Source organism: Rhipicephalus microplus, chromosome 10 (genome assembly GCF_043290135.1).
Source record: "Rhipicephalus microplus isolate Deutch F79 chromosome 10, USDA_Rmic, whole genome shotgun sequence".
NCBI classification, from domain to species: Eukaryota; Metazoa; Arthropoda; class Arachnida; order Ixodida; family Ixodidae; genus Rhipicephalus; species Rhipicephalus microplus.
Window position 1 is genome coordinate 44167855 of NC_134709.1, and position 121896 is coordinate 44289750.

Here is a 121896-nt window from a genome sequence, read left to right on the forward strand (position 1 = left end):
TCTCTTCTTCTGTCCTTGTCTATATTTTAGGGGCAAAGCTCCTTATGGCGACACCCGTTCGTCCCTCGTAGCCGTAGTAGTGGTAGTGTGTAAAAAGTATTGCATTTTGACCTCCAAGGTGTCGTGTCTTCCTCTGTCCTTGTATATATTTTAGGGGCGATGCACCATAGAGCGGCACCCGTTCGTCCCTCGTAGCCGTAGTAGTAGTAGTCTGTAACAAGTATTGCATTTTGACCTCCAAGGTGTTGTCTCTTCCTGTGTCCTTGTCTATATACGCGGTGTCGTCTCTTCCTCTCTCCTTGTCTATATTTTAGGGGCAAAGCTCCTTATAGCGACACCCGTTAGTCCCTCGTAGCCGTAGTAGTAGTAGAGTGTAACCAGTATTACATTTTGACCTCCAAGGTGTCGTCTCTTCCTCTGTCCTTGTCAATATACGCGGTGTCGTTTCTTCCTCTCTCCTTGTCTATATTTTAGGGGCAAAGCTCCTCTTAGCGGCACCCCTTCGTTCCTTGTAGTCGTAGTAGTAGTAGTGTGTAACCAGAATTACAATTTGACCTCCAAGGTGTCGTCTCTTCCTCTTTCCTTGTCTATATTTCAGGGGCGAAGCGCCTTATAGTGGAACCCGTTCGTCCCTCGTAGCCGTAATAATAGTAGTGTGTAACCAGTATTACATTTTGAGCTCCAAGGTGTCGTCCCTTCCTCTGCCCTTGTCTATATACGCAGTGTCGTCCCTTCTTCTGTCCTTGTCTATATTTTAGAGGCGAAGCAACTTATAGCGGCACCCGTTCGTCCCTCGTAGCCGTAGTAGTAGTAGTGTGTAACCAGTATTACATTTTGACCTCCAAGTTGTCATCTTTTCCTCTGTCCTTGTCTATATACGAGGCGTCGTCTCTTCCTTTGTCCTTGTCTATATTTTAGGGGCGAAGCTCCTTATAGCAGCGCCCGTTCGTCCCTCGTAGCCGTAGTAGTAGTAGTGGTCACCAGTATTACACTTTGACCTCCAAGGTGTCGTCTCTTCCTCTGTCCTTGTCTATATTTTAGAGGCGAAGCTCCTTATAGCGGCACCCGTTCGTTCCTTGTAGCCGTAGTAGTAGTAGTGTGTAACCAGTATTACATTTTGACCTCCAAGTTGTCATCTCTTCCTCTGTCCTTGTCTATATACGCGGCGTCGTCTCTTCCTTTGTCCTTGTCTATATTTTTGGGGCGAAGCTTGTGATAGCGGCACCCGTTCGTCCCTCGTAGCCGTGGTAGTAGTAGTAGTGTGTAACCAGTATTGCATTTTGACCTCCGAGGTGTCGTCTCTTCCTCTGTCCTTGTCTATATACGCGGTGTCGTCTCATCCTCTGTCCTTGTCTATATTTTAGAGGCGAAGCTCCTTATAGCGGCACTCGTTCGTCCCTCGTAGCCATAGTAGTAGTAGTGTGTAACCAGTATTACATTTTGACCTTCAAGGTGTCGTCTCTTCCTCTGCCCTTTTCTGTTTTTTAGGGGCGACGCACCTTATAGCGGCACCCGTTCGTCCCTCGTAGCTTTAGTTGTAGTAGTAGCGTGTAACAAGTATTGCATTTTGACCTCCAAGGTGTCGTCTCTTCTTCTGTCCTTGTCTATATTTTAGGGGTGAAGCTCCTTATAGTGACACCCGTTCGTCCCTCGTAGCCGTAGTAGTGGTAGTGTGTAACAAGTATTGCATTTTGACCTCCAAGGTGTCTCCCTTCCTCTGTCCTTGTCTATATTTTAGGGGTGACGCACCTCATAGCGGCACCCGTTCGTCCCTCGTAGCCGTAGTAGTAGTGTGTAACAAGTATTGTATTTTGACCTCCAAGGTGTTGTCTCTTCCTGTGTCCTTGTCTATATACGTGGTGTCGTCTCTTCCTCTCTCCTTGTCTATATTTTAGGGGCAAAGCTCCTTATAGCGACACCCGTTCGTACCTCGTAGCCGTAGTAGTAGTAGTGTGTAACCAGTATTACATTTTGACCTCCAAGGTGTCGTCTCTTCCTATGTCCTTGTCTATATTTTAGGGGCGACGCTCTTTATAGCGGCACCCGTTCGACCCTCGTAGCCGTAGTAGTACTAGTGTGTAACCAGTATTACATTTTGACCTCCAAGGTGTCGTCTCTTCCTTGGTCCTTGTCTATATACGCGTTGTCGTCTCTTCCTCTGTCCTTGTCTATATTTTAGGGGCGAATCTCCTTATAGCGGCACCCGTTCGTCCCTCGTAGCCGCAGTAGTAGTAGTGTGTAACCAGTATTACATTTTGACCTCCAAGGGGTCGTCTCTCCCTCTGTCCTTGTCTATATACGCGATGTCGTCTCTTCCTCTGTCCTTGTCTATATTTTGGGGCGACGCAACCTATAGCGGCAACCGTTCCTTCCTCGTAGCCGTAGTAGTAGTAGTGTGTAACAAGTATCTCATTTTGACCTCCAAGGTGTCGTCTCTTCCTCTGTCCTTGTCTATATACGCGGTGTCGTCTCTTCCTCTCTCCTTGTCTATATTTTAGGGGCAAAGCTCCTTATAGCGGCACCCCTTCGTCCCTTGTAGTCGTAGTAGAAGTAGTGTGTAACCAGAATTACAATTTGACCTCCAAGGTGTCGTCTCTTCCTCTGTCCTTGTCTATATTTTAGGGGCAAAGCTCCTTATAGCGACACCCGTTCGTCCCTCGTAGCCGTAGTAGTAGTGTGTAACAAGTATTGCATTTTGACCTCCAAGGTGTCGTCTCTTCCTGTGTCCTTGTCTATATACGCGGTGTCGTCTCTTCCTCTCTCATTGTCTATATTTTAGGGGCAAAGCTCCTTATTGCGACACCCGTTCATCCCTCGTAGCCGTAGTAGTAGTAGTGTGTAACCAGTATTACATTTTGAGCTCTAAGGTGTCGTCTCTTTTTCTGCCCTTGTCTATATACGCGGTGTCGTCTCTTCCTCTCTCCTTGTCTATATTCTAGGGGCAAAGCTCCTTATAGCGACACCCGTTCGTCCCTCGTAGCCGTAGTAGTCGTAGTAGTGTGTAACCAGTATTACATTTTGACCTCCAAGGTGTCGTCTCTTCCTCTGTCCTTTTCTATATTTTAGGGGTGACGCACCTTATAGCGGCACCCGTTCGTCCCTCGTAGCCGTAGTAGTAGTGTGTAACAAGTATTGTATTTTGACCTCCAAGGTGTTGTCTCTTCCTGTGTCTTTGTCTATATACGCGGTGTCGTCTGTTTCTCTGTCCTTGTCTATAGTTTAGGGGCGAAGCTCCTTATAGCGGCACCCGTTCGTCCCTCGTAGACGTGGTAGTAGTAGTGTGTAACCAGTATTACATTTTGAGCTCCAAGGTGTCGTCTCTTCCTCTGCCCTCTTCTATATACACGGTGTCGTCTCTTCCTCTGTCCTAGTCTATAGTTTAGGGGCGAAGCTCCTTATAGCGGCACCCGTTCATCCCTCGTTGCCGTTGTAGTAGTAGTGTGTAACCAGTATTACATTTTGAGCTCTAAGGTGTCGTCTCTTCCTCTATCCTTGTCTATATACGCGGTGTCATCTCTTCCACAGGTCGGGCTGTGTTCGGCATTATTCTGCGTAAATTCATGCCCGTGCGCGCGTGCATGCTGACTGTTAAAAAATAAATTCACCCGTAGCATTGGTGGTTGTTCATGATGTCGGGATGGGAAGAAACGCACACAGTGCTGCACAAAGTTTCCATTTCGCTCTGGCCTTTGTGAAAAAAAAAAGATGCTAGAATGGTTTGCCTGTAGTAGCTTATATCATGCAACAAATAGCCACTCGAAAAGAAATGCGGAAAACCGAGAATATATATGCTACACTGTTCTCGTTTATTTCCAACACCAAAGTAGAGTCTACTAGAACAAGGGGAGTGCCCGAAACAGCCGCAGCACCAATGCATTAAAATTGAAGCTCAAACAGGGTCCATCAGCTTGTGTTCTTATCAGTACTCTGTAATGTGTCGTTGTTTTAAAAACCGCGCGCAGCTTCACCAAAGTGGTTGAGGTGTAGAATGATCGCTTCACACTTGTGGATGAGAGATTTACTTTTTTTCTTGATTTTACTTGCATAGGTGTTTTGGTTGGTTTCTCTTTATAAATTTGTGGTGCAATTATATACAAATTCCAAATCTGGATGAAGGCGGTTTTCCGTTGAGTCGCACGTAATCGACGAGTATGTATATGGTCGCTAATTACCAATTAGGCTATTTTGAACAAAGAATCAACATAGTTTATGTGGTTGTTGCGACAGGGAAAGAAATAAAACCTGAGACCAAGGTTACAAGCAATGTTGCACTTATGCTCTCTTCAATGTAGTTATTTCCTTTTGTCAGGATTTATATACCAGTCATTCTTTAGCATGTGTCTATGCCAAGCAATATTATGACTCATAATAGAGTCAAAATATGCTGCATCAAGTAAGGGCAATGTTTTCTTGGTCACATTTATGAAACTTATCCCAATGGTTAGGCTGCATTTGCACAGACTTGTTTTAGCCATGAATTTATCAGGACGACATGAACTGATCGGCACTATATAAAGAAAAGGTAGGCAAAAAACAGACAGAGCGTGTGTGTCCATTGCCTCCTTTTTATTTCATCAATAGCGCTGTTATTCCATCCTAAAAAAGATACTATTCAATTTTACACTAGCGTACACATGTGCGTGTGCCACCAAGCACATTCCAAACAAGAAGTGCTTCACAAAAAGTGTGTAAGTCACTCCTTTCAGGGCCAATTGCATGTGGTATCTAATAAGTATGCCATTTTTGCCAAAAAGTTATAAAAGCATATGCCAGCTATTCTAAAGATGGACAGAAAGGGAATTTCTTTCAAATGCTATAGGTATTTAATAGGCGACAAACTTTGAATACAGCTTTCTGAAATAATGAGATTTGCGACGAACTGCAAGGTTAGTACTGTTTAGTTAGTACTGCAGATGACTTCAGGTACCCACGGTCACAAATCCCTTATATAGTGTACGGCGCACATACATGTGCATCGTCACTTCACAACAAAAATCATTGCAGTTAATGAATCACGGAACCAAGTTTTTTGTATTAATTGCAGCCACATAAACTGCTTAGTTCATCTTAGATTCCAGAAGATACACTTTTCACCCGGACATACATGCAAGAGATGCTTGTACTGCAAAGGAAACAAGTCGTGCAAGGAATACGTGCCGGGGATAATTAACAGCATGATGTTGTGAAACCAACGTCATTATCACAACTGACATATTAATTATACCAGCAGAGTTTATTGTATGACTTAATTTTTATGGTTGATTTTTCCTGCGGTTGTAGAAAAGTTGTGAGTGAGTTGTTGAAAGAGATAGCGGTGATACTCCACGCTTGCTCATTTCTTTTTTTTCATATGCTCGTTTTGGTGCCATGGAAACTTGTTCGGCGCAGGCCGCGCCAGAATGTTTGAGAAACTTCTAGATTGTTTCGGACTATTTGCGTGTACGACTCGTACTAGAGGGTACTAACACAGGTTTTATTACTGTGCTCTCAACGCGAGCCTCTGCGATAACGCTCGTTTCACTGACGGTTAGAGTATTGGTGGCCGTGAACTACTGCGAGTGTACGTGTGATTGAGTGAACTTGGTTTTCCGGGCACAAGTCAACTCGATTTGAAAGTTTCTTCTATAAACAGCTGATGACTGAACGGCATGCCATCGTAAACACACATGAAAATAGATACTGCAAGACTTAGATCGTCAGATGAGAAGCGGTTCTGAATGCCATGACGAATGATATACATCGAACTACGTACTGGACGCAAAGCGCGTGAGCTGAAGTGCGTTGGCGGCTTAGTTTGTTTATCATACTTGTACGCGCGATAGCTTGAGATATATCCATGTCATGTCATCACGAATATGGTCTCTAGAGATAATTTTGACTCTCATATCTATGGGTTCAGGATAGCTAGTAACGAGGAAAACAACCAGGGAGAATATTTGACAGGTGGTATGGACAGATACGATTCCAAAGTGGCAGCAGTATCTAAGATCAGTAGAATTCGGGGCAGAAATAGACGTAGCCACGAGCGCCGAGCCAATTCAGACATAGGGTATATTAACATGCAGGGTGGCAGGAACAGGCTGAAGTGGAAAGAGATAGAAGAACAGCTAAGAGAGGAGAGGCCGATGGTATACGGCTTTGTAGAAACACATCTTAGGGAACTGGAACAACCTCCTAACAATCCGAACTCCGCGTGGGAATATTGTAATAGCGCAGAAGGCAGCAGAAAGGGGTGTGGTATTGGGGCATTAACATTAATTCATAAATGTACAGACTGGCAAAGGGTCAAGCAGGAGTGCAAGTAACATTTATGGCTTAAAAGGAAAGTGGCAGGGCAGATGACACTCCTTGGTTTGGTGTACTGGACGGGAGCAAAGGCCAGAGAGGAAAACCAGGCAATGGTAGAGTGTGTATCAAAGGACATTGAAGAGTAAGGAGGAGAGCGCGAGATACTTATACTAGGAGATATGAATGCGCACATAGATACAGATGGGTATACCGACCCAACAGGCAAAATGATCATGGTGAAAGACATGATTTGATAATTTGCAACAGTACCGAGAAGTGTGAAGGGCAAATAACATGGGAGGTAGGAAGGCTGCAGTAGACGATAGCTTACGCACTGATGTCACATAGGATGAATTATAAGCTCAGGGGAATGCACATAGGTGAAAATGGCTCCAGAAGTCTGGGTAGTGATCACAAACGTATCAAACTAAGTTTTGGAAGAACATTGATAGTGGGAAGGAGGCAAAGTGAGCAACTACAGAAACATTTTTATTCAGAAATGCAAATAGAGATAGCTACTAAACAAATTGAGAAAGTAATCACTGAGGATAATCAAACAGTGTGGACATACACGAATCTAATTAGAGTGTTTGAGCTAGAGCTTTCTAAAGCACGTGACAAGTCACTCCGGAAAAGAAGACACAAGCCCAAGAGTTGGTGGGATGAGGAAGTTAAAAGAGCCATATCAAAACGTCAGGAAGCCTCTAGGGAACAGACATGCTAAGCAGCGGGGTGAACCGACAGACGATGTTGAAAGAAAATGGGAAACCTTTCTAAGCTGTAGAAGGGATGCATCCCTTCTGATCAATGAAAAGATTAGAAGAAAGGGAGCTCAATGGCTGGTAGAAGTACATAAAAAAGATAGAAAGGCAGCTGCGAAATTTTGGAACCATCTAAACTCCCTGAGAAATGAGACGAGCCTAGAGCAGAGGTTTATAACTACAGCTCAAGGTACTAGGCTAGAAGGGGACGAAGCTATTGAATATATAAGAACAAGGGTGACAGAAAAACTTCAACAAAGAAGTGCCTTATGCACCACAATAGACAAGGATGAATCAAGTGGCGCAATGGCTCCATTTTCACTACGAGAGTGGAAAAGGGCTCAGAAGAGGATTCCTATTAGTACGTGTTCTTTTAAGCTCCATTTAAAATCAGTTCGCGAAGTTCAAAAGGGTTCGTTCTTTCCTTCGGAACAAAACCGGAACACAGCAATAAACGAAGCCATAAGTACGATTTGACGCCAGCATGTACGAAGACTAGGCAAATCCATGTAATACCAATCATTCTCATGGTCGCTGAACGATGGTAGCGCCAGAGTCTCCGGCAGGTAAATTTTGGAATCTATGCCACCGACGCCGAATTTGCTGCTCCACATTTAAAAGATATGTTGCTCTTTAGCCACCTATGGTAATTGTACCACAAAATTCCACTAATCATTAGCAGAACACCTTCCTTCAGTAAATATATATATATATATATATATATATATATATATATATATATATATATATATATATATATATATATATATATATATATATATATATATACCACCTGCATTGAAACGTGTGCTCAGGTTTTCATGCCTAACTATCCCTCCATTTGGTGCCCGAGTTCTTTGGCGTGGAAGCTGCATCGTAGTGTTTCCAACTTGGTTATGCTACACTCCGCCAGCCGAGTATTCTAAGGGCGTTTTTCAATATTGCCCTTGAAGGCAACAAACGTTTTATCAGGCGCACCCCGCGTGAAACTTCGCAAAATACCCGAAATAATGGTTACTAGCACGGTAACACCAGGCACCACAATGCAATGGCTTTTAAATACCTTTTATATTTTTTCCTTGGAGCTGAAATAATATTCCCATAAGAGGAAGCCCTAACTTGTGGAAGAAGCAAAAGAAATCGCGGCATATTCACAGAGTAAATGATAACCACTAACAATAGGAGAACAGCAACAACAACAACAAATGATAACGAGTGGGTGAAGCAGTGGTGTCAATCGGTGTTAGCTTAACTCACACGTGACATTGACCAGTAACGCATGTGAATGCGTGACGAAGCGGTGTATATACAATCTTTATTGGTCACTTATTTTATGTTGTGCTGAGTTGCGAATTTTGTTTTGCCTTCACATATCGCATCTAGGTGGCAATATGATTCCTCTGCACGTTATCTTGGTGGTTTTTGTCGTTTCCTGTCATACGAAATGCATCATAGTACATATCGAAACGGCATCTACTGTTCAAGCAAGTTGTTGCTCATGGTCTTCATCGTTTTTACTGTCATCAGGGCTATCGTCATCTTCATGGCGTATTGTGGGTATCTTGCATGTGTTGTGCCGTGACGACAAAAAGGGAATGTATGGTTTAAATGCGTTTGTTCTTCAGTGTCATTTGCGTCAGAGCCATCGTATGTAGTGATGGCTACGGGGCACAATAATGTCGCCGCCAACGCACAAGCCTCGACTTTATGGAGCTTCGCCCCTATGTGTTGGTGGGAGATCTGTTGATCCTGACTGAGGATCGCGGCTCGAGTTGGCCTGTTCTGTTCCCGCACCTAAAATGGCAAATTCACCATGAGCCTGGGAGCCTGCATGTAAAACGATCATGTGCAGGCTCCCTACCATGAAAGGTCGCATTTTTGAGCCTCAAAAATGAAGACGTGCCAGCCGACAGAGTGCCACCCTCCAGCACTCTCTCCAGCACCTTCCAGAAGACCTAGCCTGCTTACTCCTACCCTTACCTCCTCTGACCATCTCAAGCCCCATCTTTCGGAGCTCGGGTCAAACAGATCGGCCAGATGCCTGACTCTAAGGGGGACTACTGAAGTTGGCCTCCTTACCACATGCGCCTTTCACGGACACATCTTTGTAGCCATCACAGTAACACCGCTTAGCCACGCGTAGCCATAGCTCCACCGCTGGCAACTATCTATTAACCCTTCCAAGCCAACCTGGGTTTCACGACTTCACCTGTGCTGGTTAAAGACTCGCATGCACCCAGCACATACCATTGCCAAGCCGAAAATGTATTCTCGGTCATGACCCTGGTGGTTATCAATAACTTATAAGGCAACTATATACAATTTGTAACCCACCTGGCTTTTACATCAGGGGAGTCAAATAACGAGTAGGTATTCCAAAGCTTACGGCCTGACAGAAAAGCCTTTCCTATAAATATTATTGTTGTGTGCGTGTGTGTGTGCGTGTGCGTGTGTGTGTGTGCGTGTGCGTGTGCGTGTGTGTGTGTGTGTGTGTGTGTGTGTGTGTGTGTGTGTGTGTGTGTGTGTGTGTGTGTGTGTGTGTGTGTGTGTGTGTGTAGAAAGAGTGGCTAACGATTTAGAGTACTTGGCACTCTGCTATGGGAGAGCATAACGTGTGTGTGTGTGTGTGTGTGTGTGTGTGTGTGTGTGTGTGTGTGTGTGTGTGTGTGTGTGTGTGTGTGTGTGTGTGTGTGTGTGTGTTTGTAGAAAGAGTGGCTAACGATTTAGAGTACTTGGCACTCTGCTATGGGAGAGCATAACGTGTGTGTGTGTGTGTGTGCGTGTGCGTGCGTGTGTGTGTGTGTGTGTGTGTGTGTGTGTGTGTGTGTGCGTGCGTGTGTGTGTGTGTGTGTGTGTGTGTGTGTGTGTGTGTGTGTGTGTGTGTGTGTCTGTGTGTGTGTGTGTGTGTGTGTGTAGAAAGAGTGGCTAACGATTTAGAGTACTTGGAACTCTGCTATGGGAGAGCATAACGCCGTCCCGTCGGCCTCAGCACATACTGAACTGGCAAGGGCCAATAGGGCTGTAACTTAAAGCCCTTCAACACAACAATCAGCCACAACATCAATCAAGTGGGCAGCCACTAGGTGCGCGTACTGCTTGTGGCACTTAAGGTCCCTATACATGAAACAAGTTAACTTGTTTCATCTAGGGACTTTAGTGGTACTTACTTACCTCAGAAATTGATGATGATTTATGGCAGGCGTCCGCAGCCTGCTGTCCGTAGGGCAGTGTTATGTGGCCCCCGGCACGAAGGCAACCCTTCTCCCTCTCCCGGGACACTTCGTATCTGAAGGTCGGCATGAAGTATTGACCTATTAGGGGGTTTTCACTTGGAACCTGTTTGATTGGAACTTCGTGTCACCAGTGCTGAAAATAAACATGATTTTTTGTTCCAATATGGTGAATAATTCACATCTTTCTGAAGGGAACTCTGATAAGATGCGAAGCAGCAGCGTTGCGCGCTGGTGACGTCACGAGTTCAACGGCGCTAACGCAGGCGCTGCGGTGAGCGCCGGAAGATTCGTTTGAAGTGATGGCTGGCGTAGGTCTTGACGTTTCTTCCGGGTGGACACGGGTGCTAGACCGGAGGTTACGCGCGTTTCGCCTTGAATACCACGACCTTGTGATCGATGAAATGCACGCTGAGAGGTTCCTGCAGACATTCGACATCAAAGACCAGATCGATGAACCTTCACCTTATCGTGGTGGGTAGTTTCCGCGTGAACCGACGAGTCGGCGGTGTAGCGAGTGGCGGTCGCGCTAGCGGAGCGAGCGGCGGTAGCGGTAGGTGTGGCGGATGAACGGACGAGGCGGCTGCTGCGGGCGCAGTGGTGAGCGCACGGCAGGCGAGGAAGAGTGTGACGTCAGCGTGTACTGCGAGGGGAGTGTGACGTCAACGCGCAGCTGCGGCATGACATGCTTGGCACCGCTACAACGCCTGCGGTGAGGCGAACGCGTAGCAACGTGTTCATGCGGACGCACGTACGTACGGCGTTACACAGGCTAGTCAAAGAGCTGCTTCGCATCTAAGGTAGTCAACTCGTCGATTTTTTACGCTTTTCATGCCTTGTCAAAGGTGATACATTGTAGAATCCCCAACACTGAGCCTCGTGTGAGCTCCCGGGATAAAGTAGAGGAGGCGCTGTCCCGGGTCGCCCAGGTTTACCAGGCCTATTTCATTTGATGATAACGCCAGGGAAGGTAGGCTAACGCAATCACCTGCTTTTTAGATGCGAGACAGCTTATGGCGAAGCTCGATCCGGCGTGCATAACTACTCTTACTACGCACACGCAACAGCTGGCCCAAGCATTGACTGAACCACGGTGTCGGTGTAAGCTACAAACCTAGGCCAGAACGTGCTCACGCGTTCCGGTCTACCTATACTCCATTTTATACATCAGGTGCAACGCGTTGATGAAGGCTAGTGATACTTCTTGCAATGAATGCGTTCGCACTAAGAAATAGTACGATGATTTTTCCATCTGATGCATGCTTTTATTCCATATCTGGTCTTGATATTAAATTAACATGCGTTGGTAGTAGGAGGTAAAGATGCCCAGTTGTACGGTCGTCTATAAGTTGTTCTGGATTCCTTAGCGTCTCTTTGTTCTCATCTCTTGATGTTCTATTTGTCGTCTTTCGCGACGTTGTTCCAGCGCGTTCGTGCTTGTCTCGCACGAGCATTTACAACGATGAGCCCCGCCGTGGTGGTCTAGTGTTTCGCTTCCGATTTCGTGGTTGCCAGATTCGGTTTTATGAGAACTAATTTCGCCCTCATGGGCCGATACCCTGTGTGTAGATGTGTGGCGGTGTTCTGTGGTGTGGCATTGTACAGAATAAACCAGTTTCTGCTTGGCTACCGGCTTCTGCGTACCTCGTGTCGGCCGGCGCTTCAGCGTCGTGCCCTGTGTGCTCCGTGCGGCGCGTCCGCCGCACGATGCAACATATTGGCGACGAGGATTGGATTCGAACCCACGCGAGCATAGCCCAAGAAGGCGCTGCTCCTGAACGCCTTGGGTGTCTAGGGACTTAACAACCACCTGCGTGCCGCCGAAGAGGAGCCGGGAGCCGACCAGCAAACTCGGGAGACGACGCCGGACATGTACGACGCAGCCCTCGCGCTGCTTAATGAAATCTTTGACCCGCGACCGGATGCGGCGTGTCTGCGTGCCCACTTAAAAGCCCTGCGTATGGGCCCAGACCAGTTGGTGGTAGAACTTATACAGGAGGTACGCCGAGTAGCCAAGCTTTGTGAATTTGGCGCGGTGGGCGATATCCTCGCTTTCGACCAGATCGTCTGTGGCATCGCGTCGCCGCACCTTCAAAGAACTTTCTTCAAGATGGTCAAAGACTTCACACTACAGACGGCGCTCGACGTAGCGAGAGAGGAGGAGCGCGTCGACCGCGCGTTGCTACAGTTATCTGTTGCATCTAGAACCTTGTCCCCGGCGGAACGCCGATATTCCGCAGGGGAGCGCGAAGCTCTCGCTTGTTTGTTTGCGGTAGAAAAACGGCATATCTTTGGGGTCGGCATTTTACATTACGGACTGACCACCAGGCTTTAACTACTTTGCTGTCAGCTTGCGCGGTGGGGGACGCCCCTTGCAAATTTCTCGATGGTGTGCCCGGCTGTTATATTACAACCTTTCTGTACAATATTGCAAAGGTGCCAATAATGTTGTAGCAGACGAATTATCTTGGCTGCCAGCCCAGCTTCCGCCAGCACAGGCACCGGAAAAAGAGATAATTGCTTTAGTTTCTGCATGCTTAAATAAGGATGAGTTACAGGCGGCCACTACTAATGATGGTACCTTCTAGGAGCTTATTCAATACATTGCTGAGGGTTGGCCTCCAAAAAAAAGCATTTGAATTCAGTACTTGTAACTTACTTTGCAGTGAAAGACGAACTGTCTTATGCCGATGGTCTCATTTTCCGCGGGGCTCATTTTCCGCGTGTTACAGTTCCAGAGTCTTGCAGGGGGCAATCGATTCAGTTAGCCCATGAGAATCACCGTGGCATAATTCGTAAAAGCAGCTGTTTCGTGACACGTACTGGTGGCCGTGCCTTGAAAAACAAGTGTAAAGTGTGGTTCGGCACTGTTGCATCTGTCAGGCTGCCGACAAATCGTAGAAACCTGTCTTTGCACTCCTACAACCAGTTTAGTTTCCTGAGTAACCGTGGAAGAAGTTAGGCATGGACATTTTTGGTTCTCTTTTAAATGTTCCCTCAGATTGTCGCTTTGCAGTCACTTTGATTGACTATTACTCCAAATGGCCTGAGGTTTGTTTCGTTCGAGACGTTACGTCTGATGCAGTCATCACATTCTTGATTTCATCCTTAGTAGCAGGCATCCTTAGTAGCAGACAACGGTCCCCAGTTTAAGTCTCGTCAGTTTGAAACTTTTCTTTCTAAACGAGGCATTCAACACCTCTGTTCTTCCAACTACTATCCTCAAGCCAATGAGCAGCAGTGCCATTTTTTGGGCGTGTTGGTAAAGGGAGCTTGACGACATATTGAGCGCTAAGAGACAGGGACAGGAGAGAGTGGACACCACAATGCGCTAACTTCAACAATTTTTATTTTCAGGAAACGCGAACCTATAAATCCGTGTACAGTGGCGCCACCAGTCTAACCACTAGCCCAGCAGAAAAGCCCTTTCTCGATCTAACAAGTCAACTGACGGTGCACTTACACATGCGTCACCTTTGCGAAAGATAGCATGGGCTTCAATTATCTCTCGCACGTCTTTATCTTTATGCTTCGCCAGAACACTGCAGGATGCGTACAAGGGTGTGCAACCACATTCCACGCAATGTACTGACAAATGGCCATAATTATTCTTGTTTTTAACATTGAGCTTATGTTCACGAAGACGGTCATTAAGGCATCTACCCGTCTGACCTATACATATACCACCACAAGTCAGAGGAAGCCCATAAACTACCCCTTCAACACACGCCACAAAATGATCGCGATGCTTCTTGGAGCAACCGACAGCAGGCTTGCGGTGCGGGTCCGTCAAGCGACTTATCCTGCCAAGCTTTTGTGGTGCTGAGAATACTACTTTTATGCCCACTCGACTAGCTACTTTCTTCAGGTTATGAGCAGTTTTGTGCAGGTACGGCACTACTGCAACTCTGCTCCTACTCACTGCCGGTTGGATGTCTGCTTCCCGAGGGCGACTGTCCACCCGGCATTTTTTAAGCAAACCCTCGACAACAGACACCTGTATCGACTCTGGGAAACCTGCTGCGGATAACCTCTCCGACTGACTCATGACACTTTTCTGAATTTTATGATGGCAAGATTTCCGCAATGCGTTCCCAAAACACAGATTGGCAATGCTTCTTTTTACTAGCTTCGAGTGAGCAGATTGGTATGGCAATAGGGGCTTATTAGCTCTGGGCTTGTATTCCCAACACGTGTGCTGCTGCTTGAATTCCAATTCAATGTCTAAAAACCGCAGCACGCTATCGGTTGGCTCTTCTACTGTAATAACGAGTGGGCTAAGGCAAGCAGAAAAAACAGCTTCGAGTTGACTTACTGCTACGTTTTCTTCACGCTCGAACAAGACAAGGTAATCGTCCACGTATCTCACAACTTTTGCCACCCTGTGCTGTGACAAGACATGTGCCAGATTTCTATCATGGTGGGCCAGAAAAATGTCACTCAGTACCGGCGCCAAACAGGAGCCGATACAGATGCCCTGCTTCTGAAGGAAAGTTTTTCCATTCCACGTGGCAAATGTCGAGCGGAGATATAAGCGAAGCAAGTCTAAAAAGCATTGAACCGAAATCTCGGCTGAGTTTTGAAACGCAACCACACCAAAGCTGTCAATACATTCTTCCACGCGCTCGATTAGTTCATTTTGAGGCAAAGAATAATATAAATCTTTTATGTCAAAGGAGCAGGCGAAAAAACCTTTGTCTGGGTTACTCTTCAGGAAATCTAATATTTCCCCGGAATGCCTAATCAAAAAGGGGTCGTCAATTTTAAGAATACCGAGCCTTTCTTGCAAGAAAAGGGCTAGGTTCTTCTGCCATGACCCTATTTCCGAAACTATTACCCTCAATGGCCATTCAGGCTTGTGCGTTTTCGCGCTAAACATAATATCAAGGCTATCTTTCTTGGCTGCGTCAATATCGTGAAACAATCTACTGAGGCCCAAATTTTTACAGAGACGTTTTGTTTCAAGTTTTACCTTCCTAAGAGACACATTATTGCACTCATTAAAAACTTTGGCAACAGCAGAACAGGCTCTCTCGTCATAGTCACCTTCCCCTAGGACAACAAATCCGCCCTCCTTATCCGCTGGCAGAACGCACAGTCGCTTCTGCTTCAAGAACGACACAACACGGCTTACAGGCACCCGTGAAGCCCCAATATTCTTCCGCGAGATCACATCAACCCCTTCCGATATACATCGATTCGCTTCACCTTCCGGGGCACACTTTGATATCCGTCGCACAAGGCTCAAAAGTTCCGGCGCACTCAACCGTGGCTCGACGGCGAACTTAGGTCCAAGTTTAAGAGCATTTTCAACGTAGTCTGGAAGACTAACCTGGCCGGTGGTTCTGACGCTGCATGTGGTTGGAACTGTCTTCTTTGGGATGCTGGCACGTAAGCCTGGCAGAGTCTGCTTCCACATGAATTCCGTGCCGCTGCTGACGATCGCTAGAAGATTCTTCCACTCCCTGGTGGCATGTCGTGTCCTTCCTGGATCTTCCAAGGAGGTCTTGAGCAGGTCCTTTAACATCCGAGCCTGCCTGTGCCACTCACTCCTAAGAATCTTGAGGACTCTGATGCCATGCCCGGCTGAAGGAGCGAGTCCACCAAACAACCGCACGACTTCATCCGGTAGGTGCTTGCAGCGAATGAAGAAGGAAAGGGAGCGAGCTTGGCAGTTGGCATGAATCAAGAGGGGAGCAACTGAACACGGATTGTACGAAGAACACAGAAAAGAGCCCGATGTACTAGAAATAAATTTTAGCAGTGCCATTTTTTGGGCGTGTTGGTAAAGGGAGCTTGACGACATATTGAGCGCTAAGAGACAGGGACAGGAGAGAGTGGACACCACAATGCGCTAACTTCAACAATTTTTATTTTCAGGAAACGCGAACCTATAAATCCGTGTACAGTGGCGCCACCAGTCTAACCACTAGCCCAGCAGAAAAGCCCTTTCTCGATCTAACAAGTCAACTGACGGTGCACTTACACATGCGTCACCTTTGCGAAAGATAGCATGGGCTTCAATTATCTCTCGCACGTCTTTATCTTTATGCTTCGCCAGAACACTGCAGGATGCGTACAAGGGTGTGCAACCACATTCCACGCAATGTACTGACAAATGGCCATAATTATTCTTGTTTTTAACATTGAGCTTATGTTCACGAAGACGGTCATTAAGGCATCTACCCGTCTGACCTATACATATACCACCACAAGTCAGAGGAAGCCCATAAACTACCCCTTCAACACACGCCACAAAATGATCGCGATGCTTCTTGGAGCAACCGACAGCAGGCTTGCGGTGCGGGTCCGTCAAGCGACTTATCCTGCCAAGCTTTTGTGGTGCTGAGAATACTACTTTTATGCCCACTCGACTAGCTACTTTCTTCAGGTTATGAGCAGTTTTGTGCAGGTACGGCACTACTGCAACTCTGCTCCTACTCACTGCCGGTTGGATGTCTGCTTCCCGAGGGCGACTGTCCACCCGGCATTTTTTAAGCAAACCCTCGACAACAGACACCTGTATCGACTCTGGGAAACCTGCTGCGGATAACCTCTCCGACTGACTCATGACACTTTTCTGAATTTTATGATGGCAAGATTTCCGCAATGCGTTCCCAAAACACAGATTGGCAATGCTTCTTTTTACTAGCTTCGAGTGAGCAGATTGGTATGGCAATAGGGGCTTATTAGCTCTGGGCTTGTATTCCCAACACGTGTGCTGCTGCTTGAATTCCAATTCAATGTCTAAAAACCGCAGCACGCTATCGGTTGGCTCTTCTACTGTAATAACGAGTGGGCTAAGGCAAGCAGAAAAAACAGCTTCGAGTTGACTTACTGCTACGTTTTCTTCACGCTCGAAACTATGTGTTCTGCTGTTGCCAAAGTTTTTAATGAGTGCAATAATGTGTCTCTTAGGAAGGTAAAACTTGAAACAAAACGTCTCTGTAAAAATTTGGGCCTCAGTAGATTGTTTCACGATATTGACGCAGCCAAGAAAGATAGCCTTGATATTATGTTTAGCGCGAAAACGCACAAGCCTGAATGGCCATTGAGGGTAATAGTTTCGGAAATAGGGTCATGGCAGAAGAACCTAGCCCTTTTCTTGCAAGAAAGGCTCGGTATTCTTAAAATTGACGACCCCTTTTTGATTAGGCATTCCGGGGAAATATTAGATTTCCTGAAGAGTAACCCAGACAAAGGTTTTTTCGCCTGCTCCTTTGACATAAAAGATTTATATTATTCTTTGCCTCAAAATGAACTAATCGAGCGCGTGGAAGAATGTATTGACAGCTTTGGTGTGGTTGCGTTTCAAAACTCAGCCGAGATTTCGGTTCAATGCTTTTTAGACTTGCTTCGCTTATATCTCCGCTCGACATTTGCCACGTGGAATGGAAAAACTTTCCTTCAGAAGCAGGGCATCTGTATCGGCTCCTGTTTGGCGCCGGTACTGAGTGACATTTTTCTGGCCCACCATGATAGAAATCTGGCACATGTCTTGTCACAGCACAGGGTGGCAAAAGTTGTGAGATACGTGGACGATTACCTTGTCTTGTTCGAGCGTGAAGAAAACGTAGCAGTAAGTCAACTCGAAGCTGTTTTTTCTGCTTGCCTTAGCCCACTCGTTATTACAGTAGAAGAGCCAACCGATAGCGTGCTGCGGTTTTTAGACATTGAATTGGAATTCAAGCAGCAGCACACGTGTTGGGAATACAAGCCCAGAGCTAATAAGCCCCTATTGCCATACCAATCTGCTCACTCGAAGCTAGTAAAAAGAAGCATTGCCAATCTGTGTTTTGGGAACGCATTGCGGAAATCTTGCCATCATAAAATTCAGAAAAGTGTCATGAGTCAGTCGGAGAGGTTATCCGCAGCAGGTTTCCCAGAGTCGATACAGGTGTCTGTTGTCGAGGGTTTGCTTAAAAAATGCCGGGTGGACAGTCGCCCTCGGGAAGCAGACATCCAACCGGCAGTGAGTAGGAGCAGAGTTGCAGTAGTGCCGTACCTGCACAAAACTGCTCATAACCTGAAGAAAGTAGCTAGTCGAGTGGGCATAAAAGTAGTATTCTCAGCACCACAAAAGCTTGGCAGGATAAGTCGCTTGACGGACCCGCACCGCAAGCCTGCTGTCGGTTGCTCCAAGAAGCATCGCGATCATTTTGTGGCGTGTGTTGAAGGGGTAGTTTATGGGCTTCCTCTGACTTGTGGTGGTATATGTATAGGTCAGACGGGTAGATGCCTTAATGACCGTCTTCGTGAACATAAGCTCAATGTTAAAAACAAGAATAATTATGGCCATTTGTCAGTACATTGCGTGGAATGTGGTTGCACACCCTTGTACGCATCCTGCAGTGTTCTGGCGAAGCATAAAGATAAAGACGTGCGAGAGATAATTGAAGCCCATGCTATCTTTCGCAAAGGTGACGCATGTGTAAGTGCACCGTCAGTTGACTTGTTAGATCGAGAAAGGGCTTTTCTGCTGGGCTAGTGGTTAGACTGGTGGCGCCACTGTACACGGATTTATAGGTTCGCGTTTCCTGAAAATAAAAATTGTTGAAGTTAGCGCATTGTGGTGTCCACTCTCTCCTGTCCCTGTCTCTTAGCGCTCAATATGTCGTCAAGCTCCAATGAGCAGGTTGAGTGTTCAACAGGGTAATGAAAGAGTACATTCAACTAGTCCAACTAGAACAACGTCCTCTAAAGAAGGCAATCTCAGAGTAATTAGGTACTTACCCTTTTTCTGCTCAGGCAACCACGGGATCGTCTCCCGCGATGTTGCTTCATAAGCGTCAACCTCTCACAGCGGTTGACGTAACAGATCTACCGTTGCCTTCTACTTTGCAGTCACTTTCGGACAATACCGTAAGGATGCGAGTTTTTCATAGGCAGGAGTACATGAAAAACTATGTGGATCAGAAGCGAGGAGCCAAACCTCCAGTCATTCAGGTTGGCCAAAAAGTCAAAGTACGTGTTCCAGGGAAAAAGCACAAGTATAGAGGTCCGTTTACCGTTATGTCGGCAGTGGGATCCCAAGCATTTAAGCTCAGTGATGGATCGGTTTGGAATGCTTCTAAACTTGTAATCGTCCATTCCGAAAGGGAACCACCTTTACGCTTGCACTCTTCAATACCTTAGCAGAACCGGTCGGAATACTTTGCCTCGATTCCACGATTGGTTTTTATCCCTATTCCTGTAGTATCACCATATGTCCCTAGGGGAAATGGTATTCAGGCACCGGTTTCAAATACAGCTGTGGTGCCCTGCAGCCACCATGTTTCACGGTGCACTGAGCACGCTTCAGAGTCCTCGGGTATTCAGGTACCGGTTTTAAATACGGCTGTGGTGCCCAGTCACCATAAAGTTTTACCGTGAACTGAGCACGCTTCAGAGTCCTCGGGTATTAAGGCACCGGTTTCAAATCCCACTGTGGTGCCCAGCCACCATGTTTTACCGTGCAATGAGCACGCTTCAGAGTCTTCGGGTATTCAGGCAGCGGTTTCAGATCTGGCTGTGGTGCCCAGTCACCATGAAGTTTTACCGTGCACTGATCACACTTCAGAGTCCTCGGGTATCCAGGCACCGGTTTCAAATCCGGCTGTGGTACCCAGCCACCATGAAGTTTTACCGTACACCCAGCATGCTTCAGAGAGCTCGGACTCTTCTCAGGCTTCGTATCAACACTTGACTGTCGAGCCTAGTTCCCATGCCAGTATCCCTTCTAACACTGATGGACATGCTTCCTAACCTTCAGGTTCCCATCTTTCGCGTCAGGGTTCTCCGTCCCCAGCTAGAGCTGAGGGACGCTTAAGCGAGTCGTCGGACTTCTCAATGCTCTCAGAAGTGCCTGAGCAGCGCGTAAGCGAGCCAGTAGGATCACCCTCACATACCGAACTTTCTGCTCCGCAAGGGAGAACTTCAGAGCGCAATGAGCTTCGGCATTCGAAGCGTTCGCGTAAGAAACCGTCCAGGTTTAAGGACTTCGTGTCCTAAATTCGTTCTTACTCGTATGTTGGAATCTGTACCATACGTGTGCATTTTTGTGTGTGTGCTGTACATTTATTTATTGTATAAAGTTATTAGGGATACACTGTTATGCTGTGACTTTTTGTTGTATTGTCATGGTTATTAGCCGTAAGCCCAACAGAGGAGGAAGAAGCCAGCATCACGAGTGGCAGTCTCTGGCGTTTTTCGGGGAAGACGACGTTATCTGCCTAAGTGCTTTCAGCCGTGGTGCGCTGTGTACATAGTCATGTTTTTTTTCTCCTTCTCATGCCGCTTCTCTGTTCTTCAATTGGTTACTTTACGACAAATGGAAGAGGGATGTTAAGGTTTTAAATACAGTTCTGTGTCATTACATTTTCCTAAAATTGTATAAGGTTATAAAGGTTACTCAGGTTTCATTAATAATTGTATAAATATTTTAGAGCATTTCCTTTTTCTTTCTAGGGGGGGGGGGGGTGATATGGTGTTTTGTTTCCGATTTCGTGGTTGCCAGATTTGGTTTTATGTGAAGTGTTTTCGCCCTCAGGGCGTGCTACCCTGTGTGTATATGTGGGGAATTGTGCAGAATGAACCAGTTCCTGCTTGGCTACCGGCTGCTGCGTACCTCATGTCGGCCGGCGCTTCAGCGTCGTGCCTTGTGTGCTCCGTGCGGCGCGTCCGCCGCACTATACAACAGCCATTTCCATAGAAATGTGGAATTCCTTCATGATGACAAATCAGGAGCTGCAAATCCGTGGGGGCACAATACACACGACGACTTACGTAGCCGAGCAGTAGACGACAGGTGTAAGTGTTCTCTGCTTGCACCTCACCATTCAATTGACACTAAGTGGTGGCGCTGCTGATGCGTTGCATTTGCAGCGCCACCACTTATACAATGATAAAAAAACTACCGTCCTATAACAGTGACATCAGTGGTCTACAGGCTGGCGATGCAGATTATAAAGGAAAGACTGCAGGCATGGATAGAGGATGAGGGGGTGCTGGGGGAACTGCAGAATGGGTTTCGGAAACACAGGAGGTTGGAAGACAATCTGTTCTCACTGACGCAGTGCATCGAAATAGCAGAAAAGGAACACAGGTCACTGTGACTAGCATTTTTGGATATCAAGGGAGCGTACGATAGCGTGGTTCAAGAGGAATTGTGGAAAATACTGGACACACTAGGCGTGGAAGAAGTAGTCACTAATCTTTTAAAGGATATCTATAAAGGTAACAAGGTAATTATAAAGTGGGAAAAACAGGTATCCAAGCCTGCAGAGGTAAAACGGGGGCTTAGGCAGTGGTGTCCTCTGTCACCCTTATTATTCATGATGTGCCTACAAGTATTCGAGGCCAAATTAGAGGGAGGTGGACTGGGCTTCAACCTCTCTTTCGTCAAACAAGGAAAACTCATTGAACAGGCATTACCAGCATTGATGTACGCAGATGATATAGTGCTAATGGCCGACAACAAGGAAGATTTGCAGAGATTGGTGGGCATCTGTGGTAATGAGGGAGATAGGTTAGATTTCAGATTCAGTAAGGAAAAATCAGCAGTCATGATTTTTAATGACAATGAAGGTAGTGAGCTTAGAATACAGGAGGTCACGCTAGAAATAACAGATAAATACAAATATCTGGGCGTATGGATAAGAAATGGGGCCGAGTACCGAAGGGAACACGAAATATACGTGACGACTAAAGGTAACAGGGATGCAGTGGTAATGAAAAACATGGCACTGTGGAATTACAATAGATATGATGTTGTGAGAGGAATATGGAAAGGGGTCATGGTTTCTGGTCTGACGTTCGGCAATGCGGTATTGTGCATGAGATCAGAAGTTCAAACAAGATTAGAAATTAAGCAACGTGGAATAGGTAAGCCTGCCTTAGGAGCTCACGGAAATACACCAAATCAGGGAGTACGAGGTGATATGGGATGGACGTCATTTGAGGGCAGGAAAGCTAGCAGCAAGATAAAATTTGAGAAGCGATTGAAAGAAATGGGGGGGAAGAGCGTTGGGCTAGGAAGGTATTCAGCTACTTGTACATGAAGAATGTCAATACAAAATGGAGAAAGCGAAACATAAAATTGACTGGTAAATACTTAGAAAACAGCAGGTGGCCAAACGAAAAAGAATTATCGGTTAAGAAGAAGGTAAAGGAAGCTGAGACCGATATGTGGAGAATTGGCATGATTAGGAAATCCGCACTAGAAATCTATCGAACTTTTTGTAAGCAAGCCTGCAGTCGGGTGATGAACAACGTTTATTGTGGTTGAAACGAAGTAGATATAGGCAAGAATGGTGACGTAACAGGTCACGTGATTTTAACGAAATGGCTGGTGGCGTCGGAGTGACGCCACCAGCCCGAGGGAAGCAAATAATTACACTGGTCTTTCTGGTTGTGGGTAGCAGCAGGGCTCCCGGCGTGGCCTCGTGCTTCTCCGTAGCTCTTGAGCGGGCTGGGCGTCGTCTAGTAGTTCAAACCCATCACGAGGTCTCTCTTCGGGATGTGTAGGTGCGTCTCGCAGATGCTCGCGTGTGCGTCTAATTTCCTGGCCCTCTTCCGTCTTCACCACCACGGAGCGCGGCGTCCCAGCTGGCCTTAGAACGACCGCAGTGGTCCAGGTCTTTTCATGGGTATCGTATTTAGTCACCCTCTAGCCAGGTGAGAGAGGTGGCAGGTGCCTGGAGCGGCGATTGTAGTAGATCCTCTGGCGTTGGCGGATTTCCTGGAGACGGTTATGGACGGCACGGTTGGGCACAGTTTTCGGCACCAGGTGGCTTGAGGGTACGGGCAGCAGGGTCCTCGTCTGCCTTCCCATCAGTCTCTGCACAGGGGATTTCAAAACAGAATCTCGCGGTGTATTACGCCATACAAGCAGAGCCATGTGGAAATCAGGCGTTCTCAGAGAACACTTCTTTAATAGCTTTTTTGTTTCTTGCACGGCCCTCTCTGGCATGCCATTTGAGCGTGGATGATATGGGCTTGAAGTTACGTGGGTAATGCCGAGCCCATATAAAAAGTCTGAATTCTGTGCTGTTAAATGGCGGCCCATTATCGCTGCACAGTTTAAGCGGTAATCCATGAACCGAAAAAAGTTCTGTGGACCAAGACTTCAGCTGATTAGCAGTGGTATGGTGTAATTCCCTTATTTCAAAAAAGAAAGAATAGAAATCGACAATAATGGCAAACTGTCGACCCCCGTAAAAGAATAGGTCCATTCCTACAGTTTCCCAGGGCAAGTTTGGAACCTCATGGCTCAAAAGCGGCATCTTTGCGTTTCGGGGCTGATGCTTTTGACACATTTTGCAGTTTTGGCAAAATTGCTCTATGTCGCTTGCCAGGCAGGGCCAGAACATGACGCTTCGTGCCCGCGCCTTCATCTTATCGGCTCCGGGGTGTGCGACGTGCAAAAGAGCCAATATTTCTGCTTTCATCGAACTTGGTATGATCACCTTGTTGCTGCGAAATAGGAGCCCGTCTTGTGCGTGTATCTCCTCCTGATAAGACCAGTATGGGCGGATGGCTTCTGGAACCTCGTGCTTCTTGTCAGGCCAACTGGTCAGCGCATATTCCCGCAGCTTGTAGAGAACGGTATCGTTGTTGATTGCTGCGAGAATACTTTTTTAGACGGTGTTCCGAGGCTGAAACAAATTCCAGCACATTTACTTGAAACTGCGCAGTTTCCTCGCACATGCTCACAGTGCTCGGAAAACGCGACAAAGCATCAGCAAGAAAAGGATCTTTGCCTGGCTTATAAACCAGTTTGACCGGATAGCACTGCAAGGTCAGCCTCATGCGTTGCCAGCGAAAGGGACACTGATGCAGCGGCTTGTTAAGTATTGGTACTAAAGGCCTGTGGTCGGTCTCTACAATCACCTCTGCCTGACGAAAAACATAGTCATGGAACTTAGTGCAACCATGCACTACCGCCAACATTTCTTTCTCAATTTGTGCATAGTTTTGTTGCGCCTCTGTGAGCGGCCGGGACGAAAAAGCGATGGGGCGGCCGTTTTGCATGAGAACGGCGCCGACTCCTAATTGGCTTGCGTCAACCGAGAGAATGAAAGGCTTTTTAGGGTTGAAGAAAGCCAAAACGGGTGCTTTCGTCAAGGATTGACGCAAGGTCTCAAAACTCTTTTGCTGCGCCTCCGTCCAAACCCATGCAATGTCTTTACGCAACAGTGTTCGAAGCGGAGCGGTTACCTCTGACATCTTGGGAATGAATCGCTGCACGAAATTCATCGTACCAAGAAATACTTGCAGTTCTTTCTTGTTCTTCGGTTCCGGTATTCCAAGTATGTCTTGTACCCTCTCCGGATCAAGGCGTAGGCCTTCTGTAGTGAGTATGTGTCCCAGATACCGGACCTCCGGCTGCAGAAACGCACTCTTCTTGGGGTTAAGTCGGAGGTTGTGCTGTTGACACCGGGATAACACAAGTTTTAAGCTGCAGTCATGCTCTTCTTTAGTTCTGCCCCATACTAATACGTCATCCATCACAACCGCCACAAAGGACAAGCCTTCCAAAACGCGGTGCATTGCTGCTTGGAATATTTCTGGGGCCGAAGCTATTCCGAACTGCATGCGAAGGAACCAATAGCGACCATATGGAGTGCTCATGGTGCAAAGTTTGGAGCTCGACTCGCTAAGCCGAATTTGCCAAAGCCCTGACGCTGTATCAAGCGTAGAAAAGAATCTTGCTTCGGCAAACCTAGGAGCGACATCCTCTAACGTTGGCATGGGATAGTTTTCATGGAGTATGGCTTGATTGAGCGATGTTGGATCCAGGCAAATTCAAACTTTGTCTCATTTAACAACGGTAACCATATGACTGAACCATTCTGTAGGCTCAGTTACCTCTGTTATGACGCCCTGATCCTCCATACGCTGAAGTTCCGCTCTAGTCTTGTCCTCCAGGGCCACGGGGACTCTTCGAGCTGGTACCACGACACCCACGGCACCGGACTTGAGTTTTATTTCGTACTCGTAGTCCTTGAGCTCACACAGTCCTGTGAAGACATCTGCAAAAGGTTGGGCTGGCTGGTAAAGTTGATCGACATCAATGTGCTGTATCCGGCGGATAAATTCAAGGCGTTCGGCTGCTGAACCGCTAAGAGTCACTGCTGGTACACTTTGCTCTATGACGTACAATGTTTTGTAGACCACCCTCTCATTGGCTGAAAGCCGCAGGTGCACTTGTGCTTGGGCGGTTGCCTTGTGGCCGAAAAATGCTGTTAGCACGACCCAGCAAGCCTGCTCTGGTAGATCCGGTAGCTTTGCAACGTCCCTCCTTGAAATGACGCAACAATCAGACCTCGTGTCTAATTTTCAAGTCATTGGTTGGCCTTCAATGCCCACCATCACGCTCCAGTGGTCTGTGTTGACCATGCTCACCGTTAATGTTTGCAGAAAAAAATCGCCGTCTTCTGCGCATAGTTCCCGCACTTCTTTCTTCTAGTGAGAAATGGTTCGCGAAGGCGTTGCTGATTTGCATGCTCGGGCAAAGTGGTTAAATCATCCGCACTTATTGCATGTTCTACCGGTGGCGGGGCATCTTTCGCCGCTGTGCGCGCGATAGCCGCAGCTGCCGCAGGCATCCCCTTTCTTTGCGACTGCGTTAACTGCGGTGTCCTGCGCTGTCTCTACGGCTTCACTGATTTCACGAAACTGCTGTTTCCCTTGCTCTTGCGTGCGACAGATATCGATAGTGTCCTTGTACGAAGGGTTTTGCGCAATCAGTTTTTACTGCAGCTTCTTGTCACGAATACCCAGAATAATACGACTGCGCAGCATCCGGTCTTTCATTACCCCAAATTCACAGTTTGTGGCTAACATTCGTAGCTCCGTCAGCCACTCATTCAAAGGTTCGCCTTCCCTTTGGTTTCTGGACCCAAATAGAAATTCATGATAGGTCAAGTTCGTTTCTGGCTTGTAGAACTCTTCAAACTTGGCAATTAAGACTTCTACGTTATTTTTGTCCTCTTCAGCCTCAAACGTGAAAGTGCTGTATATCTTCCTTGCCTCTTCACCAATAATCACTAGCAACGTGGCTGCTTGCACTTCTTTCGCTTGTTTTGTTAACTGGGTAGCAGTGGAAAATAGCGTGAGCTCACTCTTCCAAGTTTTCCATGCAAGCCAGGTGTTGCCCGATGTGTCCAGTGGCTTTGGCGGCGGCAAGATTGTTGACGGCAAAATCGCTGGTGGCGTGGCCATTTCCGCTAGGCACCGCTGCCACCATGTAAGCGGGCCTGCAATCGGGTCATGAACAACGTTTATTGTGGTTGAAACGAAGTAGATATAGGCAAGAATGGTGACGTAACAGGTCACGTGATTTTAACGAAATGGCTGGTGACGTCGGAGTGACTCAACCATGCTACACTTTTAAGCAGGAAATTAGCAAGGAAAGGATCTATGATAATACTCGGGGTAGTTCTCTACTGTTTGAGGCCAGGACGGGAGTATTGCGAACCAAGACATATCGGGCCAAATACGAAGGGGTAGACACGGTATGCAGTGCGTGTGGAGAGGAAGAAGAAACTGCCGAACACTTGATAATGTTCTGTAAAGGAATTCACCCTATAGTTCAGGATGATGGCGCAAAGTTTTTCAAAGCACTGGAGTTTAGGGACAGGGAGGGCAAAATAGACTTTAAGCGGGTAGAATTAACTAGAAGGAGGTTATCTGATTGGTGGCTAAAGTAAAGGCACGAGTGAAAATTAGAACCTTCACTGCAAAGTAAAAATCCTCAATCGCACTATTTAAAAGGAAAAAAAATAAATCTAGTTTTTGGATCATTAAGTATTACGGCTTGGTGGCGCTAGCCACCGCCCGATTTAAAGGGTGCAGCCATATCCATCCATCCATCCATCCATCCATCCATCCATCCATCCATCCATCCATCCATCCATCCATCCATCCATCCATCCATTCATCCATCCATCCATTTGCACCCCGAAATGGGTGCCGAGACACCTAGCTACACCTGCTGCACCAGGTGTCGGCACCGGCTGCACCTTTTTTTTAATCGAAAAGGCGAGCAGGTGTCCGGAATCTGTCAACCAACCTTGCACGGCAGTTGCATTTTTTTTAAACCAATACTGCTGTACCGCTGCAGCCATGTTGAACTCGTGAAACGAACGCTAAAGTGCAGCGCCTCCGTGAACCGGTTCACGAAGTGCAGGTGAAACGAACGGGCCTACTAGGCTACCATCTATCCAAGGCAGTGAAAGAGCGAGGGTGCTTCCGCACGATGGAACAGCCGTGAACACCCCTTTGTGTGTGCGTGCGTTTGTAGGCACGTGCATCCGAAGCCACGTGACCTTGAGAAAAAGAACCAATAGCGTGCGAGCGATCCTGACGGAGCAAACGGAGCTGCCAGCTTTCTCCCCACTCTCTTTCTTTTCTCGGTCACGTGCACTGCGGCACCAGCATTTCAAAATACGCCACCGGAAGAAGGGAACGTGAGATTTTTGGGTTTTGGCTACGAAGGAGATCTCAAGTACAGATGGTTCAGAACGGGTCAACTTCTTCCCTGAGCCTTTGAAATTTGCTTCCGACAATAGCGTCACTTTTTTTCGTTTAGCAAAGCCGGATTCACCTTGACCAGCCGAAAAAGCTTTAAAGCTGAATGTCGGAAAGCTGAACGATCAAGGGTAAGACTAGCAACGCGACGACGACAATAAAAAAGTGATAGACCGGATTCAGCTTTCAAGGGTGAAATGCTGATGTCATATGAATATAAAGAATAAATGAGTCGAGTGGCTTTGTTTTGAACGACTTCCAATGCAGTGATTACATATGTTTGAGGCGTGCTCCAGATGGCAAATGCATATTCTAGTTTGGTCTTATAAGTGATTTATATGCAAGTAATTTAACACGAGATGGGGCGAGTTCAATGCGTTTTGTTCGATGCTGAAATTATGATAGTAATATGGGTGTGCCATGATAAATTAGAAAAAAGGGTGACTCCTATAGATATTTATAGGCGTCTACTAACTCGATCGATCAATTTGAAACGCGGTAGCGGAAGTGATAGGGATTCTGACTACGAGAGAAGGACGTGTTTACATTAAGTAGGGTTGAGTCCTTAGCCAGACGTTACAGCAATTTAGTAAATTGTTAAGGTCACTCTGAAGGATGGCATGGTCATGATGTTAAGTAACGGTATGGTAGATTACACAATCGTCAGCGAACATGCGAATTTTACAGGAAGCATGCAATGGTAAGTCATTATTGTATATTAGGAAAAAAACAGGACCGCCAGAAGAGACCATTGCGGGACTCCTGAGGTTACTGGGAGGGGTTTAGACAGTGAGAGCGGTTAGTTAACAACTCTTCAAGCCACTTGAGAATGTTAGGATACAAGTTAAGCTTTGAAACTTTTCGTAACAAACGCTGGCCAGAAACTTTGTCAAAAGATTTTGCGAAATCAAGAAAAATTGAATCGATTTGTATGTTGAAGTCAAGACTAGTCTGAAGGTCATGAACGAATTATGCTAACGGGGCTTCGCAGGAGAGGCCTTTACAAAATGCCACATACGTTCACGTTTGCTCGCATGTGCTGCTCTTACATACTAACTGTTGTAGCTGAGGTTCGCAGTGTGTCGTAGATTCAAAATTATCATCATAATGAACTGGCACACGCTCAATAGCCACCTACGCATTCTGTGTGAATGGTTAACAAGAGAAACTGGAACATGGCCACCAGCTCTTCTGTGACTCAGCCTTGCGTGTCTTCGTGATAGTTATAGATCCCTTTGTTGTTCTTTTTAAATTATAGCCTGGTGACTCACCTTCCTCGATCATTGTTTGCTAGGCAACGCGTGTAGTATTACATATGCGATTACGGCCCATAAGAGGTGGTGGTGGTGGTGTAACTTGGGATGGGCAATTGCCGACGCCCGCGCAAGCGTGTGTGTTTGTTTTTTTTTTATTTTAAGCAGTTCTTTATGAAATCAACGCAGAGCAGTTGATAAGTTTATTCGGGAAAACACTGTCAGCCACCTGGCTGACAGTGTTTTAGCGCGCTTGCTTTTACCTAAATAACGATATAAGAGGATACCAGCTAGTTCGTAGTTTTCATCAATGTATTGTCTGCATGACAGTGATACAATAAAGCTTTGGTTATTCGATAGAAAAAATAAAACGTATATTTTTTGCTAGCGAATAATATCCGTTCTTTCCGTCAGTCTATAACAACACAAAAGCGCTCAAAGTAGTGTAAAACAAACAAGCAAACGATATATGACGTAAGTATGAGGCATGTCGTCTGGACAAGTTTTGTCCATCTGGATTCTTTAAAGCAAATCCAAATCTAAGCTCGTGAGTGCGTCTGTATACATTTATTATTCACCTCCACGATATCGCGATTTCTAAGTGTCAGAATTCACTACACAGAATTATTTCGCTATAGTGGGACCAGAACCTTACAACAAAAGATATTTCAACTACAACTAAGGCTCGTCGCATAAACGATAAGCAACAGCGCCGCAGTAGGGTCCGTAGCCGCAATTATACACCTAGCAACAGTGTGTTCATGGCGTATAGAGTCTTGTTTTCGTTTACCATATTCCCTAAAGCTCTGCATTCCCGCAATACCTACCACTCCTCGTGTTTCGGATGACGCCCAGTGCACTTTACGATGTGCTCCAACTAAAAGTGGCTCCTACACTATTGAATAAGCTAAAACCTTTCTATACCTACATTGAAATAATCGCGACGACGTTACACATCAATATCGGCAAGCACATAATCTGATCTTATTGCAGTGAATATACAACCGAGCACGGCCAAATGCTTCTGTATATCGTGCTAGGCATACTTAAAAGCAGTTAAGCTTTAACAGAGTGGGACTAACCGCCCTTTGGGGATGCGCGCGACGTTAGCGCACATGCTAGCTTTGCTTGCGTGGCAAGCAGACGACGCAGCAGCGGCCACCAAACGGAGCAGAACGACGACACAGAGACAAGAAGAACACAAAGGACACGTTCTGTTCTCGCGCTATAACTATAGTCATGTGAGACCGCGCTGCTCTCGACCTGGGCGACGGCTCCAGTGCCGACGACGTGGGACATAAAGACACACCTACTGCACACAACGACATTACCAAGTATTACTACATGGCGAGGCGGACATTCCCAATGCCACATTCAAAACTCAGTAGAACACAGGCCATCTCGTTGCGCCTACTTCAAACCCATTCGTACCCGTCGTTAGCATACCTAAATGCAATTTATCCTCACAAATTCCCCGATGCCGCCTGCGCCGCTTGCGGGCAGACCGCTACGTTAGCACACATGCTCTGGGAGTGCGGGTCGCTTGGACCGACTTATAGCAAACCCGAGTGGGATGCGCTTCTGCACAGCCCAGAACTTCATGACCAAATCCTGGCCGTCCAGTGCGCCCGCGACAGGGCCGTCAGGCTAGTCCTGCCGGTCCCCACGTGGGAGTAGCCGGGTGACGCGTGGCAACCTCAGCGTCTGCACTGGAGCATAATAAAGTTGTTCTCACTCACTTACTCATAGTCATGTGATACCAACTACAACTAGCCCAAACTGCCACACCAAACGGAGACAACGGAAAACTCCACTCGGTCTCGAGGCAAGATTGTGGCAAGCCTGCTGTAGCCGCTTCGAAAGCCAATACACTTTATTAGCGCGCCTCCCTCATTGGCGCGCCAGGGTTGCCAGGTTGGGCTATAAATGACCAAATTGGGCAACGTTTTTTTTTTTTGAGTTGGCGGGAGTTTTCATCTTTGGCTCCGGGGGTGTTGAGGTCATACGGTTGGCCCTATGTCGCTCTGCAACCTCTGCGTGTCCCTCTCAGAACAGATGAAGGGAAAACAGAATGTGCCGGCTCTTAGCAGTCGTGCCGCGTGTCAGTGTCGCTAAGTCGTGCCCCCCCCCCCCCCTTCCCACTCCTTCCCCACCCACAAGAAGCAGAGAATAAAGACTTGCTTTTTTCCCAATCCGGAGTTACGAGGCGGCGCGTTCAGAGGGCAGGGGAAGGCGGTGCAAAGAAATGGAGCGTGGTCCTTTTGTCGATGCATCGGGACGCATGCCATCGGGACCATGGAAGAAGGAAATAATTGATAGAGGCACAGACCGTAGCGCAGTAAGAGTGCATTTCCAAAAGCACAACGGGCAGACGTACTGGTGAGTTTAGGAATTAAATATCACGCTCAGTAGGGTGTCAAACTCGACGTACCAAGAAACGTAAGGGATAGGCTGGTCATCCTTCCTTTACCGAAGAACATGCACCCCGAATACCACAGGGGTAGACGGTGAAAGAGCACAGGACATACAGAAAAAGTATGGAAATTGTAATGAGGCAGCGTTCGTGGACGTGGCCAGGTATGCGCACAGGCGCGGCTTCGTGGCCGTCGTAATAGATCACCAGAATGTTTGCAAAACTAGCGCCACGGTACGCGCGGAGCACGTGGAGACAGCAGAGGAAGTGGCTATCGCGCTCGCAGTGGCCACCACAACGGCCGAAGTGGTTATCAGCGACTCTAAGACGGCAGTCCGCAACTTCGCCAACGGCCACGTGTCTCCCGAGGCGTTACGAATTTTACTTGCGGTCAAAATTGGAAATAGGGATATTTACGTATTATGGGCACCTGCCCACACTTCCTCGCTCACCGTCTACGAGGCGGCGCACCGGGCGGCTCGAGGGCTTAGGGCCGTTCCACGCACTTCCCGCACAGCCGCAACGCACGTACCGGCACACCTTCCGCACCCAAGCAGAGGGTGAAAGAGCGTCGCCCATTGGCTTCTTTGTCCCCCGCTTGCTTGCGGCAAAAGTCTCAACACGTGCGTTGCGGCTGTGAGGGAAGCGCTTAGAACCGTTCCACGCGCTTCCCGCACAGCCGCAACGCACGTGCCGGGACTCCTACCACACGCAAGTGGGGGACAAATAATCCGATTGGCGACGCTGCGGAGGGTGAAAGAGCGTCGCCAACTGACTTAAGTGGGTTAAAAAAGTCAGTTGGCGACGCTTTTCCCCCCTCAGCAGCATCACCAATTGGCTTATTTGCCCCTGCTTGTGTGCGGTAGGGGTCCCGACACGTGCACTGCGGCTGTGCGGGAAGCGCGTGGAATATGGACGGAGCCGCCACCGCCACCGCCCCGGCCGCGACGTCGGGTTAGCAACGGAAGTAGGAGGATCGCCTCACCATGCAGTTTTAAAGATATTACCCAGCGTTACAGATCGGCCATGCGCAAATTTCCGCCATCACACCAAAAACTGAACAAAAAGCAGGCGGTCACGTTGTGACAGCTGCAGACTAAGACGTTTCCAAACCCGGTGATCTTGAATCTCTTTTAACCAGAGCTTTATGCGTTGCGCTGTAAGTTTTGCGAGGCCAGGGCAACCATGCTATGAGAGTGTGGCAGAGGTGGGGCTACAGACGGGGACGCAGCCTCGAACCGAACGCTCTGGGAGAGTGCTCTGCTCAGTCATACCCTCAAAGACCAACTGTGGGCTGCCCAGCGGGCCGAGGCCGCCGCCAGAGCTCAAGGGCTCGTGGCCAATACCTAGGCGGGGATAAGTACCCAGATCCCTGAACAACTCGCCGGACGTTCTTTTTTTTTTAATAAAGTTGCGTCTCCCCTCTCTCTCTCTCCTCCATGATCGAGACAGCACACAGCTTGCTTCTCACTGGGGAGGGAACTCTCACTTATCCTGACACAAGTTTTTCATGTAACCACATTTTTCCTCTTGTACTTGTTTCAAGTGCTTGATCTGTCTCTTAATACATTGCATATTTGTTTTCTTCGTATGTGAACTCGCTTTGCCTCACTTTGTAATATATAAAGGCGTTTTATCTGTATTTCTTCTCTTTGGCTATTTTGGGCAATTTTTATGAGTTACGTTTGGCTTTTTTTGGGGGCTACTGATGGGCCTGAACTTGGCGGGTTGCTTTCCGAGAACCTGGCAACCCTGCGGCAAGCTAAGCACCCGTCTCAAAAGAAACAAGTGTCTGCGAGTGCGCGAAAAGAAGTGCGACTCGTACCGTTGTGTTATTTTCGTTTGTCTTGTACGGGATGGCAGAGTCGAAGAAACGCGCCAGGCTGACACAGTCAAGGCTGAGTTTCCCAAAGTCTTCGCAGTCATCCGCGGTAAGCCACCAATTTGACTTGACAGAGAAGACATTACTTGGGGAGTTGCTCTTCGTCAATGAGTTACATTTGTCCGCTCTCTTATTTCAGAAACGCGGAGATGCCGAGAAAAGCGGGTCCAGTGTATCTACGGAAGATCTTGAACGTATGGTGAGGAACTGTCAATTTCGCGTAGCGCTTTAAACGTATTGCGTCACGGCTAATCGGCTGATGCTACGGTGCATGTACCGCTTTTCTGCGAATTATTCGCGAGCATTATACGACCATATTCTACTGGCTCAGTTACGTATATCGGAATGTGAAATGTTATGAACCTAAGTGCTGCATTTCTCGTCTTTTCAAGGTTAATGACACAGTCTACTACCTTTTGATCTCGGACCAGCACAAGGAGGCTATCAAGAAGAAAGGTGCGGGCCTTCTAATTTTTCTAAAGATCGCTCATGAGTTGCTTTCTAGAACGCGGTTACGCACAACACTAACGCACCCAATCGAAACGCAGTTCGCACCGCATAGTTTCAAATGCGTTGCAGTTAGACGACCCATGAACGAAGAATGAACTGACCGAGTTATGACAGGTTATAGTTATGACAGTAAGACGATAGTCTTTTTTTGGGGACCTTCGATGCAAAACATTTTTATTTTGCTAAACTGGTACTAACATGCGACGCACCTGTCATATTTGCAAGCGTAAACCAGTTCTAGTTCTGCTTAGTCTATATGGCATGCATGTACAAAATGAAATATATATATATATATATATATATATATATATATATATATATATATATATATATATATATATATATATATATATATATATATATATATATATTTACCCTCACACTTGTAGCATAAAACTTTAAAAAGTACAGTTTAATTTTACTGTGTTAGTTTCTCCTGGAGGCTTCAAAACATGTACAAAATTGCTGACCCGAAGATCGCGGAATCGAATCCAGGCTTTGGGGACCGCATTACAATGGAGGCAAAAAGGGAGAGGCCTGTGTGCTTAGATGGAGGCACTCGTTCAAGAACAACAGGTGGTTAAAAATATTGGAACCCTCCACTACAACGTCTCTCACAATTATATAGTTGTTTGGGGATGTTAAATCTCATGAATTGTGTTATTATTATTACATGATTGTCCAGCATCGCATCATGCATAAAGTCTAGAAGAGAGCAGCGTTTCGGACCATAGATCAACTTCTGTAGGTCTAGCAGACTGCTGGGGGGAAGTCCCACACGCTGTAAGTCCTCCCGCAAGCTGTTTGTGGTCCGCCGCAGTAGTGTAGCGGTCAGGGGGCCCGGCTGCTGACCCGAAAGTTGCTGGTTTGATCCTATACTGTGCAATGTCGGTGCACATAAAAGAGCACCACATGGACAAAATTTTTGAAGCCCTCCAGTACGGCATTTCTCATAATCATATTGTGGTTTTGGCACGTGAAACACCAGTTGTTATAATTATATTATTAAACAAGTTGTTTGTGGCCCAGGGCAGGTCCCTAGATGATGACACCAGCTAGCTCTTCGCACTGCTTCGGAACAGAGAAGCAGCTCTAAGCAATTTCAATGTTGTACCACTTGGTGCGGATCGACGGTATAACAGCTGCACTTGGGCGAACCTTTGGAACGGCACCTCCTCTCAATTGGGTTCAACTGCAAGGCTATGTTTCTGGTAAAGCCCGGTGTGCTTCCTGTGCTTTGAGCAGTCTACCAATGTGCCGGTACGCTGCGGTCTTCTTGTCTCCCAGTTACAGTGGCGTAAATAAAGCAGAGTCTCAGAGACAGGCATCGTCAGGGCGGCCATTTTGTTTGTATAGATGTCTCATTTCTAATTATATAAAAATTAAATTAATGTTTATTTATTTATTTATTTATACAATACTGCAGACCAATTTAATGGTCCAAGCAGGACGGGCAGAAAAAAGAATGTTCACGCACATACAATGCAATGCAATGTAACAAAAACAATGAAGCAACGAAACGCAGAATTCACTTGGGACTACAAAATAAACAAGCCACGGTGAAACCGACTTTTCGCACAAACATAGCAGGGTTTCAATCCAAATAAAACTAGAAAATCACGCACAACTTCAAGAAACATTGCTAAAAACCCGAACGTCAGTAATTAAAAGTTTCTAAAATGATCGTGTAGGGCTGTCATAAAATTTCCACTAAAAATTCTTTCTGGCAATTTATTCCAGTCATCTACCGTGCGTGGAAAATATGAAAACTTAAAGGTATTTGTTCGGGCAAAGAATGGGGATAAACTGTGGCTATGTGTGTGTCGTGTTTTCCTCGTGGTGGACGGACTAATGAATGGAGTGGGTGATAATCCAGTCTTACACTTAATTAGGGATTCCATAAAAGCTAAGCGGGCAATTTGGCGTCTAATGTGTAGTGGTGTAGTGGTTGGCGTCTAATGTGTAGTGGTGTGTAGTGGTTTGAAATAAAAGTTCTAAACTAGTGTTGATTTCCAGCTCACATATTTGCATTGTGCTGCTCAGTCTTCTCAGAAACCGGTTCAGATTTTTCATACAGCCTGACACAGCTGAATGGTGCGAAACACAAGTACACACTTAAAACTAACAGTCGTTAAAGAAAAGGCTGGAGAGTCAGGAACCCCCAGACACCACATGGCGGTTTATGCCACTGCCCAGTCAACTGAATGATGGCGGGCGAACCCTATTGAAAGATATTTGTCCTGGTTTCAAATCCCGAACAATGATAAGATTTCGCTCAACTGCAAAGCTTATTTCTCAAAAACTCATGCATTTTTTTTGTAGCATTATGGTGTAAACATGTAAATGAGAAAACTTTTTTCTACCTTGTCAGCTTGCGGGGAAATGGTTTGCCATGTGGTATGTCTTAACACTCATGTGTGCTTCTTTATTTCAGACATACAGAAGCATGTCCTGAACAACAGTGGAAAAGTAATGCGCAGTGTGCTTGCCTCGGCTAAGAAGAAACTTGACGAAGTAAGTCTGAATTGCGAGCAAATGCCATCGCCGTTAAGTGTTCTGCATTGGTATTTTATCGCGATTGCATTTCCATGACCGGGGCATTTTTTTTAATGGTACAGTAATACCTCGTTAACTCGAAGTCGTAATAACTAGGAGAATTTCTAGATAAACAGATTATTGAGATGAGCAAAGTTGCGCTGATCGCTGGAAAAAATGAGCGCTTTTCAGGAAAATCACTACTACTTACCCGCTTTTTAGCGGCAGTCTCTAACCTTTCTTCGCGTGCAGGTTTAATAGAGAAAAAAGTAACTTACGAAAGACTTAATCGGCTGGGTTTGGCTGCACTGCCATAGTATTTAACATGGAAAAACTGCCAAATGCTCGTCTGCTTTGCGGTCGTACTCGGGCCTAGGAAGGCGTGCTCCAACTGCTTGACGCATCGCATCAGTCGATCTTCCCTGCCGCTGCACTCTACTTTATTTCGAAGCAAGCTCTGCAAATTTCTTGTCCCGGAAGACATCGGCACCTCTAGAGGTGGTTCGTCATCGCCGACCCCTACATTAGTGGCCGTTTCAACTATTTTGGCGTTAGTCGTTGCTCCGGTCACCGCCACATCCTGCTCACACAGCGTGTACTCCAGAAAACTTGCGTAATTTTCGGGGGCACCGTTACCGGCACCGTAAGCTTGATGACCTCTTGATAGAGTTCGTCACAGCCTGTCGTCTCTGCTTCTGGCAAACTGGCGGCACGCGAAAAGCCAGCGTGCGCAAAGCAGTTGGCCATAGCTGCTGCGCGAAGTTGCTGCGAAGCGCTGCTGAGGTGGTGTACTTCTCCCAGCAGGTCAATTTCGTAGCCTTTGCTGTTTTCATAAGACAATAAAATTCTGCAGAAAATGCTCTCTCAGTAAATTATTCGGGCCACTTCGATGACACCTTGGTCCATCGGCAGCATAACAGATGCCATATTTGCTGGTAGACACTCAACTGTCACTGCCTCCAAATTCTCTATTTAGCTGTCGCTTGGGTGGTTGCGGACACTGAACAGAACTTTTCTGTTTTTGCTGGCCATCTTGTTATCTATAGTGCGAACGTACTCTTCAAAAAGAGTAGCACTAATCCACGCTACTCTATTCGTGCGATAGATAACGCTATTTGGCATTCGTGCATTTCTAAAACACCTATGCTTAAGGGCTTTGCTAATTATGAGTAACGGCAGTTTCGCTTTACCTGCAGCATTTGTCCCGAAAAGGATAGTGACCATGTCCTTCTCTTATTCTACTCCCGAGCACGCTCCACCCTTGGGTGTCAAGGCGTGGCTCGGCAACATTTTATAAAAGAAAGCGCTGGCTCGTCAAGGTTGAAAATGTCTCTGTCAGCCTAACTTTCCCACAACTCAGCGAGCCGGCTGCTCCACCAATTGTCTGCAGTGGCTGCGTCGACTGTCTCACCGTGCACCGGCTTGGACTCCACACTGTTCCTTTTTTTTGAAGCGGTCAAACCAGCCACTGCTGCAACTGAAGTTCGTGCGCCCTGTTTGCAAAGCCAGAATGTGTGCCTTCTCCATCATTATTGTTGTGATGACGGGAAGGTTGGCTGCTCTGACATTTCACAGCCATAACATCAACACCGCTTCAACGTCTCGGCTCTTTGACCTTGGAACCCGCTTACGCTGGCTGGAGAAGCTGTGCTGAAATCCATCCAGCATCTTCTGCTTGTTTTTCAGCACCGTCGAAAGCGTGGCCAAAGGGATGCCGAATCCCTGCGCGATGCTTGATTTTATTAGGCCTCCCTTTCTTCTCTTCCTTAACTTTTGCTGCTTTGACGCCATGCTCGCCGCACTCTCGCTAAGTTGCCACTCCTCACAGTCAGCGAGAAATCTGTACAGCTCATTTTGCACAGATGAACAACAAGTCGCACCTCAGGGAAAAATCACGAGCACTACTGCACCGACAATCAGGGAAAAATTCGTAACGTGTGGTTTGTGTAGATGAATGGAAATCGTGCCTCAGGGAAAATCATGTGCACTTGACATAGTGAACGAGACAAACTACGCCAAGCATGGGCAGATGGCTTCCCTGCTCAGCACGTTTGTCACATGACGTGCCGCAGGGTTTCTTGACAAAATTGATATGTCGTTGGGCTGAGACTTCGCGCACTTAGCGTTCGCTGAAAGCATTATCGTGGTGGCAGGCATGGCTAAATAAGAATAAAAAAATTGACGGACTTCAGGCATGGCAGCATAATGCGAATTGTGAAATAGTCTGGCGGCGGAATTTTCGCTCCACACCCAGTCAAGATTTTAAGTTATCCGCAACTCGACCCAAAAATAGTGAAATAAAGGCAAAAATATACATGGGGCGTTTAGAAATATGTTCGGTGCCACAGAAAATTAGCCCATTTTTCGAGATATGCGAGTTCGATAAACGAGGTATTACTGTGAATGAGTCAAAGACCATGTGACAGAACTTATGTGGTCTCGTTATTAAGTGTAGAATGCAAGGCACTTCTTGCGCAACAATTTTGAGAGCCCGACAGGATGCATGATTTAAAAGAACACTGAAGAGCAATTTATTAGGGTTGCACATTGGTTTTGCCACTGAGTCACATTAACCGCTGTTAGTGTAGCGTATCAATACTTGAACAGAAGAAGCACCATGTGCGTTTAGATTGCTCCTTGTCCAGGTTTGGGTGCGCTATGTTAGGGGCGGCTATAGAGAAAGTTGGTTTTGCTTGTGTTAGTGAATCACCTTTTCAACACAAGATAACACTTGCCAAAGTACTTGACAAGATAACTCTTGGGATGACGAAAGCATTTGCAGCTTCGAAGAAGACAAGTCCGCTTGTCGAAATGTCGGCTCCAGCCCACACTTCTTGTTTACGATTTTTTCATTGCAAGCTTTCGTCTTCCTGGGACTCCTGGCTCTTTTTTTTTTTGTAGTAACACTTCACAAGACTGAAAACAAGAAAATGCGGGGGGTGGCGGAGACTGAAAACAAGAAAATGCGGGGAGGTGGCGGCGATACCTTAAAAGTTCCCACATCCAACTTGACAAGTTGGCCTGGGTTTCGATCATATCAGCAAAATTTCGTCAGTTTGGATATTTGCTAGTTAAAACGAGTTGCATTGGGTTCTAAGGGAGCTATGAGGGGAATCAAGTCAGGCTACATTGCAAATCTCTCGAAATTTTGCTGAACCAGTATATGGCCAACACGTTAAAAAATACTCTGTAATTCGTGATGTTCCACTTACACTGAGATGCTGGGGCTTGAGAATGAAATTTGAAAGTGAGATGCACTTTCTCTTTTGACATTGAACCTATGTTTGAATACTTAATGACAGTAGAAGTTTAGTTTGAACTGTAAGTTAAACCTATTAGTTTAATAGTCTAAAAATAAACGATTAGTTTAAAAAAATGATCCTGACCTATAGTGTATGAAAGCAAACAGATATTTGCATGCTGAAGTAGTCTTTGCCTATACAAAGTGAATTATCGCAGAACATCTTCATAAGCAGCTTTACTACTAGGATATTTCTATGAAGAGATACAGCAATAAATCTGTTGTCGAATGTTCTTTTTGTTTGCTGCTTGGCGTTCCGCGGCAGCCAGAGAAATATTCAACTCCCTTTGCACTGGTTGAGGTACAGCTGCACGAAAGACGACCATATAATGACCATGTTCATGTGAAAAATGGTAGTGATTGGGTGCCCATACCAACTGACTATGTATTTGCTTACGAACCTAGGTTTTTATATCCCTGGCTTATTTTTTACACGGCGAGCTGTCAACAACTGTATGAGTTATTTTCCGTTTTCTCAAGCTTTAGCCATACCTCAGGTTTAAAAAAAATGCTTCTGGCATGTCTGCAGAGGCATTGGGACTGCTAAACATACCGTGCACCTTTCGCTGTTGGTTGTCACTTTCCTTGCAGATTACAGGAGAACATGTTTGTGTAATGTAGTTTTTTTTTCTCAGGTATTTGGTTACGATATGGTTGAGCTTGACAAGCAAGGCTCAGTGATACTTGTCAGCAAAGTCGACCTTTCTGACTACAGTCAGTTCCTAAGAAGGTAAGCATACTTTTCGACCTTGCTGCAAGTTGTACAGGTGCCATCCTCATAAAAGGGAACATGAAACAGAGTGGCAGATAGCCTCGTACTGCAAAAAATATGCATATTATTCGAGGGTGAGACAGCTGCGCACATTGCGCACATTGCGCATTTCTTATGCGATTCCGTTTTTCTGTGCCAAGCTTCTGCAAAAGCATAAAAGTTTGCAAAACTTGAACCGAACTGCTCCAGAACAGCCTCGAAAGCAAAAATTCTGTGCCTGCGTCTGCTACAGTGAGAAAAAGCCTAGTTGACATGACTTTTCAGGTATGGATACTAAGAAAACAAGACTGTAAAAATACATAGACGTGCCCAAGCGTCTCTCGTTTATACACCTTTTTAATGAGGGCTTCTATGGTGCCGCCATAATCTCCTCTGCGCTGTTGTAAATATGCGTGACCCGCCCCTCCGAAAATTTGGTGCCACTCCATGAGAATGCGGCTTCCACTTGCTCAGCTCTGGCATGCATGCCGGGGTTGACTCAGATTTTCTGTTGTATATAGCGTCATCATCCAGTTCCCATGATTTTCATGTTGACGGTGCCGATCACGCATTTGCCACGAGAGTAGTGTTCGTGCAGTTACGTGCCACACCGTGCAGGTATGAGGTGAGAATCATGTTGCGTGAATGCAGCGACAACCAGCTTCCGGCATACGACGCGTATCTGCGATACTCCAGTAGAGTGGCACGAGAGGGCGGCAGCGGAGTGACGCGAAGTGCGTTTGTACACTCCCCTAGTTTGTATGTCACTGCGGCGAAGTTTCTCGGCCCCCACACTGCACTCTTGAAGGTGGTCTCGCACGACATGGCAGTGAATCACTATTCAGTGATTCACTGCCATGTTGTTGCCATTATTGCCATTCATGCCATTATTGTTGTTGCTTTTCAGAAGCACGCAGCACACACTATTGTTGTTTCTTGTTCAAAGCATGCGGTACACTCGATGTTATTCCAGCCACATGGCCAAGCAGATAGTTAAAGGTGCTTACAATGATGTTCTCCTGACAAGGAGTAAAACTGACTTACAGGAAGGCCTAGGGAAGCTTAAAAAGCTAAATAAGCGCAGACATACAAGAAGCCAAAGTAGTAGTCTGCTAAATCGTATTGCTGTTGTTGAGCAACGGCCTACTGTAATGTAGCTACTGTTCTTATGCAATTAAATTTTTATTTTGTCAAAAATGACATGCTTTCTCACTTTTCTTTTTTTTTTAATTTTCATCAAGTGAACCTAGTAGTTTGCAGAACATTTTTTCTATGATTTCACATGTTGTGTTTTACTCTGGCTAGAATAGGTCATGTGGTATATAATGCAGTAGTTTATTTTGTACCTGGGAATAATCTGCAAATAATCTTTATTCAAAAGCTGTCTCAGTGTTATGTGTGTTCTAATTAGAATGTGTACTTGTCTCCACAAGTTGCCACAATTTTTTTTTCAGGCTCCTAAGATGACATATTAAAATCACACTAACTGCTCCAAATCAATGTTCTACCGCAAGCGTGAGATTGTGCTGCTCCAAAAACTGCTTCCATATTAACTTCAGCCTTCTCGTCCCTGTTGTTCGTTGAGATTTTCTGTCATTGTGTGCTACAGGAAAAACTGCTCTAAATTGGAATTTTTTCCTGTGCAAACACAGTGCATGCTTGCTTTTTAGGTTGTGGGCCAAATTTCAAGTTACGCGGTTGATGATCTTATTTATTGTTTCGTAAATTTCAGGAGTGACAAAGATCTTGCAAAGCAGGGTCTCATAATCATTGTCTTGGCTCTTATCCTCATGAACGATGGAACCGTTCGTGAAGGTATGTTTTTTTCTTTGTTTTATGATACCGTATTTACCCGCCTAATCGTCGCACTTTTTTTTTTCGAAAAACTGATGAAAAGTTGGGGGAAGTGCGAGAATCCCGCGAGAAAATTTACCGCGAAAACATACAAAGCAAAACAGAAAACAAAGCGGCCGCAAATTGGGATTCTCAAACTAGCAACTGACAACCTTTGAGGAGTACTAACCAAGGCCTACCTTAATGAAACCATAGGTTCAGCACAAAGTAAGATATATTTGCAGACACTAAAGCCACTGTCTCAAGGGTCTTCACGTGCAGACCCTTGGCGTAATCAAGAAGTGCTGCCTCAACCTGTGGGTGTTTCCCCATCTGAGGTCCACGGAAGACCCGACGCGTTTTGTTGGTGGCTTTCAGCTGCTCATGCTGCCTTCGCCAGTAGCGAACACAAAATTTGACGACTCTCAATCGCGTGCCTGCGGCCCTGTTTTCATGGTTTCCTGTATCAATCACTTTAAACTTGAAAGCAGCCGTGAAGCTTCGGTATTGATACCTATCGTGTAACTGCAGTACAGACACAACGATACTACATACACACAATGCATGTATTAGTACTAACACGCCGCAACGCTCACTTGCCTTTTTAGTTTGGATTGGATTTAGGCTCGATGCATTGATAGTATGCATGATGCTCAAGAGATGGCGCTAGGCTGTGGTGCGTTATAAAGCCCCTAGAACTTCGTAAAGTAGTGACACTCTCCTCCTCCGCTCTTGTTTCTCCTCGGTCTCCTCTTCTTCACACTCGCATTTAAAATGTGGTGCCACCTGCATTGCTTCTGCATAGCAGACGCCCTTTCACGAAGAGAGCACTTGCTCGGCAGGCAGCGCGCTGAGAGCATTCGCGCCAGTCGTCTAACTCATCCTAAAATTATCTTAACTAGTGTAGGGTCAGCCCATATCAGCTCTGTTTAGTGCCACGCGCAACGCGTACTTGTGATCAGGCCTAGATCGAGTCACTCGGCATTGCAGTGACCGAATGTCAACTTTGTGTGCATCACCCTTTAGTATAAACGTAAAAATGTGATCATTAGTGAAAACACCCATTTTTTCTTGGCCCATCGTTAAACACATCTCCAAATAAGCTTTACACTCTAAATGACATCACTGAAACGTTCATGTGCGGCTGCTATGGTTAACCTTTTTGTTAGCTGGCACGATAGCGCTCGAAGGGACAGTGCGACTGTCTTAGCGCAGTGGTGGTGCAAGCTTCACCGTGTACAGGGTACACAATACGTGCAGGGAGCATTCACAGGGACTGTCATCTACTGAAACAACTCGCGTTGGCGCTATTGACGGCCAATTTTAGCATTTGATGAGGCATATAAAGCCCTAATAATGTGTCAGAAGGCGCGTATTTGATACATTTGGACAGCTGTGGTTGTTTCGTGAAGTGGTTAGGCGCATCAATCATGTTTCAAAAGTGCGCCTTGTGGACGTATCTCACATATGAACTATATCGCCTAAAGAATGAGCTAGCGTATTAATGAACTTGTGTGCCACCATACGTGATTACTTCGCGAGAGCTCCACATGCGGATATAAACCTTCACACGAAACAGCAAATAAACTATCACACGAAATGACACGTATGTCTGAGGTTTCTAAACGATGCACGTACCCAATGATTCGAAGGCATGCACGCTTGGCGTAGCTGCATGCCCTTGCATCGTGAGTCCCCCGGCTGATCGGTCTATGTAAAACAGCCACTGAGAGCGATTTGCTCTAAAATATATGAGCACGCAACAAAATCCAATGGAGAGTACCAAACTTAATTTGAGTTGCTGCACTCCAGTTTTGTTTATTCAGGACAGCAACGCAAAATATCTGATGTTCTGTAATCACAATTTCGAGCGTCTTTCCGCGTACATTCTAAGCGCACAAACCAGTACCGCGAACTCAAACAAGTTGGTGCATAACGACAAGCAAAGCACATAAGCATGTATCGAGGGAAAAAAAAACTTTGCATTAGCGGTAATGAAACCTCAGTGAGAGATTGCGACGTCCTGCGCAATTAACTGCGACCTCTATCACAAGGCGCAACAACCACTCACGGCGACAAATCGTGCCGTCATTCTTGGGTGAAAAGTATTTCACAGCGCAGCGCGCACGGAAGAACAACTTCGTATCCGTCAAAACAGATGCACTGCGCCCCAATTAGTCTGCGCCTCCAGAGCAAAGATGGCAGTCGCGAGTGATCGTAAAAAAACTAACACTGTGAGCGATCCCATGTAACGGCATCTGGCCAATACCGACGTGGTGCCGGCCTCGGAGAGGTCGGAGGAGGGAAAAAAGAGAGTAGGCGCGTGAATAACCACGTACATCACTACTTTACGAAGTTTTAGGGGCTTTAATGCGTTATCATGTAATAATTAGGTACTTCTGGAAAAAACAATTCGTTGGGCAATTCAGGGGGGGGGGGGGGGCAGCGAGAGCTATGCGAGTGCGAGGATGATGCGAGTAAATACGGTAGTATACATCCAGAATTGTATAATTGAGTACAGTGCTTAGCACACACATTCAGAAGTGTCTCGTGCCCAAAAATAAGATACGTTCAACTTCTTGTTGGCTGATTTGACTGTCTTCGACGTTTTCATATAGTATTCTCATGTGTGTTATTTGATCAAAATCTGAGCCCTGATGAACTGATGAGAATTGACTGTGCTTACCATATTAAATCAGGACAATTGCGATGTAATAATGAATGCACGAAGGAGTTCATAACAGTCTGTGTATTGGATGATACTGATCAGTAATTAATATTTCAGTAATTAATAACAAAAATTTGCACGAGATGTGGTAGTATGATGAACAGCATGGCTTTCTCGTGGCAACAGTGCTAAAAAATTGTGTCACTGTGTGGCATGCCATTTTGCTGGCGCTCTTAATGAAATTGTCAAATTATGGTGTGCCAATACAACTGTACAAGGACATAGAAGGGTGCCAACATTACCACTCAAGGCTCGCCTACAGCATAGGCGTATCGCGCAGCAATTCACAAAATGAGAAAAGGTAGGCGCAACGCCTAAAGGCAGTAAGATGGCATTTATGAATGACCTGATATGAGTGGTGGACATTCTAACCGACATTAAAAGCAAGGTGCTCTGAAATTTCACTTTTGCAGCGAAAGCTTTTATGAGATCACCACAAGGGGTGCGTGCGCCGTAGTTGTCTGCCGCCGCCACCGCCGGTGTCTGTAACCATTATCGCACAAAATAAGAAAAAAGCTAAGTAAATAAAAAACACCAAGGACACAATGAGATTCGAACCCGGGTCCGCTGCATGCCAGCCCAGTATTCTACCACAGAGCCATGGTAATGTTTGAAACTCCGTTGCGAACTGGCCTTAGGAAGGCTTGATTTTGCGAAATGAATCGCATTAACATGAGCGATAAAGCGCTTTAGATCAGCAAAGGAACAACCAGTCGTTACACAGTGCAAATTGCATAACGAGAGGGTTGTCGAATGCTCCAACCCTACTACGAAAGCTTCAGGCATAATTCTTCATCGTCGTCAGCCACAGCAAAGAAAAATAATAATAATAATAAATAAAAATGAGCAAAACTCGTTGCTAGTGTGTAGTGGGCGCCACATTTTTCCGCAGGATGGCGTTGTGAATTACTTCCCACTACACAAAAATTATGATAAATAATGGCATGGTGGGTACCCTGCAAGTGTGCTTGTAGCAGTTCCCCAGAATTTGCTGTAAAAAAGGCTCTGAAAGGCCACCTTTCCAGCTTTCGCTGTGACTGGGCTGCGTGTTCCGTGCAGGCCTGGCGGTCTTTTGTTATGATTATTATGAGCGAGTAGTATATACGTTTGCACCTCATTGTAACAAAACTTGTAAAATCTGCGGTTTGCCTTATCTTATTCTGCCTAGAGATGACGCAGAAGTTCACAGACGCGCCAGACTTCCCATGTGCCACGTTACGGCCACATGTTCTCTCCCCTCGGCAGAAGGTGCTTGTTAGCTGCGGGCTGCAGTTGTCTCTAAGTGCTGAACTTGGGTTGTGGGTTTTGTCAGCCAAGTCAGTGCTCTACATTTACCCATCTGAACCTTGAATAAACGAAGGGTATCGCGTATCTGAGCACAAATAAAAAAACTTGTCGCACTTGTCCCATTTTTGGCTTTATCTTCAGTCTAGCCTATGAGATTCATTTTGCAGGCTAAGCCGATCTCGGGTGCCCCCAGGAAAAAGAATTCTGTCCCCCTGGTAGAAGATAGATGCTGGGACAAGTTTAAGATAATTGGAGATTGCTAAGAGACGCCGTTCTTCAGCTGTGGACAAAAGTGGACAAAAGTGAATGGTGATGACTAAATTGAGCTAACTGCTCATATGTGTACCACACTTCTGACGGCTCCAGTCCACAAGGCACATTACCATGGCACCATGATGTGATCTGTGAATAATTGCTATGCTTGTGTTTCCTCCAGACTCGCTGTGGAAAATGCTGAGGTTTTATGCCCTTGACCCAAAGTGAGTCTTTTCTTTACTTCTTGAGATAATTTTGTGCTTGTTTTTTTTTCAGTGAGGTTCTTTTGCTAGGTCAGGCTTTCTCATTTGACAGGTCAGCAGCTGGTGTGTTGCAAAAGCTTATATCATTGCCTTGATAGTGCATTACCATGGGATATCTATTTCGAAGGGCAATTGGCTGCCACACTGTTAGTTCAGGAACGTTCCGTGGTGTTTTATTATTATTTTCAGAAATGTTCTGTGTGTTTTTTTTACTTTCTCCAGTTACATGATTGGTAAAGCACTTGCAGGTTGATGACGTCCAAGCTGACGCATCCTGTGGGTACCGTATTTACTCGTGTAATAATTCATTAGCATAATAAATGCACCCCCAACTTCATTAGTGAAAATCTGGATTTTTTTTCTCCCGCGTAATCCGCGGCATTTTTTGCCGTGTCGCCAGGGTAGTGTCTGACGTCTATTCTCGCTTCCGTGGCAATTTGTTCTTGATGTTTGTTATCTGCCCGTACTTCCTGGAACGCAAGATATAGGCTACCTTTTCTACAGGAACTTGTCATGTGAACAGCGAGATGGAAGCCGTATTTTGTCGTTAATCTTGTTATCGGCAGTTTGTTTTGAAGCCTCGGTGGTAACTTGGCGCAACGTAAACGGCGTCATGGTGCTCGTCATGCGAGGTTGCCGCGAAGCTGGCTAAGTTCGCCATAGCACACACTTCTGGCCGCCCCTCCAGATCACAGCAGATAGCACAGTTGTGGTTAAACAACTGCGAGAAAAGAGAGCCGCAAAATACTTTTATGGAGTATGCAGGCGACGCAGAGACAGCTTGCAGAAAATAGTGCCTTCAACCAGGAAACATTAGTGAAGTGCCACTATTTCCAGACAGTGTACGCGTATGTCGATTGTGAAGGGCTAAGTGGCCAAACTTTTTTTTCCATTACTGCATTTTTTGCTTCATTAGTGCAGGAAATGTCTCACATAACAAGCACGCCCCCAACTTTTCTCTGATTTTTTAGAAAAGAGGTGTGTTCATTACGTGAGTAAATACGGTAATTATGCATCTTCGTTAGTCACGATAATGAAGCATAACCACGGCAGACTGAGTAAATAGTGAGCTTCACGGGCAGAGCACACAAACTGTGAAGTCCCTTACAAACTTTTGCTGGAGCGAAGGGATGTAGGGACTCAAGAAAGGAGTGTGGTCACAAAGAGAACTTAATTATGAAGAGCTCTGTAATATATATGTCACTGCCCCGCCGCGGTGGTCTAGTGGCTAAGGTGCTCGGCTGCCAACCCGGAGTTCGCGGGATCGAATCCCGGCTGCGGCGGCTGCATTTTCGATGGAGGCGGAAGTGTTGTAGGCCCATGTGCTCAGATTTGGGTGCACGTTAAAGAACCCCAGGTGGTCGAAATTCCCGGAGCCCTTCACTACAGTGTCTCTCATAATCATATGGTGGTTGTGGGACGTTAAACCCCACAAATCGATCAATCAATTTGTATGTCACTGGGCTTGGTCAGCTGCTCTCTCTGGCTGGTGTTCATGTGCTCCGATTGGTCTTTGCGGTCGATGTACCTTCAGGTGCATTGGCGATGCTAGGCAGGCTGAGTATCATGAGCATATTTAGTGAGGGCCCCTTGTTTCTCATGCAGCTAAACAGCTAATGGACATTGCCCCTTGCTCAAACCTTGCTGTCTCACCTGTCTTTATTGGTTTCCGCGTGCCGCTTTATATGAAAGGAGAGAGGCACTGCTACTCGAGCGGTGCGATGGCTGCCTGTAACACTGCCTATACTTGAAGGATCTGAAAAGTTTTTGTGGCAGGGGATTTCTGAGGCAGTCATCCTATGGTGAGGTCTGTGTATGGTTACTCAGGAAGCTGTTTCAGGGTCCATTCTTCCAAGTAATCGTCAAATGACCTTGGCATCACTTCATTGCCTCATGAATCATTTGATGCAAAATTTTCTGGAATCTGTCAGGAACGTGCGTAATTGCAGAGATTTGTTTATGCAGAGATTTGTTTAAATGCTTTCTCTCTTTTCTCATCCTGACAAGCGTGCTGGAAGCTTCACAGCACAGGGAGCGGTAGCCAGTGGGCAACTAATTACATTAGTTCATGCCATGACGTTGAGCACATGCCTGGTGAAACATTTTCGTTCTCTCCTGCTGCGATGCATGTGCGCAAGCGCAGCTACTGTCTAATGCTCTCACATTATGCAGCCCATTACTGGCACACAGAGGCACCCCATAGTGAGAAGTGCATATGATCTAAATGCCGCTTTTGATTTATGTCGGCTATTTGTCATTAGCATACTCTCTACTGTTCAAGGTCAAGCAGCAGGCATCCCGCCTAACGAAGAGAATGGGCTTCAGAGAGTGAACTTGCAAAAATGGTCGTTTCGCACTCTTATTCTAAACTCTCCTTACCGCGCATGACTTGACTTGGCCTTTCACGGCAGTGTCTACTTTCCGCAGCACCTGTTTTCTCACAGAGCTTGAGGGGTGGTTTACGACTCTTTAATGTGACACTTGGTGACATGCCAAATGATGGACACTTGTGCACACAGTTGAATCCCTTTATGAGAGGCATGCACCAGTGAGCACTAACCTCTCTGCCCTTTTCCTTACTATGTCTCTTCCTGTCTTTCTCTTTCTAGTTGCTATGCTTTCAACAATCTGTTGCCGTATGTGAGCATTTCTGAAGTGGTTGGATTTTTCGGCTGGCTGTATGCACATGGCAATGCTTTTTGTTCTTGTTTTCAGCGTGACAGACCCAACCTTTGGCGATGTGAGGAAGCTGATATGCACAGAGCTGGTCAAGCAAGCGTACCTCGAGCAGTCGGTGGTTCTCGGGTCCGATCCGCCATTGAATCAGTACCACTGGGGCGTGCGGGCAAAGAAGGAAATCTTGAAGCGCTCTGTCCTCGAAATAGTTTGCAAGGTACGTTCAATTTCACCGACAAGCTTTGCTGCCACGACGTTTTGAGGTTTGAGGCATGTTCTGAGCGTTCAGGTTCAGGCTTGTTTGTGTACTCGCTTGTTTGATGTGTCATGCTAGGGTGTTACATGAGCAAACCTGTGGGTGTATCATAAACTACTAAACAAACACCCCCTCTTCTCCCGCCATTTACAGTCAACTCTCGTTAATTCAAACTATAAGTGACCTCTAAATTTGGTTTAAATTATCAAGAAGTTTGAATTATCAGAAGTTCTCAAATAGATGACTCCAGGCGAGTGACACCCCACATTATGATTGGGCATTGATTTTAACACATTAAAAAGTTTTAGGTGTTTTTAAGCCCTAATTGCATGCAGTGAACAGAAAGCAGAAGTGTAAAGTCCACAAGTTTATTGACCATTTACTGCTGATCAGACCTTTTAAAAAAATCGTTAATTGCCAACTGCTTCTTCGCTATAGGTATGTGCCTTCAGCACAAAGCTATCTACACCAATTGAGAAGCATCACGGTTTACCATGCGTGTGCTTCATTTCAAACGTTTGTTTATTTGCATAACTTTTTTCCTTGAAGGCGTCAGGTGCTTGTTTTGCATTTTTAGACTGTTAGGATTATATCAGCACACAAATTTTTAAATAGTAGTGGAAAAGTAGCAGATATTTTCTGATGTGGGGGGACCTGCAAAAAGTATAAATTAATGGAATGATGGAGTTTGAATTAAGAGGCTTTTAAATACATCGAAAGAATAGAAAGCCAACCAAGAAATTGAATCTTATTTGAATGAGCCAAAAGTTGGAATTATCAGAGTTTGAATTATCGCAAGTCTACCTTAATAATTTTTATTTATTCTGCTCTTCGCTACAGAATTCTACAGCTGCGGTTTTTAGAGTCTCATGTTCAGAGTCTAGATGTGCGCACGATCTTTTGGTGCTGTTACAGTGTAGTGCCGCGGGGCTCCATTCTGAGTTGTGACAAATTGTTGGGACACTTGAAGAAACAAACTTTAGGAACATTTGAAGAATGTCTTTCCCCCTTGTCATTACACATGGGATTCCACATGAGGACGGCCTCTGGGTCAGTAAAAACAGTAAGTGCGTGCGTGTTCAGCGAAGGATTTCATTAGAAGCACAGGTAGGCATTCTTCTTGGAAGCTGTTTTGAAGTCATCTTGAATTTCGCTTTGTGACCAAGCAATGGCAGGGTGTGCACAGGTTCTTGAAACCTTTGAGTGCCCTTGAAAATCAAGTCTATTTTCAAGGCCCTTAAGAACCTTGAATTTGGAACAAGTCCTCGAAAAGCTTTGAATTTTTTAAAGGCTAAATTTGAATTGGTATTCGTTATCATGAAAATGGTTTTCATTGCTCAATTTTTGTTTTTTGTTAGAGTTCTGAAATGCGACCAACAAACTGCCAATTTTTATTCCCATCTAGCCAACTCTCGTTAGGCAGCTGGCAACATATCACTTGATGTGAGTCTCGGAGGCAGCGTTCGCTGTACACATCGTGTCGGTGACTGAGAACGTCGCCGCCGCTGCTCGCGGAAGTAGTATCAGCTGCGAGCGCAGTCACCCCATCGCTATTGCATGTCTATTGCCTTCGTCCAACGCAGTGTCAGCCTTTGTGCGCGGACATTAACTCTTTCGTTGCCGCGAGAAAATGGTTGTTATTCATGTGTCTCGGAAAGAAAGTTTGGGCCAGTTTGAAAAGTATTCCAGCACTCATTGCAGCATACCAAGTTGTGTATAATGATAGGCTCTTTCTTTAAAAAAATTATTTGTAGAGCGAAAAGAAAAATTTTGGAATGTGTAAAAAATATGATAAGTGTGCAATTTTTCATTGGGATAAAGAGAGTCATTAAAAATGCTATATGAGCCAAAAAACTCAAAACAAAGGAAATTCAAAATGTGCACTTTGAAGGTAAATGACCGAGGAATAGTATAAAAATAAGAAATGTTCTACACAATCTTCCTACTGACATAGACATAGATATCTGTACCAATGTACTGCTTCATTCCTCTAGTCATGCGGTGAATCATTTCCTGGTATTCTGATATATATTTTTTGTGCAATAAATGTAACACCTTGCAAGTGCACCATTTCAAGATTCTCGGGATTTAAAAAAAAGTGCACATTGAAGAGGGCCTTGAAAATCTTTTTATAGGGGCCTTGAAAGTCCTTGCATATCCTTGAATTTTTCTCTTGTGAAATCTGTACGAACCTTGAAGCAAGCACACCTCTCCTTCCATTCCTTCCAAATTTCGTGCAGCTATCTTTTATTGTAGATGGGGTGGGGCGCTTGTTTGGGATTTCACGGTTAAAAAAAAAATTGGGAAACAAACAAAAAAAAGGTTTCAAGAGCAGAAAGCAAGTGTAAAGGGGAATTGGCTAGCAAAAGAAGAAAATACTAATTTGCATGAACAGCAATGTAAAAGGTGTGCATATATTGATTGGACTATGCGATTTGTAGTATTTAGATCTTATATACAAAGCATTTATTTGTTACTTTGCTTATATGTGATGTTCGATTATTTGAAACTACTAATCAGATGTTTAAAAGAGCATTTATGGGGACCAGTTCTAATTTTTTTCTCTTTTAGTTCAGGATATAGCTAGCAAGTCGTAGCAACAATGCACTGCAGTGGCTTCGGGCGTTGTTTAATGTCATTGGGCATTACTTAGTGTCATTGCTGGCAATCCACTACTGTTAGGTGAATTTTTATTCAACCAGTGACTCCGTGCTGTGTTTTGTAATATACATCCTAAGCTTGCATCATGACTGCATATAAAACGGCTTGCTGTCCACAGTCCACAGACTATCGCATAACTAATGTGATCATTATGGAAAGACATTCACTAGAAAAGACGTCACGCTGAAACAATAACAACGGCTTTCGTGAACGAACCTATCAGTTGCATCAACACACCAACACCAGTAGCTGACCACCGTCGAAAGGCATCGGACAACGTTGAGATAAAGGCGTGGTATCGCGGAGCAGTGCCTTACGCTATTCTTATCATCTGCTAGTCGTGGCTGGCTGATTTTGCTGTAAACGTGGACGAACAGCCCTGGCCGAGCGGGAAAAGAACTAAAAGCATTGACGTCAAAACAGGCATTGTAGGAAATTTGATGAACGCAACTGAGTTTCATCTTTGGATTGCCTATGACTCAGAAACAGGTCAGTGGCAAAAACAGGGCAGTCTCCACGATCTACTGTACGCCTGACCTGCCCCGATAACAGGGTTTCAATGAGAGCGCGTGTCCCCACTCTTGTTCAACCGCTCGCTGCCGGTAGCGTTACTTATAACCTGTTTATCAGTTACTCTACAGCAATTAGGGCGGCACTGGAGTAACGCCTGCTCTCTGTGACGAACTGCCGGCATATATGTGACTGTTTCTGCAAACTTAAAATGGGCTCGTCAAGTAAGCCATTTTGTGCAATTGAGTGTTTGTTGCACGTTGGTTGACCAACGTAGTGTAGCGAGGTGTAGGACAGCCTATGTGGTGTCCCGTCCATCCAATGGCAAAGAATTTTCGAGTCTCTTCTAGTGTATTAATTTCCAAATCATTTTGCATTTATGGGTAATAATTACACATTGTAAGTGCTCTGTTGCCCGAAATATGACCACAAATGTTGAAGCTGACATTAGCGAACAGGCGCTGACTAGCACCACGCCGCCCATAAGTTACGTCCCTAATAGCGCAAGGTATGAACTAGTCGTGGGTGCTGGAGAGGGGACATGTCAACAGGTCAGGATAATAATAGGCCATGGCAGTCCCATTGCCATTACTTTCGAGCATGGCAGCCCCATGCTTAGCAGAAAGCGGTATACAGTAAGCAGTGGCAGTTTCTGATGGTGTCAACGCGCGATTTAGACTTCATCGATGTGTTTTTATGTTCTGAAAACCTATCAAAATGTTCAAGATAGTGTTTACTGCATGGCATTGAATATGTGAGCCTGGAATTGCATCGTGAAATTTTGTTGAAGCAGGACGGCAGAAGAAAGTGTTGGTTGTGATGAGAATATTTATCCATTGACTCGTATGGACTGCTGACGGGCAACCAAGATTTGTTCGTTGGTGTGGAAATTTCGTTGAAGTGGCATTTGTTTCAGCAGGGTCCGAGTGTATTTCATGTCCAGCACATTCGGTTAAAACGGGCTCAGAAAATGCACCAGGGAGGGCATTTATTGTGGATAAAACATGGGCATGGGGGAACAACCCAAATGTTATAAACCTAGAAGTTCCTATCAAGTAATTTTGTGCGAATTTGTTAATGACAGCAACTTTTCTATATGCCCGTATGACCTAATCGTCTGACGGAGTCTTGGGGACACTAAAGAAAGGGACGTTTTTTTCTACCATTGTTAAATTACTCTTTTGCGACACCAGAGCCTCTAGGCTTGCCGCATGTTAAATGAGATGCTTGTTTAGTGGGAAAACATGTGACAAGAAAATGAGGATGGAGACACCACCTTGAATTCCTCGCATCAATCGCCACGACGCCATCAATTTCAAAGGCATCTATCTACCAAACTCTAGTAATCGATAAAAATGAAATATGTTATTCTCCGAGGGGACCAGAGACTTAATAATTTAAGTTTTAGCAAGCCTAATTGAGGCCATGTGACCAAAATATAAAATAACATTGAAATTCATGATGTCGCCTTCGAAAATTCTGGCTCGAAATTTAAGGCTGATACATTTGCCTTACTTTGCTTTATTTACTCTTGTATTTAACATTTAATGGTTTAATGAATGATTGCAGAGTTCTTGGAGTGTAACTAATTAGATTATGCTGATTCATTGTTTATTTTAGTGTCTCTTTAAGTGTTAATGACAAAGGAAACTGTTTCTGCAGATCATGGGCCAGGGAGCACAACCAGAACACTGGGCGACTGTGTACGAAGAAGTTGTGCGTTCAGAGAACGCCAACTGACAAGGAGTTTAAAATCATTATATGGGCATATATGCGCTAGGTATAACACATTTTAGAACGAAATGTGTGTTACTGTTTGTAACTTGCGCCGTACTGCTGTTCAGAATTGCTTCCTTTTTTGCACCAAACAAAAAATTACGTTTTCACAAACCTTGTTGTAACTTTTAAAAATCTTGCACAAGTAAGTTGGGTGTTGACAAAAATTCCCATATTATATTTGATATCCACTCAGCCTTCATTATATAGGTACATTCCTAACACCATAGCAGTTGCAAGACTATTGTTTCGTTATATCAAGGTTTTAGTGTATACTATTCAATTGAAAAATTATTCGATCAAATCACCATTTGCTTCAAATATGCTTCAAACCTCAAATTTACTAGCATTTGCCCATTCCTATGTAACTGCAAAAACCTTCCTTTTGAGACACGAATGCGTCCTCATTTCTCGTTGACTGACGAAATCTTGAAGTTTTATGATGCTGGTTGAATTAATGGTAAAAGATGTAAATGTGATTATCGGCTTCAGACTTGCACTGCAGCTATAACCCTTGCAAATGGTTTGGACTCTTGCACTGCAGTTTATAGTACATGACACAGGCAGTGGTGTCAATTTATCATGATTGGTGCTTTGAAGTGTTTGCTGTGCTGTATTGTACAGCTGTATAATGATCTTTTTTTTTTTTTTCAACTTTACTTGTGTGTGTACATTTCAAAAAAGGGTGAAATGCAAGAATCGCTAGTGCACACGCTGAATACTTAGGCGTACGGGCAAAAACCTGCTCCATAATAGCAGTTTATTCAGTCTCCTTCACTGCAGTGTCTCGCATAGGTTGAGTGCTACCACAGTGAGGGAATTGCATCTCAAGTCTTTTTCTTCATGGCTATGACTTGCCTCCTTTGTAAGCTTAATTTGTTGCCCAGAATTTGTTTCTTTTTCCGCATGCTTCAATAAAGGATGCGTCGCTTTTATAAACGATTAAAAAAAATTGGGGAGAGAAAGCGATGTTGTGTTGTATCTATTTCTACTTCTTTAGCTTACAAATATGCTCTCAAAGTGATGTGAAAGTATGGACACAGATGGAGCTGTTAGCTTTTTTCTTTTCTTTTTAGATACCATGTTCAAGTATGTTGAAAAGATAGAGACAGACTACATAAGTTTTGTGCCTCTTTGTATTTCTAGCTTTTGTTTTTCAATGCCCAAAAGTTCAATTTTAAATTGCAAACAAAGGCTTGTTTAAAGATGACTTCAATTTGAGTGGAGTTGTGTGATGTAAGTATACTGTTTCTATCTGGCATCCTCATTTGGTGCTTGTTTTGAGCCAGACTGCTTCAGCCTGGAATTTTTTCTTGCGTGATGAGGTCAGCACCTAAAAATTTTCACTTTAGGTTCCATTGTAATCTTTTTTGTTCATCACACACAAGAAAATACACTGTGATATGTATATACTTGACTTGCCAGGTGGCCTGACCATGAAATGTCTTTTGTAACTAGTTTTGTAAATAATAAAGATGTGTAAACTTTTCATACCTGATGCCTGAAGAACTTGGTTATCTGCAAATAAAGATCACATCGCGTTTTTCATGTTCAATGCAAACTGAGCTTGTCTAATATTGTGACATATGCAAGGGAATTAGCGGTGATGTAATTGCTGTGCCTGTTGCGCTAATATGTGGAGCCTGCTACACCTTGCTGCATCTCGGCAAATATTTCATTATTTGCACCAAGCATGCACCACAACATTGTTTTTGAGGTGGTCTTTCGGAGAGAGAAACAAGACTACAAGCGCTCGAAATTTGTATATTACGCTGTAGCCGCAACTACTACCTTGACCACAAAGTGGTCATTGCTGTAGATAGGAAATCCAGGTGGCTTGTGCTACCAGTATTCTAACTAAAGCGTCGGGGAAAAGCCAGGGCTGTTTACAAATACTAAGTGAATTCCTGGGAAGTGTTAAAATCTGTACACAGCGGTTGTGTCTACCTGACATTTCAACAAGTAGACTAGTCTTCCTCAGGACTTGTCTGTTCTGTTCTAGCATTGAGGAAGACAAGTCCGCCCATTGAAACGTCGGCTCGACACAACAAAATTTTTTCATTGCAAGCTTCCATCTTTCCCTTCCTGCTGGTTTTTGGAAAATGTTAGATGACTTGAACCGACTGGACTTAAAGGGACTCGGAGACAAGTAACCATGGAATGAATTCACTGGAGGAGCTTATTGCCTTACAAATTCAACGCCAGAAAAATTTAAAAAATCCGTCCAGTGCAAGTGGAGTTACAAAGATTTGTCACATGCTGCAATTGTATTCTCTCTTCTCTCGTCCCTACAAAAGCTCTGGAAGCTAATCAGGGAGGGACGGCAGAGGCCAAGAAACTATGTCACCTGTGCCTCGTGACCTTAAGCACTTTTTTTTTCCTTCGAATGCGCAGCTCTTTCAGAGTGATCGCTTGTGCATGCGTTGACAAGTCGCAGCCTCCCGCGTTGATCTCTGTAATGTTTAAATCAGCCAATGGCTGTTAGATGGGTTTACTATGTGTGACTTTTGAGCGTCTTCTGTCGTTTGTCGAGAAAAGAGAAAGCAATTTTTAGCTGACTTTGATAATTTATTGTGAATAGGCTGCGTGCTGCGCTATAATATTTGGCTCGCGTGTTATCGGGAGCCTCTATTACCGATCGGCAGCGTTTTCTGACCATGATCAAGAAATTTCGCAGGGCCCCTTTAATAAACTTGGGGATGTCTGCAAAAAAAAAAAAAAAAAGTGAGAAGCGGTGACGTAATTTCATTTTTAGGAGTGTTTCAAATAAAGATGCATGCATGCTTGAATAATGTGATTTTGTTTGACATGTGGTGCAACAGCTTCTGCTTGGAGACAAATATTTGTGTCCGAAAATGTGTTGCAAGTAACTTCTCTAAACGGTTGCTGTCCACCACCTCCAAGAGACTCGCAAAATGGGAAGATGCCTATAGCCTTGATCAAATTTCACATAGAAGCTGTGGTTATGGCTGAATTAAAAGCTGTGAGCATTGGAGATCTTTCGTAAATATGCAGAAGCTTGTGCAAGATCTTTGTTTTATTTGCAAGTGCCATAATGGACTATGAAAATTTTGTTCGTTCACCCAGCTCTACGAAGGCCATCTAATCATCTAACTGTTAGCTGCAACTGCAAACCACATGCAAGATCTAATAATACCTGAGAATTCAAGAATATTTGAAAATCTGCCTGTGCTTGCAGATGATTCTTTGGTTGCAGAGGATATTCGAAACGCCTTCATATTTCAATAGAATGTGAGAGGCCTAAGGTCCCGGATATCGGATTTCCGGCAGTTCGTCTTTGAAAATCGCTTCTCGATAATGGTAATCTATGAGCCGAACTCATTGACTATAAGAATATTAGGATACAAGTCTTTTGTTTCGACCACGAATGGTGGCAGCAGCAAAGTTATTGTTTACATTCGCAAGGACTTTACTTATTTCGCCCATGCTATACTGCCAGATGACGAGAACCAGTACGTGTGCATTACCCTGAAGAAGAAGCGGTTGTCTTTTATACTTATTGGCGAATACGTATCCCCTGCAAGTCCATTTGATTGTAAGTGACTAACAGACATTATGGCAGCTGTTCCAGGCCCTTGCAATATAACAGGTAATTTCAATGCACATCATCCTATATAGAAAAGCTTGAGGACAAACTCGAAGGGGCGCTCACTGATAGCGTTCGCGTCAGACCTCAACCTGCGCCTCCTGAGTGATGGTAGCCCGACATACCTGCGAAGAACGACGTACAGCAGCTGCCTCAACCTGACACTGGTGTCGTGTTGCCCAAGTTCAAAAGTGCAGTGGTTTACAGATATCGAAACCCATGGTAGCAATCGCATTCCGACTTATGTCAGCAGTGATGGCCAAGAGACATCGTCCTCGTCGGTCTCTCGGTATATAGACTGGACATTTTATGAAGATCAAGTGGTGGACATGTACAGAAATGATTCCTCGTGTGGGTTACAATAAGTAATTGTAGATGCAATGCGAAATTGTACGTGGCGCTTCACACACTCACAGAAGCGCACGGCGTTTGACATCAAATTAGAAAGGCTGCGGGCTTTACGTAGACGTGCTGAGAGAAGATACAGGCGTACCTAGTCGATTCTTGATTTCAGAGTAGCAAGGCATATGCAAAAAAAAAAAAAAATCAGCGCCGAATAGACAAGCTGCAGGATCAAAGATGGAAAAGCTTTTGCGAGTCATTAGATCCACGCAAGTCATTGTCTCAGGTATAGAGATCTCTACAGGGTCTTTGCTCAGGTGCCATGCAACATCGTCCCTTCAAGGCTCTCGCACTTCATCTTAACGGCTGTGAAATTGACGTTGCAGAAGATTTTTGCGCCAATATCACTGGCAGGACAGTCCTGTTCTCCGATATGCTTTTATGTGATATCCCCAGTCCACGAGATATAAGTAGGGATGCTCCATTTTCTATGGAAGAGCTAGAAGCTGCACCGACACTGTGTAGGCGTTCTTCTTCAGCAGGACCCGATGGGATAACGTATATGGCTCTGTGTCACGGCCAAGCAGCTAGACGACAGCTGCTAAATTTATTTATTCGTTCATGGGAAGATGGCGTTGTACCTCAAGAATGGAAACGCAGCTATCTTGTGCCACTTCTAGAAGCAGGAAGATCCTCCCTTGTGTTGACATCATACTGGCCTGTAGCTCTCGCCAACTGCGTTGGGAAGCTGTGTTGAGCGCATGATTCTCACGTGCCTGAAATGGTTCCTTGAACGGCACAACATTTACCATGACTCTATGGTGGGATTTCGACGAGGCCGTGCATCGATTGACAACGTCATCGATTTAGTTTCATCAGTAGAACAGCAGAAATTCAGGAAACGACTAGCACTAGCACTCTTGATGTGAAAGGTGCACATGACGTTTCCCATCAAGCTATAATAGACACACTACTGCTGATTGAACTGGGAGGGCGAATATTTTGATGGATCCGAGGCTACCTGACACGAAGATCCTTTTTTGTATATACTGAAGATGGCCCGACCTCAAACCAGTACACGTGCCGTGGCGTCCCGCAAGGTGGTGTTTCAGGCCCAGTTCTTCTCAACCTTACCTTGCTTGGCCTGGCGGAAGCTCTCCCGGAAACAGTCAGTGTTTCGATATATGCTGATGACGTCAGCGTCTGGGCATCAGCATTGACACGCCTACAAGTTCGAGCAGGGATACAGAGAGCAGCATGGCAAGCATCTGACTATCTTCACACGCAAGGTCTAAAAACCTCAACAGAAAAATGTGCACTGGTGGCCTTCACGTGCAAGACGATGACAAGTTACCCGATAAGCAGTAATGGCCAGCTCATCTCTTACAAGCATAGCGATCGTTTTCTAGGTGAGGATGTTGACTACGATCTCTCCTGGAGCCCTCACGTGACTCACTTGAAAGTGAAATCGGTATCTATTGCCCACATCTTGAAAGTCATCGCTGGAAAAAGATGGGGTTCGTCATTGAGCTCCATGCTACACCGATACCAAGCACTTTTTATTGGTGTACTGTGCTACAGTTCTCCTCTGCTTACTAAAACTTGTAAGTCAAACATTTGAGCACCTCAGAGCGTGCAAACACAGGCACTACGTGTTTGTCTTGGCCTACCACGAACTACCTCAATTGCTGGAACAGTTATATTGGCTCGGGATCGTCCGGTTACGACATACGTCACAAATGACGTGCTTAGAGCACATATTCGGCACATTTCACGTATGGTACAGAGCCATTTGGCATTTCTGCCAGAACAATGACCGCAGGCGTCATTCTCTAAGGTCGTCATCTCCCATTGCGCTTTGCTACCATTTGCGCTTAGCTACCACCCTTGGCACATTCACCTCCCGCCTTGTGGAGCCTACGGCAACCCGACGTGCCCCTTTCCGTCCCAGGAATAAGAAATAGAAAAGTTCTTGCTATCTTGGCCTTCAAGCAAGGAACTCTGGACTGTTTGCACACTTTCTATGCTGACAGAATCCACGTATACAGGGATGGCTCTACCACCCAGACAAGCTCCACTGGCGCCGCCGCCATCCCATCGCAACACATCAACATCACCCACAAACTTTGTCACAGGAGCATATTGACTGGTTCGGAAATTGTTGCCCTGCGAGGTGCCATCAATTATATCAAGCAACAACTGGCTAATCGATGGGCAATATTCTGCGGCTCCAAGGCAGCTCTACAATGTCTTTCGTCGGCACTACGTTGTGGGTCGTACGAACAACTGGCGTGGTAGATCAGAGAAATACTGCACTATGCGACCGAACAAGAACACAACGTTGTGTTTCAGTGGATGCCAAGTCATTGCGGTATCTCTGGCAACGACCTTGCCGATGAAGCAGCCAGAAATGCACACGTAAAAACAAACCCTGTTTCCATGCCTTTATTTAGGATTGACGCGGCTAAATACCTAAGTAAGCTGGCACAGAACATGACACTCCAGAAGTGGCAGTCATCACAGTTCGCACATCATCGACTATATTTTCTCGACCCATCTCTACAACTGCGGCTACCCTCTGTTCTCTCCAGGGAGGAAGGCACAGTGTTGTGCCGTGTGCGTCTGGGCGTATCCTTCACCATCATCATCATCATCAGCCTGATTACGTCCTCTGCAGGACAAAGGCCTCTCCCATGTTCCGCCAGTCAACTCGGTCCTGTGCTTGCTGCTGCCAATTTATACCCGCAAACTTCTTAATCTCATCTGCCCACCTAACCTTCTGTCTCCCCCTAACCACTTGCCTTCTCTGGGAATCCAGTCAGTTAGTCTTAATGACCAACGGTTATCCTGCCTACGCGCTACATGCCCGGCCCAGGTCCATTTCCTTTTCTTGATTTCAGCTATGATATCCTTAACCCTTGTTTGTTCCCTAATCCACTCTGCTCTCTTCTTGTCTCTTAAAGTCACACCTACCATTTTTCTTTCCATTGCTCGCTGCGTCGTCCTCAATTTAATCTGAACCCTCTTTGTAAGTTTCCAGGTTTCTGCTTCATAGCTAAGTACCGGCAAAATGCAGCTGTTATATACCTTCCTCTTGAGGGACAGTGGCAATCTACCTGTCATGATGTGAGAGTGCTTGCCAAATGTGCTCCACCCCATTCTTATTCTTCTAGTTACTTCAATCTCGTGGTTCGGCTCCGTGGTCATTACCTGCCCTAAGTAGACATAGTCTTTTACAACTTGAAGTGCACTATTACCTATCTCGAAGCGCTGCTCTCTGCTGAGGTTTATGTTCATTACTTTCGTTTTCTGCAGATTAATCTAAGACCCTTCTTTCTTCTCTGCTTGTCTAACTTCGTAATCATGAGTTGCAATTCGTCCCCTGAGTTACTCAGCAATGCAATGTCATCGGCGAAGCGCAGGATACTAAGGTACTCTCCATTAACTCTTATCCCTAACTGTTCCCATTCTAGGCTTCTGAAAACCTCCTGTAAGCACGCAGTAAATAGCATTGGGGAGATTGTGCCCCCTGCCTTACACCCTTGTTGATTGGTATTTTGTTGCTTTCTTTATGAAGCACTATGGTAGCAGTTGATCTCCTGTAGATTTCTTCCAGGTTGTTTATATATGCTTCATCAACGCCCTGATTCCGCAGTGTCTGCATGACGGCTGATATTTCTACTGAATCAAACGCCTTCTCGTAATCTATGAAGGCTATGTATAGTGGTTGGTTATATTCTGAGCATTTCTCTATTACCTGATTGATAGTATGAATGTGGTCAATTGTTGAGTAGCCTGTTGGAAATCCTGCTTGTTCCTTTGGTTGATTGAATTCTAATGTTTTCTTAACTCTGTTAGCAATTACCTTTGTAAATAGCTTGTATACTACGGAGAGCAAGCTGATCGGCCTGTAATTCTTCCAAGTCCTTGTCATCTCCTTATGTATCAAGATAATGTTAGCATTCTTCCAAGACTCTGGTACTTTTCCCGTAAGGAAGCACCTTGTAAACAGAGTGGCTAGTTTTTCTAACACAATCTGTCCTGCATCTTTTAGCAGATCTGATGTTACCTGATCTTCACCAGCAGTTTTACCTCTTTGTATGCTCTCCAAGGCTTTTCTGACTTCTATCATTACTGGTGGGGTGTCATCCGGGTTACTGCTAGTTCTTATAGTATTAAGGTTGGGGTTGTCCCGGATACTGTACAGGTCTATGTAAAATTCCTCCACTATTTTAACTATCCTATCTATATTGGTAGTTATTTTGCCTTCTTTGTCCCTTAGTGCATACATCCGATTTTTGCCTATCTCAAGTTTGCTCTTCACTGCTTTGACGCTTCCTCCGTTGACTTGGCTTGCCTCAATAGATAAGGTTATAGCATTAAACGTTGCAAAGTTCAGGTTGAAATGGCGGCCTGTCCGGATCCTGAGATTCTTAGCACCCTCTGCTGCGTTGCAGATCTGACCTCCGCCGTAGTCATTTGCTTTGCGGCTGCTGGGGACTGAGGGTCGTGTGTTGACATATGCATATGGGAGGTAGTGGCCAGATACTGCTCCAGGGTTGCCAATCCTTCTTTGGTAAGGGAGTGCGTTATCGGCGGTGGTCACCAGTGAGGCCGCATCCAAGGCCTCTTAATGCAGTTCAATCGCCAGGCGAATTTTCCTTTTTTTTTTATCCTGTTGGGAACTGTGCGGCACCGGGATTCGAACCATTGCCTACTCATTTAAGATTGGGATGGCCAACAGAGCAGAGTGCAACGACTGCGTCATCGATGAGACTATTAAACACCTCTTGTGTTACTGCCTGACATACACAAACGAGAGGCTTCACCTACGCAGTGTTCTAAATCACCTGGACAGAAGTGATTTCACTGTCCAGAAAGTATTGGGACGATGGCACTGTCCATCCCAATGCCAAAAGGCAACGAAAGCGCTGTTGCATTTTCACAAAGACACCGGCCTGTTTCATCGTTTGTGATGTGAAACTGTTAAGCATTGGCCCAGTCAGTGATCTTTTTCTCCTCCTCAATAACTTTCCTTCACCAGTGCAGGGTAACCTACCGGGGCTCAGCCCTGGTTAACCTCCCCGCAATTTTTCTTATTTTCACTCTCTTTGGCATCATATTTGAAGACTAAGAAAAGTCACATGTCAGGTTTTCATTTCTTCTGCACTTTCTTTTCAAGCCTTGGAAAACTACAACCCTGACAGTGTTCACACAACCTATTGGGATACTTCTTGAATACTCCCGGCAATTTTTTTGTTGGAGATCATCAGTACATTACACAGCATTCTTAACTTTCCTTAAGATCACAGCACAAAATACTTTGAGCTACAAGAGAAGACAATGAGATATATAATGTGCGCTGCCAATTACAAACATGAATATACAATGTGGTTACATTACCACAGTGTGCCTATATGAGCTTTTTTTTTAAATTACAAATAACCTATACATGATACCAGTACACAGGGTTATAAAGACGAAAAAAAACTGATTGTTTATTATACGAGAGTATTAAATGAAATCGGTTCACACAATGCGCATATTCACAGAACATTCATCGTCGCATGGCGAGAGACACACGTTCAAGTGTCTTAAAGTAGTCCTTCAACTTGTGGTCGAGTTTCTGATATTGGCTTTCCATGTTGGCCGAGCTCTTCAGTGCCACGAGGAGGCGGTCGAAGGTTGTGTGAGGCAACCAGACAGGAGGGGAGCTGGCATGCAGAGACGAGGTCAAGCCAAAGTATTCTTTTCCTTTTCCCAGCACAGCATCTATGTATTCAATCGATATGTCTGTTGCCTTTTCCAGGCGCGAATACGCGATCAGAAGCCGCAGGAGCTCTGGAGCGTCGCGCTCCTTGTAGGATTCGATCAGCCAAGGTGGAAGCAAGAAGCCGTTGCACAAAAGCTTGCTCGCAACGAGGCGATGGTAACGAGTTGTCCCACGCTCCTTCTCGTACTGCTTGAGGTAGTGTCGAAGTAGGAGCCATGCCTGTCCAGGAATGTCTAGCACTGCCTTCGGATTCTCTATTATCCACTGCGGATTGATCGCCCTAGCACCCTGGATCGTTTGCACAGGTAAGCTTCTTAAGCAATGCTGGACGACACCCTCAAACACGGGATCCAAGTTCAGAGAGAACTGCTTGCAAATGTGAATGGCAAGGTTGAAGTAGCCGGCGCCCACCAGGAGGAGAACGGTTTCGTCGGGAGAGAGCGGCAAGGTTATGGGGTCCCTGCTAGAGCCGCTGAGCAGAAGCCACGCACGCACCAGACTCAACTTGCACCGCATGTCTTCAACTTGGATGACCTCCACTTTCCTGGTCAGTGCATGCGGAATCTCTTCGCCGGTGCTGTCGCGCTTTGGCGACCTATCTGCCCTGCTAACGGGTAGGGGCATAGCAACCCAGGCATCCTCAGACTTCACAAGCAGCAGGCAGTTGATAGCAGCAAGGAGACACAGTTCTTGCTGCTTGAGGGCTTCCAGTGTGCCAGCTTCCTCCTGAAGCCGCAAGGCGTGCTCGTACATTGCCGATGCAGCTCTGCGATACTTCTTTGCATTGACGTGCATGCAATAGAGAACATCATAGTAACGCTGTTCCAGAGCATCAGTCGCTCTAGCCCGTGTCTCCAGGATGTGGATAACATCACTTTCAACGCCTTTGAATGGGAAGTTGACCAACGTCGAAAGCTGACCCCGTTCGCACAACACAATAACTAACTGTTGCAAACAGTTGTTGCGGTGATCGGCAATGGGATTCTGTATCATGGCATGATATGCTTCTGTGATGTGACCCAGCTGTAGTTGGTGCTTAAAAAGCAGTGACCACAGCACTGGGACATGGGGGTCATCCCTGGGCGTGCGCTTCAGAGCTGCTTCTGCCAGAGTGATTATGCAGTCGGGGGCATCTGTGAATGCCTTGATCACATGTTGATAGTACAAGGGCAGCAGGGATTGTTCAGGCGATGCATCACTGCTTTTCACTCTCTGAATCTGCTGCATTATGTAAGGTTCTGTGGGAACGTGCTCATATGCCAGCTTCTGATAAAGCATACAAGCCTTGTGGTACTCGTGACACACTAGAAAGCTGGTGGCTAGAAGGTACATTCTTGTCTCTCGATTGTTGCTGCACCACTCTGCCAACAGCCGCACATACTCTTGCAACTGAAGATGCTGACCGAGCTCTAGCAAGGACCTCGGGAAAACACAGTTATCCGAAAGAGGCCAGATAAGCTCTGCAACAGCGGATATGAATGACGGAAGGATGGGCGCCCAGATTTGGTTTGCCACAGGCATGCCCTTTTCAGAGAGTTGTCGCCTCACCGCTTCTCCACCTCCATTCCTCAGGAAGATCCACACAAGGCCACACTGTTCTGCATTCTGGCTGATGACGCCAAAACCATCGGCACTGCTGCTTATGGACATCCCTTTGATGCCTCCTTCAAGGAGATTTGACAGAGGGCCGCCTTCGGCTTCTGTGACCCACAGGGCTGCGAAGTACGCTCGCACAAGTCTTTGCGTCTCGGGAATAAGCTTTCGGCCGATTAGGCTCAGGTGACGGCCTAAAGCACCCCTGCTTTGTCCAGCAGCAACTATCAGACCCTGCAGCACTAGCAAATTTCGGCAAAATGTGAAACGAAACTGCATCACTTGCTGCACACACGCGGACATGAAACCGCAGCCAGTAGCACTCCCAAACAGACAGTGCCACGCATTGGAGTTGAGACCTTGTGGTCTTGTGCATGGGTTCACTTCTGAAAGGTCCATGGAATCGATAAGATTTTTAAGTGATGGCAGGTTAGTGTGAATGTCGTCAATAATTTTTTTCACTACCACGCTGTACTCCAAGCTCAGGAGGTGGGAAACCACCCTGTCAACCAGGCCTTGAATGTCCTCCATGAAATACAGGCCCTGCGAAAACTCAGCCACCACGTCTTGAGTCAAGCATGAATCGATCATCTTGAGGCAGGACACAATTATCTGCACACCTTCATCTGCCACTTCACTGCACCAAGGTGGAAGTTCTTCAGAGAGCATGCAGCTTTCTTGCCATTCGCATGGCCTCAGCAAAGACAAGTGGTCACGTCGAATGAGGGCTGCCATCCCCGTGTTTGGGTCCACGAACAAACCTAGTGGTTTCAGGCCAACTGCATGATACTCCGAGCAGGCGTAATCAAATTTTCCCCAGTGATGTAAGGCGAGGTTCACATAGTCCTGGTCGCTAAGCTCAAGCTCTCCAATGCCAGCACGAATTTCTGCGTCAACGGTAGCCATGATTTCCTCTTTTAGATTACGACTGCCGTGATCATAAGAGTGCTCTGCACGCCGGGCGTACGTGCTCAGTACTTTACAAAGGGTGTTGAAGGAGTAGACATTTCGTCCAATGATTTTCTCGATGTAATGCTCTCGCGGGTCCAGTGGGGCAGGCCCATAGTCCCTATCTGGCAGGACACTGGGCTGCAGATGGACGCCGGCCCATTTGCCGCTGGGACTGTCCAGCGCGTCAATGCACACGGTACAGACGAGCGGCTCGTCGTTTTGCTGGACCCACAGGGTCCACAGAGTCGGACCCATCAGACAGAAGTCGACGAGGTCGTTCTCCGGGGCCCGGACGCTCGCCAGGAGAACCATCTTGTGGCCTCCGCCCTGAGGCTGGATCGGCTGAAAGACGAAGAACTGGTTGCCCTCCGGAAAGCACGCGTACACGCCGAGGTAGACGTCGATGCCCGACGACGAGCTGTCGGTCGCCTTCACCATGCACGATTGGCGGCCGCCGAGTCCCCACGAGGTGGACTTGGACGCCGGCCAGTGGTCCAGCACGGAACACACGGAGAGCAAGTCTTGGCTCCTGTACGACCACTGCCGGATGCGCAGGTCCTTAGACAGGGCGAAGATGAAGATGTCGTCGTCCGCCTGGTGGCACACGAGACTGAGCGACGCCTCGTCTTCTCGCATCGACGCCGGCAGGATCCCACTCAGAAAGCGCGTGACGCTGGCGCTCTTTCGAATCTCCATGGTGGACACCTTGCCACCCACGTCCTGCGGGTCGATGGACACCACGAAGAGCGAGGAAGTGTTAGTACCGAGCACGAATATCGCCTCGCCGTTGGCTCCCAGCCAGCTGCACGAGTTGTTCGACAGCGTGGTGCCGAGACCGGCGTGATTCAGTACGTGGTAATCTCTAAGCAGCGTGGCCGACGTGTCGAAGAAGACGGAGCGCATGCTGCACGTCGAGGTGGACCCGACGTTTGGATTCAGCAAGCGAGGGTGCGGAAAGGAGAGTCGGTGCACGCTGGCGATGGTCGCCGCGAGAACGACGAGGTTGTTTCGCGTCTCGAAGATGGACACGCCTTCCAGCAAAGGCGTGTGCTGGAAACGCAGGCGCAGCCTGTTCCCGACGAGGTCGACGTCGAGCGATTCCTCGGCTAGCTCCAAAACGTTGTGGTTGGTCTTCCAGTATATGAATCGGTTGCGCGTGGCTACACCCGACGCCGGGTCCTCTTGGTAAGCGTAGCCTCCGGCCCGCTCCGTGAGCTTGATATCTTCGAGCGTGCTCTGCGCTGCACCCGTGTTGATGGTGAGTTCTTTCCATTTCGGCGGTGAGGTCTCACGCAAGGGGACCTCGACTAATTTGACGAATTTGCTACCTACGAGCATTGTGAAGCGCTTCTGTTTCGAAACGTTCCATGCGTCCAACTCGCGCGCGCTGGTTAATAGGCCGGCACTCTATGCAGCTTATTGTAACAAAAACGTTGCGGCGCTAGTAGACAATCACTGCAATGAGCACACATGTGTTTCTTACAGGCTGACAAAACATTTCAAAATGCACTATAAACTTTATGTAAATTAAGCGTTCATTTAGCATAAAGTATTTAGTATAAAGATAAAATATACTTTTTGTACATACATTGTGGCGCGTCGGACGTTCGCTGCAGCCTGCAGCTTGTCAATGGCGGCTGCAGCAGCAACTAGCAGCTCGGTAAGCTCCGCGAATTTCTGTTTGTTAGAGACGTTTTATTCTCCGCACCGCGGTAACAAGTGTATTTACAGTGCATTTTGAACGGCGGCGGCTGCATTTCCGATGGAGGCGGAAATGTTGTAGGCCCGTGTGCTCAGATTTGGGTGCACGTTGAAGAACCCCAGGTGGTCGAAATTTCCGGAGACTACGGCGTCTCTCATAATCGTATGGTGGTTTTGGGACGTTAAACCCCGCAAGTCAATCAAATCAGTCAACAAGTGTATTTATCAACCACTGAGCGATCTGAAACTTGTAATGTGAAGTAGTTCACATTCTTTTTTGCTGTGAATTGTTTTCAGTCGACGCGTTCGTGCAGCCGCGGTTCGAACAGCTTGTCAAGTGGTCGTTCTATAATATGCCTTCGCGATTTGACGGCTCGCGTCTATGCTAGCGTTTTGCGTGAACCGAGTCGCGTTTCTTCTAACCTGACTTATTTTCTCTCGCGCCAGCAGAACTCCAGCAGCACTGGTGGGGGCAGTAGCCAGGGTCAGGAGTTCATAGTCCGGGTACCCAAGTAAGTGGAGCGTTTCTCGCGTGTGTAGGTTGCACTGATCGTCCTTGTCGCGCGGGTCGATCGCGTGGCAGTCTGTCCTGTCGCACGCTTCGACGTCTCTTTTTTTTACGCGCAGTATTGTGGCGTTTCATCCAGGCAAACCAAGAAAAGGTATCATGTCATGCGGTTCAATGCAGCGCACAAACAAGACATATCCAAGTGGATGCAGGTGAGATGCATGCTTTCGTGTCGGTGCACCCGTCTGTGTTTCGAGGCTCTGAACCTTGCGGTTTTGGTGAAAAACCACTAAGTGAAATGCATTTGCACGTGCGAGTATGTAATACACCCTCAGGCTCATTTTGTGGTTGCCTTAATGTACTCCGTGTTATAGTTCTTGCAATATGAATTAGTACATGGCGTGGTTACATGTGGAGGCCGAGTAAAAAAATAAAAATTATATGTTCCACACTGTGAAATTTAACCGACCATGTTATGCAGTTCCTTATACATTCTTCCTATTTGTTTCACGTTTCATTGTTTTTTTTATTTCTGGGCTCAAGCTTGTGTGCACATTTGCGACAATGAAACACATAGAGTTGTACATTTAGAGAACTTCTTGTGCAGTTTTCACATCATTGCAGGCTGTGTATGAAACTAATGAGGTGTAGCTCTGAAGAAAGGATTGATGATTATTTCAAAAAGAGTGTAGCCACTAGTCTCTTGACATACTGGTGGGCTATACTCGGCAACGAATTTTCTTGGCATTAGAGCGAAAGCTACAGAGCCAAATCGTGGGCATCCTACTGCCAGTGAATGGCCCAGCCGCAGTGGTCTAGTGTCTAAGGTACTCGGCTGCTGACCCGCAGGTCGCGGGATCGAATCCCGGCTATGGTGGCTGCATTTCCGATTCAAGCAGAAATGTTGTAGGCCCGTGTGATCAGATTTTGGTGTACGCTAAAGAACCCCACGTAGTTGAAATTTCCCGAGCCCTCCACTACAGTGTCTCTCGTAATCATATGGTGGTTTTGGGACATTAAACCCCACATATCAATCAATCAATCTACTGCCAGCGAATGTAGTTCTGCAACAGCGCCCATATTTACGATGTTAAATATAAAAGTTCCTCTTGTATTTTCTATGTGGAGCTATTTGAGACAGGACGCAGCTCACAGCATTATGACATTTGTATTTTCTTAAATTTATTCGTTGTGACTTTGTGTTTTAGAACGAGCTAAAAAGTCCCGCCTTTTTACGTGCACCTCAAATGCTAAGTGGCATCTGCGTCTTCACGAAACGTTGATGGTGCACCCCCGTCACTTTCCACAGTGTTACAAGACGCGCGCCAAGACAGACTCCTGCGCGTAGTGCTACGAGCGCGGGAGCTCCGCCTCCTTAGCTTTCCCTTGAGGGCCGAGAAAAGTTGTCGCCGAGCATAGTTGGTCCCTGATACCTTATCGCTGTGCACATCAATAACAAGGGCGAAATGGCACATAGGGAAAGACATAGGCATCGGCAATTACACCTATCACCTTCTTTATGTATATTTCATCTTCTGTCTTGAATGCACACTGCCATAAGCCACTAATTCCTGGCTGCCATAAGCCACTGGTTGCTCTAAGCCACGAGGTTCAGCGGGGAGAGGGGGGGGTGAGGGATCATTGTAACGAGGTTTTGTTGGTTGTGAGGCGAGTTGTTTCAGACCAGGTTTGCCATAGACTTTTTTGTGCATTCAGGTTCGCATGGAGAGGGAGAATAACATGAAGGAGTTCAAGATGGAGGACGAAATGCCCAAGTTTGGTGCGGGCAGCGAGTTTGGCCGGGACCAGAAGGAAGAGGCCCGACGCAAGAAGTACGGCATCATCATGAAGAAGTACAATCCCGACGACCAGCCCTGGCTCCTCAGGGTCGGAGGCAAAGGAGGGAAAAAGTGAGTGCCTGGACCTTGGTGGTTGTGGTACTCGACTGCTGACCCGAAGGTCGCAGTATCGAGTCCAGGTTGTAGGACCGCATTCCAGTCGAAGCGAAATGCGTAGAATTGGGTACGTGTCAAATAACGTCGGGTTTTTGAAATTTCTGGTGCCCTCCACAGCAGTGTCCCCCATGATTATACAAAACCTCAACAGGTATTATACTATACTAGATTATGCCCTATACTAGAATATGCTTCGTGTGTCTAGAACCCGTATAAAACATGCGGTGTCAACAAAATTGAATCTGTACTAAGGAAGACGGATCGTTTTATTTGCCATCGCTATTATCGTAACTTTCCACCTTCATCTGCAAAGAATTCCTTGAAACTCCCTCTCCTATCCACCAGACGGGATATCGATTCCTTGAAGCTATTGCACTAATTTATTTTTACTTTTCTTGTTGACTATCTTCAGATGATTACATCTCATCTGCTAATACTCTTTCAACTAGACATTACCACAGCCTCAAATTGAAGCCTTTCTTTACGCACACAAACATTTTCAAGAACAGTTATTTTTCTAGAGTCAATGAAAAGTGGAACGAATTACTCGGTAGTATTTGTGAATTGTCGTCTGATTTTGTAGATGCACTGTTACAATAAGTAATTGTTTCGTTGTTTCTTTTTTTTTTTAGCTATGATGCCAACCTTTTAATCAGCTTATTTTGTTCGTGTAAATGTACCCCACACCTGAAGTAGCCCTGTATAGGGCTGCAAATTTGAAGGTAATATTTAAAAAAATTGCTGATTCTAGCCGCAGGGCCCGTGGCCAGTTTTGCTCATAATATCCCGATTTGGGCTTATTTTATGCCCAAGTCACTTGTATAATTTTCCTGTTGCTTGTCGTGTTTTCTGGACTAGTTTGCGCTTTCCTGCCAATACTTTAGTACTCATCACATTCAAAATAGCATGTTTGTGTGTCACTGTGTAGTTGAGTATTGAAGTCATCTGTTGTTCATGCACTATCAAACATGCATTAAACTAAGTGGTGACTGCCCTGGAGACCATGTTAAAAATTAAAAGCAGTAAAAGCTTGTTAATTCAAACTTGTGATCAATTCGAACGGACGTTCTCGTACCGGCACGGCCCTGTGTATTTCTAGCGGGGAAAAAGCTCTTGGTAGTTCGATTGTATCGATAACCACAATGGTTCATTCGAATTGAGAGTCCACTGGCTTTCATCCCTCTGACAGAAGTTGGCCCAGAGTGATACCAAACCAAACTAAATTTTCTAGTGATTCAAAACAACAAAACAGCAGCATTTCTCTGCAGATGAGAATTTGGACACTGTGCAAGAGCTATTTCACAAGCTGCAAACAATGTTGATTGAGTGTCGCGACAGAAGTACAAGCAAATGCATATTACTGATTACTTTTAATTTTGATTTTGCTGATCTGCTATGTAAGTGAACGTGCTTTGGAGCATAAATAACGTTATAATATTTCAATGTTAAGGCTCACCGCTCATGTGAAGGCATGTTGGTGCTTGTTTCTGGCGTACTAGTGACTGATTGCTTCATTCTGCTTGCTGTTTGAGGTTCATATACTTAGTTTACGAAATCACCTGCCACAAATGCATAGTATCGCCTAATTCACACTAACGAGCCCAAAGTGGCTCTGTAGCATTCTGCCTATGCGATGTGGCATGGCGTCAGTTCATTCTAGCGCCCGCCTAGTAATACGAACTCTGCCTAATTACAAAATATAGTTCCTTTATAAAATTTTTTTTGCAAATTCCTGTACAAAATTATTAGTTTTCACCTTCCATCCTGTTTCAGTGACTTTGTTATTACTATAACTAAAAATATTTTCAAGAATTAGAAAACTTTGTAAGCTTCCACTTCTTCTGACCTTCTTTACAAAGGTCGCGTCGCTTTTTGGGGGGGTATTTTGGAAAAGTTATTTGCTTGTCAGCTCGGTAGAGTTTGGCAACTCCCACTGTGGTTGATGTGACGGTTCTGGTGTAGCCTTGTGATATGCAAGGTCGTGGGTTTGACTCTCAGTTGTGGTGGCCACATTCGATTGAAGACAAAACACAAAAGATGTCGGCTATGGTGGCCCTGTTCCCGCCATGACTGTCTGCATGCACACTGTGCACACTTCTTGTCGAACTGTGTAACTGTGCAACTTCTGGTCGAAGTCCATAGTTCTGTGGTCACCAAGTAAGTGTGTGCCAGGCAGCTGTGTGCAAATTCAATGGTGCCACGGGCCGGACCGCATATTGCCGTTGTGCCTGATTATCGTTCTTTATTGTCACGAGCGCTCGAAACACCGTAATCTTTCGTAGCTTGTTAACAGCAGCATCGAAAGGGCTGCCATTGTTTGGGCCGAAAACACAAACTGCGCGGCCAAACACTAGTTTAGTGTTTTGCAGGGAGCGGTGCGGCATTGGGGACTGCAGTATGATGATATTTTCGCATTTGGAGTCGGGCACTGGGTGTTTTGTGGGTTGAAGTGTAATGCTTGCTGGAGCTTACGGCACATGTGAACAAATGGTTGGTCTCTCGCCTAGTGATACATGGAATTATTGCTAAAGGAGGCAGTTTCTTAGCTTAAAAAGCACAATGACAAGTATATTTTTGAAGGCCCTTAGGGCCTGGGTATCAAAGCTCATAAAGAAGTGTGGCGGTTCGGGATAGTTGGTGTGACGGTAGATAGTATAACTTGCCCCTTTGTCGTCGTTCTGTTCTCGCGATATATCTACCATCATCTCATAAAAAAGGCTGGCTTGAAGATGAATGAGCTTGTATGGTCTGTCCAGCAATACGTATAAGTAAATTTTCATTGTAAAATGCAGGTTTCGAATGAGTCGGCCAACATTCAAGCTGAGTTTTACACGAATACTACATTAGGTTAGTCATTAGGAACTGCAAAAATGATTGTAAATGTAGCATTTTAGCTATTTCAGCATTATGCAGTGTCTGAAGGGCAATTTTTTTGTACTTGTGCCTCTGTGTTGCCAATGCACGGTGTACTTTCATTTATACACTGTTAAGCTTGCACAGCTTTTTGTACCTTTGCGTTTTGTGAGGTTTGTTTTGACTTTCGCTAAGAGCGTAATGCGTGAACCGAAGGGAAAAGTGATGAAATTTCAGCGCAAGTGTTTTAAACTTTGGCAGTGGAACTTCCGTGTTTTTCTTTAGAGTTCATGATTTTTCTTTCCTGTGGTGTTAGCTGAAAATGCGAATTTATTTGAACATAATTTTCATCACTAATTGAATCATATTGGGTTCTTGTAGTGCCATTTCATAGGCATTTTCGGTATGGTTCTCCTGGCATCTTCGATACATGGCTCGGGTGCGTGGTGGGATGCCCAGTTGCTGCAATTATTGGGGCTAAGTGGCGAAGGGAGGGCCCTGGTGCGCACCAGCGTAATTCATCGGAAGATGCTATTACACTTTCAAGGAGGTGAATGGTGCGCTGCTATTATAGTATAGTTCTGTTCGTTAATAGTGCCATGGCTACTGCCTCTGAAGAGTGGCTGTGATGAAGACAGGAACTAACAGAGCCAGACACTGGATGGGGATAGTATGACAAACACCCCACTGAGTATTACTACTGGTTTATTGCTGGCAAGTGTGATGTTTGCTCCCTTCTTAATGGTGGGCCAGCCAGCCCCAGTTAGGTGCTAGTCATAGTGATAGTGGGGATAGTGCTAATGATAGTCTGGATAGCTGCTGATGGCTGTAATAGCGAAGCTCACAGTCGCCCTACTGGCCGACACTTGCAGGTTCAAGGCCATACGCGAGGGAGGCGTTTCAGAGAATACGTCTTTCTACGTCTTCTGTAAGGCCCCAGACGGTGTCTTTGAAGCTTTTCCCATTGAGGAGTGGTACAACTTCAACCCCGTGAACAGATTCAAGGCTCTCACCGCTGAAGAAGCAGAAGTGGAGTTCGAGAGGTGAGTGGGAACGAGTTGCACCGGTTGAGAGAGAAGAAGGTGAAATTGTGTGTTCAAGGAGCACTTTTATAATTTTAGAAAGCTCAGCGACTCTCTCTCGATGTCCTACTCCCTATTAGGGTTGCGTTGCAGTGATTTTACTGACAAATTACAGGCAGCACGCTTGCTTGCGATTCCTGGGTAGGTACTCCATTTTGTTTTCACTTATAACATTGGCACAAGTCACTGTGGTTGCTAGATTGCGGAAGAATGGCCTGAAGTTTTTACTTGCGGTGCACGCTGTTCTATTGATTTGTTGTTAATGTAGAAGACATGATAAGCATGTCATTTTATTGACTGCAGTACTAGGCTCTCTCAAGCTAGTGGGAGTAGTGGAATAATGAGTTTATAATGATCTTGAATAATGAGTTTTTAATGGACCTGGTGAAATAAAGGTTGTGGAAAATACACATTTGTAATTGAGATTTTAAGCAAATTTTTTGAAATGCCTTGTTGCGTGACAGGGAGACATGGCACATTTTTTAAAATTTGCGTGATAAATTTTGATGAAGCTTGGTAAGTGTATTTACTTTTGTGTGCTGGTTTCAGGCATACAATTATTTTTCTAGTGTAAGATGTAGTTTTTGAAATACAAAATGTGCCGTGTGCCTTTTGGAGAGTAACCATTTTCTAAACTAAGAGAGTTACATAGTAAATGAGCATATCACAATAATCTGGAATCTGAACCATGTGAGGTTCAACAAAAATGGATGCCCTTAACCCATTAGAAGAGAAGTTATGGTATGTTGAACATTCGTGAGTGAAATTTCAGCTTGAAATTGACTGAAAGTGACAGTAGTTGGACGGAAGCCTGTCTGGTCAGAAGCAGACATGAATACAATTAAAACAACATACTGACCATGATTAAAAGCAAATAAAAGTGGGACATTTCGGCCCACTTACGGGAGCCTTGTACATGGGCTGGGCGTGTAGCGCATAGGCAGGATAACAGCTGGTCGTCAAAGGTAGCTGACTGGATTCCCAGATAACATAAACGTGTGAGGGGGCGACTGAAACTTAGGTGGGTTGGTGACATTGAAAAGTATGCAGGTATAATGTGGCAGCAAAAAGCACAGGACCTGGTTAATTTGTGGAACATGGAAGAGGCCTTTGTCCTGCGTAGGCATTGTCGGAATTGTGATGATGGTGGTATGCTGTTTAGCCGGCGAGTGGCAATATTCCCCAAAGACTAAAACAGCATATGTATAATGTAAAAAAGAAGAAGTTCTCATTGAACGCACTGGCCGAACAAGCGGGAACGTCTAGACTCAAAGTAGACTGGGATAGCGCAAGAATAAAGAGAACTGGTCCTCTCGGCTTCATCTCGAGTCTGTCACAAACCAGACAATGACGCACACACTCATTCGAAATGACGAAAACTCAAACACGCCGTCACATTTTATAATATAGTACATAACTGAACTGCTCTTGGGCTGATTTTTCACTTGTGACTAAGGCTCCCGTGTGGGGGCCAGATCGTCTTTCTTTTATTTGCTTTATTGTGGTCAGCTGTCTTCTTGAAATTTCAGTTGTCTTCTTGAAATTGATTCGCCTAAAAATTGTCATCATAGCAGAACTTTTGGTCAAGTATGTTTAAAACATTTGTTTTTGTTGCACTTCACACAGCTCTGATTCCAGATTATTGTGATATGCTGATTTACTTTGTAACTCTCATTTTACACAAAATGTTGCTCCCTAAATAGCACATGAAATATTTTGTGTATCAAGAAGTACTTATTATATTGCAAAAATAATTGCATATTTGAAATCGGCACACAAATATGCATTCTCCCCAAGCCTCATCAAAATAAATAAAGAAATAAAGAACTTCTTTTTTAAGAGTAGCGTCCTCCCGTATGTTTCTAGAGTTTTACAGAAATCCCTTGATTTAACAAAAACGCGTAATCCCTGCCAAAATATAAATTCTCTAGATCTTGGGATGGATCTTCAGGGTTGGGATCACTGCTAACCAGTCACTGACTGAGTTTGGGGTTTCGGGACAAGCGGCACCACTTACTTTGAGAAGGCTGTCCATTTCAGTTGCATGAGCTGTTGTGTGGTGTTGCCTTCGGCTTGTTCCTGCAGGAGAGACAAAGTGATGAACCACTTCTCCATCATGGTTCGCAAGAAGATGTCTCTCGAGGAAGAAGGATCTAAGGAGGAGGGAGAGGAAGAAAAAGGAAAGAAGGGGAAGAAAGGAAAGAAGGAGAAAAACCGAGAGTTTGTGAGTGGCCCCCTTCATGTTGTAGGCTGATGAAGCTCGTGAATAAAATTGACGGCTTGGTCTCCGGACCACAAGTAGTTTGTTGACAGCTGTGGACCGTCTGTGGAGGCAGAGGCAGTTTCAAATTAATGCCGTATTCGCTCACATAGTTTGCGCACCCCTAATCTTTTGCCAGCTGTACTAAAAACAAAAAAAAATATTTACTCGCATAATTTGCGCTCTCCGGCCCGCCCGGGCCAGCTCGCGACATGTGCACGAAGAGGCTCTGGACGAGCGCGCCTTGGCGAGCAAGCGAGCACAGTCAAATGGGCTGCGAGAGCGGAGAACCTTCTTCTGAGGAATTCCTCTGAGCGAACTATACTCCTTGGAATACCGTACCCGACGGTTGCTGGAACGTTAGGTGATGAGATAAAGGAAAGCAAGCGCTTGAGCAGCTCCCCATCTCTACCACTGTGAGAATGCACGCTCGCATCGCAGCATGAACAACTTTTTGCATCAAAGGCATGCGAGGGCCTGTTGCGCCAACTGTTCCCTTCTTTCTCTGCGTCCGCGTCATAACGCACACTTGGTGGATTTCAGAACTTTGGGTTTGGCCAACTGTCCTTCGCGTTTTTACTGTTTTGTTGCGACAGGCCGCAATAAACATGTATATACGACGAAATTCAAGCTCCCTGCTTTAAAGCTTTCTGAAGAAAAGTGGAACCGTGCCACTGCCATGCACTTCTGCGGGAAGTTCTTCAGTGTGTGACGATCGCTACGGGAGAAAGCAGAAGAGTGCGCGCTTGCTAATACAAGTTTCCTGTTGTTGAAAAGGGGCTTTTCAATCATGTGCGAACGCTTAGGTCTCTCTTGTATGGCAGTGTTGTGTGACCTAGTTTCTCCCAACACTGTCGAGAATAGCTTAAAGTATACGGGACACTCGAACACGCTTGACAGAACGGAAGACAATGCGCTATGAGCGGGCGGTGACAGTTGCCGTAACGATGATTCCCAATAGGACCTCTCAATCAATGATTCCGACTAGGCAACGTTTGACCGGATCTGACTGGTTAAAATACATTCTAATTTTGTTAAATATACTGGTACACTTCATTCGTGCACCAATCTATTATTTTTTTAGAAGCATATACTGTCTGTATTAGGACTATTGCACGTTATTTCGTATGAATTTGCAAAATCCCCATGTAATTTGCCCACCCCCTTCTCAAAGCCCCAAAATCGTGAGGAAAAAGTGCGCAAGTTATGTGAGTAAATACGATAATACTGGTTGAGCAAGAAGTGAGGTAAAACTCAGTTTTATTGACATGGGAATGTGTCAAAATTTTTTCTTTGGCGACCGTTCTACTATTGTTAATAGTTTCCAAGTCTCCTCCTTGTGAAGCACACTCTAGTTTTGACTGTTAGTGTCATCCCGCCAAACAGCAAGCATTACATCTTATAAACTATTGCAAAAGTTGTCTTTTATTTCGAAGTATGAAGATTAACAGTATTGATTTAAGGGGAAACCCTATTTGTTACAATTTTTTTTTTTATTCTGGATGAATTTTGACAAAAGTTGCCGAGTTTAGGCACGTTTTTTTGTCGGTTTCAAGTATATATGTAGTAATGTAAATTTTCAATATGTAGGTTTTAAAATATAAAACATCCCTGTGCCTTTTGGGACCAAGAGTTTTTTTTCTTAAGTTGGGATTACAAAGTAAGCCTGCACATCACAATAATCTTAAGTAAGAGCCTACGTTCTAAACCCATTTGAACAAATGTGATGGCAAGTTCAACATTCATGAGTGAAACACTAGTGTGACATCGGCTAACTTGCGAGTGTTCATTTATACCATAACTTGGAACTACTAGAAATAAAAATCAGGAACAACGAGGTTCAGACAAAGTGTCGACTGAAGAAAAACTGTGAATAGGCATGGATATGGAATTCTAAAATAGCACTTATAATGTTTAGAACGGAAAAACTCAACATAATTCACCGAAGCACACAATTGCTGTGATCACCTAAAAATGATCTACTGATGCATTTGATTCTCATAGCACAACGAACCAGAGCGGGCAGCTATTATTAGACGTATACTATCTGTTGCGCAGACAAGTGATTGGGCAATTTATTTTCTAGCAAATCACCGAGATGGACGACTGGGTGAGCGACTCGGACGGCGATGGCGACGACGATTCTGACGGTGATAGGGATGATGACGGCGATGGCAGTAAGAAAAAGAAGAATAAAGGTAAAGCTGGCAAAGACGATAAAAAGAAGAAGAAGAAAAAGAAGAACGACTCTGACGAGGAGGCCCTGGAGGAAAGTGACGAGGGAGACTTCGATGACAGGGAGGTGGATTACATGTCAGCCTCCAGGTAAGGGACAGAGCTCTATACCTCGTTACTGTATCTCCGGATCAGTGCAGTGGCAGTGATGATTCATGTCGGTCAATCAGTGATGACCGTGGCTGTCGATCGTTCGTTCTTGCTAGCACTACGTGGTGTGTGGCATCTCTTGAATTAAGAGGCCGTGGAAGGTTGACTGTGCAATACTGTAACTATAGGCGAATGTTAGAGCACGTTGAATATTCTAATGAATATTACCACATTTGAAGTCACTATAACGGGAGCTTGAAAGTTTCAGAAAATTTCCGAAACTGATCGAAACGAGCAGCAGCTGTACAGTCTGTTTCACACTTAAGGGAATATCAGAGCGTGTGGCATGGCAGTGTGGCCAGCACTGCCTGCAGTCATGCGCCGGTAGCAGCTCGCCCATGAGAAGACACTTGAAGGGCGTACAGTTGAACTCCACTACAACGTACGCCGCTTCAACGAAATTTCAGCTACAACGAAAAATTCACAATTCCCCATCAGCAATCCATAGTAGTCAATGCATAAGTATTGTCGCCACAGCGAAACCTTTTCTTCGATCTTCCCGCTTCAACGAAATTTTATGATGCGATTCCAGGCTCATATACTTATTGCTATGCAGTTAACCCAATCTTTAACATATCGATGCATTTTCAGAGCCTGAAAATGCGTCAACGAAGTCTAAAATACGCTATGGCACCACCAGAAACCGCCGCTGTTCGACAAGCATGGGCGCCGCCATTGCTCGATAGCGATGGCAATGAGACTGCCCTGCTTTTTCCACTGGCTTATTTTGAGCCGCAGACAATCCGAAGCTGAAGCTCAGTCACTCTGTTCATGGTTTCCTTCACGCAGCTGCTGGATACAACCGCGAAACGATGCTTTTTCAGATTCGTAAGCTTATCATTATGTTCGTGCTGCCAGTGTGGTAACTAATCAGAGCCGCTGTTCGTCCGCATTATCAACTAAATCAGCTAGCTGTGGGTGATGGGTGATAAGAATGGCATCATCAGCCTGACTACGTCCACTGCAGGACAAAGGCCTCTCCCATGTTCCGCCAGTTAACCCGGTCCTGTGCTTGCTGCTGCCAATTTATACCCTCAAACTTCTTAATCTCATCTGCCCACCTAACCTTCTGTCTCCCCCTAACCCGCTTGCCTTCTCTGGGAATCCAGTTAGTTAGCCTTAATGACCAACGGTTATCCTATCTACGCGCTAAATGCCGGCCCATGTCCATTTCTTCTTCTTAATTTCAACTATGATATCCTTAACCCCTGTTTGTTCCATAATCCACTCTGCTCTCTTCTTGTCTTTTAAGGTTACACCTACCATTTTCTTTCCATTGCTTGCTGCGTCGTCCTCAATTTAAGCTGAACCCTCTTTGTAAGTCTCCAGGTTTCTGCTCCATAGCTAAGTACCGGCAAGATGCAGCTGTTATATACCTTCCTCTTGAGGGACAGTGGCAATCTACCTGTCATGATTTGAGAGTGCTTGCCAAATGTGCTCCACCCCATTCTTATTCTTCTAGTTACTTCAATCTCGTGGTTCGGCTCCGCTGTTATTACCTGCCTTAAGTAGACATAGTCTTTTACAAATTGAAGTGCACTATTACCTATCTCGAAGCGCTGCTCTCTGCTGAGGTTTATGTTTATTACTTTCGTTTTCTGCAGATTAATTTAAGACCCATCTTTCTTCTCTGCTTGTCTAACTTCGTAATCATGAGTTGCAATTCGTCCCCTGAGTTACTCAGCAATGCAATGTCATCGGCGAAGCGCAGGTTACTAAGGTACTCTCCATTAACTCTTGTCCCTAACTGTTCCCATTCTAGGCTTCTGAAAACCTCCTGTAAGCACGCAGTAAATAGCATTGGGGAGATTGTGCCCCCTGCCTTACACCCTTGTTGATTGGTATTTTGTTGCTTTCTTTATGAAGCACTATGGTAGCAGTTGATCTCCTGTATATTTCTTCCAGGTTGTTTATATATGCTTCGTCGACGCCCTGAGTCCGCAGTGTCTGCATGACAGCTGATATTTCTACTGAATCAAACGCCTTCTCGTAATCTATGAAGGCTATGTATAGTGGTTGGTTATATTCTGAGCATTTCTCTATTGCCTGATTGACAGTATGAATGTGGTCAATTGTTGAGTAGCCTGTTGGAAATCCTGCTTGTTCCTTTGGTTGATTGAATTCTAATGTTTTCTTTACTCTGTTAGCAATTACTTTTGTAAATAGCTTGTATACTACAGAGAGCAAGCTGATCGGCCTGTAATTTTTCAAGTCCTTGTCATCTTCTTTCTTATGTATTAAGATGATGTTAGCGCTCTTCCAAGACTCTGGTACTCTTCCTGTCAGGAGACATCTCGTAAACAGGGTGGGTAGTTTTTCTAACACAATCTGTCCTCCATCTTTCAGCAGATCTGATGTTACCTGATCCCCACCAGCAGCTTTGCCTCTTCGCGTGCTCTCCAAAGCTTTTCTGACTTCTTCTATCATTAGTGGTGGGGTGTCATCTGGGTTACTGCTAGTTCTTATAGTATTAAAGTCGTGGTTATCCCGGCTACTGTACAGATCTCTGTGAAATCCCTCCGCTATTTTAACTATCCTATCCATACTGGTAGTTATTTTGCCTTCTTTGTTCCTTAGTGCATACATCCGATTTTTGCCTATCCCAAGTTTCCTCTTCACTGCTTTGACGCTTCCTCCATTTTTCAGAGCGTGTTCAATTCTCTCCATGTTATACCTTCTCACGTCGCATACCTTACGCCTATTAATCAACTTTGAAAGCTTTGCCAGTTCTATTTTGTCTGTTGTACTTGAGGCTTTCACGATTGGACGCTTCTTAATGAGATTCTTCGCTTCCTGGGAAAGCTTGCCAGTGTCCTGTCTAACTACCCTGCCTCCAATTTCCACTGCACACTCCGTAATGATACTCATCAGATTATCATTCATTGTATCTATGCTAAGGTTGGTTTCCTCACTAAGAGCCAAGTACCTGTTCTGAAGCGAGACTCTCAATTCCTGCACTTTCCCTCTCAGTGCTAGCTCATTGATTGGCTTCTTGCTTATCAGTTTCTGTCGTTCCTTTCTCAAGTCTAGGCGAATTCGAGACCGTACCATTCTATGGTCACTGCATTGTACCTTGCCAACCACTTTCACATCCTGCACGATGCCTGTATGTGCACTCATTATAAAGTCTATTTCGTTCTTATTTTCGCCATTAGGGCTCCTTCATTTCCACTTGCGGTTTCTTCGTTTTCGCTAGAAGGTATTCAAAATCCGTAAATTGTTGCGTTGTGCGAATTCTACTAGTAGCGCTCCTCTGGCATTTCTAGTACCGATGCCATAGTCTCTTGTTGCCTGTACTCCAGCCTGCTTCTTCCCTACCTTTGTATTAAGGTCTCCCATCAGTATATTATACTGTGTTTTTACCTTACTCATTGCCGATTCCACAACTTCATAGAAGCTTTCAACTGTAGTGTCATCATGGCTGGATGTAGGTGCGTAAGCATGTACCACCTTTATCTTGTATCTTTTGTTCAGTTTAATTACGATACCTACCACCCTTTCATTAATGCTATAGTATTCCTCTGTGTTGCCAGCTATGTTTCTGTGAATTAGGAACCCCACTCCCAGTTTTCTTCTGTCAACCAAGCCCCTATAGCAAAGGACGTGCCCATTATGTAGCACCATATAAGCCTCATCTGTCCTCCTAACCTTATTGAGCCCTATTATATCCCATTTAACACCCTCTAGCTCCTCGAATAGTGCAGCTAGACTTGCCTCACTAAATAAGGTTCTAGCGTTATACGTTGCCAAGTTCAGTTTCCTATGGCGGCCTGTCCGGATCTATTGGTGAGCAATCTAGTAGTGTAACCTTTACCCGTTGCCCCATTGAATTCGGGACTGCTTGCGTGGCTATCACTGCAAAATGACCCGAAAACCTGTTCCGAAGATTCTAATTGGTTCAAAGGTTTGAGACTGAAGTCGCACGACTAAGAAATCGAGTACACTCAAACCTCATTAAAACAGAGTTGCATATTATACGAAAATAAGTTGTTATATCTTGTTACATCCGAAAACTCGCAATAAAGGTTCGTTCCTAACACTGCATCTATTGCAAGACTAATGCTCATGTACTTCGTTAAAAGCCATATTTCATTATATCTGGGTTCATTACATCGAGGTTTGAGTGTAGTAAGAAACTGAATTGAAGCAGTCCCTTTGCGACTATCTTGGTCGCACGAGCAGTGCTAGTTGCAGGTGTGAATGATCCCTTAGATATGGCGCACCACCCTGTGATAAATGTACGGTAAGAGTCATGCAAAACTTCACCTTCACGTTGCTTGATCTTGGTAGCTCGGAGGAAGAGGAACCTGAAGACGAGAAGGCAAATCGTGAGCTGAAGGGTGTCGAGGACGAGGACGCCCTCAGGGCCGCCGACCAGTCGGACGAAGAGGAGGAAGGGGAGAAGGAGGAGGAGAAGCCTGAAAATGAGGAGGAGGCCGCCAAGGACGAGAAGAGCGCTGAGTCTAAGCCCAAGTCGAAGGCCGACAAGAAGGAGGGTGAGTGTGCGTATAGGTGTAGCAATGATACACTTCTGTGCTCCTATGTCGCCTGTAGTCACGCCAACTTGTGCGGAAAGCTTTTGTGGAGAACTAGAACAAATATGGAGTACACAACTCCTGTTTACGTATTTTTCTCATCGCAAGCTTCTGTTTTCCCCTTCCTGCCGTTATATGAAATACAGCAAGTTTATTAATATGGGGCCCCTGGTCTTGAAATTGCATGACAAAGGGGACTCACTGACGAAGTCAACAGAGTCTTAGCAATGAAATTGACAGACCAGCCCTGCTTTCTTTTTCCACTATGTATTTAGATGGAGAGGGAAAATTTAGGACTTTTGCTTGCAGAATTGTTGTAGGCCACATGGCAATAGGTGTACAGCACTAGACAAAGCTCTGCCGCTCTTACAATACAGTGAAGCAGACATAGCAGAATGAACATTTTGGAACTAGATACACACAAATGTCATGATATCAAAGTGGCATCTCACACAAAAATAAGTTCGTTATATCCTGAAATTTGTTATTAAGATATATTACTAACACTATATCTATTGCCAGACTATTCTTAATTTACTTTGTTATAACCGATATTTCTTTATATCAGGACTTAAGTGTAGTACTAATATGAAAAGCAGTTGTATAATTACCGTGAAAGCATTGTGTTTCTAATCGTTAGCACTTCATTTTGCACTTAGCTGCTTTTTGCTTTTTCTAGATTACAGATGGGCCTGTAGCGAGCCTCTACTTTTCGTACTGTTGCAGGGGGATACAAGGGCTCGCCTTGTGGCGTATGTGGGGGAAGGTGGGGGGGGGGGGGGGGGGCACGCTAATTTACAACTGCCTGGAGAGGATCATTTTATCGACCTTCAAAGCTTTTATTCAAAGGGTGTGGGGACCTGGGTTGCCTGTCGGAGCTGAAGCCTACCTGTCGTAGGGAACAATGTGCACACAGATAATTTCTACTAAAGCTTTCTCTTTATAATACTCCTATTCATGCCCGTGCCTGAAAGCAAGACGTGGTCAAACTAGTGCTAAATGACTCTCTCTATTGGTCAGTGTCCAGCTGGGTCTCTCTGCCACTATATCGAGCATGTACGTGACAAAAGGGGGCCATTCTGATCGGTCTCCGCAGAAAGCGACGCACAGCGCGCCGTGAAAATGTACACACATAGCCAATCTTGTCGCAGTATGAAAGTGCTGCTACACAGCAGCTTTAGAGGCTAGCGTGTTGTCGACGGCAGCCACACATGTTTTTTGCTAGTGTGCTTTTAGACCTTAATTAAGATAGGATGTCAGTGCTACATTAAAAATCCTATAGGTGAAGGGGGCAAATTGTGCCTACGATCAAAGGAGGACTGATATCGTCTTGATGTTTTCTATTATCTGGGAAAAAGTCGGATGAGAAAAAAGCAACATACTCTTGGAAATTGTTAGAAGAAGGCGAAATCAGCTTCAACAGAATGCTTGCAAAAATGAATGCTTGTTGCTTGTGGAGCAGCTTTTCAAATATGTAAATGAAAGTGTAGTGTAGTTGTCCACGTTCACATGCCTAGTTATTGCTTAAAAGCTGATACTTTATGAGAAAATAAAAAGAAATGTGGAGTGGAAGGAGTGGGTAAGATGACACCCTCCTCTCGTTTTCGAGATTTGTTTTCTGTGAAAGAAAGGGTCGAAACTAGTCAACACATAGCTGACACCCCCCCCCCCCCCTCCCTAGCCCATTTACTTTTTTCTTTTTCATTAATGTTAAGCTAAGCCTCTGAGAAGGGCATTTAATGCAGTAAAGTATAATCGAGTAAACTTTAGCTTCCTGTTGTGTGTTGATTAAAGTTGTCAATTTTCGAGGCATTGAGGTGTGACTTTATGCAAGTTTCCAGTGGCAGCAATGCAACACCTAAATGCAAGTAGGCTTTATGCTCATAGTTTATATAGGTAAGGTAATTAGACTGTCAGTGTTTGTTGCATTGTTTGGTTTTGTATAAGTTTATGATAAAAGCAATATTTGCAACAGCCTTGCTCTCCTGACTCTCTTTTTAAACTTCTCGCAGGGGGCTCTTCCAAGAGCGCATCGAAGGGCAACTCCTCGGGAGAATCCAGCTCGGAGTCGTCGGACTCGGACTTTGACGACTCCAAGTTTCAGTCGGCCATGTTCATGCAGGTAATAAGAGTCCAGTTTCCACCTCCTTCCCGCTCGTGTGTGTGTCCATCTGGCAATAAGAACAGTATCATTTCTGATTTAAGTCTTCCGCCCGGCAGAAACCAAAGAAGAAGAACGGCTGCGAGAGCGCGAACAGCAGTCGCGCCAACACACCCACAAAGCACGTGAGTGACGAGAAGAAGAGCAAAGGTGAGTGCGGCTGCTGTCTCACTTGTGCGCGACAGGGTGTATCATGGTTCTTAGTTTTGTTATTGTTTGTTTTTTCCTGGTTTTTTACCATATATTGTTTATTTTATGTTTGGAAATGCCAGAAGGCATCATAGTGAGGTAGGGAGGAGCATGTTATTGTATCTGGCTTTAAGAACAAAAATTTTTCTCTGGAATGTGTGAGGAAAAAAAAAAGAGAAAATGAAAACGATTGCAGCAACTTAAGAACAGAATAGATTGTACAGAAGCAATGCTGCAAAAGCTAAAAAAAAAAAACATCATGGAGAAGTTGTCGCATGAACAGGGCAAAAGAGAAGATGTTAATACACCGATTGTACAGCTGTACGACCCTGATGTCCTCCAAAATAGCATGTCAATTCGCTTGTGATTTCTTCTAAACTGGCGGCATTTAATTTCTTGGCACACTCTTACTAGTGTACACTATATTACACTTTAGCTTTAAGGGGGAACATGGGTCTCAGGGCTCTCTCATTTATACTGTACTGTACTGACGGCGATGTGCGGCGAGTGTGCGTGCGTAATCAACGATCCATTGAATAACACGGCTGTGTTTTCCGGCTGGTCCAGAATGAGTTACCCGTAAATGTCGCAAACCAAACTTGCTCTCTCGCTCATCAATTTCTAGGCTACGCGAGTCCTGAGGTGTAAGACTGCCACATTCTCGAGGGGAGACCACGACGTTGCGAACACGTCGTTAAAAGCAGTCTTCTGTGGCCAGTAGCCTTCATTGCGTGGGCGGCAAGCACGTTTACTGCGAACAGACTGACTTTCTGTTGTTCGTCGACGCGCAGCATACTCCACGCTGACGACCCGTCGCGCAGTTCAAGGTCATTTCGTCAGGCGGGGGGAACCGTGGCATCGGCACGTTTAGCGATAAGACTGCACTTTCGTTCCATCACTACAAAGATTGATATCTCTTGTAGCTTCACTTCTGCTTTTTACTTTTGCTTTGTACTCTAACTGATGAGGCTGCAAAACAGTAACGTGGGCAACCAACGGGCTTTTACGTGAGTTAGGCCTTTACCGGCGACTCGACAATCGCCGTTGACCGCGGTGAGTTCGTTATCCTAGTTGTCCTGAGCCATAGCGGGGCTCATTGTGAAGTTCACAGCGAACAAACGATCGCCACACCCGCTTCACAAATTACTGTAGCCCGGAACTTCTTTACTGCCATAGGCAGTCACCATGACAAAATGGCGCATGTCCGTGCGCGTCACGATTGTGAAGCAGATGCCGGAAACATCATTTGGGCAATCGGATGCCTAGGTTTTGTCACGTGCCCCAAGCAGCCAATAGAATCCCACGCTAGTGCTTCTCGATGACGCATTTTTGTTGAAACACCAATGAGCAAGGCGAGCCAGCGGTGGCAGGAAATTGAAGATGAAGAACAACACTTCCAAACGAGACCAAGATGAACACGATAGCTCGTGTGTAACGGCAACAGTTTGGCGCGGAAAAAGCGCGATTTTAGCGTCTATTTGCGCTCACATTCATCTCACAGGGATGTTATAATTGATTTTGCGCCAGAAATAATGATGCGAGAAGCTAGAAACTTCTCAGATAGGTGCGAAAATAGGTACAAATTTCGAAAATGTCAGCCCCAAAACGTCAATTTTTTTTTTTTTTGCTATTTTTGGCCTTCTAAGACCCGTGTCCCCCCTTAACCTGATACAGAGTAGGTGGGAAGATGTTTGAGATAATGGCAAAGGCCGTGGGTTGAAATTTTATTGTATTATAGCACTACTATATCTCTGTTCTTGCTTTTTAGTTGGGTGCAAAGGAGTTGCAGATATGCCATTTTCGTACTGTCTTGTTGTAGGAAATGCATATGATGGCTGATGCAATCTTTTTACAAATAGAAGGAAGATGTTTTGCAACATTACAAATGCATAAAAAAGTTCGGATTCAGGAGCTGGTTTGTGCAAACTGATTTGTGCAAAAGCATTGATAGGTCTTGTTTAAGCTTAAAGGATTTGGCACGTTTACGGTCAAAGGTATTGTGTGAGGCGCGTATTATGACTAATTAGGTTTTTTTTCATCTTGCGACATACTTTGTCAGGCAAGCAAGCACTGTCATTTTCATCCGAAAATGTGAAGTGTTAATATGTTTTATTGTTTTGTAGCTCTTGTTGTAGTCACGAAACATTGTAGCTCCGAGCTCATAAGCACAAAACTACACATTCATCACCTTACTGGCTGGCACGTTGTCTCTCATCTCATCTGATACTAATTGCCATAATAACAAGCTTGCTTTTTCTACATGGCTTTTTGGGCGATTAGGTCCTTACGAAAAGTGAAGTACCTAAGGGCACTATCTAGTTTTGGTTAAAAGGAGACATGGCACTAAAAAATTTTTCATTTCTTGATCAATTCTGATGAAATTTAGTGAGTTTATGTATATTTGTATGCTGATTTCATATATGCAGCTATCTTTATTGTAAAGGAATTGTTCCTAAAATACAAAATATGTCATGAACGTTTTTGGGAGCAAGCTATTTTTCTAAACTAAGAGAGTTACAAATTAAATTAGCATACCACAATAATCTGGAATCGGAGCTGATTGTAGTGCATTGAAAACGGATGTTCTAGGCCCATTAGAATAAAATTTGTGGTTTGTTGAACATTTACCATTTGAACATTTACATTTACTAGCTTGAAATTGACTCGCTCACAGATGTCCAACATACCGTAACTTCTGTTCAAATTGATTTGGAACATCCTATTTTGTTGCACTGCAATCAGCTTTGACTCCAGGTTATTGTTATATGCCAATTTACTTTGTAACTTTCACAGTTTAGGAAAAGTCTTTCTATGCAAAATAGGACTTAAAATATTTTGTGTTTTAGAAACAACACATCATACAAGAAAAACAATTGCATATTTGAAATCAGCCCAGAAATATAGATAAACTCACTAAGTTTCTTCAAAATCAATCAAGAAATAAAAGACATTTTTTAAGAGCAGTGTCTCTTCTTAATTAAGTCATTTGCCAGCCAATGTTTGAACGCCCTCTCCAAGTGCTCACTATGGCGCACGCACAATGACACAAGCAGGAACTGTAAGACAGGTAGGCCTCCTTTAGCTTCCTATGTGTTTTCTTTGTTTTTGTTTTGTCCAGCTTTTTACCCTTATAGGCACATCTGACACTACGTGATGTACAGGCTGTCTTTTTACCTATAATAGATATTTTATTATGGCCTGCAAACATTCATTCGTCCTCATTACTAACTGTATTTGACTTTGTTTTATTCATTGCTTCTCTTAATCACCCTCATCATCATAAACTTTGTTTTTAACAATCGTTGAATCATTTGCAAGCATGCCTAACAACTCGGCAACTTTTGTCTTTATCTCCAACTCACTTATAGGGCATGGGAGTGTGGTCCAAGAAGCATGGGACAGTGATAAGTATCTTGACAAATTTAATTGCACTAGTAATTTCATGCTGTGTTTGGTAAAGAAGCGTAAGTTAAGGCACAGTTTGGCAATTAATGGTGCTTTGAAAATGAAAAGCCAATCTCGAAAAAGGCACCTTTGCTTACCTGCCGACTGTCAATGCCAATTTGTTGGCTGGAGCAAATTAATTATGAATGTACCTTGAAGTTTAGGATGCATTTAATGATTGATGGAGTATTAAGACTTGAACTTTGTGAATAATAAATAAATACTCTATGCCAGGAAGTTATCAAATGTAACAGCAACCGAAGAAAAGGGGAAGTAACGAGATGTTGCCCAGATTTCGAGCTTCTAGAAACACCGGGGGCAGAGCTCTTCGCAGTCTCAAGTTTTGTATCTTCTGCAGTATCCCCCATCATTTTTCCGGCCTCACGTGTTTACGCACTCTTTTCACCTCTTCTCTGTGCTCTTCCATTTTCGCAGTCATCATTTTCAGTTTCATCTCGGAAGCTTAATACAGTTAACTGCCGATTTTTTAGGCACATGAATTTTCGGACATGCCCGATAATTCGGACATCTTCGCGGCACCGCCACGAGCCCCATAGAATCGATGTATAAGGAAGTCTGAAATTTTGGACGCTCTAACACCCCGGAGTCCAATTTTCCACTTTTTGACACGACGGAAGATCGGAAGTCACCACTGACCTCCAGTGGAAGCCACCACAACTGCGTCACACGCGATTACAATCGCATAAATGAGCGCGCCGGTCTATTGTGGCGGCATCTCTTGCTTGGACTGGTTGATCGTTAGCGGAGAAACACACATGACCTCAGAGATTCCTAAAACTGGCCGTGTTTATCGTGCAAGAGTGCTTTGTTGACAATCGAAACTATCCACCGAGAAATTTTTTGGCGCCAATAAAGTTTCTTTCGCTTTAGCGCTTGTGCTCGTGCGTGCCACTCTGGCTTCCCGCGCAGCGCTTTCGCGAACCGTTTCATCACTTCGAACTAGAACTAACTGTCGCACATCGATTTGGTCTGGCTATGCTGGCTATCTTGAATGTTTACCAGTGCCACCGTCACCTGCCGTCGCGCCGTTTTGTTTACGCAGCCCACATGATGTTTGGCTAGCCTGGTGCGTGGTTGTGTGATCGTGTGAAGTGTGCTCTGCAACGCTAAGCCTAGGTGCTTCGACGCTCGTCAGCAAACTCCTTTGTTCACATCGTGAGGATTTCGCTTGCCTGCGATGGCCCCCACTTCGCCTTCGTCGTCCTTGACGATGACATCGAAGCGCGGAAAACAGTACCGTCGGTCAACGATGGAGAAGAGAGCCGCCATTATTAAGTTAGTGAACAGCGGCCGATCGCAGGCTGACGTGAGCAAGGAGTTCGGCATTTCCAAGCAAACAGTTTCCGATTTCCTGAGGAACAAAGACAAGATCTGGGAAGCGACCGAAAAACCGTCTGGTGCCCAAAAGATGAATGCAAGCCAAGGTGTTTATCAAAAGCTTGAGGACGCTCTTGTCGTGTGGCTTAATTCAATGAGCTTCATCGATTTACCACGTCCCGGATCACTCACGGACGGCCCGTGGACGCGAGTGATCACAGGTGGCTACGTCACAGGCTATGTCACGGCTCACAGGTGGCTACGTCACATGCACGTGATCTAAAAGTCCCGAGCCAGCCCGAGTGGCTCCGGGCCATCTGGCGCTTGATGCTGACTGCATCCGCGGTGGCGTCTGCTATGCCTGGCTATGCCGTCTGCTCCCTCCGTAGCTGAAACACATGCCACAACGCTGACTCATTTGCAATCTAAACAGCAGTTAGGTAGTGAATTATACCTATTTCTATTGTGATGCAACTTACTGTAAGTGAACTACTCGAGCGCATGCGCATCGTAGACGGGCGCGGTCGTTCACAGCTGTTTCTCCTAGCAAACATAACGCGTGTTTGCCCAACCGTCAGGAATACGCACATGCTCGACGTGGCTCAGAACACCAATGACAAAAACTGGGTGCACTAGCAATGCGAAATCCAGAAACGTGCGAGAAGCGCACAGAAAAGCAAAGAGAGCAAGAGCGCATCGAAAATTTCCAGTGTCTTAACTTAACATGGCCGCACAGCATACGCACCGCGCTGTCATCTGCCAGCTGCTCGAAAGAAATTGTTTGGGCGGTCCCGGGCCGCCCGCAGGCCGCCAGGCACGCGAAAAACGAACATGCGTCTGAGTGATCTCGAACCAGTGGGCGGAGCTTCCAGTTGGTCCGTGAGAAAAACGAATGCGGCGCCGGCGTCCGTCCGGGACGTGTAAATCGATGACGCTCAATGATTGCCAAGCGGTTGCCAGTCTCGGGCTGCATCTTGAAACAAAAAGCGGAAACTCTCGCGCTTGGATGGACATCATGGATTTTAATTTCAGTGATGGATGGCTGAGAAACTTCAAGCGCCGGAATGACCTCCAGTTCAAGAAGACGTGTGGCGAAAGCGGCGCCGTTGACAGTGCAGTTATTGCGCTGTACTGCAGTGGAAAACTCCAGTCTTTGTTGCAGCAGTTCTCTGCTGACATTTTCAACTGCGATGAAACTGGCTTGTTTTACAAGCTGCTGCCGGAAAGAACACTCGCTTTTGCTGGTGACGCATGCCATGGTGGCAAGCATAGCAAAGAACGGCTGACCGTTCTTGTCGGTAGCAACATGTCTGGCAGCGAGAAACTTCCTTTGTTAGTAATCGGGAAGTCCAAGAGCCCGAGGTGTTTTAAAGGGGCAACACTGCCAGTGTTATACGAAGCCAACAAAAAGGCATGGGTAACGCAGCAGTTGTTCGAGAGTTACGTCCGCAGGTTGGACAGGCAGTTTGAACAACAGAACAGACGTGTTCTGCTCTTCGTTGACAACTGCCCTGTTCATGGTCACATCAATAACTTGAAGGCTATCTAGCTGGAATTCATGCCACCCAACACGACTGCAATCCTCCAACCAATGGGCCAAGGCGTTGTCCGTTATCTGAAACTTTTGTACCGTTCACGTATACTCAACCGCATGGTGCTGTGCTCGGAAAACGGAAAAGGCTACAGCGTTGACCTTCGGTCTGCTGTCGGAATGCTTGCAGACGCATGGAAGGCAGTAACGCAAGACACGCTTCGCAACTGCTTTCGTCACGCGGGCTTCGTACTCGGCACAGAGGCAGCAGACTTGCCTGAAGAAAGTGACAGCGTGACTGACTTGTGCCCTCTCATGGACGATATTATCAACGACCTCCGCTCTGCTGGTGCTTCCATGCCCACGAAAATAACTTTTGAGCGGTTCGTCGACGCTGACACCAAGCTTGACTACTGTGCAGACCTAACCGATGATGAAATAGTCAGTCAGGTTATAGCAGATTCAGACGACTCCGATGTCGAAAAAGAGGAACCAATGCCTGGGCCACCTACGACCGCCGAATTGATGCGAGCATTGATGACGCTGACATCGGTGTACAGTAATGACATGACGCTTGCTCAGATTGAGGCGAATGTAATCACATGCAAGCGGAACGCCGTTCAAACAAGGATCAAAAACAAGCCACTGCAGCTCTAACACCGGCTGCCCTGACGGCACCCGCTGTCAGCTGCATGCATTTGTTTTAACGGCTCTCTTCAGAGTCACCCCACTGATGCTTTGGCAGAGTTTCGGAAGTCTGGTGCTTCGATCTTGACCCTCTTAATCCGAGAAATGTCAGTGAAATGGTGCGTTTTTTTTTGCTTGCATTGAAAATTATGAGTAAAATAATGCGTTTTTTTTCCTTGCGTTCATTTTTTCGGACTGCCCGAATTTTTGGACGGTTTTTCGCTCCCTAGAGGGTCCGAAAAATCGGCAGTTGACTGTAGCACATCTAGTGCTTTCGGGGTGCGAGGAACCCTGCCGACCTCGCCTTTTCTCCCCTCTGTCTATACAAATGCTTTTTTTCTTTTTTTTTTCTTTGGAGGGTGGTGTGGAAGGTTGGGTGTTCCATTTCCAGTGCCACTAAGGCACCCACTAGTCTTTCTTATCGAGAGGGAGCTACCCCAACCTTGTACCTGGTGGTGTGGATGCTTGCATTGAGAAGGTGGCTTTGCCTTTCCACTGCCTTCCATGTTTTACTGTCCTCTTTGCTGCACCGAGCTCCCTTACAGTTTGTAAAACAAGGCTTATTGACTAGCCTCAAATGGGCGGGTCTGCTTTTTAGACAGAGCGGGAAAATGCAAAAGAGAGGCGCGTGTGCTGTGTTAATTTAGGTTTGCTATTTAATATTTAATCTGGAGTCTGGCAGTGTTACGTAGACATCGTTTTTTCGTTATTTCGAACCTCTCCACACATTGTATGTTGCTAGCACCAGCAATAATGCTACCACCTCAGGCACTGCTTTGTAGAAGTTGCTACTGAATGTTTACCGCTTGCCTGTTGAAATTGCACTTGCAAGCATAAATTAAACATGCTTTGCACGGCTGCAGTGGGCCTGCAAATCACAATAGTGTCTCGTGCATCGGTGATATGGCTGTCACGTGGCCTTTTTGTTAGCTCACAGACTGCCATAGTCCAAATAAGGTGTACAGGGTGCAGTGCATTCTAAAATGCAGCACAAGATTTGTTCCATAAAATTAGTCATCAATTTAGTTTTTGGAAGTGTGTATGGGGCCGTGCACATTGTGTGTTTGCTGAAGTACAAAGTGCCCTATGCAAAACTAAGTTAGAGAACTCATGCTTTACAGCATTGCCGGTCCCCCATAAGTTTTAAGATGCAGGCAAGTTACTCGGCCGCAGAGAGATTTTTCTCTTAACAAATCATCGAGCGCTGTTGTATGCAGATATTTCAAAACACCTTTAAGGACTTGTTTTTTTTTTTTTGTTTTGTAATTGCAGACATACTTAGGCGCAGAAGCAGATTTATGAGCAGAAATGCGCAGTAGTATTTATGAGTAGCTGCAATGATTGCTACTTCGCTTACTTTACCCATAGTAAATTTTCAGACCGCATTCGCATGGGAATGCGTAAAGGTGTAAATTCAACTCGTAGATCTAGCATTAGTACTTCAAGTGCCATCAGACTGAGGTGGAGTGTATAGTAATTTACGTTACTTTACAGGGGAATTTACCTCAGCGGCATAACCTTGAAGCATTACTTCATTTGACCTCACTGACCACCTCGTCCTCTTTACTACCATGATTTCGCACTCATTTCCCGTGAATATGCTAACCACTTTCGCCTCATGCAACACCTTTTGTTACTTTAACTTTCTCACTATTAATACAAAAATAAAATAGTCCTTTTTTCACACCTGTGCTTTTTCAGAACAGCACCGAACATGGGACATTTTTGTAGTGCATCCATTTCCTTTGGTGGACACACAGTGACCGTCATGTTTCTATTTTCAGGCAGTAGCAAAGCTCTGAAGCGCAAAATGATGGAGGAGTCTCCATCAGCGGCGAAAACGGACGGGTCAGCGCCCAAACGTCCACGAAGTGAATCAAACCTTCCGTCCACGCCTTCCATGCCTAGCAGGTGAACATCCTCTTTTTTTTTGCCCTTTTCAAGGTATTGTCTCCTTTGGCTAAGACTTTTCAATACAGGAAATACCTACTAAGTGGCCAATGTCCACCCAGCCACATTGGGCTTCAATGGTTAGGTGGTGTCTATAGTTCATATAGTTTTTTTTTTTTTTAGTTTGGCCTGTTAGGCTGTTGAGCTTAAAAACAGCACTGAAAGCAACACACGCAAGCTGTTTTTAACAGTGAAGCTGTCCTTTATGGTTGCTTTCGTGTCCGGGATCCATGGTGATGCAGGTGGGCATCATAAACGAATATACGCCACAGATATTTGGTAAAACCCATTTCACGCCACTGATCCACCAAAAATGAAGGCAACTGTTAGCCCAACAAATGGGTATGTACCACAGAAATCATTGTGGCCTATCATAAAGCTTTCATCATAATACACGTTCATCTGTCGCTGAAATAGGGCAAATACCACTGCACACGAGTTCCTTTAAAAAGAACATGCAGGGTTCGTACAGGTATTTGAAATCCTTAAAAACCCTTGAATTTGAAAAATGCATTTTCAAGGCCCTTGAATGTCCTGGAATTCTTTGCCATCCCTGAAAATCCTTGAATTGCCGGAGCAGTGCACTCTCATATCGACATCGCAACCTCATTAATGTGGTACATCGGTGTGTGAACCTGTTAAACATCCCACTTATGAAGCAGTAATGTGGCGTGGGGGGTGCACATGATCCCATTTGGCAAAAGTGCATATGAAAAAAAAGTTAGTTTGTGGTGAAGGTGAAGCAGTGAATGTGATAGAAAAAAATAACCGTATTTACTCGCATAATCGATGCACTCGCATAATAGGCGAACCCCTAGTTTGGTCGCGGAAAATTCTATTTTTTTTTAATTCCGCGCATAATAGGCGCACCCCGAACTTGGCCGTGATCAGAAACGATTCTACCCCCCAGTGGTACAGTTGGAACGCGGTCCCCGTACCCTGAAGAAAAAAAGAAGGCAAATCAACGAGCAAATAAAAAAAATTTGAAGTGCAACGACCTAACCAACGTGTTTGTCGAAATAAAACTTGAAAAAAAAAAGCGTCCATGAGTGAAAAAAAAAAAAAAAAACGGCTGTTCCATCAATTACTGATACCCCCCAAATCGCCGCGCTTTTTGGAGGTCACGTGTACAACACCGGGGGCTCGATCGCCATCACCACCATCAGAGAAAAAGAAAGAAACGCCATTTTGCAAGTGGTGTGCGTATGTTGTAGTCGTGTATTGAACTTTGGTTCCACCATGGGGAAGTACGCGAGCTACACGGCTGGGTTTAAACTGAAGGCAGTGCAGTACGCGCTGGAGCACGGCAACCAGGCTGCAATCGGGCATTTCGGCGTTGGAGAAACCAGTATTCGGTACTGGAGGGACCAAGAAGAAAAACTTAAGGCGACGAAGAAGACACGACGGGCTTTCCGCGGTGCCAAGACCGGCAGGTATCCGAACGTCGAAGAGCAACTGGTCCGGCATATACGGGAGCTACGACAAGACAGCTGTGCTGTGTCGTTGGATATTGTGCAGACTGAGGCGCGCAGAATAGCCCGAGCGCAGGGCATCGAAGCAAAAGAGTTCAAAGCCAGCTCCGGATGGACAACTCGTTTCATGCGGACCACCTTGTGCCAGTGCTTGCCCGCAGCATATGAGGACAAAGTGGTGGACTTCCACAGTTTTGTTATAAAGCTCCGACAGCAGAAAGACTTCATTTTGTCCCAGATCGGCAACGCTGATCAGACCCCCCTTTGCTTTGATAGGCCGTGGAACACGACAGTGGAGGAGAAAGGTGCACGGAGCGTCATCGTCAGAACGTCTGGCGCTGATAAACAACGATGCACCGTAATGCTGGCGGTGACAGCGGATGGGCGTAAGCTACCGCCTTACGTTATTTTTAAACGTAAGACGCTCCCAAAGGCAAAATTCCCTCAAGGCATCTACGTCAGAGTCCAGGAAAAAGGCTGAATGAGCGCGGAACTCATGGTGGATTGGGTGAAAACAGCCTGGGGTCGGCGGCCGGGTGGTCTGTTGTTGCCGTCCATGCTTGTCCTGGACAGTTTTCGTGGGCACCTAGTAGACCGCGTACGAGATGAGCTAAAGGAGCTGCGCACAGATCTGGCAGTGATTCCGGGCGGCTTCACATCGATACTGCAGCTTTTGGACGTGTCCTTGAATAAACCTTTCAAGGACAATGTTCGAAGGCTGTACACCACCTGGATGGCTGGAGGACAACATCAGCTGACTACAGGTGGTAAGATTAAAAGGCCGCCTGTGGAAATGCTGTGCGCTTGGATCGTGGAAGCGTGGCAGGCGATCTCCGACGAAGTCGTCAGGAAAAGCTTAAAGAAGACGGGTATCTCGAACGCACTGGATGCGAGTGAGGATGACATGTTGTGGGGTGCGGATGATTCGGACACCGAAAACGAATCCCCGCTCGACGAGGATGAATGTGTGATCTCCGACTCGGACTCCGAATAGGGAAAAGGAGGAACAGCTACGACTTTTGTGTAAATAAATTTTACGTGTGTGTGTGCAGTTGACGGCTCTCGCTTGTTCATTAAAAGGTACGTAGGTATGTTTGTTTTATGCTGAATTAATTGGTAAATGATAAAGTCGCCTTTTACTTGACAAGTGTGCAGATTTAAAGCGTGAGAACCGAGTAGAAAAAATTTTCGAAAATTTTACCCCACGTAATTGGCGCACCCCTAACTTCGAGCCGGATTTTCTGAAAAAAAAGTGCGCCTATTATGCGAGTAAGTACGGTAGAATGTCACACGAAGCTGGGCAAGCAACTCCATACATGAAACGCACCGCTCAAGCACGAAGAACGCACGAAAAGAGAGCGCACAGGAGAAGTGCTGGTGAACGACTGTCATAGCTCGACACTGGAAGTGTGCTGCTTAAACAAACCAAGAACGGTGCTAGAAAAGAACACACGTGTATCCACAGGATGAGTGTAAATTAACCTCTGTCGCAGTTGTTACTTCTTGGTTGTGGAGCAACGTGCTGCGAGTGTCAACTGTGCACAAGCCGACACTCTGGATAGGGTGGTGCCATCAAATTTCAAGGATATAGCAAGCACCATGTGGGTTTAAGAATATATTTTAAGTCACTTCCCAAGTGTACCGAAATGCTCATTCTCCTAATCGAGGCCCATCGCTAGCGCGTCCAACACTGACGTAGCTCTACAAGAAGGGCAACAAAAGTTCTAGTGACGTCGCACCTGATCTGTAGTCAGCTGAGTGACCTCCGGGCTTCCGGCCCGTACATAACGGCAAAGCATCGCGGCTGCTGCAGGTAGCGACGAGTTTGTTTTGCAGGTGCTTGTGTGGCACATGTGTGCGAGAGCTGACAATGCTCAGCATGATGCGTGCAAAGCTTTGTGATCACGTGACTAAGTCAACTACACTGCTACATGCCTGCACAACTCGGTCCCCACTGACAGGAACTGAAAATCGTCCATATCAAAAAAGCAACAAGTTATATAGCGGGAATAAATGAATCTTGTTGTGTGTATTGTGCTTATTGGAGCTATAATTAGAGCTTGCAGCAAAGAGTGCGCAAGCCATAAATATTGTGGCACGACCTCTTTAAGGCCTGGCTACACATGCCCGTTGAAGCCCATCAGCACGCAACTTTCAGACATAACATTGTACCCTCTCGCTATGAAGATGTGTGAGAAGTTATTCTATGCTATTTTTTTTATAATTGCAATATTATTATATTGTAAGTGCAATAAAACTGGAAATTTTAGAGTGACAAATTCCAACTTAGCATGCCGCTTTGAGTCCTTGAAAAACTTGCAAGAGGTCCTGGAAGGCTCTTGAATATCCTTGAATTTTCGCTTTGGAAACCTGTACGAACCCTGACATGGGTAACAGTTTGCCCGACGAATGGCGTGCACGCTACCATAGCCACACCATTGCCGTGCGATACTTAACAGTCATAAAAGATTGGGGGGTGTGTTCTACCAGTTCAAAGCTCGTTACATTAAATGCATCGTATGCATTTGATAAACACATGTTCATGTAAAGCTATTAAATAAGTTGTTTCCCTTAGTCTTTATTAGAATGACAAGTGAGTTCTCTTTTCAAGTGGTTACTAGTGCATCGTCAGTGTTAACAAACTGCTTCTGACCAATGTGCCTCAACTTAGGTGGCTAAGTTTTGGCAGATAAAAAACAAGCAGTGAAAATTGGTTGTGGGAGACAGCTGATAAGTTTTCGTGCCTGTTTGATTCTTCTATTGTGGTATAAAGGAAAGGTGCTTGGCATGCAGGCAAGAAGCTTGGTATCGTTAAAAAAAAAAAGAAAAACAGTGTTGCTTCAGATGTGTCCGAAGAGTGAAGTTGAGGTTATAAAGAAGCTGCGTTAGAAGGTCAAGAAAAAGAATTAGATTTAAAAATGAATTCATCTCTCGGCGTGCATGTGTGTCGTTATATAAGATGCAGAACAAGCGGCTGTGTCAACAGAATGCTTTGGAAACTATGCCAGCGGATGAGTGCCTAATAGTTGTTGCCTTAGGTTGTCATAGTGTTCGTTCAGGGTGTTGCAGAGGGCATTTATGTGTTAGGCCAGTATATGTTGTTTTGAATAAAGATGTGTCTTGATAATAAGGGTGGAGCCAAGGAGTTAGTTCTAGTCAAAACTTGTGTCAGGCAAATAGAGGCTTTGGCACCCTTTCTTTGTTCAGCAGGCTGGCACGGAGAGGACAATACTGCAGAAAACTTTTACAGTGTTGCCGGCTAGGTATGAAGTGGAGCATGGGAAATCCTCTATAACAATGTGCATCTTTATTGTGCTGCAGTGTTTTACCCTCAAACTGTCACTTGGTTGTGTTAGTGTTGTACTGTTGCATTCGGCAAGGTGCCTCCATGCTCTGACTCAGATTGCAACAATGCTGAGCCCACTTCAGTTCGAAATGGAGAACCTATGTCCAAGGCATACGTGCTGAACTTTGGCCGTGCAGCCGGAGGCCAGATGAGAAAACACGTTACCGTGTCTTCTGTTGCAAACAGATTAAGCGATGGTGTAGCATGATCAGATGTTGGTCAGGCTTCGAGGTCCAAGTGAGATGTGGCATGTTGCTATGGAAGAACCAGCCGAACGTATTCAGAGCTCTTGATTTTGACGAGCTGAATGTGAGGAGTGTTGCCAGAGTGTTCGAAAATGGCCATTCTAGTGCGCCGTATGTTTGCATTTGAGCTACCATTTAAGTTCTCAGTGATTTGAAACTTATTTTCATAGTTGCATTCATGTACCCACATATAGCTGGTCCTCAAGCACCGAAGGTATCACCGAGGAGTCTGTGAGGCGTTACCTGCTTCGGAAGCCAATGACCACGACTGAGCTTCTGCAGAAGTTCAAGTCTAAAAGGACTGGACTGGGCAGTGAAAAGCTTGTGAACACAATTGCTCAGATTCTGAAAAGACTGAATCCTGAGAAGCAGACCATCAAAGGAAAACTTTACCTATCTATAAAGGCTTGAGCGGCACAGAAATACCTACTGCTTGGCACTTTCGTTGGAGCCAGTCAGTTCAAGCAAGTATTAATCGCTGTTGGTATATGTTGTGTAAATAAACAGAATAATCAGTTTTTATACATATCATGTTGCCCTTGTTACATTGATAAAAAAATGTTGAAGTCACGTTGTGAATACTGGTTTGTGCTTTCTGGGAAGTGCTGTTGGGGAAGTTGTGTGCACTTTTGAGAATGTACGGGTAGGCTAGTGCTCCCAGGACACACTGTACTAGGACATAATGTGCAATATGTACATTATGCAATTTATGTACATGAGTTGATCATTCATGTGCATTAGTCAAGATGGCTGCTGCTAGAACTATCAGTGCCTGTGCTCTTATCGTCTTTTTGTCACCACCAAGGGAGAGTGAGACATTTCGAAATGCTTCCATGACTTGCAACCTAGATAGATGTTATGACATCTATCTAGGCAACTCCTACGTTTGGCATCCTCGCTTGCAGTAAGTAACCCAAGTAATCTAACAGAGTATTATTTCTCTCCGAGGTTTTTCTAGCTGGACTACCATATATTTCGGTTAAAATGACTAATAAATGTCCTGAAAATGTTGACTGTTCACAACGGTGGGACTTAAGCACGTGCTAGTTGAAATGCATTTTGCATTGAAAGTAATAGCTTGGTCACACTGCCAAATTTAGTGCCATTGGGAGCGAGTGCTCTTGTGCCCCCCCCCGCCCCCCCCCCCAAAAAAAAGTGTCATTTAGAGGGCACACTACTATATGAGAAATGGAAGTGTATCTTCGAAACGATGGTGGTGGCGATAAAAAGTGAAGTACCATAACAGATAATTTCTATTTCAAGCAAACTTTTGTAAGTAATGATGTGTTTACAACCAACCCTTAATGTAAACTTTGCATATGAATGGCTGCGGCCGTTGCACGGCGTGTACTGGGTATGCCCTGGCGGTCTTGGGTGCGAATTGCCTGAGAACAGGAATAACAGAGCAGTTCATTTGTGGTGCATTATGTTATAATGCACCAGAATATTTCTCGTAACAAAAATTATGGTTAAACTTTTTTTTGAACTGGACTTCGAATGCCTTATTCCTTCTCTAGCCACTGTTATCGAGCCTAAACAGTTTGCCGAACATGCTCGCCAGAAAGTTCACTGTACCGCGAATGCGACTGAACATTCCCATGGGACAGCATGTGAAAGACGCCAGCAGTGAAGTGCAATTAATTTGCCCCATGTGACAGGGGAATAAATCGTGAAGTTGGAAAAAACCCTTTCTTGTGTGCGCGCGCATGTGTGTGCGTGCATGTGCGTGTGTGTGCGTGCGTGCGATGGGTGCCAGTGGCGGTGAGCAAATGGGTGACCATGTCAGGTCTGTAAACTTGGTGTTGTCGATCCAAAGTGTTAAGGAGAAAAATTCCCCCACCTCTCCTAAGAGAATCACGAGGAATGCGAATGCATTGCGTTGCGTCCATTACGGCGTTTCGCACGTGAGAACACAGTGTTAGAAGAACGTTTTTTTTTTTTTTACTACATGCAGCCAATAGCGCCATTCGCCGCACGTGGCGTTTTTCTGTCGCGAGAAACGCGGTATGCGTTTCCAGCTCTAGTAGCCAGCGTGCACGGTTAAAAAATACTATGAACAAAACAGCATTCTCGGCTCAGTGTTGGCGTTTCACACATAGAGTTTCTCAAATTTAACTAGAGGGCACTCTGGCGCAGCGATCGTCCGGTGACCATGGGAATGATGGGTAGTACACACATATGCCTAGTCTTCGTACTTGCGGGCGGCAAATCGTACTTACGGCTTCGTTTATTGCTGTGTTTCAGTTTTGCTTTGAAAGAAAGCTTGAACCCTTTTGAACTTTGTGAGCCAATTGGGAAAGTAAGTCTAAAAAAATAAAACGGTGAAGTGCAACCGCTGAACATTTGCTAATACTTGTTTCGTAAGAAAACAGTTTTAAGCTACACGAACACACACGGAGCCAAAAGCAGGCCGGAAGTATGAATATTAAACAAATGTGTGTACTACCCATCATTTTCATGCTCGCTGAAGCGCCGTGCGTTGCAGCTCCCATAGACACCAGCGCCAGAGTTTCCTCTAGTAAGTATTGTAGGAAACTCTATGGTTTCACAGCGGTGTCTCGAGCACACATATCCGGATGCTCTTGAGAGGTGCCCAGCCGGCATAACAGTCGAGAGTGAGGCGGGAGTGGGGCGCAGGGGGGGGGGGGAGCGAACGGTGAGTGGAGCGACAAAGCGCTGTACCTACCCTCTCCTGCACTGTTACCACATGCTCCGTTTCCTAGGGGTGAAGATAAGCGCACGCGCCCGCAGCTGTTTCTATGGGAGAGGGAGTGAAAGCGGAGAGAGAACACCTGCCGGCGCGTGGACAATGCCGGATGCCTGACATAACCCGACTAAGAAATGCATTCGCATTAAAAAAAGACATACCCATGCTCATAAAGTATAAATGCCTGGTGAAGGTCACTTGTGCGTAGTTGACACTATACTTGCCTTATGTAACTGATCAAATTTAATAATTCATATTAAGGTATTCATTTCAAGCAAACCAATCACCTAATATCGATATTTTTTATATAACTAAGAAACTTGGTGTTTATTCTTTACTTTGTACAGTTATTTTCTCCCTCTCTGTTAATGGAATCCTGGTTTCATCTGTGATGTTCTCTGTCTAAAAGCAACCAGTAGTATCTGCCAGAAGAGGGGAGTCTTGAGCATAGGTTTGTGCAGGATTGCCTTTCAGGGGAAAGTGGTGAAGGTCCGTTGCAGCACCCCCCACCTCTATGTCAATTTGTCAGGCAGACAGCGCCCCCTCTCTATTAGGTCATTGGGTAGGGCAGACTTTCGTGCACACGCCCATGGTCTTGAGGTTGCCGGCTCAGCTACTTAAGAAAGCTCATTCATCGCTGAATGACCAAGTCTGTGGAAGAGTTTCAAGGCCCGTATCTTTTGGTGAAAAATAAGCATTTTGTGTCTTTTAATGATCAACTTGTTCTTTGTAAAGTATTGTGTTTTAAGATGAACTTGTAGATTTTGGGAGTGAATGAATGCTATGCTTTTATTTTTAGACAAATATATTGTTATTTGTCATTTCTATAGAATCTGAGAAAGTGAAATATTGGAAGCAGCTTTTGTGAAGAACTGAATCAACCGAGTATTGTACTTCTGAAATTGCACACCATGAGAAGCTCTTGCATAAATATCATGTGGCTGGTGGTTTGGATTCCTGCTTCTCAGTTTTTTTTTTTTAATGAGGGCACTCGTCGTCAAACTATTGACACCTAGGAGCTACTGCTTTCTCTTTAACAGTGTATAATGCAAATAAGTTGGCCACCTTGTTGTACATTTAGGATTGGTCACTTGAGAGTAATTCTTTTAGGAGCACCAGACACAGATGATTAAAATGCTGGCAATAGTTCATAGTGTGAACACCTCTAGCTGCTTTTTATCTACGATGAATTTAAACCTACAAAATTAATTTTAGAATGACAACGTGAGAATTATTGCTCAGGTGGAATATTCCAAAAACTCTTTGATTGAAATCGGTTTAATGTGAGGACGCGGCTGAGAAAACGACACACGTACACTTCATTTTCAGTACGGAGGTCATTTTTATTTATAACAAAAACACGCTTGCAAGATAGCTAAAGAGGCATGATTTGAGCAGTTTTATGTGCTATGTACATTCGTGAGTGAACTGCGATCATGGGGATGACACTTGTCACTTGAACGTGCAAGCTTAAGGCAACTTTTATTATGGACTTTGTACAAGTGCAAAACATCCAGCACACATTGCTGGCATTTTCAGGTTGGTCGTTTCGCCAGAGATGTGTTATGACGTTAGCTAAATACAATACTGTATGAACGTGGGTCCCGCGTATAAACATTATGCTCTATTTACATTCCTATGTACACGTTGCATATTTCCCATCGAGTATTTTTCGGCGTGGAGTAAAACTAACAATGATCTTCATTAACTACAGGTGTCAAAGGGTGCGTCCCTGTGATCAAAGCTGCGACTTTCCTGCGTTTTACTTGTTAGCTTTCATGCCGACTATTTTACAGGTCCGTGTCGCTGGTCAGTGTGCTTTTTACAGATCTGAATGGCTTCGCCCGGCTCGTTGTACTTGTTTTGCATACGATTGGCTGAAAATCACAACCGCGTACTGTCAGGCATTTTTGCGCGAATGGTCTCGTGCGACCGCGGCTCAACTCGTGACTGTGATCGAAAAAAAAAAAAACCGAAGCCGCATGTTTTTTTTTTTTGTTTTGTGCCAACGCATCTACAAACAGAGTTCCCAAAACACCCTTCTCATGAAAGTAACTTCGCTTCTCGTATTTAACTCCTCTTTGGCGAAGTTGGTGTACTCTTCGTTGGAAGCAACTGTGCTTACCACATTTGACTACTTTTTCCATAGTTGCTGTACTTCTTTGACTGCAGTAACGGCAGTAACGACTCTTTTTTGATGATTATTGTACCTGTATATCAGTTTACTACCACCACGCTTGCTTTTAAATAATGAACACAGTCCACATGGCAATGCGGACGTCTTAACTTCTACTTTCGATTTTTATGACAAGGGCTCCACAAGGGCCATGTTCAGCTAAGCAGACGCGACCCAGCAGGGTCACAGCTTTTGCTGAGAGTTCTCACAATTGAGTTCCTTAGGTATTCCGTCTTACGTATACGAAAATGTTACATGTTACTTTTCAACTCCGCTGTTTCCGCTCGGGCAATGCGAAAAACATGCTTAATTCTGAGAACGCATGGCGTTTTTCTCAGCACACTGTAATAAAAAAGTTATTTGACTTATATTTGCTACGTATGTGACCTAGCTGTCTAACGCTCTTAGGAGAGACAAGTTGACTCTTCTTGAGAGAGTCATGGGACGCACGACTCTCTAAAAGGGAGTCAACTTGTCTCTTTAAAGGGAGTTATACATCCCACCACTCCTTTAAAAAAGAAAGGTCAACGTGTCCCTTTAAGTAGTTATACATGTGAGAGTCGCGTGTAATTACTACGGGACTCCTCTTTTTTGTGTGTGTGAAAGAGTACGGCAACAATGGAAACTAGTGGGAGTTGCGGCAACATTGACTCCATCTTGAGTGGGAGTGAGATGCCGTCGAAGCTCGTCCAGCACTATAGTTGCAGCACATTCGCAGCATTCGACGAGTGGCTTTCGTTGAACCTCACAGGTAGTACACATCGGCATATCGCTGCTTGGTCGCTCAGAGCCGGCGGCGCTCCCTGGCGGCGGTCTCGTTGACGCTCGAGTCCGGCGAGTAGCGCAGGAAGTGCTCGCAGTACTCCTGCAACCGGTTGAGGTTCGCGCAGCACGGCTCGTACGACTCCCTGGCCCCGGTCACGTAGATGCATTCGTCGCAAATGGCCTTGGCACGCGAGTCCTTCGTGCAGTTGCTCGCGGCGGCTACGGTGTTCCCGGTGTCCACCGTCGATGCGGCCGCCTGCCGGACCGGCATGGCCCGGCAACCCGCGCGAGTGCTGGCCAGCGCCAGGAACAGGGCCGTGCAGAGCAATCCCGCCGCGACCGCCTGCCGAGCCATCGTAGTGTGCGAATCCTGCGTGTGGGTAAAAGAATGACGCCGACTCTAAGCGGTGCACTTTCGTTCAAGACAGTGTGCGGGCTTATGGGCAAAGAGGAAAACGCTGCGGCGGCTCGTAAGCTGGGTCGAAAGACCTTGCATATGCTTCCATCTCACGAGCCGGCTGCAGCACTATAAAGACTATAGGACGATTTGAACGAATTCAAGACGCGAGTTCTGCCGCGTTGTATTAATACGCGCGCATCTTTAGCTGTGGCCTAATCGGTTGAGGGCTTGTTCCGCGGGAATGTTCACCTCTCAGTGGACCGAAGTTGAAATCCTGTCGGGTGAACAGAAAATGAAAGAAAAAATTATAACGTTAACCTGTTGTTGCTGGCTGATACCAAATGCACCACACCGCAGTGTTCAAGAAGTGGGCTTGTTCGTTTGTGTAATTGGAAAGTGTCCGCTACTGCGATTGCTCCTCGCTCCGTTGAGAACATCCGGAGGTCGCCTGTTTTTAGGAAGTATTTCGTCGTTTTTTTAAAGCAATGCTGTTTTTCGTGAACACCTCGGGACTTATTCATGACGACGTATGCCAGAATGTGCAATTACAAAAAAAAAAAGCACGCGTGATGACATACTTTCTGAATGTCTGTACCTGCCAAGTGCCCTTAAAGCAGAGGTCTTTCATCTTGTACCAGAATTACGTGACACTTCACTCCTCAGACACCCAAACCACTGTGGGGATGTCTATGGCAGGTGTTATTGTGAATAACCATCATTTACAGTTACACAAATAACGTGACGCCACCACTGATTTTTCGCACGTTCTACACAAAGTCAGCATATATAAGGACAGAGCCAAATTGTCGGCGTGCGTGTTTGCCGTACCAGCAGGTTTGTTTTTCATGCATCGTCATGCCGCTACACAAACCAACTGCAGATAGACACAACAGAATACGACAGTTTCCTGACATGCGCACAAACATGGCACATTTCGTGGCGCACTTTAACATCCTGTGCATAGTTGCCGTCGACATGAACGGCAGCTCGCTGTCCATATCGAAGTGGCGCGGAAGTTTGGCGACAGTGGGGATCTCGTTTCCGCGAAAGAAACTGTGCACGATCCTTCGAAGTACTCCCAGGTCAAAGTTGCCCAGCTTCTTTTTGCGCCGGCGTCATTTCCCGCTACAATGCTTCTTCGGTTCTAACAATCTGCCCGCGTTTCCTTTCTCGAGCGCCTCCGAAGTTTGCCGACGGTAATGTGCGAGACTAACCGTAGCATATTCTAAGGACCATACTAACCGCAACGCGCATTTCTCGATACTCCGTTTCACCAGCTACGTCTCGAACCTTCTCACCAAGGGTGAGAAAAATAAATTATATCTGCGACTTTTTCATTAGCTTGTGGAATGCTGTCAGACATAGATGTTCGTATACGTTCGAAATTTCGCTACAAACGCTATAAATCACAATAAACGACATATCAAGTACACACACCACAAGTTTACTAGTCCATATAGTCATAGCTATAGTTTGGCGGTTACTATGGGAATCAAACGCCCGAACCACTGGCAGTGCTGTTGCATTGTTCATGCGCATCATTGAACCGTGGTGCAAGCACATCGTGGGTTTCGTGGCCTCTCTGCAGAATGCGTGTTTGCAGGTCGTCATGCGGTGCATGGCCTGCGTCCCTAATTCTCCGTCCTGGTTGAATTTCACGTGGATTCTTATATGCAATCGCCTAAGTCGGCTAGAAGGCGAAAACATTCTTTTTCCCATTCAGTAGTACTGACCCCCCCCCCCCCCCAGAGGCAGATTCAGCCGCACTCATTTTAGAGAGGGGCGGGGGAGAGGGGGTGGTCGCTTGAAGTAATACCGGAGAGGATCATGAGTTCTATTTTGACTAGCAGAAAAACTCCTTCATAGCATAAATACTGTTAATGTGTGCTTACAGTGTTTTCGCTCATTTGTCCTAATTAGGGATGCAAGTGCGCTACAAGCACTCAAGTGAGGTGGGACGGGGGGGGGGGGTGCTGACGCAGACTAAGTGTGTGTGAGGGGGGGGGGTGATCGCCCTTACCGCTCCCCTCTGGAGCTGTCACTGCCCCCCCCCCCTCTCCGTGATAGCTGCCTGCACCTCACTCGGCTGTGCAGGGCCTCTGAGATCGACCCACCTTTGACTTAACGACTTCACGTGATGTCACAATGACGCCACGAATTTTCGCGATTTTGATTTCACGCGGCACCACCAGCTGCCGCCGTCGACAGTCACATGTCCCGTTTGACGAATCTCAAACAATGCAATCGCGATATGGGGTCATGAACATTGCAGCGATGTTGCGACTCGCGATTTCGTCAACATTCAGAGTTGCACGAAACGTTTCTGCTGCGCACGCATGTTGTGGTCGAAGCAGTGTAAAACAAAAGGCACTTAATGTTGATATCATTGCTGCCGACACTTTAATCTGTGAGATAAGTAGAATGTGGAGCTAGTATTATTGGCCCCGCACGTGCCATCCGAGGTCAATATATGATCATTAGCATATGCAAAAGAACTTGATATTGTTACGAGGTTGGTTGCTTCTGAGCGAGATGTATTTGCAGAGTAAAAACTACAGGCAAGAGACACAATGGCTGATTGGCCCAGTCGCGCGCCTGTCAGTCGCACCTCTTCCTTTTCTTCCTCTCCGTAGCAGGACCCCCGGGCGTTGGAGCGCCGTCTCGGCGAGAGTCCGGAGAAGTGCGACAGAAGTAGGGTTTCAAGCGCGAAACATGGACAATGTCAACTAGTGACGAACTTGGTGACGTATTGGAGTGCAATGGCGCTATCTCGTAGGTTACGTCGCTAACTTGACGTAAGACTAGGTAGGGTCCGGCGTATCGGGACAAAAGTTTTTCGGAGAGACCTACACGGCGACACGGTGACCAGAGGAGCACGTGGTCACCTGGGGCAAACGTTATATTTCGATGCCGGTGGTCGTAGCGGGCTTTTTGCATATCCTGTGACCTGGTGAGGCGAGACTGGGCAACTTGACGAGCCATGTGAGCCCGATCAATGGCTTCGCGCGCGTACTCGGAAGGAGATGGCACGAGAGGCAAGGTGGTTTCAAATGGCAATATGGGGTCGCGACCATATAAAAGATAAAAAGGCGAGAATCCCGCAGTGTCATGTCGAGAGGAGTTATATGCGAAGGTCACATAGGCCAACGTTGTATCCCAGTCTCGATGATCATCGGAGACGTACATCGAAAGCATCTCTGTGAGCGTGCGGTTGAGACGTTCAGTTAGGCCATTAGTTTGTGGGTGGTAGGCGGTAGATAGCTTATGGGCTGTAGCACACGATCGAAGGAGGTCATCGACAACTTTGGACAGGAAAGAGCGGCCGCGGTCCGTAAGCAGCTGTCGGGGTGCACCATGGTGTAAGATGACGTCATGAAGAAGAAAATCCGCGACGTCAGTGGCGCAACTGGTTGGCATGGCCTTTGTTATCGCGTAACGGGTCGCATAATCTGTGGCGACGGCAATCCATTTATTTCCTAGTGTCGTCGTCGGAAAAGGGCCAAGAAGGTCGAGTCCCACGCGATGAAATGGTTCAGAGGGGACTTCAATTGGGTGAAGATATCCAGCTGGCAGCAAAGAAGGTCTTTTCCGGCGCTGGCAGAGGTCGCAAGTGGCGACATATCGACGTACGCTGCGGTACAATCCAGGCCAGAAAAATCGACGTCGCACGCGGTCGTATGTGCGGGAAACGCCGAGGTGTCCCGCTGTTGGTGCGTCGTGAAGTTGTTGAAGTATGGCAGGCCGTAGATGACGAGGGATGACAAGCAGAAGCTCAGGGCCTTCAGTGGTGACGTTGCGGCGGTAGAGGATGCCGTCATGCAGCACGAACATACGGGATTCAGCGTCATGGCTGTCAGACTGGATGGCGTCGATGATAGTGCGCAATGACTCATCCCGTCGTTGTTCGATGCGCATATCGCTGACGTCTGTAAACGCCATTACTCTGCTCTCCAGGTCAGGCGCAACGGGATCAGGAGGATCTACCGGATATCGAGAAAGACAGTCTGCGTCCTTGTGCAAACGGCCAGACTTGTAGCTGACGCTAAACGAAAATTCCTGAAGCCTCAGAGCCCAGCGAGCCAGACGTCCAGTCGGGTCCTTCAGAGAAGTCAGCCAACAGAGGGCGTGGTGGTCCGTAACGACAGTGAAAATGCGACCATATAAATATGGCCGAAACTTGGCGACGGCCCAAACTAAAGCTAGACACTCTCTCTCGGTGATGGAATAATTCATCTCCTGGGGAGAAAGCAGGCGACTGGCGTAAGCTATCACGCACTGTCTACCGTGGTGCCGCTGAGCGAGAACTGCGCCGATACCGTGGCCACTGGCGTCGGTGCGAACCTCTGTGGCAGCAGAAGGATTAAAGTGGGCAAGTATGGGGGGCGTAGTTAGGTAGCCGATGAGAGCGGCGAACGCTTGAGCCTGCTCAGGGCCCCATGAGAATGTGGTATCCTTCTTCAGCAAATCTGTCAGTGGCCGGGCAACGTCAGCGAAGTTTTTCACAAAACGGCGAAAGTAGGAACATAAGCCGACGAAGCTACGGACGTCGGATGTAGAACGGGGCACTGGAAAGCTACGGACGACGCGGATCTTTTCGGGATCTGGTTGGACACCATCGGCGTTTACAATATGGCCCAGAATGGCAATCTGACGGTGACCAAATTGACACTTCTTGGAATTGAGTTGTAGCCCAGCTGTTCTGAAGACTGCGAGAATTGCAGCGAGACGGGTCAGGTGGCTATCGAAAGTAGATGAAAAGACTATCACATCGTCTAGGTAACAAAGACAAGTAGACCACTTGTAACCACGCAGGAGAGAGTCCATCATTCGTTCGAATGTGGCAGGGGCGTTACATAGTCCAAAAGGCATGACCTTAAACTGGTATAAACCATCTGGTGTAATGAAGGCCGTCTTCTCGCGGTCCATTTCATCGACAGAAATCTGCCAGTAGCCGGACCGGAGATCTATAGACGAGAAGTATGTAGCCCCGTGTAGGCAGTCCAACGCGTCATCGATGCGTGGTAGCGGGTACACGTCTTTTCGTGTGATCTTGTTTAGGTGGCGATAGTCAACGCAGAAGCGCCAGGTACCATCTTTTTTCTTCACAAGGACGACAGGGGAGGCCCAAGGACTACTTGATGGTTCTATGACACCTTTGTTGAGCATTTTGTCCACTTCTGCTTGGATAACTCTACGCTCAGTGGGGGAGACACGATAGGGGCGTCGGCGAATAGGACTGGCGTCACCAGTATTTATACGGTGCTGAACAGTGGATGTTTGCCCTAGAGGTCTGTCGTCGAAAGAAAAAATGTCGGTATATGACGCGAGAAGGCGATGGATGTCATTGGCTTGCGCAGGGTTGAGGTCGGGTGCAATCATCTTCGAGAAACGATCTGGCCGAGAACAGGTGCTGTTCGCTACTGGAGACTGAAGTAAATCAATCTCGGTGGTGAGCGCTGCTATTTCGAATTCGTCAGCATTAGATACGCTGGCCAAGAACATGCCACGAGGAAGCACTTGAGGGCACAAGCTGAAATTGAGAAGTGGAAGCGAGGTACAATTGTCAGTAACAGTCACAAGCGTATGGGGAATGGCAATGTTGCGGCTCAAGAGGACGTCGGCGAGAGGAAGGAGGACATATTGACCATCGGGAACTTGGGGCTGTGCGGTCAAAACGACGAAGGTGGCTGCCTGAGCTGACAGCCGCACATCCTGAAGAGAGCACAGGCGCGGCGGGGCAGTGGGGGGGTCAGCGACTATCTGAGGCAACTCTAGCTGAAGAACGCCTGTAGCACAATCGATCAGAGCAGAATGATTCGACAAGAAGTCCAGGCCTAGGATAATGTCATAAGGGCAGTGGTCAATCACGGCTAAAATGACAGAAGTAGTGTGGTCCTTTATACGTAAGCGGGCAGTGCACAGACCGAGAACCATCGGCGTGCCGCCATCGGCCACACGGAGCATTTGTGCAGCCGCTGGTGTCAGAACTTTCTTTAAACGTGTGCGTAGGCTTGAACTCATGACCGAAATGCTTGCGCCGGTGTCGACAAGTGCTTGTACAGGTTCGCCGTCTACTTTAACGTCTATTACACTTCGTCTGGTGGGAACGGAAAGAGGATTTGCTGCGGAAGTCGTCAATGCAGCACCACCTCCGGGGGCTGCATTTCTCAGTTTTCCGAGACAACGCGGCCGGAAGCCACGGGGGACGAGAAGCGCCGTGGCTGCGGCGAACGGGACGATGGGCGACGTGTTTGCGGCGATCGAGACTGGTGCCCACGTGGTGAAGGCGAGCGGCTGTACCAAGTGTTCCGAGAATGGTCAATGGCATTGGGCTCTTCGGCAGGTGGAAAGGTGCGGGCGGTATCGTCGAAACGGGTCATATTGGTCGTTGCGCGATGTGCCGAGGACCATGTGTTGCGGCAGTAACGGGCAATATGTCCAACGCGGTGGCAGTTGAAACATATAGGGCGGTCATCTGCAGTTCGCCACTCAGCCGGGTTGCGAGTACGTGGAGAAGACCGTCGGTCGGAGAAGGGCATCACGAAAGGGCGTTCGCTGACTCTAGGCGCGGTGACATGGCACACGGAATGCACTCCGATGTTTTCAAGCTCCCGGCGCACGATGGCTTGAACAAGAGGAACAGTAACAGGAGTGGCATCGGTACTGCGCGAATAGAACGCCGAGGGCGCCATAGCTTCCAGTTCACGACGAACAATGCGTGTAAGGTCTCCCGGCGGCGATGCACGTTGTGGTGTTGACTGGTCCTCGCAAGTAGATGTTGCAGCGGTGTTTGGGAGTCGAGCGAATGTTTGTAGAATGCGGCGACTTTTCACTTGCTCGAACTGACGACACTCTTTGATGATCGCGTCTACGGTGGAACAGCCCTTGCACATCAGGAGATTGAACGCGTCGTCGGCAATCCCTTTCAGAACATGTCCCACCTTGTCACCTTCTGTCATGTCGCTTTCGGCCTTTCGGCAGAGGGCCAGCACGTCTTGAATGTAAGCGAGGTATGACTCCGTAGGGGATTGGGCACGGCAGGCCAATTCCTTTTTGGCGGCGATCTTCCGACTGGCGGTTTTGCCAAACACCTCCCGCATCTTTGCTTTGCATTGGTCCCAGCTTGTGAGTTCTTCTTCATTGTTCTCATACCACACCTTGGCCGTGCCTCTCAAATAGAACAGCACATTAGCCAACTGAAGTGTGGGATCCCATCTGTTCGGCACACTCACTCGTTCAAACATGGCCAGCCAATCGTCAACGTCGACGCCATCGGTTCCGCAGAATGTACCGGGATCCTTGAGAGGCGTGAAAACGTACGGTTGCGACGCCATGTTCGTCGGAGACGCTGACGTTGACGCGGAGGGCTGAGCATTGGCCATGGCTGGAAGGGCGATGCGACGTCCGCTGCGGAGCTCCGTTGCCTGATGGTTACCCAGCACCTCTCACCAATATGTTACGAGGTTGGTTGCTTCTGAGCGAGATGTATTTGCAGAGTAAAAACTACAGGCAAGAGACACAATGGCTGATTGGCCCAGTCGCGCGCCTGTCAGTCGCACCTCTTCCTTTTCTTCCTCTCCGTAGCAATATGCTTCAACACTCAGGAGAGACTTCAATAGATAAAACAAGATATAGGACCTGACATTATTTGGTGGCTCATTGCGCGTAGTGGGCAAAAATAATGATAGCTTAGCACATTTTCCCTTCCTCAGCCGATGATGATGATGCATGTGTAGGAAGAGTTTTCTAAAAACGGTATGCGTTAGGCACTAATTAGACTGATATTTGATTGATATGTGGGGCTTAACGTCCCAAAGCCACCATATGACTATGAGAGACGCATGGGTTACGTTCAATATTAATGTTTTTTTTTTTGGGGGGGGGGGAAACCAATCGGTATCAGATTTTTTTTCTATTCGTAATGATATTCTTGGACTGTACTCTTTAGGTATAGTACTCACGTACTTAAAAGCGAACATTAAGAACTCAGTAGCGTGCTTACTATTACTCCTAAATTCCTGATTTCCAAACTGTTTTATCTATTTTGTGTTGTTGAAATTATCTGCTTCATTTTCTATACCCGTAGTTTCTATTTTGTCATTCCGGATATTTATTCGCTTTCTTTGATCCATCTCATCATTTAAAAAGACTTAAGCTATCAAAATAAAAGTATTTCGTTACAACTACACGGTTCTTGGCTTATCCTGCAGCGTGGTTGTGTGCCACAGATTCCAGGCTCTACATAGCTCTGATTCTACTTGTGCTTCCAGCCGCTACAGTTTGGGTAATATCGGCGTAATTTCGACGGGAACACTTAGGTATACGTGCATCCATAGAGTTTCGTATAAATACACTAGAGGGAATTCTGGCGCTAGTGTCTATGGGAGCTGCAACGCAAGGTGCTTCAGCGAGCTTGGGAATGAAGGGTAGTACACGGAGTTGCCCAATTTTCGTACTTTTGGCTCCCGTTGGCTTTGCGTGGCTTGGAGCTACTTCGTTACGAAACAAAAAATCAGCTAATGTTCAGCAATTACACTTCACCACCTTAACCTTTCAGGCGCACCATTTCAAATCGTGTCACGAAGTTCCAAAGGGTTCGTTCTTACCTTCAAAACACAAACCGAAACACGGCAATAAACGAAGCCACAAGCGTGATTAGAGGCGCACAAGTACGAAGACTAAAGGCAAATTCGTGTACTACCCATCATTCCCATGGGTCGCTGAACGGTCGCAGCGCCCGAGTCCCTTCTAGTTATATTTAGAAAACTTTGTGGGTACACCAGAGCCGACATTACCTTTGGTGGCTCGATTTGCAGTCATGTGACGTAATTATCACGAGCGGTTACCCACAGCATTCGTCAGAGTCGCTGTCTTTTAATCCATAAGCGCTATCAGTTTCTATCGTTGCTTATCGTTGTGTTTCGAGGCAGTCAGATCGTCGGTAGAGTTAACAGTGCGCATAATAATGCTGCATCTGCTGCAAGCCTCGGGTGAACTGTGGCGTATGCTTTGTTTGTTTGTTTGCTTGTAGTCTGGATACGATGGCACATACCTACACTGGGGGACTGGCCAAGAAAACATGTATGCATGACGGATATTCCATTTAAATTTTTCTACTGTAATCTCGCTCTGTGGCGTAAATCCAGTAAAGTCATAAGGGAAAACACCAGTTGTAATGGCGTTTCTATAATTTATGCAAATGCAGGTATCTCTGTTAGTTATTTGAAAATAATTAAAATCATGCTTTATAGTGAAGTTCAAAATAAGCATTGGTTTCCAGTTAGCGTTATTGCATTTTGCTACTGAATCTTCTCAAAAATCGATTGAACGACATTTTCGATTTGCATGCGGTCTTACACAGCTGAACTCTGCAGAATACAAGTATACACTACAAAATAAGCAGGCGTTAAATGAGTCGAACGCGCTGAGTTCGAACTGACAAGCAATTCAGATGTCATGTTTTGAAGATGAACCTGAAAGGAGTGGGGGAGAGGGGACACTTGCGAAGGATGTCCCCCCATCTTCCCAAGCCTGTACAGAAGAGGGGTCGGGACCACCCTGCCCTTTCTGTAATTAGGCGAGTGATCCTGCGTGGCCGAAACTCGAGGCCGAGTGATGTGACTCCACCTGAGGAGTCAACTGTACGTATAACAGGTAAGCGTCGCGGGAGTGCCCATCTTCACAAGTCTCAAAAGACGCGTAAGGTTTTCCTGGAAGGACGTTTTGTAGTCGAATGCACCAGCCGAACAGCAGCAACAAAAAATTCTCGCACAAATAATTTCCAGGGCCATAAACTGAATGATAGTTCTACTATTACCTCATGCCCCACTGCTTTCCGTGTAGTATGGGCAAAGGAAGATGGGTTTGACGAAGCAAGAAGGGCAGTTAGAAAGAGCAGTTTTCAGAAACCAATCAAGCCTTTTGGAAGTTGGCACCTGGCGAACAGTATTCGACTACGGCTACGAATATGTTGGGAATGCAAAGTTGAGCTATTCGGAAAAAGATCATCGTGAATCAGTGCTGCCTTTCCATGGAAGCAGCGGATTAGTTGAATGTCTGGTTTGGACGGCACAATACGAATTTTTCAAAGTCACTCGTATTTACTTATAGCCCCCGAATTTCGTCTATCTACCTGAATGAGGTTTAATTGGAGAAAAAAGCGAAGGCGCGAATCACCTCGGGGACTTTATACACTGACCCACCAACACGTACCCCCCCTCCCCCCCTAACAATCCATCTCCTCTAGGAGGATAAGATAGTTATTCCGAACCAACCTACCTTCCTCCCACCCACTTTCCGCCTTACAAACAGGCATTGTTCCACACACCCCTGAGTTCTAGTGTAAAACCCACAAAATGGAAATTCTGGATAAACTCGTTTAGATGCTGTTTGCCTCTCGATAGATTGGAACAAAGCATTTGGCTACGCCGCACATCCAGAGGTATATATAGCACACCAGTTGGAGCGGGATGTACGAAGGGAAATTCTCATACTTCGCTTACCGGTCAACGAAAGGTTTCTCTGGAAGCAGGCGAACTCGGGGGATCCGTTTTCGGAAGTGCCCGCAGTTCTCTTCGCGAACTCAGGCTTTGCTTTAAACGGATGGTACCGCCGTGGCGTCAGAGTTTCACCTCGAAAGCCTGAGCTTGCGACGAACCTCTGGGTGATGTGCGCAGCTCGGTCGGCCTTGAACCTGGCCCGGGAAGATTCGTCGGCCAGGGGTTCGCTCTTCGGGCGGAAGACTCCGAGCAGTTCTTTTCCGGAACTGGCAGAGTGATTTACGTGGAACTCGTGGAACGGAGTAGGAACATTGACTGGCGACAACGCCGAGCCACTTACTTCTTCTTCACAGAAGATGTCTGGATTGGCGCACTTATAGAGGGTTGCGCAAAAGGACTTGACAGTTCGCCAATGGTTAGCTCACCGGAGCGCCATGAGCACTTGTTAACACACGAAGATTTCGAACTCACGGCGAGACAATAGAAAGTGCCCGGCTGTGTCGTCTTCGTAAACCAGCTGCCGCGCCGTGATCTATACTCCACTTGGGACCGAGAGGCCCAAGAGTCAGCTTCGATATGCGACTCGGATAGGGGACCCTCGATGTTTTTGTACTGTGTTACGAAGCTTTCGCGCGTTGGGTTGGGAGGAGGGGATAAATGTTGTATCAGCTGCGCGGAGGAGGACGGAGCATTGCATCGAGAGATGAACCTATAGATAACCTCTTTCCTCATCCTTCCCTCTTCTCGGCCGTTTAAGAGTTACCGCACGGCGAGCGTGATATCGGCGTGATAAGCTCCGTTGTGTAAGCTTGGGAGGAGCCCGAGATCGCTCGCCTCACCGCCCCGGCCAATCGGAGGTCGCCGAGTGCGAAAAGAAAAGGGAAAAAATTCTGCAAATGCTTAAGAGAGGTTCGTCCGTTGCTCGATTGGTAAATTACCCGCCCCGTAATTCCTTTTATCACGTTGCGGTGGCGTGCGTGCAGAGCGATTAGTGAGCATCATGTAGCATAAATTAATGCGACAGGGGGTGGGCGCGCAGCGGCGCAAAGATGAGACGCTTGCGCGATTGTGAGAACATGTGCAAGCAGCTTCTGTTCAGTAAACACTATACCACTGTTCAAGATGCATGCCAGCTGTTCCCTTTGGTATACGAACATTGTGACAGGGAAAACGAGGTTCAAGCTGATTTGTTTTACAACAAATGTAATGCGCGTGTGTGCGTGACCTCACCTTTCCTACTATATACATCTTGTCTTTCCTTGCTTACTCTTGCTGTTCATTATTATTATTATTATTATTATTATTATTATTATTATTATTATTATTATTATAGTAGTAGTAGTAGTAGTAGTAGTAGTAGTAGTAGTAGTAGTAGTAGTAGTAGTAGTAGTAGTAGTAGTAGTAGTAGTAGTAACAGGGGGATGGGAAGGAAGAAGAATAAAAACGAGAGAAGGCAGAGAGGTTAACCAGGCACATGGCCGGTTGGCTACGTACCCTACACTGAGGGGAAAAGGAATAATGGGATAAGAAAGATGAGAGAGTAACAGCTGTCGTAGTAGTAGCAACAGCAGCAGCAGTAGTAGTAGCTCACCTCTGGAATTGAAACATGCAGTTGGCTGCCGCGTTTGTACGCGTATTTCACACTAAACAAAGCTCTCTTAAAGGACCCGTAAACCACCTGGGTATAAATTGGCAGCAGCAAGCACAGGACCGGGTTAAGTGGTGGGACATGGGAGAGGCCTTTGTCCTGCAGTGGACGTAGTCAGGCTGATGATGATGATGATGATGATGATGATGATGATGAAACCGCCTCCGATCTTTTTTAAACATTTCAAGTAAACGCGCGCATCGTGTGTACGTTTCTTGTTTGATAACCAGCCCCGAATGAGTTGTACAATCTTTCTATCTTTCCATCTCATGGTGTGCCTCTATCGTCTCCATGTTCTTGAACATAGGCTTTACTTCTGCAGGGTTTATGCCCAATGTCGGGAAGCTGGCCTTCTGCCGGGGTAGTCTGCTGATTATGGCGCTACACCGCTGACCCGAAGGCCGCGGGATCGACTCCCGGCCGTATTTCGGTAGAGGCGAAATGCGTATACCTGTGCGCTTAAAAAAAAAAGAAAAAAGTGCATGAAACTTCTGGAGCCCTCTCCTATGGAGTCTCTCACAAGCGTGTCGTGGTTCTCGGACGTAAAGTACCAACAGTTTCAGGTGCCTCATCAAACGCGAAAATTGACCGTCGTTGGCGTCAATACGAGTGATGCAATGTACCACAACCGTGGCATCGTGGTAGAGTGCTTGCTTCGGCTGCGGGAGGTCGTGGGTTCAAATCCACGTGCCGCCAGATGCCCACTGGTTTTTAAAATCGGCCCTGCAGGCGTCCCCCAGCCCGAAACTCGGCTACTTTCAGGGGTGAAACGTCTGGAAAGGGCAGCCTACGCCAGTCAAATCCCGTCGAAACCCGGGAGCTCAATGAGTTGAGGTGAAACTCGCTTGGTAAATCGAGAGAACGTGCTGACTGTGGCACATCACGTGATGTGCTAACGTCACAGAGGGCAGAACTATGTTGGGTATGGATCAAGGCGTAAGAATAGGTTAGGTGCTGAAACTCGCCGCCCGCGCAAAGAAGGGCGCGGGCAGATTGTGTTCGTCGATGACCTTGAGCTACGAGTATAGTTGCCGTCGCGCGAGTTGAGATGACGCTGCTGTATGGCGTGCCATAAAGTTACTGTATATGCTACCTTTTAGGTAGCATATACCTATAGGTAGTATATACGGTAACTCTAGCGTGCCAGCTATTTGTTCGGTGCTCACTTTGAAACACGTGCGCAAAACGAAATTTTCCTGCAAGCTTTGTGTGCACGGGATTTCGTGATTTAGAAAAGTGTTGCTCTGTGCCTGTGAGCCCTGCCAGTTCAGTTGTTTACTTGATTCGTGCTTTGTGATTCAGTGCACGTATACCTCGATGCTGCATGTATACTGCGAATACGCGTCAGTGGCCCTGTCGCTGCATGGCGGCGCCTCGAAGTGGGCAAAGTGTTGTTTTGTCCAAGATTGCAAGTCGCGGTATCGGACCTGTACGGAGCTTGTGTCGCTTTTGAAGGCTCGCGTGAACCAGGGCGCTTGGATAAGTGATGACGGGAAATTCCGAGAGCTGACGGAGCCTTGCAGCCTACCCCAGTCGAAAAATCCGTCAGAGCACTCCTAATTGACCATCAGGAATCCTTGAACGCCGATCAGGAATCTTCGACTGAGTCACAGTCAGAGTGCTGTTGCAATCAGGATCGCTGCCCGTGGTCATGCGATCAAATGTGCGCGAAGCATTCCGGGAAGAAGTGATCTCTGCCACATATCATGCAGAACACAAGGGGAATGTCCCGTTGCATGCACCAAAAAAACCTACGCTCACTTCGGATGCCTGCCATTTTACCGGGGCTGCCTAAAGTATACCTGACCGTGCAGCAAAAAAAAAAAAACAAAAAAAAAAACGGAGAAGCTTTGCGAGAACGGCTGGCTCTGGTGCCGAATTTCCGGAAGCGACGGGCGCCAGAAAGTTCAATTGCATCTGTAGTGCCTGACACTATCTCTGAAAGTACGCCAAATTTATTGCGCATGGAGACAGCGGCTACACAGCATGGCGATGATGAATCAGCACGCACGCATGCCAAAGGAATCGTTTCGACTTCAGCAGTGACGGGCCTCCTAAACGTGAAGAGGAGGATGCCTCTCAACACGACTCTGATAGTTTGGGCCTATACGCTACCGACTCAGTTCGTCATCACGCTGGAAAAGTAATTTCTTGTTTTAAATTCAGATGCCATTTTGTCGGTCCCGCCGAGGTGGTCTAGTGGCTAAGGTATACTCGGCTGCTGACCCGCAGGTCGTGGAATCGAATTCCGGCTGCGGCGGTTGCATTTCCGATGGAGGCGGACATGCTGTAGACCCGTGTGCTCAGATTTGGGCGGTTTTGGGACGTTTAACCCCACATATCTATATCATCATTTTGTCGAGCTGCCTCGTCTATGCCTATTTGGACCAAGAAAAATTGAACGCTGTAGAATAATCAGTAAACAAAAATCATTGTACACACTATTTCTGTGATGCCGTCGTCGTGATTATAATTATTTTGCCATGCTTGATGTCGTCAAGCCAAATTTTCAAGTTTTTTTTTTATGTCTCTTAGCACTTCATCGTCACCATGCACCTGGCAATATAGCAGGTTGCACTTCCGACTGTGGTACTTAGGGCACAACACCGTTTATTAAGGCGAACGTCTTAGATGCCTCATCAAACGCGAAATATGATTGTAGGCGTCCCGCATCACGGCGTAATGGACGAGCTGCGCAAAATATACTGCTTTATAGGTATAATTCGCTCGCTTTCACTTTCTGATAAAGCACTTCATCAAGTTGAAGTCCGCGCGGCTTAGTAAAATAGCGAAAAGTATGGCTGGCGGCACTAGCCCGACAGCCCAGACGTGAGTGCATACGGATTAAGCCATGGTCGACCTTCGGAGCCCGATGAAGTTCCTCCCGCGTCACCATACTGCTTACAATGCCAGAGGCCAAAATCTGCGTGGCGCTAACAGCAAGACATGCCAAGGGTAGCGTATCGACTTAAGTTCTTAATCAAGATCGTGTAAGTTTGGGTGATACATTAGTTGAAAGTTTTCTGACGAAGTATTTCGGTAATTTTGCTGAGCAACCAGAGCGCGACAGCGATATTCGCGCGCGCGCACACACTGGCGTTCCCATACATGCA

General features: G+C 45.9%; 4 protein-coding genes across 10 annotated transcripts; 2 read left to right on the forward strand and 2 right to left on the reverse strand.

Annotated features, from left to right (window-relative positions):
• Positions 1-33206: 33206 nt before the first annotated feature.
• LOC119180692 (necdin, MAGE family member) lies at positions 33207-55050 on the forward strand. Its single transcript, XM_037431822.2, has 9 exons — positions 33207-33387; positions 33478-33537; positions 33731-33794; positions 36283-36362; positions 40320-40414; positions 42168-42250; positions 46720-46762; positions 49517-49694; positions 54567-55050. The coding sequence occupies exons 1-9, from the start codon at positions 33313-33315 to the stop codon at positions 54642-54644; spliced, it is 756 nt and encodes a 251-aa protein (XP_037287719.2). The 5' UTR covers positions 33207-33312; the 3' UTR covers positions 54645-55050.
• Positions 55051-64100: 9050 nt separating this feature from the next.
• On the reverse strand, positions 64101-68347 carry Nup160 (nuclear pore complex protein Nup160). Its single transcript, XM_037432748.2, has one exon. The coding sequence runs from the start codon at positions 68282-68284 to the stop codon at positions 64187-64189; it is 4098 nt and encodes a 1365-aa protein (XP_037288645.2). The 5' UTR covers positions 68285-68347; the 3' UTR covers positions 64101-64186.
• Positions 68348-68530: 183 nt separating this feature from the next.
• On the forward strand, positions 68531-101158 carry TfIIFalpha (transcription factor IIFalpha). Of its 7 annotated transcripts, none has more exons than XM_037433164.2 (12): positions 68531-68606; positions 69098-69159; positions 69295-69367; positions 70872-71065; positions 74836-75006; positions 77131-77269; positions 79392-79630; positions 83981-84186; positions 86238-86347; positions 86446-86536; positions 95360-95486; positions 100783-101158. In XM_037433164.2, the coding sequence occupies exons 1-12, from the start codon at positions 68577-68579 to the stop codon at positions 100997-100999; spliced, it is 1659 nt and encodes a 552-aa protein (XP_037289061.2). In that variant the 5' UTR covers positions 68531-68576; the 3' UTR covers positions 101000-101158. The 7 variants fall into 7 exon arrangements, with proteins under 7 accessions (XP_037289061.2, XP_037289060.2, XP_075731683.1 ...); XM_037433163.2 differs by having other exon boundaries at positions 68532-68606; positions 86431-86536; XM_075875568.1 differs by having other exon boundaries at positions 68562-68606; positions 69095-69159; positions 86431-86536.
• A 4952-nt stretch (positions 101159-106110) lies between these two features.
• On the reverse strand, positions 106111-120560 carry LOC119180795 (uncharacterized). Its single transcript, XM_037431931.2, has 3 exons — positions 120545-120560; positions 117139-117555; positions 106111-106606 (listed from the first exon to the last, which is right to left on the reverse strand). Exons 1-3 carry the CDS (start codon positions 120558-120560, stop codon positions 106167-106169), a joined length of 873 nt encoding a protein of 290 aa, XP_037287828.2. The 3' UTR covers positions 106111-106166.
• Between the last annotated feature and the right edge of the window lie 1336 nt (positions 120561-121896).

What these genes read in the sequence shown, in the direction of transcription:
- LOC119180795 (XM_037431931.2), bottom strand. An exon ending in GAGAAACCTTTCGTTGACCG is followed by an intron (nt 106,607 to 117,138) that starts GTAAGCGAAGTA and finishes ACCCACACGCAG; the next exon opens with GATTCGCACACTACGATGGC.
- LOC119180692 (XM_037431822.2), top strand. Translation starts at nt 33,313, where the DNA reads ATGGCAGAGTCGAAGAAACGCGCCAGGCTGACACAGTCAAGGCTGAGT. An exon ending in CTAAGAAGAAACTTGACGAA is followed by an intron (nt 36,363 to 40,319) that starts GTAAGTCTGAAT and finishes TTTTTTTCTCAG; the next exon opens with GTATTTGGTTACGATATGGT. An exon ending in TTTTATGCCCTTGACCCAAA is followed by an intron (nt 46,763 to 49,516) that starts GTGAGTCTTTTC and finishes TCTTGTTTTCAG; the next exon opens with CGTGACAGACCCAACCTTTG.
- TfIIFalpha (XM_075875568.1), top strand. Translation starts at nt 68,577, where the DNA reads ATGGCGGCTGCAGCAGCAACTAGCAGCTCG. An exon ending in TTCATAGTCCGGGTACCCAA is followed by an intron (nt 69,160 to 69,294) that starts GTAAGTGGAGCG and finishes CGTTTCATCCAG; the next exon opens with GCAAACCAAGAAAAGGTATC. An exon ending in AGGAGAAAAACCGAGAGTTT is followed by an intron (nt 77,270 to 79,391) that starts GTGAGTGGCCCC and finishes TTTATTTTCTAG; the next exon opens with CAAATCACCGAGATGGACGA.
- Nup160 (XM_037432748.2), bottom strand. Translation starts at nt 68,284, where the DNA reads ATGCTCGTAGGTAGCAAATTCGTCAAATTAGTCGAGGTCCCCTTGCGT.